Source organism: Gossypium hirsutum, chromosome D07 (genome assembly GCF_007990345.1).
Source record: "Gossypium hirsutum isolate 1008001.06 chromosome D07, Gossypium_hirsutum_v2.1, whole genome shotgun sequence".
Classification (NCBI taxonomy): domain Eukaryota; kingdom Viridiplantae; phylum Streptophyta; class Magnoliopsida; order Malvales; family Malvaceae; genus Gossypium; species Gossypium hirsutum.
In genome coordinates, this window is record NC_053443.1 from 58,402,286 (window position 1) to 58,526,863 (window position 124,578).

At 33.8% G+C, this 124,578-nt stretch overlaps 12 protein-coding genes across 22 annotated transcripts; 7 read left to right on the forward strand and 5 right to left on the reverse strand.

The window, feature by feature from the left end:
* The first annotated feature begins 486 nt into the window (after positions 1-486).
* On the forward strand, positions 487-3,941 carry LOC107926379 (lysine histidine transporter 1). Its single transcript, XM_016857224.2, has 8 exons — positions 487-779; positions 1,925-2,082; positions 2,156-2,539; positions 2,620-3,013; positions 3,092-3,197; positions 3,269-3,360; positions 3,452-3,520; positions 3,613-3,941. Exons 1-8 carry the CDS (start codon positions 717-719, stop codon positions 3,709-3,711), a joined length of 1,365 nt encoding a protein of 454 aa, XP_016712713.1. The 5' UTR covers positions 487-716; the 3' UTR covers positions 3,712-3,941.
* Positions 3,942-4,931: 990 nt separating this feature from the next.
* Positions 4,932-7,207, forward strand: LOC107926515 (lysine histidine transporter 1). The gene is made up of 6 exons (XM_016857390.2): positions 4,932-5,151; positions 5,229-5,389; positions 5,487-5,867; positions 5,939-6,332; positions 6,420-6,686; positions 6,797-7,207. The coding sequence occupies exons 1-6, from the start codon at positions 5,089-5,091 to the stop codon at positions 6,893-6,895; spliced, it is 1,365 nt and encodes a 454-aa protein (XP_016712879.2). The 5' UTR covers positions 4,932-5,088; the 3' UTR covers positions 6,896-7,207.
* Positions 7,146-11,730, reverse strand: LOC107926514 (transcription factor GTE8). Of its 8 annotated transcripts, none has more exons than XM_041098061.1 (11): positions 11,564-11,730; positions 9,589-10,793; positions 9,393-9,441; positions 9,166-9,297; positions 8,637-8,695; positions 8,445-8,517; positions 8,225-8,302; positions 8,012-8,130; positions 7,871-7,937; positions 7,618-7,748; positions 7,146-7,527 (listed from the first exon to the last, which is right to left on the reverse strand). In XM_041098061.1, exons 2-11 carry the CDS (start codon positions 10,669-10,671, stop codon positions 7,258-7,260), a joined length of 2,061 nt encoding a protein of 686 aa, XP_040953995.1. In that variant the 5' UTR covers positions 10,672-10,793; positions 11,564-11,730; the 3' UTR covers positions 7,146-7,257. The 8 variants fall into 8 exon arrangements, with proteins under 8 accessions (XP_040953995.1, XP_016712875.2, XP_040953996.1 ...); XM_016857386.2 differs by having other exon boundaries at positions 8,622-8,695; XM_041098062.1 differs by having other exon boundaries at positions 9,589-10,801.
* A 6,739-nt stretch (positions 11,731-18,469) lies between these two features.
* On the reverse strand, positions 18,470-19,100 carry LOC107926432 (receptor-like protein 9DC3). The gene is made up of 2 exons (XM_016857280.1): positions 19,044-19,100; positions 18,470-18,904 (listed from the first exon to the last, which is right to left on the reverse strand). The coding sequence occupies exons 1-2, from the start codon at positions 19,098-19,100 to the stop codon at positions 18,470-18,472; spliced, it is 492 nt and encodes a 163-aa protein (XP_016712769.1).
* Positions 19,101-28,105: 9,005 nt separating this feature from the next.
* Positions 28,106-30,138, forward strand: LOC107926547 (uncharacterized). Its single transcript, XM_016857431.2, has one exon. It carries the CDS (start codon positions 28,121-28,123, stop codon positions 29,888-29,890), a length of 1,770 nt encoding a protein of 589 aa, XP_016712920.1. The 5' UTR covers positions 28,106-28,120; the 3' UTR covers positions 29,891-30,138.
* Positions 29,945-33,069, reverse strand: LOC107926546 (receptor-like protein kinase FERONIA). Its single transcript, XM_016857430.2, has one exon. It carries the CDS (start codon positions 32,956-32,958, stop codon positions 30,286-30,288), a length of 2,673 nt encoding a protein of 890 aa, XP_016712919.2. The 5' UTR covers positions 32,959-33,069; the 3' UTR covers positions 29,945-30,285.
* A 27,773-nt stretch (positions 33,070-60,842) lies between these two features.
* LOC107926346 (probable inactive leucine-rich repeat receptor-like protein kinase At3g03770) lies at positions 60,843-65,447 on the forward strand. 3 transcript variants are annotated; one of them, XM_016857182.2, is made up of 9 exons: positions 60,846-61,057; positions 61,503-61,562; positions 61,654-63,024; positions 63,124-63,257; positions 63,360-63,603; positions 63,678-63,889; positions 63,983-64,008; positions 64,756-64,867; positions 64,952-65,447. In XM_016857182.2, exons 3-9 carry the CDS (start codon positions 61,695-61,697, stop codon positions 65,174-65,176), a joined length of 2,283 nt encoding a protein of 760 aa, XP_016712671.2. In that variant the 5' UTR covers positions 60,846-61,057; positions 61,503-61,562; positions 61,654-61,694; the 3' UTR covers positions 65,177-65,447. The 3 variants fall into 3 exon arrangements, 2 of the variants coding, with proteins under 2 accessions (XP_016712671.2, XP_016712670.2); XM_016857181.2 differs by having other exon boundaries at positions 60,847-61,421; XR_001692192.2 differs by lacking the exon at positions 63,983-64,008 and having other exon boundaries at positions 60,843-61,421; positions 64,952-65,134.
* Positions 65,448-67,978: 2,531 nt separating this feature from the next.
* Positions 67,979-72,804, forward strand: LOC107926490 (uncharacterized). The gene is made up of 9 exons (XM_016857352.2): positions 67,979-68,278; positions 68,962-69,708; positions 69,869-70,743; positions 70,842-71,097; positions 71,199-71,423; positions 71,563-71,736; positions 71,882-72,076; positions 72,167-72,280; positions 72,375-72,804. Exons 2-9 carry the CDS (start codon positions 69,004-69,006, stop codon positions 72,708-72,710), a joined length of 2,880 nt encoding a protein of 959 aa, XP_016712841.1. The 5' UTR covers positions 67,979-68,278; positions 68,962-69,003; the 3' UTR covers positions 72,711-72,804.
* Positions 72,740-74,850, reverse strand: LOC107926492 (probable adenylate kinase 7, mitochondrial). The gene is made up of 4 exons (XM_016857353.2): positions 74,287-74,850; positions 73,967-74,107; positions 73,692-73,850; positions 72,740-73,151 (listed from the first exon to the last, which is right to left on the reverse strand). The coding sequence occupies exons 1-4, from the start codon at positions 74,650-74,652 to the stop codon at positions 72,999-73,001; spliced, it is 819 nt and encodes a 272-aa protein (XP_016712842.2). The 5' UTR covers positions 74,653-74,850; the 3' UTR covers positions 72,740-72,998.
* Positions 74,851-75,466: 616 nt separating this feature from the next.
* LOC107926493 (putative calcium-binding protein CML23) lies at positions 75,467-76,413 on the forward strand. The gene has a single exon (XM_016857354.2). It carries the CDS (start codon positions 75,492-75,494, stop codon positions 76,029-76,031), a length of 540 nt encoding a protein of 179 aa, XP_016712843.2. The 5' UTR covers positions 75,467-75,491; the 3' UTR covers positions 76,032-76,413.
* A 645-nt stretch (positions 76,414-77,058) lies between these two features.
* On the reverse strand, positions 77,059-79,814 carry LOC107926380 (ribulose-phosphate 3-epimerase, cytoplasmic isoform). The gene is made up of 8 exons (XM_016857225.2): positions 79,511-79,814; positions 79,397-79,401; positions 78,592-78,654; positions 78,388-78,494; positions 78,219-78,316; positions 78,007-78,099; positions 77,877-77,918; positions 77,059-77,343 (listed from the first exon to the last, which is right to left on the reverse strand). The coding sequence occupies exons 1-8, from the start codon at positions 79,625-79,627 to the stop codon at positions 77,188-77,190; spliced, it is 681 nt and encodes a 226-aa protein (XP_016712714.2). The 5' UTR covers positions 79,628-79,814; the 3' UTR covers positions 77,059-77,187.
* Positions 79,815-109,082: 29,268 nt separating this feature from the next.
* LOC107926531 (kinetochore protein NUF2 homolog) lies at positions 109,083-118,350 on the forward strand. Of its 2 annotated transcripts, none has more exons than XM_016857406.2 (13): positions 109,083-109,503; positions 111,242-111,335; positions 112,650-113,063; positions 113,151-113,369; positions 113,903-113,993; positions 114,061-114,240; positions 114,555-114,644; positions 115,606-115,713; positions 116,566-116,619; positions 116,993-117,107; positions 117,204-117,361; positions 117,460-117,555; positions 117,969-118,350. In XM_016857406.2, exons 3-13 carry the CDS (start codon positions 112,900-112,902, stop codon positions 118,041-118,043), a joined length of 1,350 nt encoding a protein of 449 aa, XP_016712895.2. In that variant the 5' UTR covers positions 109,083-109,503; positions 111,242-111,335; positions 112,650-112,899; the 3' UTR covers positions 118,044-118,350. The 2 variants fall into 2 exon arrangements, with proteins under 2 accessions (XP_016712895.2, XP_040953999.1); XM_041098065.1 differs by lacking the exon at positions 109,083-109,503 and adding an exon at positions 110,594-110,948.
* Positions 118,351-124,578: the final 6,228 nt, after the last annotated feature.

The window sequence follows — 124,578 nt, forward strand, 5'->3', positions numbered from 1 at the left end:
AAGTTGAGTGTTGACAAATTTTAATATTAATTTATAATACGATGTTAAAGTTTGATCTTCGCATGTAATATAATGAAGTTGAAGATTTTGATGCTATCAAATTTTGGGTCAAATTGTGGTTTTGGTCCTTCTATCATGTAATCTTTATATTTTAATTTGATTGGTGAGTGTTGATAATTTGGCACTAAACCACCTGGAGTGTATCATGCTATCAATGAAAGATTAATCATCTATAATTTAAGATTTTTTTTATTTTTAGAGATAAAATTTGTTTGAAAATGAATCTTAATTTGTACAAATAATAATGATAATAGATCTCAATGGATTGGTGATTCCATTTATAATTATTTTTAAAAATATATAATTATTAAAGTTTAATATATCCTTGTATTTATCTTTTTAATTTTGTTATTATTATTAAAATAATTACAACAGACGTAGGTTCGTAGAATTTAACCTCAATTTTTTATTTTTTTTGGTCATCATAAAGACTTGTGAAGTCGAACAAAAAAAAAGAGTCACCATCAACAACTGTTGAAGGACGTTTTCCTCTCACTTCCTTTATTACAGGCGCCCTTTTTTTCTTTATAAAAACACAACCGAACCAGTTGGGATTATTTTCCACATCTTCAACTTGTCTCTGTTTTGTTTCAACTTTGGATCTTCACCTTTCATTCCTTTGCTCTTTTTCCTTTCTCTTTTGAGTTTTCAACACCATGGGAACTCAACAACCTCCTCCTTTTGACTACAATGGTGATAACATGAACAACAACAACACTGTATGTTCTTATATTATTTCTCTTATATCTCCTTTTATGCCATGCAATCATCTTTGTCTTGTTTCTGTATCATATATTGCTTCTTCTGAATATTTTCTTTTATGAAAAAGAAGAAGCTTTAAACCCTCTCTAATTTTAATGAAAGCACAGTTCTATCACGAGAACTTGAAAGTGAAAATAAATTTTTGCATTTACACTTCTACCCTTGAATTTTACTGTATATTAATTTATAGTTTTGAACGAGAAGAATTCTTTACTTTTTTCAACTCGAATCTGAACTTCATAAAATTACATCAATATTTTTATTTTATTATTTTCTATCCATAAAACCCGAACCCGAACCCGAACCCGATTAAAATAATAGCCTTGTTTTACTCTTTTCTCTCCAACCCGTCTTTAACTAAGGTAACACTTAGATCCTATGGTTTTGTATGTTAATAAAACTCCTACCCGAGCTGTTGTTACCCTATATTTTGGAAACCTAGGATTAGCCTTTTTTCTGATTTGTTGAGCTTGAGAAAGATGATTTTGGTTCACAGGTTTATATTTCCAGCACGTGTCATGATATCTATGGCTAATGATCATCAGAAAAGTCAGTACTGTATTGTTAGCTTCAAAGGCTTAACTTAAGAAATGTCAATATTATTAACTTTTTGATACGTCACCTTACTTTAAACTCTGCTTATTGAGAGAAAAATAAAACACCATTTTTGTAGAATTTTGGTAAAAATATTTTTAATAATTAGATTTCATTTTACTCTCTCCATTTGAAAAATAGATAAATTAATTTAAAGAGCGTTAAAAATATGAAATTTTTACAAACAAGAATAGTTTATCCATTTATTGAATCTACTTTTATAGAAGAATTTTATTAATGGTTGTTGACTGAAAGTGCATATATTAATTTACAATATCCTTTTTGCAACTAGTCAATTGCATGTATCAAAACTTGAAATTAAAGAAACTTGTCAGATGATATGTTCTCAAAAGTCAAGTTTAACTTGTTCACATGTAACCACATGGTTTAGATTTTAGTAATAAGATATTTATAGACCAGACAGAAGCTTGACTTTTCTTACAATAATAGGCAACATATGTAAAAATGGCACTTCTAAGGTATTCTTTTGTGAATTAATGTATCACAGTTGGATGAAAAATCAGCAAAGCAAAAAGCAATTGATGATTGGTTACCAATTAACTCATCAAGAAGTAGAAAATGGTGGTTTTCAGCTTTCCACAATGTTACTGCCATGGTTGGAGCTGGTGTACTTAGTCTTCCCTATGCCTTGTCTGAACTCGGATGGTATGTTCTGAATATTCATTCCGAAAAAATCGAACCCGAATCGAGTCATCTCACATTTTTGTTCGGTTTGCAGGGGACCTGGTGTGTTTATCCTAGTGTTTTCATGGATCATTACCTTGTATACACTATGGCAAATGGTTGAAATGCACGAGATGGTTCCGGGAAAACGTTTCGATCGATATCATGAACTAGGACAGTACGCATTCGGTGAAAAACTCGGTCTTTATATCGTTGTGCCACAACAGCTTATTGTGGAAGTTAGTCTCTGTATCGTTTATATGGTTACCGGTGGACAATCGTTGAAGAAGTTCCATGATACTGTCTGTAGTAGCTGCAAATCGATAAAATTAGCTTATTTCATCATGATTTTTGCCACTGCTGAATTTGTTCTGTCTCACCTTCCAAATTTCGACTCGATTTCGGGCGTCTCGTTGGCGGCTGCGGTCATGTCTATAAGGTATATTATCACAATTTGTGTTGATATCGATGTTAATGTTCGAAAATGGTAACACATTTGGTTTTTGTTTTGTCGCATAGTTATTCTACGATTGCATGGAGTGCTTCATTAGCTAAGGGTGTTCAAGAAGACGTGCAATACGGATACAAAGCGACAACTACGCCCGGAACCGTGTTTGGCTTCCTTAGCGGTTTGGGTGATGTAGCATTTGCTTATTCCGGTCACAATGTGGTTTTGGAAATTCAAGCTACAATCCAATCTACACCCGAGAGACCATCAAAAGGACCGATGTGGAAAGGTGTTGTTGTCGCGTATATAATCATTGCCTTGTGTTATTTCCCGGTCGCTTTAATCGGGTATTGGATGTTTGGCAATTCTGTAAAAGACAACATCCTCATTTCATTAGAGAAACCAGCATGGCTCATTGCAATGGCTAACATGTTTGTCGTTGTTCATGTTATCGGAAGCTACCAGGCTCGTATCGAACAATTATTTTTTCTACTTCTTCTTCTTGTTTTGGATTGGATTCCGGACTAACTTTTGTTTACATAGGTCTACGCAATGCCGGTTTTCGACATGATGGAAACCCTACTAGTAAAGAAACTAGAATTCAACCCTACTCGAACACTTCGATTCATCGTTCGTAATACATATGTTGGTAAGTAAAAAACTCTCTTCGTTCCTTTTAAGCTTACTTGTAGTGCAAGTAACCCATGTTTTTCATTGCAGCATTCACTATGTTCATCGGGATTACATTTCCTTTCTTCGGCGGTCTTCTCGGGTTTTTCGGTGGACTCGCGTATGCACCAACAACATACTATGTAAGCCACATTCTCGGATTTTTCGGATTTTTCACATCACAAGTCATTTTTTACATGCTTTTTTTTTTGTTGTTGTGTGTGTGTTCTTCAGCTCCCCTGTGTCATATGGCTTATTGTTATGAAACCAAGAAGGTATAGCTTATCTTGGTGGATTAATTGGGTAAGAAAATCTTGACCCAAACTTCATTTTTTTTTCGAGTTTCCGAATCGGTTTTCGATCGATCTCACACGGGTTTCCTTTTGTTTTCCCAGTTCTGCATTGTGATTGGTGTTTTATTAATGGTCTTGGCACCAATTGGAGGGATGAGGCAAATCATAATTCAAGCCAAAGACTACAAATTTTACTCTTAAATTTGCTCATTTCACCACAATGAATTGATTGGGATTTTATAGTATGTTTTAATGAGCCTGTAAAGAAAAGGGATATTTTTATGTCATAAATGATGTATTGAGCAATGGTATTTAAGTTTAATTACTTGTTTGAAAAGCATGTATATATACATATATATATGTGTGTGTGTGCAAAATCCCATCAATGGAAAAGAGCATGAATAATAAAATAATCAATTAATGTTTGCTTACATTAAGGCCGGCCAAGTTTATTTTATTTTGATTCGAAAGTGAGTGTTGTATGAATATATTTGATTTCTTTTAAAATTTATATATATATATGTAAAAAATGGATATTTTTGCAGAAAATGAAAATTTTGGATAACAATTTTGATTGTATATAATTTCGAAAGTGAGCAACTAATGATAATTAATTACGACATTATGTGTTCCTTTAATTGTACATAATTTTGATTAGTATAATAACGAATTCAACTTTTGGTGTTTACATATTTTGTCATTTTGACCTTCATTCTGAAAAATTCAACAAATTCAGCCTCATGTTAAATTAGGACCAAATTGATAAAATGTGTAAACTTTAAGAGCTAAATTTATTATCATATCAATCAAAATCATGTTCAATTGATAGAAAACATTAATGTCGTGATTAATTGTTCTTAAATGTTTATTTTTAAAATAAACAAAAATTACATTACTTTGATAGACCAATTTGTTTAATTTCAAAATTGAGAAGAACTGGAGAGATTATTTACCTAAAATGCAACTATACAAGGACTCCCTTTGCCATAAACCCCGACCATGAAACATAAGCGGGACATGCATATTATCAAAAATAAAAAAATTAATTTCCCTTTCAAAACAAGTCTTTATCAGAAAATAAATATGAAAAAAAGAAAATAAAATATTCATCAAAACTTTTAAAATTAAAGAATGATTTGTATTATTGTGAAATTAATGGAATGCTGTATTCGGCAATAAATTCAGATAACCTTTAAATCCTTCGATAGTATCCGGAAAGAAACTGTCAAAATTATGAACCTGCTGTTTCCTTATTTTCAGTGAAGGAAAATATTTGAAAATCTTTTCTTTTATTTTGAAATTTGATTATATTCTACATATAGTAAAATTTAAATTTGAGATAATTTTTTTAATATAAAAATTTAAAAATAAAAATAATCGAATTTTTTTTGCATGTATAAAAAAACAAATGAATGAAAACAAGAACTTAGTATTTTTCTACAAATTTGCCTAGGGCGGAGTTTGCCTTACATTTGTAGTCATTTTCAATATTCTTTGATACTATCAATATATATATATCTTTGTATTTCTTTTTGTTTCTTGATCTTCATCTTCTTCTTCCTACAGTAGGGTTTAACAATGGGGGATGAATCTCCTCATAAAAAGCTAGAAGACAATAATAATACCCTAACTCCAAGCACTGTAAGTTTTCCATTTATGAATGAAAACCATGTTCTTGGAATCCAATTTTGAAATGATTTTATGAGATAATCTTCCAGGTAGATGAAGATATACTAAAGAAGCAAAAGGAGATTGATGATTGGCTGCCAATCACTTCATCAAGAAATGCAAAATGGTGGTATGCTGCATTTCACAATGTTACTGCCATGGTTGGTGCCGGTGTTCTTAGTCTTCCTTCTGCCATGTCACATCTTGGATGGTATGTCACATACATACATACATACATACATACATACATGCAATTATACATATGTATATGCTATGAAGAAAGACTAATGTTTGACCTATGATTAAAGGGGTCCTGGTGTTGTGATTTTGATCCTATCATGGCTGATTACACTATACACATTATGGCAAATGGTTGAAATGCATGAAATGGTACCTGGTAAAAGGTTTGATAGATACCATGAACTTGGCCAACATGCTTTTGGTGAAAAGCTTGGTCTTTACATAGTGGTGCCTCAACAACTGATCTGCGAAGTCGGGGTCGACATTGTTTATATGGTTACCGGAGGAAAATCATTGGAGAAAATCCATAGCTTGGTTGCCCCTCACAAACACATCAAGACTACGTATTTCATCATGATTTTCGCTTCGGTTCATTTCATCCTCGCTCATCTCCCTAACTTCAACTCTATTTCCGGTGTCTCTTTGGCTGCCGCGGTCATGTCGCTCACGTATGTTATGTTCTTTGTATTTTAATAGACTTTAGAGGATAAAACATTGTTTTAATTTGTTACATATGCAGTTACTCTACTATAGCATGGACTGCTTCCGTCCACAAGGGTGTACAACCCCACGTGGAATACGGGTACAAAGCTAGCACCGCGACTGGAACCGTCTTTAATTTTCTTACGGCATTAGGGGATGTGGCTTTTGCATATGCTGGACATAATGTAGTGTTGGAGATTCAAGCAACAATCCCTTCTACCCCAGAGAAGCCTTCAAAGGGTCCAATGTGGAGAGGTGTTGTCATTGCATACATTGTAGTAGCATTGTGTTATTTCCCCGTTGCACTCATTGGTTACTACATGTTTGGCAACAATGTCGAAGAGAACATCCTCATTTCGTTAGAGAAACCGACGTGGCTAATCGTTGCGGCTAACATGTTTGTCGTAATCCATGTGATTGGAAGCTATCAGGTCTGGAATTTGTTCTGTTCTTTATGTGTTACACAGTGTCCTACATTGGTGTTTTATTTCATTGTTTTTTTTTTTGTGTAAACGCAGCTATATGCCATGCCTGTTTTCGACATGATCGAAACCGTGTTGGTAAAGAACATGCATTTTAGACCAACTCGAACGCTTCGATTCATTGTCCGCAATTTTTATGTTGCTGCAACAATGTTTGTAGCCATTACATTTCCTTTCTTTGGGGGTCTTCTTGGATTCTTTGGAGGATTTGCTTTTGCACCTACCACTTATTTTCTACCCTGCATCATGTGGCTTGCCATTTACAAGCCAAAGAAGTTCAGCCTATCTTGGTGTACAAACTGGGTATATTTTCAACAACATACCCGTGTTTGGACACATACATTCACACACAAAGCACAAGTTTCTTTAACACATTGTCATCTAATATACGTTTTGTTTTTGCTTGATTTCAGATCTGTATCATACTTGGCCTTCTGCTAATGACTCTATCGCCCATTGGAGGTTTGAGGAATATCATCATTAATGCTAAAGACTATCATTTCTACTCTTGAATAGTTTCTGGAAATGTCATACATATCTATATATGTTTATATGAAATAAGGGAAACGGAGGGACCTTGTGATCTCCACTGGTTGGCAAATGGGGAACCATTAATGTATTTCATGGCGTAAACAACTCTAGTTTCAGCTTTCTTCCTGTCTATCGTCTGTCAATAGTTAATTAGCTATTTTTGTGTAGTTGTGTGTTTTTCGTTAGTTTTTTTTTATGTGAACAAGGATTTGATTCACAACAGTCGATGGGTTGTTTCAAGTGTGTTTTCATGTTTGGCAATGGTCAGTAATGGTGATTGTTCACTTACTGTACATTTTCTCTATTTTCTTTTTCCCTCACCTAGTTTCAAATAGAGTGGAGTTCAATCTATTTCTCCCTCTTCCGGATCATTTACAGGATTTGGAACGTTAGATGGTTCACCTTCTTCTTCCTCTTCATCCTCTTTCATGTACAAACCGAGTTGTTCCAACGGGTTGTTGCTCCCAAACTTGAAACTACCCAAGCCATCCTGTGAATGATCTGGGCTTGTTTCATCTACCGAGCTTGGCAAATGCTCAGCAGGGGCAGCTCTAAGCATTTCTAAGTCCTCAAGAAACCTGGAATTCTCATTGATTTCAACAGTCTTTTCCATCTACAGAAAACCAGAAAAATGTGGGTTATAAGTCCATAACGAGACAAGAATGGCAAATTATGAAAAGGTTAATATAATGCTTTCCTATACCTTCAGCAATGCCTGTCGTGCTGCATCCCTCTCGAGCTCTCTCTTCCGTCTAGCCTCTGCTGCAGCTTCTGCTTCAGCTTGTCTTTGAGCATCTTCAGCAGCTTTGGCTTCTGCTTGCAACCGTGCCTTCTCTGGCCAACATTAACATAATTGTTGCTTAGAAGCGCAAAATATAAACAGCCAAACTTGCCCTTATTGAAATCATATGTATCAGCATTTTGGAAATCCGGAAAGACAGGTTTGAAGTTCAAACCTTTCTTCCTTTGATGTTCAAGTTCCTCTCTCTCATGACGCAATTTCTCAGGGTCCCCCTTCTCCCCCTGATCCAGAGTAAAAAAATGCTCAACATATAGGCATACAATAGGTTTAGACTAAACCAAAGTTTACAACTAACCTGTGTAGTAAGTGCCTTCTCTCGAGCTTTTAGAATGGTATCAGCAAATCGATTCTTCAATATAGCAGCCCTGTAGCGTTTCTCAGGTGAAACTGGTCTCTCATTTGGAGCACTGTCCCCTATATTTTTAAATGGATAAACAGTGAGACAACTTTAAACCAATTCTTTTTTAAAAAGAAAAAAAAACCCTTCCATGATTTTTATTGATCTTACCATCTTGATGACAATCTGACTCGACGGAACTTGACTTTGCTTGAGAAGTCTGCTCAAGCTGATCGAACCCATTGCATTCTACAAGAGACCATGGATTGACAATGCTTACATGTAAAAAAACATTTATAATTTCATGGCGTTGCCATTCAAATAAGAATTAAGAACATTTCTTTTCTGAAACTAATGGAAAGCAGAAATATTATAAATTTTAGATACTCACCATTCCTATCAAGAGGATTATCAGCACTTGTCTTTTCATCTAATTGATTTCCGGAATCTACAGCTTCCAATACCTTAAGAATAATGCGAAGTAAGATGCAAGTTAGAAAGTAATCCAGCCCACTAGGAAACCCCTCAAGATAAGATGCAAGAATCTAGTATTATCCTTTTACAACACCTTAGGTGCACCCACCAGACTTGAAGCTTTAGCAGCACCAGATTCACTGTCAGAGGAACCGCCAGAGTCAGAATCTGCAAAGAATACAAAAGAAACCAATCATGGAAAAGGTATTTGGCCACATAAGAAAAGCTTGTGCTGAACATGATTTGGGAAAAATTAACCAGTAAACAACAGGAGAAACAAAAGAAATCAACTTGAATAATACTAGCAATATCCAAACTTCCAAAGAAAAAGAGAAGTTAATTCACAGAGGCAACTAATTTACCATATGGGGGGTCAAGAAATTGTTATTATCCTATACAAGTTTCCCTATCCCTAACCCATTTAGAACGTTTAGCCAAAAGCAACTACATCAGCAGGTATGGTATGGAAGCATAAATGTCAAGAACCCAATCTTTGCCAAACAGTTTCTAAAAGAATGTGGGTTGCTAGGTAAAATACAGCATAGAGAACTGATAAATTGGATCCAAAAGAATGTGGTCAACACAAGATTCATCATTTAACAAGATTTAGGCAAAAAAAGTTACAAATATCCAATTACCTCTAGAGCTTCCAGAATTGAAAGACTTAATGCTTCTATGGCCTATATCATTCTCTATCTCCTTAGGTGGATGGCTTGACAAAGGAGGCTCATTTTCCCTAATGTCAACAACCTCATTAGCCTGGTCATCCCCTGCAAATGCAAAAGATAAACAGAGAAAGTCAGAAGGAATTCTTCAAACATAGCTCAGAAGGTGGGATATTGAGCACAAGGATTTGAAAGATTACCTCTGCATTGTTGCATTGGTGAACTACTCAGTCCAGATTTGTTCAATTGCTGTATCAGGAAAACAAAAATTTCCCAGAAAGCAAACAAAAATAAATAAGATCTAGATGTAGGTAACCACTTCACAAATATATACTACTTCAAACCATCGATGGCAAGCAATTATACTGATTTTTCACCCTTTATATGGTTATGTACCTGAATTTTACAAGGTTCAGCTGTTGATTTGTTATTCTTTTTCTCTTGTAAATACTCATCTAAAAGTTTCCGCAATGTGAACAAGGTATCATCACTGAGGTCGTCAATATCAATCTCAATTTCTTCCTCTTCAGACTCCCTTCCATTTGAACTGTGCTCCCTCAAGAAATCAATGATATGCATCGGCATTTCAGTGAGTAAAGACTCCAGCTCTACACCTAGCTTGTGTTTTTCCTCGTCTGTCATTCTCTTCACAGGCTCTGGTATAACTTGTTGGGTGACAGAGGTCGTCTTCCTCTTTTTAGCAGGAAGTACTGTTTTAGAAGTTTCTATGTCCTCAGCAGGAGCTTTGCTTTGACTCAACTGGGCACCAATAGCAGGCAGCTTCTTATCGATATTTTTCCACCTCACTTCAAAAAATTTGTTAAGGGTATCAGCCATAACATGGACATCGTTTCCAGGGGGATTATAGGTCATTGCATTGCTGAATGTAAGCCTCACATCAGCATAAAACTGCAAGGGGCTTGCATATCCGCCTGAATTTATCTTTTTTTTAATTGTTCCTAGATCCATCGGGTGCTTTATAACATTGAAGTAATCCGGAATATTCAACTTCACTACATCTACAGGTTCATTGAAGACCCACCCATATTGATGCCCCATCAACCGTTTCAGCAAACCCTCGCATTGCTTCATCAAGAAAATATTTGCAGTATTTGCTTCAGAAGCATGCTTTGCAGACTTAAATTTTCCTGAAGAACCCCGAATCAACTCACGTGCCTTACCATTCCAAGGATTTCCTTTCTTCCCCTGCTCAGAAGCCATCATGGGCAATTTCTGAATATCCTTAACACGTGGTAAACTTTGCACATTGCTACAACTAAGAATATCACTGGAAGATGACACAGTAACCCCATTTGTCCTTAGCAACTCAACTTTCTTCTGAAGCATCTGTATCTGCTCCAGTTCACGCCTCAAACAATGTATCAAACCCTTTCTTTTAGAATGCGACATGTTCGAAAGGGAAAGCACTTGTATAGGGACACCAAAAGTGTCATGTTTATCAGAGTCAAACTGATACATTTCCTTGTTGGTGCACTTGGATATTCTGAAGCAGTTACCTAAGTATCAATTTTGTCCTGAGCTACCAGCTCCTTCGGATTCACCAAGAGGCTCATATGGCCCAAATAGTACCTCCCGCAAACCTATCACTCTTTGCCAACGTCTTAGCCAAATTTACTTCCCTTTATTCAATATAAAGATGCTACTGGTTTTAATCAAAATGCATATATTAAACCATGGGAGCAAAATTATCCCTTCAGATTTCTGGACTAACTTTACACACTGCCCTTAAATCAACTATTAAAGTAAAGTTTGATAGTAGTTTCGAGCAAAATAGATAATCTCTTATTCACGATCACCTTAATACTAAAAACTTAACCATTTCGTTCACTTTTTGAACTACACTATCTTTTGAAAGACTCAAATTCACCATTTTAAACCCAAGAGAACATTAATAAATATTCCACAGTGAATACACCCAGATTTATATGTTTACAAACAATATGATATTTAATTCAACTTATTAATAGTTAAATTAGATTAGCTCTTACATGCATATACCCGAATCCCGAAGTTCTTTGACCATATTGTTTACCATTTTTAAAAAATCCGCATCTTTAAAAATCCCATATTCACTAGGTTAAACCCTAAAAACACGAAAAAGAAAACACGATTGATGCAGTTAATTGAACTGGTTCGTATTTGAAAATTAATTGCGAGATAAAGAGAAGTTAATTGAACTGATTCGAATTTGAAAATTTACAGTAGCAATTACTAGTTCAAAGCTCAAATCCTTACATGGATACAACAAAACCCTAACCCAAAATCACGCTCCAATCAACCCAAAAAAGAAGAAGAAGAAAACCCGAACCCGGTTTCAAAAAGAACAAAATCTAAACCAAATAAAACTTACCAATCTGCCACTGTTCCTCGAATCTCGAAAACCCTGTCGTCAATTCTCTTGTCTTTCCGGCAACGAATAAAAGGATATAAACAAAAATAAATAAGAGAAAGCCCTATATCAAGAAACCCTAGAGCTTTAATGGTTGATTTTTTGATAAAATAATAACTAATATATTTTAATGCAAATTTTGAAAATTTGGGTCGCTAAAAACTATTAGCGAGGGCTCTAAAAACTAGGGGTAAATTGCACTATTAGTCACTAAACTATGGTTAAATTTTTATTTTATCACTTAACTAAAAAGTTACAATTCGATCACTAAAATTTTTAAAATTATTTTTTGGTCACCCGACTGTTAAGTGCCATTTTTTTAATTGGTATACCAGTATTTTTAGTCACATGTTTTTATATTCTTCTGTCAATTTGACATTAATTCACCAAAAAAAACCCTTAAAATTATTTAAAAATATAAAATTCTAGAAAATAAAATAAAATCTCGAAAACGTTGTTGTTGAATAACTAATATGTATGAGAAATAAAAAAAAATTATAATTCAATAGAATTCAATAAAAAATTAAAAATAGAACAAAACTAAAAAAAAAAGTTAGATCATTACATGCTTCCTCAATGTTTCTCGAAATCAAATTAATAATATATTCAAGTCAAATTTCATACCTTTGAAGAACATCTAGAACTGATATTATAGAGGCTTGTGAAATTAACTATAATGTCATTTTTTTTAGCCAAAAAATACAACATGTACCATAAAATTTTATTGTCTGAACTCAATTCAAATTTTCCATTTATTTAAATTATTTTTCAAAACTCAAATTCTAAAAAAAAAATTATATTAGATTTTTTATTTTCCTATAACGAAAAAGCTATGTCAAGAAACGAAGAGGGAAAAAACATAGAACTAATAATTTTGCTTAATGTTTTTACTTTTTTCTGTGCTTTTTTAAAGAATAGTTATTGACGATTTCTATATAAATAACACAAAGAGAAAAATCAGAGGGTTTAAAACAAATTTTCCTCATTTTCTCTCACTTTATCAATATTTGAAATTTGTATCTACTTTTATTTTAATTTTTAGAATTTTCTAAAAATTTTAAAAGAATATAATTTTTTATCATTTTATATATAATCAGGGTCAAATTGATAAAGAGGTATAAAAATTAAGAACTAAAATGATCATTACACCATCTAAAAAAGTGTCACTTAACAATCGGATAACTAAAATATAATATTGAAAACTTTAGTGACCAAATTATACCTTTATTTAGTTGAGTGATCAAAACAAAAAAAAATTACCTATATTTTAGTGACTAATGATGTAGTTTGTCCTATTATTGTTTATATAACTTAGGGTGAGTTTGAATGTGAAGTGCGTTTACCTCCAATTAGTGTAAAAACATCGATGGCTGTGAGATTAGATACTGTAGCGATACTGTAGTGTGAGATAAAAAGTAAGCTAAATGCACGGCACTGCACCCTACCGCCCATCTAAACCCACCCTTAATTTTCAAGTTCATTAAAATATTTAAAAATATATATAACTTACACTCCTCCATATTGTATTTAAATATTTTTTAAAAATATTTATATTATGTTTAATTTAATATTTAATTTTATTTTAATAAAAAACTAGACAATTGACATGATGAAAATAAATAAATAGATATGATATTTATCCCACTTATTTATTGTTTGTAAGCTTATAAATTATCAATTTACTTATAAGATTATTGAGAGAGTGATTGTTCTATTTGGTTCTTTTACGAAATGATTGTTTATTTTCTCCCTTTAGGTAAGGTGAGTCGGAGAAAGTTCATGCTAAGTGTACCTGAGTGAAGCTATAATTATCTTGAAATTAGGATAAATGGAGTTGAAATCTTATTTGTATAGTGAGAATTTTTCTCTAACTAATTAGACAAGGCACTACAAATATTGGTTAAGTCTGAATTGTATTAACAAATCTTTTGTCCTCTCTTTCTATATTTGTGTGTGCCAAATTGTGTGATAAAAAGGTGCACACTTCACTTATATTTTAAAATATATATATGATTTATTTCAATCATATATATATATATTAAAAAAGACTTCATCCATAAATTGGTCCTTAGATTATACTATTTTTTTTATCTTGATACCTAATCTTCTTTTTTTTTCAATCACAAGTGGTACCTAAACTATTTTTTTTTCCTAAGTTGGTACATTCGTTAGTCAAACCGTTAAATCTATTTTAAAAGGGACTTAACCCACAAGTTAGCACTTAAACTATATTCTTTTCCCCAAATTGTTACTAAACTTTTTTTTTTGTCACTAGTAGTACCTAAACTAATCTTATGTTACCTAATTTAGACCAAAATGTTATATTTGTTAAAAAAATTCCAACCAATATTTAAATTACCACATCATATAAACTTTAAAAATTATTTTTTAATTCTTTATTTTTCTTATTGTCTTTTACATTAATTATCTTTCTTTATTATTTTCTTCTTTCTTTATAATGTTTGGCAATACTAATAATGCTCAAAATTTGTCATCCCGAGATCGAGAAATTGGCGATTAATTCTATTTTCGAACTTCATTGCCTGTTTTCTCTACTTGATGAGATCGAAAAAGTTATTTCATCAATCAAAATCAATATTTTTAGAACTAGACTAGGAAACGGTTAGAGTACTGATCTAAAGATAGGAGTTGAACCAATTAACCTACAAACTGATACAAACCAATTGAACCAAGCTAAACAACCAATTGAATCAGTTTTCTCTATTTTTTAAATATTTTTATTTTTATGAATTTTTTAATAATTTATTTTATCGAACCAGACAAACTGATCAAACCAAGAATTGGTGGCTTAACTGGTTCAACCATCGGTCTAGTTTTGGAGGAAAAAAATATACATATATAAGATAAAATAATAATTTTTGCCTTTTTTTTGCCACACGTCAAATTTTAATTAGTTTTTCTTAAAATAAATTTAACAGTTTAACTAACGATTGAACTAGTAGAGATACTGGCTTGGAAAAAAAATAGTGTAGGGACCACTTATGACAAAAAAAATTGGTACCAAAATAGAAAAAAAAACATAGTTTAGGTACCAATTTGTCGATTAAGCCTCTTTTAGATACTGACTTAACAGTTTGACTAACGGATGTACCAACTTGGTAGAAAAAAAAACATAGTTTAGATATGACTTACGACCAAAAGAAAAATTTAGATATCATTATGAGAAACCGAGTATACCTTAAGTACCAATTTATGGGTTAAGCCTAAATATATATATTTCCATAAAGACAAATTGGACTTTCTTTTGTTATTGAGTCGAGGAAGAAAAAGCTAAAAGGGCCTTAAAACCATCTCAAAGAAATTCCTTATCTCCATAAACAAAAACAAATTGAATTTCTCTTCCTAAAACGCAATATTTTTCGGGCTTTATTAGTTAAAAAATAACCCAAAATTTTTCTTTGATTTTCGTAGCACAAAATGCAACCTCAGAATCTCTCATTCTCTAAAATCCTAAACCCTTCATTCATTCTCTTCCATTCCTTTAAACCTTGCCTTTTCACTTCATTTCCTCGCCAGAGCTATCCATTTTTTGCCAACATCCTCCCATTTTCATTTTAATCATTATACGTGTTGCTTTCATGGTTTTAGGTTTCAAGAAGCATCTTGCTTACTGCCCAAGCCATAGGATTCAGTCTAGAGCTTCTGAGTCGAACAATTTCTTCTCATTCGAAATAACTGTAGGTTAATTTTGGGGCTCTATGGATGCTGCCCTTGAATCACCACACACTGAGCAAGCTACATTATCAGTCATCGATTTCTGAAATCAAACTTGGTTCGTATTCAACTGTTTCAAGTTAACCAACCAAATAAAGAATCTAGCACATTATGGGCAAGTTAGCTTTCATATCTGATTGATTTTCTAGAATAGCAAGCATAACATAAGTTGAGCCCATCGAAAAATTACCGTCACTCTCCAAACCCCAACAACAAGAATCTTGGACATGCCTGGTGATCATTTACTGGAATAGGCATTGCGGCGATTTCTAGCCTAATTATGTTAGAGATCTTATAGACACTGCTCCCAACTCTAATTGACCAGCCCAATTGTTCATTTGGATATCAAGATCATATCATTTAATTTTGCTTTTTCATTTTCACCTTAACCGTTTTGCCCAATAAACCCTAATAAACGAATTTGATACACAAGTATCTTCGTTACATCAATTGCTCGTCCGACCTAAATATATATTCGTGTCAGGTTACCAATCCAAGTTAAACCTTTATAATGACACATCTAATTTCTTGTCCAAGCTGAATATATACATGTCAGGTTACCCATCCGGGCTAAACCTTTAAAACCACATCAGGTTACTAGTTCATGCCAAACTTGTGTCACATGTATCTTCAAGTCCACAACAAATATTGAATCTCGATAACATCTATAATCAATCCATACAAGACCCTGTTGGCATGCCAATCATATCCTAACTTTTACCAAGTTCAAATGGGCACCTATTGCATAAATTAACATTTCTTTACAATTTAGTCCAAAACACACATTTATACCAATTACCACAATCAATTCACAACCAAGCATAAATAAAAAAATAAAATACATAAAAATTTAAATACATTTATACCATATGATTTTACTTGGTCAAAATAGCAAACAAGTTGAATTTGCATGGACTAGTCAATAATTTTGACTTTTCCCCTATTATCTCTAGTTTGATACAATTCTTGATCTATACAATTATTTTAAATAATTTATCAAAACCACACATTTTTATGTTATTTCATAATATGTATGAACCTATATAATTTTATTTTTTAATACCCCAAATTTTTGTATTTTATTCAATTTAATCCCTGAAACTGAAATAACCATATCTTTCAATTTTGAACTTTGGTTCTAAACCCGATTTCAATTACATCCATCATAGACCCTCTACTATCTATTATTACAAAAAATTCACAATTTATTTAATTTAGTCCTTTTATTCAAAACTAACAATTAAACATTAGAATTTAATCTTTTTTCACATCTAAGCTTAAAATCTAATAATTTAACATCAATTTATTTAAGAAACCAACAATGGTAACTTTCAAAAACTTTAATAGTTTTATAAATTGGTGCGTGGGCTAGCTAAATCAAGCTCTCATAGCTTCAAAAACATAAAAATTACAAGAAAATTACTTTAAAATACATACCAATTGAGGGATTGAATGTTGAAACTCTTAGAATGTGTTTCTTCTTTTCTTTTTTTTGAAGTTTCGGGTAAGAAGAAGATGAAGATGAAAAATTCTCTTTCTTTCCATTTAATTTAAGTATATATATAGTATAATTAAACTTAAATTAATATTAGTTTATTAACGTAATTAATTTATTAATCACACTTTAGTGTATAATCCATTGTCATCCACTATCACTTATTAAAAAATGGTTTAATTGTCAAATAAGTCTCTAAATCTTTGGCCAATTAAAAATCTATAGCGATTGGAATTTTACAATTTAGTCCTTATACTTTAATTGAACAATTAATAGACAAAATTAAAGACTAAACTTTAATAAATTTTATACCAACTCTGTAAATATTTTAATTTAATATTTATAGACCCGGTTTTTGAAAATAGGGTTTCAAAATTACTTTTTCCGACACCACTAAAAATTGAACTATTACACGTGTGGTTCTAAAACTATGCCATGCATGCTAAATATAATTTTGTACCTTAGAATGAACTTCTTTAGATGGATATACTTATGAGTTATATGGAGTTTTTGAATGTTAAATGGATATAGTTTTAGTCTTAAAGTGTTTAGATATGATATAAAATGTTTGAAGGTGATTTTGACTTTGTTTTAGGCGTTTTGGGCAATCTGTCAAATATTATCAAATAATACAAAAAGAACTAGATTGGAATTTGATTTCGTTTCTATTTCGACTTGGTAATAATAGAATGTATTTTTTTGCTCAAATAATATAATGTCTTTGGTTCTTCAACATTTGGTTTATATGTTGAATTTTTGTGTAAATGCATCATTCGATTCAAACTTTTATTTTGTGTCCACAATAATTGGTATCCATGTGTAGAGGCGAAGTTAGAGCAATCTTTTAGAAGGTAGGATGAAATTTTAATTTTTTATAGTCTTTATCTTTATAAATTTTAAAAAATTAAATCAAATTTTTATAATTTTAAGGGAGGCCAAAGTACAGTTTTACCTTTACTAATTTAAAATTTTATAAAAAATTTAAAGTCTTAAATAATAACTTTACATTTTAGAAGAGGCCGGCCCCATGCCAGCCCCCTCTAGATTCGTCACTATCCATGTAGTAATCATAATCTATCTTTGTGAGATATTAATTAATAATTATTGAACAAATAAAAATAAATATTACACGATTAATTAAACTATTTAATATCTTAATTTCATGTCACTGTTACAAGGATTAATATAAAATGGGGTTGGGTTTGTTCGAAACTAATAATTTATTATTATAGCTTGTTTTGAACGGATTGAACTATCAAGGTTATTCAGCTTTTGGTTTATATGATACTGAGTAAATTTATGGTCGAATTTTCGTTTGAATACATCATTCGATTTAAATTTTTATTTTAACCATGAGATGTGATGTTGTAGTTGCTCACATTATCCCTTAATTATATGATAGAAAATTTGATCCCGACTAAAGAATTAATTCTTTCTGGCATTTACAACAACAACAACAACAAAAAAGTGAACTTTTATATTACTATAATCGAGAGCCTGTGGCTTTGGAATGGATATTTCTTTTTCATGTAATAAATGAAAATCATGCATGAAACTTTGCTTATAAGTAGAATATATGGAAAAGATGCTAGAAACAAACCCTATATCATCCACTGCTAATTCTTTTTCCTTCCATTTCAATGGATCCTTCTTCTCTTTTGTGGGTTTCGCTTGATCATCTTCACTAGCCAACGAGGTCTTTCAGTTGTGAAAACTACGTATCCCATACTCAATCCAAGCACTACTCTACTTCCATAACCCATTGCTGCAATTTTCCAAGTAAGTGTTGTTTCAGATTCATCAGCAACTGTTGATGGAGGTGATTCTAGCTCCTGATCGTTGCCACATTTCTTTGACAATGGAAATCCACTTAGTCCGGAATTGCCATCGAAGGAATCATTTGAGAAAGTATCGAAATGATTAGCTAACGGTATATGCCCCTCAAGATTGTTATGAGAAAATGTCAAGTCAGTTAACTGCACTGGGATTCTTTCTTGAAGCTTGTTTGACGAGAGATCCAAGGATTCAAGTGCTGCCAATTTTCCAAGTGATGGTGGGATATTACCTGCTAACTATTGTGTGAGAAATTGAGCAGTATGAGTGAGTTAAGTTCTCCAACTTTTTTAGGAATCGACCCCTTGAAATGGTTGCTTGAAAAATCAATAACTGTGAAAAAAGTTTAAAATCCGACCCTTTCATTGTTACAATTACAGAGTCTTGATGATAATCTCTTACTGTTGAGTTTAGTTCCCATGCAAAGGTGGCCATGCACGACATGCAAATGTGGTCATGCTGGAAGAAATGGCAGCAAGTAATCGAGCTGTGGTGTGCAGCAGTTGGAGAATGAAGTTGCTGATTTGCTTGTTACATTTTGTTACTCTTTAAGCCTTTTGTGATTTAGTTCAAATTGAACTAAGTAGGTAAACATTTTGATGTATCTTTGATGTTGATTGACTGATAATTCAGCAATACAACTTGAGCAAGTCATATTATCAAGTTTCAATGTAATTTAGTGGTGTTAGGTACAAGATTAGGTGGTAACTTGTCTATTTTTGTGATGTGTTATCTCATATATGTAATTATATTAAGCCTCTTTAAATGTTAATGAAAATTAGCTCATTTTTTTTCATTCAAATTATCTATTTTCTTTTCTGTTTTCTTACTTGCATTTTTCTTTTCTGTTTTTCTTGCTCGATTGTTTCTTCTCCAAGCCTCGAGGCTTGCTGTCCAAGCAAAGCTTCGGCAGCTTGCTACTACCTTCAACACCAACAATTGGTATCTAGAGCTTACTTCTTAAGGGATCTGTTATACAAATCTATGGCTTCATCAAGCTTTTCACCAGCTGCACCTCAAGTCTTCAATGGAGAAGGCTACAACATATGGGTGGTCAAAATGAAAACCTACCTGCAGACTTTTGATCTGTGGGAGGTAGTCAACTTAGATGTTGAACCAGAGCCACTTAGAGCCAATCCAACAGTGGCTCAAATTAGGCAGCATGCTGATGAGAGAACCAAGAGGCATAAGGCCATGTCTTGCATCCAGAACTCAGTGTCAGATGTGATTTTCACAAGGATTATGGCCTGTGAGACTCCAAAACAGGCCTTGGACAAGCTTAAGGAGGATTTTCAAGGCACTGAGAGGACAAGGCAACAACAGCTGTTGAATTTGAGAAGGGATTTCGAGAATCTGAAGATGAAGGAAGAAGAAACAGTGAAGCAGTATGCAGATAGAATCATGGCAGTGGTTAACAATATAAGGCTCCTTGGTGAGCACTTTGATGAGGCAAGAATAGTGGAGAAAGTCCTCTCCACTTTGCCTGAGAGATATGAGGCCAAGATATCCTCTCTAGAGGACTCAAGAGACCTAGTTAGCATCTCCTTGACCGAGCTAATTAACACCTTTTATGCTCAGGAACAAAGAAGAGCTAGCAGAGCTGAAGATCACCAGGAAGGTGCATTCAATGCCAAGGCCAGAGAAGCCTCGAGCACCAATGCTCCAAGAGGCAAAAAGCCTTAGAAAAGCAGGCCTAAGCCTGATGCTACAAGGAGCAATGACCAGCCCTGCAGACATTGCAAGAGGCCAGGTCATCCAGAAGACAGATGCTGGTTCAGGCCAGATACAGTATGTCAACACTGCAAGAAGAAAGGCCATGTTGAGAGGGTTTGCAAAAACAAAACCAAGCCAAGGTAGAGTCAATTTCAACAACCAAAGGTTGAAGCTCTAGTAGCTGATGACAGTAGTGACCAAGAAGAGTAGGTCTTTGCTGTTTCTTGCTTAGCTGCTGAGAAGAAATGCTTAAAAGGCTGGTTATTGGACAGTGGTTGCACTAACCACATGTCACCAGATGCCTCCTTGTTTAAAACCTTGGATAGAAGTTGCAAAACCAAGGTCAAGGTTGGAAATGGTCAGTTCATAAGGGCTAAAGGAAGAGGAGAGGTGCTGATATGTACTCCTACAGGCAACAAGATTATTCCAAATGTGCTTTTGGTGCCTGAGATTGACAGAAACCTTCTCAGCATAGCTCAATTGCTCGAGAAAGGCTATTCTGTTGTGTTCAATGACAAACAGTGCCACATTGCTGATCCAAGTGGATCAAGCCTTATGACAATCACAATGACTGACAAATGTTTTGAGGTGCATTGGCCAAATGACTCAAAGTCAGCATACACAGCCTCTGTTGATGATTCCAAGCTTTGGCATCAAAGGCTCGGGCATGCCAACTTAAGATCAATGGCTCGAATGGCCAAAGAAGGCTTGGCAGAGAACTTCACCAGTTCAGTGGAGCATGATGATGTGTGTGAAGTGTGCCAGATGGGAAAACAGGCAAGACTGCCATTCCCAACAAACTCAACATGGAGAGCCACTGAAAGATTGCAGCTAGTGCACTCTGATGTGTGTGGATCTATGAGAACTGAATCACTCAGCAAAAACATGTATTTCATTCTCTTCATTGATGATTTTACAAGGTTTTGCTGGATTTTCTTCTTGAAATACAAGTCTGAGGTAGCTCAAGTGTTTGTGAAGTTTAAAACTGCTGTAGAGACACAAACAAGCTGCAAGCTGAAATCAATAAGGTCAGACAATGGCACTGAGTACACTTTAGCTCAATTCTAAGCCATTTGTAATGATGCTGGTATCAAACACCAACTTACAAATGTGTACACACCCCAGCAGAATGAGGTATCTGAAAGGAAGAACAGAAGTCTGATGGATATGGCCAGATGTCTCCTATTTGAGAAGAAACTGCCCAAGACCATGTGGGCTGAGGCAGTAAACACTGCCATTTATCTGTAGAATAGGCTTCCCACTAAGGCTCTTGCACACAAGACACCTTTTGAGGCATGGTTTGGCTTCAAACCTTCATTGGCACACCTGAAGGTGTTTGGTTGCCTGTGCTATGCACAAATACCAGCAGTAAACAGGGACAAACTTTCAAAAACGGCTCAACCAGGTATCGTAGTGGGTTATTGCTCAAAGAAAAAGGGCTACAGGGTTCTAGATCCTTTTACAAGCAAAGTTTAGGTAAGCAGAGATGTTGTCTTTGATGAAAAGGCTTGCTGAAACTGGGAGAAGAATGAACCAGAGGCAGTTTCAGAAGTCCTGGTGCTTAATCAAGCTGAATTCGAGCAGCTTGGTCCTGAAATGGATGTTGATGATGTGTCTGTGAGAGGAACAAGGACCCTGGATGAAATTTATGAAAGGGCACAGCTTGCTATAGTAGAACCTACTTGTTTTGAGGAGGCTGAGGCAGATGAAAGATGGAAACAAGCTATGCTTGATGAAATCAGCATGATTCAAAAGAATCAGACATGGGAGCTGGTTGACAAGCCAGCTGGAAAGAAAACCATTGGAGTGAAATGGGTCTATCGAGCAAAACAAAATGCAGATGGCAGTTTGAACAAACTAAAGGCCAGGCTTATTGTCAAAGGTTTTAGCCAAATGTATGGTCTGGACTACTTGGAAACTTTTGCACCAGTAGCTAGGTTTGATACAGTAAGAATGATAGTTGCCTTGGCTGCTCAACATCAGTGGACTATTCATCAGCTTGATGTGAAGTCTGTATTTCTCAATGGTTTCTTAGAAGAAGAGATCTACATTGAGCAGTCTCAAGGGTTTGAAGTCACTGGCAAAGAACACATGGTTTACAGGTTGAGAAAGGCCTTGTATGGCCTGAAACAGGCCCCTCGAGCCTGGTATGCTCGAATTGATTCCTACTTGCTCAGTTTGGAATTCGAAAGGATTGCCAGTGAACCAACATTGTATGTGAAGAAAAATCAAGCTGAGACTCAGCTTATCTTGTCACTTTATGTTGATGATTTGTTGGTAACTGGAGGAGATAAGAACATGCTGCATGATTTCAAGAAGAAAATGATGAATATGTTTGAAATGTCTGATTTAGGCATAATGAACAACTTCCTAGGAATGGAAGTGAAGCAAACAGCTAATGGAATCCTTCTCAGCCAGAGTTCCTTTGCTATGAAAGTCTTGAACAAGTTCTCTATGAAGAATTGCAGGCCTACAAGCACACTAATGGCTATTGGAATGAAGCTATCAAGACAAGAAACTGATGAACCAATTTGTGAGACAATGTATAAGAGTCTCATTGGTAGTCTACTGTATTTGACTGCAACAAGACCTGACATTATGTTTGCAGTTAATGTGCTATCCAGATACATGAATTGCTGCAACAATCAACATTTTCATGCAGCTAAACGTGTGCTGAGGTACATCAAAGGCACCATTAACCATGGTGTAATGTTCAAACGAGCTGAAAACATGAAGTTAATAGGCCATGTCGATAGTGATTGGTCAGGATCATATGATGACATGAGGAGCACATCTGGATATGCATTTAGCCTTGGCCCAGGCATGTTTTGCTGGAGTTCTAAAAAGTAAAGTCTGGTGGCACAGTCAACAGCAGAAGCTGAATATGTTGCTGCTGCATCTGCTGTGAATCAAGCCATATGGCTTAGAAAAATCTTAGCTGACCTAAACCAAATCCAAGAAGAAGCAACAGAGATCTACTGTGACAACAAATCTGCTGTTGCAATTACAAAGAATCCTGTCTTCCATGGTAGAACAAAACACTTCAACATCAAGCTACATGTCATAAGGGAGATGGAGCAAGCTCATGAAATCGAGCTGGTTCATTGCAATTCAGAAGTGTAAATTACTGATATCTTTACAAAGGCACTCAATGTGTCCAAATTTGTTAAATTCGGAAGGGAATTAGGTGTCACTAGCATGGAAACTAATGAGGAGTGTTGAGTTTAGTTCCCATGCAAAGGTGGCCATGCACAACATGCAAATGTAGTCATGCTGGAAGAAATGGCAGCAAGTAATCGAGCTGTGGTGTGCAGCAGTTGGAGAATGAAGTTGCTGATTTGCTTGTTACATTTTGTTACTCTTTAAGCCTTTTGTGATTTAGTTCAAATTGAACTAAGTAGGTAAACATTTTGATGTATCTTTGATGTTGATTGACTGATAATTCAGCAATACAACTTGAGCAAGTCATATTATCAAGTTTCAATGTAATTTAGTGGTGTTAGGTACAAGATTAGGTGGTAACTTGTCTATTTTTGTGATGTGTTATCTCATATATGTAATTATATTAAGCCTCTTTGAATGTTAATGAAAATTAGCTCATTTTTTTTCATTCAAATTATCTATTTTCTTTTCTGATTTCCTACTTGCATTTTTCTTTTCTGTTTTTCTTGCTCGATTGTTTCTTCTCCAAGCCTCGAGGCTTGCTGTCCAAGCAAAGCTTCGGCAGCTTGCTACTACCTTCAACACCAACACCTACCATGTACTTTGAACCACTTTTCGTCTATCTGAATTTCTTTCATTTATTTTAAATTTTCAAATAGCTTATGTGGGATGTGACTAGTGAACGATCAATCATTCGAAGGCTGCTGAAGGAAAATGTTTCATTGAAATTTTGTATGTTACCATGGAATCTATTAGAACTTGCAAATTTGGAAGCGTGGAAATGTATCATTTATGTTGTTGTTGCCCAAATCTAAAACTTCCAACCTGTAGCAGTTCGTTAATGACTGTGGAATTGATCCTTCAAGTTGGTTACCACTGAGACTAACTGTTCTCAAAACAATCAATGAGAGCTGGTCGCTAAAAGTCCCAAAACAATCTGGAATAGTTCCACCCAACTTGTTCTTAGACAAGTCAAGTACAGAAAGAAGAAAACTCAGATTGCAACTCTTGGAAGAGATTTCTCCAACCAACTCATTGTTTGAGATTAAGAAATAACTCAAGTTCCTGTGGTGGAGTTGTAAGTGGTCCTTGAAGTGAATTGGAGCGAAAGTCCGGAATAAACAGATGCTTCCCTGGAATTTGCTCAACGATAGTCAAGAAGTTCATAGAAAGGTTCAAAGTGACCAAGTCCTCCCATCCTTCGGCTTGAATTTGGTTATTAGAAAGATCTAAAACTTGCAAGTGCTTGGATGCATTCAAGAAGCTTGGGAAACGGTGCATGTTGCAAGAAGAGAAATGGAACTCAATTATCATGGGTAGGGTAGAATTGACATCATTACTACACCTAGTTAATGATGGTAAGTTGTTAAATGAAAGATCAAGTGACCGTAGATTCCTAAGCTTCACAAGCATGCATGACTTGATATTTTCACTCAAGTTATTAGATGAAAGGTCAAGAAAAGTAAGGTTCATGAAGTCAAAGAAAGAACTTGGAATTGTGTCAATGGGACCACTAAATTTGTTAGAGCTGAGGTCTAGATACTCCAAAGACGGTAAACTAAACAACCAACCTGGTACTCTACCATTAAGCAAGTTTGCATATAAGTCAAGATACGAAAGTCCACTTATGTTGTTGGAAATGGTACCCTGAGGGAAATTCCCAGAGAATTCCATGAAAGTAAGGCTGGTGAGGTTAAATGTTGATGATGGAAGACACCGCTGAAATTGTTAAAAGAAAAAATCCATGGAAAACATCTAGAATTTTCCCTTGAAACATGTTGCCTGAGATATATAAGAAGGTGATTTTTGTGAGGTTTCTAAGTACTGAAGCGATTGACCCCATAAATTCACAACGATAAAGTTTAAGTGTTTTCAAGTGTTTAAGATTACCAATTGAGCCGGATAACCCTTTTGAAAACCTTGTCCATGAAATATCCAACAAACTAAAGTGACTGCTCCAATTTGTTTCTGGTAGATAACCAATGAGATTTGGATTACTTTTTAAAATGATGTTTTGAAGATATGGAAGATGGAAAACTTGGGTTGGAAATTTCCTTGCAAATGTCAGTTAGAAAGAATGCTTCAATGAGACAGTCAAGTTAAGGAAAGAATAAGGTACAACCAGACACAAATCCATACCGTCAAGGACCATGTTTTCTAATTTTGTAAGGTTATGGACAAGCATGTTAAAATCATGGTTCCTACACAAAAGATAATTCAAACCGAGATCAAGCGAAACTAGTTCTGACAAAAGAGAGAATTCAGGTGGGACAAGACCAGTAAGTCCAGTGTGAGAGAGAGAGATTGAGATAAGTCAGACTCCTCAAATTACCAAACTCAGATGGAATTTCAGAGTTGCCGAAATCATTGCCGGCAAGGTTGAGCCAAGAGGGAACTGTTTGATTGGAGAGAACCAATTAGTCCCCTACAACAGAGATCAAGGCCGATCACATTGCCTTTCTTGTTATCACACACCACACCCTCCCATTTGCAACAGTCAGTACCTTCATCCCAAGAAGCCGTCTTATGAAAAGAAGCAATGTGAACTCGGTGTGAACAAATACTAATGGAAATGGAAAGGTTGCAATGCAGAACTTTGTTGGGGACGACATAAATGTGTTGGAGGAAGAGACAAAGAAAGGGATAGCATTAGCAATGAAGAGTTGAACAAGCCCAAAAGGAATATTTGATTTGTTCAATATTTCTAGCTGGCCTAATGTTGAAATAGATGAAACAGTTACCATTTGTTGGGATTTAAACATTTGTTCGATTTTACTTTGGTAAGTCAAAATAATTAAAGTCGTTGATCACTTCTGCAATGTGCCTTGCAGTATATTTTCTGGTGCTGAAGTGTTGGTAAATCTTTTTCCTCTATTGATTTATAATATGTATCCTGCAACACATACCGACACAATCCTAGTCAAACTTTCTCCCATGAAATATGATAATCATATAAGAACTGGCATAGCTTATAAGATTCAACAATTCAATCAAAGATAATCAAAGATCATTTTAGTAAAAGACTATCTTGTTGGACAATTCACATGGTGAAAATAAACAAGTAAATATGATATTTATCCCTCTTGCTTAATACCGAAGCCTTGTAAGCCTATAAATACTCAGTTGACTTGTAGGGTTTTTGAGAGAGTGATCGTACTATTTGGTTCATTTAAGAGAGGATTATTTGAGTGCTTTGTACTTGAATGAAGCTATAATTATCCGAGAGTTAAGATAGAAAGTAAATAGGTAAGACACGAAAAATATAGATTAAATCCAAATTCTATTAACAGGTCTTTTGTCCTCTCTTTCTGTACTTGTGTGTGCCAGTGCGCACACTTCACTTACATTTCTAATCATTCATATATATATATATTAAAAAAAAGCTTAATCCTTAAATTGGTATTTAAATTACACCATTCTTTTTAAGTTGGTACCTAAATTTTGTTGTCACTAATGATACCCAAATTAATCTTATGTTACAATATTTACACCAAAATATTATATTCATTAAAAAAATTTTAACCAATATTAAACTGCCACATCATATAAACTTTAAAAATTATTTTTTAATTCTTTTATTTTTCTTACTTTCTTTTACAATATTTATCTTTCTTTATTTTTTCCTATTTTTCTTCTTTCTTTATAATGCCTGACAATACTAACAATGCTCGAAATTTGCCTCCCAAGGTCGAGACACTGACAATTAATTCTATTTTCGAACTTTATCTCTTGCTTGTTCCACCTGATGAGGTTGAAAAAGTTATTTCATTGATCAAAATCAATATTTTTAGAACTAGGCCAAGAATCGATCAATGTATTGGTCTAAAGATATGAGTTGAACCAATTGACTTGCAAATTGATACAAATCAATTAAACCAATCTAAACAACTAATATTGGACCAATTTTACCTATTTTTTAAAAAATATTTTTTTATGAATATTTTTAATAATTTATTTTATCAAGCCAAAGAAACTGATCAAATCAGAAATTGGTGACTTGATTAGTTCAACTATCAGTATAGTTTTGAAAAAAGAAAAAAAGAAAATATACATAAGAGAAAATAATACTTTTTGTCTTTTTCGTCACTTGACAATTTTTAATTGGTTATTTTTTAAATTATACTTAATGGTTTAACTAAAGATTGAACTAGAAAAGATACTGACTTGAAAAACAATAGTTCAGAGACCACTTCTGATCAAAAAAAGTTTTAGGTACCAAAATGAAAAAAACATAGTTTAGGTACTAATTTGTGAGTTAAGCCTCTTTTAAAATAGACTGACGGTTTAATTAATGGAGGTACCAACTTGGGAGAAAAAAATAATTTAAGTATCACTTGTGACCAAAAGAAAAGTTTAAATACGAAGATGAGAAAATGAATATAGTTTAAGTATCAATTTATATATTTTTTCATAAAAAGAAAATTGGGCTTTCCTTTGTTATCGGGCCGATAAAAAGAAAAAGCTAAATGGGCCTTAAACCATCTAATAGAACTGAATTTCTCTCCCTAAAACGCAGCGTTTTTGGGGTTTTATTAGGTGAAAAGAAATCCGAAATTTTTCTTTGATTTTCGCAGCACAAAATGCAGCCTCAGAATCTCTCCTTCTCTAAAACCATAAACCCTTCCTTCCTTCTCTTCCCTTCCCCTAAACCTTGCCTCTTCGCTTCATTTTCCCACCAGAACCGCCCATTTTCGTGCCAATATACTCCCATTCTTTCCGTTCACCATCGAGACATCCGTGCATTTGCCGGCCGGAGCAAGAAGAAACCGGGGGACCAATCTTCGGGTCGACTCGAAGGAAATTCAGAGATAAGGCGCGTGGCGAGGCAAAACGCGCGTCGGAAACAGAAGAAGCGAGCCGAATCACTCTTCTATCGGTTGAAAAACCCGGGTAAAAGCATCCATGCCGATAACTTCACCGAAGAAGAGTTGGAAGCAATCGGGCTCGGTTATGACCGGATGGTCCGGTTCATGGAAAAAGACGACCCGAATCTGAAACACCCTTTTGATTGGTACAAGTATGGTGAATTTGGTCCCTATTCATGGCGTGGGGTTGTTGTTGGGGAACCAATTCGAGGGCGGTTCTCGGATGAAAGGGTCACAATGATAGGGGAAGTGAAGAACCATGAAGAATGGGAGAAGATAGAACAGTTCGAGATGGCTTCAGAGTTTGGTAAAAGACTGGAAATGATGGATAGAAATGTTGGTTTTAGGTATTTCTGGGTATTTGTTAGGCACCCAAAATGGAGGATCAGTGAATTGCCTTGGGAACAATGGACTTTGGTTAGTGAAGTAGTCCTTGAAGCTAAGAAAACTGAGAGGTTAGATAAATGGAGTTTGATGGGAAGATTAGGAAACAAAGCTAGATCGTTGATTACACAATGTGCAGCTTGGATGAGACCAGATATCATTTATGTTAAGAAGCCTGTGTATCAATGTAGATTCGAGGGTCAAGATGAGTTCTTTAATGCATTGATACCGTTTCTCGATCCGAAAACAGAAAGGGATTTTTTGTTTGAGGTTAAAAAAGAGAATGGGAGTGTGGAAATGTGTAGTTATTTTGAAGGATTGTGTAAGATTGTGAAGGTGAATCAAAAGGCATTTGTGGATGATGTGGTGAAAGGGTTTGAAAAATTGAGTGAAGAAGGGAAGTCTAGGTGTTTGGGGTTTTTATTAGGGAATCATCCTTTGCCTCTTTTGCATCCTTATACAAAGGAATGGAAGGCTAAGTTGGAGGAGATGGAACTCGGTTGTGATGCCCCAGATGATGATGAGGATGTTGGTAGACATCGAGAGTCGGGTGAGATGCAGTTCACAGATTGGATTGAGGATGATTATGGTGGTCGTGATGATGATGATGATGACGACGATGATGATGGAGAGGAAGCAGAGGATCAAGATGATGTAGTTTTGGACATTGAAGATAAGGGAGATGAAGAATTAGGGACCAAAGAAGAAGAATCGGACGAAGAAGAGGATGAAAAGTATTGGGAGGAAGAGTTTCAAAAGGCATTAAGTAGCTCCGATAGGATGGAAAAGCTTGTGAAACGAAGTGTTGAGGTAACTACAGAGCTCTACAACAAACAATTAGCAATGCTAGCTGACAGAAAGGAAAGGATTATGGAAGATGGAGATGAAACCGAACTAAGAGGTAAAAGAGCAAAAGTGAAACCAGAAGAGTGGAAACGGGCAGGGATCGGTCGATGGAATAAGAGGATTAAGAAGAGTAAGATCCCACCGGAACTGTTTTTGCGAGCGGCTGTTCGACCATTTACATATAGGAATCTTGTGAAAGAGATTGTATTGACAAGGCATGCCATATTGGAAGGTGAGATTGGTAGGAAAGATTAGAATACAATGTAGATGACCAGAGACATACATGATAAATATGTCTATTGCTTTTCCAAGCTTGCATTTCACAACTGTTAAGCTATTTGTAGAGGTGTAGTTAATGAATGTTGTAGAAGTAGAACAATTTTGATCAGAGTTGGAGGGAGTCATGAGCTTAATGTTTTCACAGGTTTATTCTATCTTGTGTTAATTTTACAATGTAGAATTTCATGTTGATGCTTCTAGTGAAATGGACATTCTTTTTGGCACTGATTTGTCTTGCGTTTCTTATGATATAGAAGATATTTGGAAGAATGACAATTTGAACTTTCAAAGTTATAAAGGGATGGAGATATTCTATGCACTTCTATTAATTAGTTCTTCTATTTTAAGCATCATGTTTCCAACAGTTATTCCTATCGTCCTTGAGGATTCTTAAGCTCAGAGAAGACCGCCCCAGAAATTAAAACTTCAGAATCTTTGGTAGCTGAAATATGTTCATCAGTCGGTGCGACGCTAAACCTACTAAACCCTTCACCACTTACATCTGTACACTCGAAGACGTGAAATCTTGGGGCATCATCTCCATCCCCTGCATCTATTTCAATCCCATCTCCTCCAAATTTTATTTCCTCCTCAGCACTTTTCTGCAACTGCAGTGCGAACTCAAGGCCCCACACCACATCGATCATCGATGGCCGTTTGATTCCCTCATCATGCAAGCAACTTATTGCAACCTCAGCATATTTCTTCAAACACTCTGGTGCAATCTTACCTTTCAAAAATGGATCGATGATTTGATAAAGGGTTCCATTTCGATAGCATTCTTGAGCCCACATTGCTAAATTCACTTGTCTTTTTTCTGCTAACCGATTGATTGGTGGTTTAGCACATAAAACTTCACATAACACAACCCCAAACGAATATACATCGGATTTTTCAGTCAACTGTTGTCGACGGTAATACTCTGGATCCAAATACCCAAAACTGCCTTTCACCAGTGTGCTAACATAGGCTTTAGACATGTTGGTTGGACCAACTTTGGACAATCCAAAATCCGAAACCTTAGCCACCCATTTTTCATCCAACAAAATGTTGGTGGTCTTAACATCACGGTGAATTATTATATGATTTGCCCCACTATGGAGGTATTGCAATCCACGAGCTGCACCGATGCAAATCTCTAGTCGTTGTTTCCATGCAAGATGAGGGTTTTCAGTGTTGTAAAGATGATCACGGAGGGTCCCATGAGCCATGAAATCATACACAAGGATCATCTCATTATCATCATTGCAATACCCAATTAAAGGGACTAAGTGGAGGTAACGGAGTTGGGAAAGCATCTCAATCTCTGTCCTGAACTCAAGGGCCCCTTGTCGGGACTCGGGATCTAACCTTTTGATTGCCACCGGGGTTGCACCACCATTGATGAATCCTTTGTATACACGGCCGAACCCTCCAACGCCAATTATGAAAATAGAATCGAAATTGTTGGTGGCCGCTTTGATTTCAGCTATTGGAAACAGGCGACAAATATCAGATGGTAGGTATGAGCTATTGTTAGACTTGATGGACTTGTTGCTGTTGGAAAATTGGCCCTCGGATGCCGAGCCTCCATAACTAGAGGTTACATCTTTGACTCTCATCCTGCGCTTGATAATGAAGAAACATAAGAGGGATAGTAGAACAAATCCAGATATTCCAACACCACCACCAATAATTGTTGTTTTCTTCTTCTCATGCTTCCCATGTTGACTCGATTGTGGAACAGTTATAGGAGGAGTTGTTGGCTCAGGGTCAGGGTTAAGCCCACCTAGATTGCCGTTGTTGCTCAATTTGAAGATTTCAACCCCGTTGAGGATTGCATCTGAAAAACGGGTTTTCCACCTCGGGGCAGGGTGCAAAGCAATGGAGAGATTTTGTTTCTTTTCATTTCCTTTCAGTCCCATCCCAACTACATAATCTTTATATGTTGGGACTCCTCTTCCACCACTCCGGCTTATAACGTCCATGTCAGTTTCTGCTGTTATATTGGCTAAGAAGATCTCAAAAACTCTGTCACCTCGTTGTGTTATCTCAATCTGGAACTCACAAAAATGTAACCTAACAAAATAATTAAACCCTGAATCAACAGGGAACTCCCAAGTCAAGTTGTAATGTTCATTTAAAGTAGCATTCGTCCCCATTGTCCTAGCTGTTGTATAGACAACATCCGGTGCAGAAAACGATGGCTTATCATCACTGTAGTTAAGATTGATGCTGAGATTAACAGGAAGAACAGCTGTTGCAGCTTCTGTCAGATAATCATCATCGGCTGACCAAAATCGGTACATGCCAGTGTCATCTACGGGAGAGATTTGCTTCCCACCTACGTTGATTCGATTCATCAACTCAAGGGCAGTGTTGTTTCCCACGGTGTATAAGCTTCCCTGGCTCTGGCCTATAAACTTGACCCCTTCATCATTAGCTGGTCGATAATAAAGATTATTCGGCATGGAAACAATTTCAATCCCGTTTACGAAAGCATATGAATCTGAAATGTCTGGACTTGGAATAAACGTTAGGTTTAACCCCTGACCTCCCTCAAGGTTAACACAGAACTCTTTGATAAGCGTTTCTTCACCTTGAGCATGAAGAGTAGCACTGAAATTCTTGAGAAGGGTAATATCACCAGCTTTAACGGAAAAGAGAGCTTTGGAAGCGTCAAAGCTTGGATATGAAGTTGGAAAGAAATACAAGCGAATAAACTTTTGGCCGGATGTAAGGGGAATTACGTAGGTGAATTCAGAGTTGGAAGCCCGAGCTGTGGCGAAGGGGACTTGACCAAGACTAGAAGGGGGCTGCTGGAATGCTTTCGAAGACACTGATTTATTGTTTTTTGATTCTACAAGGGACAACTTTGGCATACTATCTCCAGTCCAAACCCGGCCATCTAGACCAATGTTGTCATTAGGAGAACCACAGTCAATTGTGATGCTTTCTGTAGGGGTGAAAGGAGGAGGTGAGTCACCGGCAACGTTGACGGTGATTGAAATATCGAGTATGAGGAAAAGATAAAGTAGGTTTTGGATGGTTGAACACTTCTTCATAGTAGAGAAAGAGAGAGACTACAAAATGAAGAGAGCGAGTCTGTGAATGTGTTAAAAACCAGTGGGCTTATACTCAACATAATTCCCACCAACTCGTGAAAAGAGAGCATGATGAAAGTGGGATTGTTTATGATGTATATTCCACTTAATTTCCATGGCTATATATCACCGTAAATTTGTACAAAACTGCTTAACGTCAGACTTTAAATAGCTGCAACATAATTCCCACCAACTCTTGAAAACAAAGTGGGATTGTTTATGATAGGATATTCCACTTAGGGTATGTTTGATTGCCAGTAAAATATTTTTCGTAAAATGATTTTTGGAAAATGTTTTACTTTTCTGTAAAATGATTTACTGGAAAATATTTTCTGGTGTTTGATTGAATCTATGTAAAATATTTTCTGCTGCTTGGTAGATTTTTTGAAAATATTTTTCGGAAAAGTTATTTTTACATATATTAATATATATTAATAAATTTTTATATTTTAAATTATTTTTACATATATTGCAATGATTTATTTATAATAATACTCAATTATTAAGCTACAATATTAATCGTTATAAATTGAAAAAAACTAATATCAAATAAATTATTTGTAATTGTGTTAAAAAAATAAGTATTGAATAATTAAAAAAACAAGTTACTGGAAAATCGATAAACAGAAGCAGTTTTCTACCGGAAATGAAGGAAGGAATGAAGGAGGCGATAGACAGGAGAGCACGGAAAATGTCTTACGGAAATTGAAAGAGTAAGACATTTTCCCTAAAATGTAACCCATTTTCCCTTGTTTTGGAGTTCATTTTCCAAATGGAAAATGTTTTCCGCCAATCAAACGCTGGAAAAGTTGAAAATGATTTTCCGGAAAATCAATTCCGTCAATCAAACAGACCCTTAATTTCCATGTTAACTTAGACCAGCTAATAGGATAGGGTTAATATACTATTTGCCCCCCAAAGTTACACCAAATTTTCATCTTGGTACTTAAAGAATTTTTTCTTATCAGTTAACCCATTCGTTAATGATGTGGCGTGCTCTCAGTGCGCCACGTCACCCAATTCCTATTGTCCCGAAATAAATTCAAAAAATAGGGAAAAATGCAAAAAATTCTAAAAAATTTTAAAAATAAGAATTATATAAAAATCCCAGAAATTAAAAAAAATTTATTTTTATTTTTTAAAATACATAAAATATAAAAAATGAAAAAAATATATGGAAAGTTATATAAAATTTCCAGAAATTAAAAAAAATAATTTTTATTTTTAAAAATACATAAAATTTCCAAAAAAAATTTATTTTATTTCAGGAAAATAGGCATTAGGTCCACGCCATCTTTTTTTAATGTTGTTAACAGCTAGGATAAATTAATAAAAAATGAAACTTCAAGTACCAATTTGATAAAAAAATTTAGGTACTAAAATAGTAATTGAGTGCAACTTTGGGAGGCAAATAATACATTAACCCAATCAATAAGGTGTGATGAAAGTGGATAGTTAGAGCAATTAGCAATAAGAATAGGATATGATGGAAGTGGGATGGTTGATGTCATGATGGATATACCACACACATTGTCTTGTCTATCTGTATTCTACAACACTAGCATTAGTCTTTCTCTCTTTCCCCTTTCAGACGACCGCAAGTAATCTAAGTGCTCCCTACCCAAACGCAATTTATAGTACAGGGTGTGCAAATTTGAGTTAAAATTGAATTAATTCGGTTAATCGATTAAATTCGGTTAATTGGTTAGTAAATTGAATTAATTCAGTTGGGGGCCAGTTAATAATTTTTTAGAAATTCGGTTAACAGTTAATTCGATTTGAAATCAGTTGGTTAACCCAATTAATCAAACTTAATAAATAATATTATAATATATAAGTATTCGATTGGGGGTTGGTCGGTTAATTTGGTTAATTTTTTTTATGTTTTATATTTATTTTAACCAAAAATCAAGAAACATAACTTAATAAATAATATTATAATATATAAGTATTCGGTCGGGGGTTGGTTGGTTTGGTTAATTTTTTGGAAGTATAAATTAATCGGTAGGTTAATTCGGTTAATTTTTTATATGTTTTATACTTGTTTTAACCAATATATATATATACATTTCGGTTAGGTTAATTTTTTTAAAAAAAATCCAGTTCGGTTAATAGTAGTTCGAGTCGATTGAACACTCCTATTATATACACCTTTTTAAGCAACATTTTAGTTCAAAAGTAGAAGTATTATTATTTTTTAGTTACATATTATTAAAAGGTCATGTACCTTTGAAATTTTGATATTTTAGTCCCTATATATTATTTTTTTTTATGAATGAAATGGCAGCTAATGATAACTAGTGTTACATTAAATCAAATTAAAAAATTTACAAACAGATGATTAACATGGACCAAATTATGAATAATTCAAAAACAATAATTATGTACAAAAAATAGAATTGAAAACAATTTGGGATAAAAGTAAAATCAATTACTTACATCTATTTGTTCTTCAAAATTGTTGTTTAATTTTTTAATTTTATTCAATATTTGATTTAATGTCATGTCATTCATGTTAAAACAACGTAAGTTCATTATTGTCAAAATTAATGTGCAAGTACTAAAATGTTAGCTTTTCAAATGCACAAGGGTTGAAATGTTCCTTTCAATAATAGAGGGGCTAAAATGGACTTTATAATATGTTAAAGGGACTTGTAGTGAACTGTAACCTGAAAGTAGCTAACAGTGAGGGGCTCAATTTTTATACTTTTTTTAATATTTGTTTATATATTTGTTTATAATACTTTAATAATTTGTATTCTTTTTAATTATTCTTTTGCAATTTTTTTACAGTATTTATAATTTTTTACAACTTTTAAAATTTTAAAATATTTTTTAATTTTTCAAATGATGACACAATTGTCTAATGCATGGCAATTCATGATTGGATGGATATCTCAATCGGTTTTTTTTAGACCTAAATAGCTGAACCAAAGAACATCTGGTAACGTTAAGGATTAAAATGGACCAAAAAAAACCTTTAATGAGCAAAGTGAGAAACATGCTATCCTTTAAGGACTAAAGCATGATTAAACATTTTATATAAAATTTATTAAAAGAACCTTAAACACAAAGTAAATCTTAAAAAACAAAACACACATGATACAACTTGAACTTAAGATATCAAGATCCCCAACAAGCCTCAATTTTGTCATTTCAATTAAAGATTCATTGGTTTCACCAACAAATGTTGGATGCAATTTTAAGACAACATTGTTAGGAGGGGCAACCATGAATCTCAAACATAAATTGTACAATTTTAGAATTTCTTTTATATTTTATAATTTTTAAAATTTTCTAAAATGATTTTATTTTTTAATTTAAATTATTTTTTAAAATATTATTTAAAAATTGTAATTTTTTTATTTTTTTAAGGATTTTATTGAAAATATTTTTAAAAATTTTCTTTTCAGAACTTTTGTGTAGTTTTAAAGAGTATGGACCAAATTGAAAATAACTGTAAATACAAGAGGACTAAAAAAGTTATTTGACATAGTTATATTTATCATCAAAATAATGTTAACAAAAAATTGGACGAAAGGACGAAAAACTTTAAACCAACAAAAGTAAAGGGACTTATAGCATATTTGAACCACGAAGGTGGGAGTCGTTTTCTGAAAACAAGTCTGCCAGTGCCTAGGCCCAGGAGCCTCCATGTAGGATTAAGTTTCCCAAAGAAGTTTGTCAAAATTTGTTTGAATCCATTTTCTTGGATACTGTATGAGCCCATTAATCAAGTAAACATCAAATTTGCAAATAAGTTAAGCAGCAGCGGCCCATTGCAACCGATGTAAATATATTAGTCATATTATAAATGCAAATAATAATAATAATGTTTTTTCCCTTATAAAATAAATGTTGTATATGTATTTTTCTTGTAGTAACATTAACATCGCAACTTGTTTGAATAATCTAATTATAGGTTCTGATCATATTTGTGTTTTTTTAAGACAATGCTTAGAACTATTTATAACATTTTCGTAACCCATAAATGGAAAGATAATGTCCTTTCGAACCCAGATCCTCATATATTAACAATAATACCTATGCCAATCAAGTTAACACCCAATTGGCCAGAGTTTATTAAATTTTAATTTCCTAATTTACATTGTAATATTATAATTTTATTATAACTAATATTATTTTTTGCCGACTAAATATATAACTTAATCATAAATAATTATAATATATAGAAAAATTGAATATAAAGTTGAATATTTTAATTGTTATCAGGTGAATAAACGTTTTATTTTTTATAAATTAAAAATAAATAAGATATAACTTAATTAATGTGAATAATATTTAAAATAAATAATATTTTATGAATAAAAGAAGTTGATATCATAATTTAAGTTAATAATAAAATAAAATATCAAGTAAAAAATAACAATATATTGTAATTAATAAAAAATTATACATATTTCTTTATTCATTTGCTATTTCAAATCATTAAAAGAAACAAAATCATTAAATAAAATATTTTTGTGAATTGTAGAAATTGTTTATTTAACAATGGTATAAAAAGTTATTTATTCAAACAAATAATTATTTTAGAGAAATTAAATTAATATTTAAAGCAAAATAATTACAAAATAAAGTAAATATTTACAGATAAAAATTAAACTTGTCGTGATCTCGGCAACGTCCCCGGCGCTGGCGTGCAACGATCCGACTGCCTCCGTCAATGATACTGTTGCACCTTGCTGAGGCGTTTGATAGTTGCTCGGTCTAGCCTCTGGTATTCCGTTCGGTGTACTTAGAAAAGTAGCATAATCATATACACCATAATCGGGAGTTAAGGGGTGTTACGTGACTGGAGGTGTCGATGGAAAAATATCTTCAGTAGTAGGTGTACGTGCTTCCCAATCGAGCTCCGAGTGGTATAAGAATGATCCGGACCGTATCAAATGTTGAGGCTCGGGGTCGTCACCAAAAATATCCTTGAATGATGGAGGAAATTAGGGCTCAGGCTCAGGCTCCAAGTGGTATGATGAAGAGTCGGATGCTTTATATTGGGGTTTGAGATTGGGGTTCGAGGCAGAATCGGTTTTGGTGTTCCTGAATGGCGGAACTCGATTACGACGCGGTCGTGTGTTCCTCTGTTGCCATAGGGAAGATTTCGGTTGCGCGTCTTTCAGGATCAGCATATAACGACCTTGGAATATAAAGGGCTTTCCGTGTGCCATATATCATTCTGCGGACTTGCGCGTAAGAGAGAACCTTCCCTCTAAGACAGACAAGGAAGGGCGTCTCGAATGTCGATCATTCCACAGAAAGATATACGGTTCATGTTTTTCCACCCAATTTAAAGCGTTCCAACCCGAACCCTTTTTGTCCATTCTGTGGACTTCTTGGATGTCGACGGAAGGGTTCGGGATAAGTTATGCGCAACTAAACTGCCTCAATAACCGACCTCCATCGTGCCATTCCACCATATGAAAATGAATCAACGGAACATTTGACACAAACAATTGTTGCTGCTCGATAACCCATGATGGTATGAGCACCGCGACCTCTTCCTCGACATATGGCATCCATAGAAACTGCATAATATAGACAACACATTATTAGTTTTTTTGTTCAATTATTGTATTTAAAAAAGAAAGATTCGGAACCGTATTTTATGCCATCCCCGGAATGAGTCTCTATCATCATACGGTACACAGGTACGGTGAACGATCGACCGATTCCCGGTACAGTTTCCCATCTAAAAAAATGAATAAATTATCATATTATTTTTTCCATGCAAAAATGAGTATACTATACTATACAATTAAAAAACAGATTGCAAAATTGAACTATATATCTACATGTTCACGAGTGGCCAGACATACAGTTGGTGGTTCACTAATGCCAGAAATGGCATTCGGTATAATGCTCAAGACTGCAGTAGAAGGCAGCAACCATCAATTATTTTCGTAGACAGCTTTGTCACTCGACAAAGCTCGCTGTATCAGCATGTCAATACTGCAGAGCCCCAACTAAATCTTCCGGCAAGCCAGAGATCCTCTAATAAAGGGAGATACGTGATGTAGACTTTATTTTGATTGGCGTCCGGCAACAGTATCCCACCTATAAGTTGCAGAATGAACGCTCTTGCAGTGTAGATAATGTCCATCTGCGTTAGACTGCTCGGAAGATACTGGAAGTTTTCTTTTAACCAAGTAAATTTAATATAGGTTAATCGTCCTTCCTCATCGTTGGGGGGGCACTCTTCCAAGTAACTGCTCGCAAGTGCCCTACAGATCGAGCATTTTTCCAAGCTCGGTCACTGCTTCACCGTTTATAGACAGCCCCAGTTGGACTACTACGTCTTGCAGTGTAATAGTTACCTCCCTACACGGGAGGTGGAACATATGTGTCTCCGTGAGCCATCTTTCAACTAAGGCCGATATTAAATCAGCTCGCAGCTCAGATATCTGAATGTACGCGGCTACCTCAAAGCCCGCGACGTTCAAATACTACAAAACTCTTCGATCGAGAAAATAACCGAGATCATGCAATCGGGGTCTCACAATTCAGAACTGATCTTGCGTTTATAGTAAATATAGAATGTTATATTTCTCGTTTCAAAAAGAATTTAAATGAATATTTAAAATTAAATGAAACATTTTTGTTCTCGTTTACCTTAGTCACATAGGCTGCAATATAGTTGTTGTCATTTAAAAGAATATTAGGATTAGGATCCATGGAGTGATCGACGGTGGTCAGCGGTGAACGACGGTTGTCGGAGGTGTTTGGAGGTGATCGGTGGTCATCGATCGGCGGAGGACGGTGGCAGATGGCAGTTAACGGCGATGGTCAACGATAATCGGCAGTTATCGGCAATCGTTGGCAATTTTAGGATGAAGTACCCCATTTATTGAAAAAAGAACTTGTTTTAAATTCTGGCCCGTTGGGTCGCGTCGCGCCAAGCTAGTGCCGGCCAATGGAAGGCCGAATGGGTCCTGGTCAATGCTAACGCAGGCCTGACACAAGCCCTGTCTTTCAACCTTTTTTTTTCATTTCATTTCATTTCCATTTCTATTTCCATTTCATTTCATTTCCATTTCCATTTCATTTAAATTATTTTTTTTCCATTTAAATTTAATTTTTTTCTCATTTCAAAATATTTTTTTCATTTCAGTTTTTGTTTTCATTTCAATTTATAATTTATTTTCATTTAAACTTTCATTCCATTTCATATTCATTTAACATTTCATTTCATTTCATATCCATTACAAATTACATTACATTACATTTCATATTTATTTAACATTTCATTTCATTAATTTTTTTCCATTTAAATTTTTTTTCCTAATATACAAATTTCTTTTTTATATTAATCACGAGTAGTCTCATTTCAATTTATCTTTTTTCAATTTAATTTTTTTTCAATTCATTTCATATTTTTTATATTAATTAGAAGTAGTCTCAATATTAGTGTCATTTAAAATTTTTCATATTTTATTTAAATTTTTCTCAATTTAAATATCATTTTATTTCAAAATTTTAATTTTCATTTAAATTCAAAAAATTTCTCATATCATTGTTTTTGGGTTTTTTATGCCTGACTTGTTGGGTCACATCGTAGCAGGCCTAGTGCCTGCCAGGCTGCTGGTGCCGGCCATTGAAAGTTCGCTTGCCAGGCCTACCGCAGGCTTGGCCTGAACTGTCCTCTATTCTTTTCTTTTTTTTTTCATTTCATTTCTATTTCTATTTCATTTTATTTCATATTTCATTTCATTTCATTTGTATTTATATTTCATTTCTATTTCTATTTTATTTAAATTATCTTTTTTCCATTTAAATTTAATTTTTTTCTCATTTCATTTAAATTATCTTTTTTTCATTTAAATTTAATTTTTTTCTCATTTCATTTAAATTAAAATTTTTCCATTTAAATTTATTTTTTTCTCATTTCATTTAAATTATCTTTCTTTCCATTTAAATTTAATTTTTTCTCATTTCAATTAATTTATCTTTCTTTCCATTTAAATTTAATATTTTTCTCATTTAATTTAAATTATCTTTTTTCCATTTAAATTTAATTTTTTTCTCATTTCATTTTAATTATATTTCTTTCTATTTTAATTTAATTTTTCTCATTTCATTTAAATTATCTTTCTTTCCATTTGAATTTACGTTTTTTATATAATTTTTCTCTCATTGTAATTTATTTTTCATTTAATGTGTTTTAAAATAAATATGTATGTATATTGTATTATAATTTAATGTGTTTTAAAATAAATATGTATGTATATTGTATTATAATTTAATGTGTTTTAAAATAAATATGTATGTATATTGTATTATAATTTAATGTGCTTTAAATTAAATATGCATGTATATTGTATTATAATTTAACGTGTTTTAAATTAGGAATAAGAAAAAATATGTATTTATAATTATATTTAATCAATTGTATAATTTGAATAAAGTATATCATTTGGGTAATTTTTCATATTTTTACAATGTTTTTTACAAGAACTTGCGCTCAATAATATATCATTCATCATCTTGGAGTACGACATTACGAGACGATTGACCGGAAACATAGACACGATGTGGGAAAATTGATCGGTTGTGTCCGGATGTTCAGCACACAGTGCACAATTTGGGTTCGCCCGTCTCCCTGACATCCATGTCATTTCGAATTCTTGTTGATTGTGGTCGACATTTAGTATGTTTACGGAGACTACGGTCAGGCACCATCTCAAAAACAGGTGGTGGAACTTCTCAGTTTGAGACATCGGGGATTACAGGAAATTTGTTCCCTCATATACACAATGTGCGTTGCAACGTGTAGATCTCATCTATGAATTGCTCAACATTTAAGTTTGCTCTCGCACACGCTGCATGAACATGCACACACGGATATCGAAGAGTCTAAAATATCCCATACTTGCATCGCCTATTTCGCAGATCAATTGCGTATGACCTAGGTGGAAGACTCGAACGACAGCCAATGTACTATTGAACTCAAAAAGTCTCCAAGTCGCGCGAATACAATTCTGCGTTCATTGTTTGTGCCCTTCAACTATTTACCGCCATGGCCTTTTGGACGGCCTCAACTTACACATGCCTGGCCTTAATCTGTTTAGCTTGTCTCGACCCCATCCTAGGCATTAATGTGGCCAACCTATAGAATGTTACCGAGAAAACAAAAAAAATCAGCAGATGACGTGTGTGCCTCAATATAGAGTTGACCGCCTCTACCAGGTTGGTCGTGATCAACCCATACCGAAACCCCTCATCGTAACTTTGAGTCCATTGCCAGTTCTCCATGCTACCCAACCATGTCCGGAGATCTGTTGGTAAAGATGACATCTTAGATTCAAGCCTCGTGAACCTTTGCCTGAATCTTCGCAGTTTTAACTCATGAGCTGCATATGCAATATGGAATCAGTATTTTAAAAACTTACAAGCTGAAAAAATTTGAAAGGGAATTTTTGAAATAAATACAAACAATATTTTTTACCCATGTTCACGAGTTCTTTTTTCCAATATTTATTTTTATAATCTTTGTGGAAATTTGCCGCGATATGCCAGATGCAATAAATAGATCACCTCCATGGAATCCCCGATCGCCTTATCGCAATAAGTAATCCTTTCGACTTATCTGATATAAGGCAAATGTTATCTTCTCTGAAAACGTGCCTCCTCAGATTTCTGAGGAAAAATTCCCAAGACTCGAAGCACTCACATTCCATGATGGCGAAAGCGATCGAAAGTACATTTCGGTTGCCGTCTTGTGCAACAGTAATCAGGAGTACTTGTGTGTATTTGCCGTACAACCAGGTCCCGTCCACCTGCACCATTGACTTGCAGTAAGGGAATACCCTAACACATGACTCGAATGTCTAAAACAATTAGTGAAACTCGTTTCCCTGATTGTATCTTCCCGTTCAGGCCTTTATATGGCAGTGTTTGTAAATCAGTTACTGTCTCGACTACATACTCTTGTATCTCGGCTATCCACGCTTGAAGCTCGTTGTATGACGTATCCCAATTACCATACAACTCTCGCATCGCCGTTTACTTTACTCATCATACCTTTCGGTACAACACATTATACTTGAATCGAGCTTGCATGTCCGCAATAAGGACCGACACCTGAATGGTGGGTGACTCTTTCACCAAAGGGATGATGCAATTGCATATAGTTTTTTCATCTAACTTTCGATGGTCTTGCGACATATGAGCAGACATGCATGTGTGTGGACCTTCTAGTTTCCTTATCATCCACATTTGTATCCGCTGCACTAATGCGACTCGAACACACCAGTTATAACCACTTCAGGCTTTCCAACATTCTCCTACGTACAAAGACCGCATCAACTTCGTTACTTTATAATCCACACCTAACTTCAAGCTAAGTTATTTTATAACATGTAAACAGTCTTTTTTGTTATCGAATTATTGTCCTACGAACAACACTTCATCGTCGAATTCATCATCAAGTAGGTGAGCCAGTACAATGTTTGTATATTCTCGGAACTCGCGTGCAAGAGCCACATCAGGATCCACATCGGCCATGAAGGACCCTGAATTATTTCTTATAACTAGCCAGGTCTCGTGTTCCCGGCCAAATGAGGGTTTGCATTTTTACCCTCCACCAGGCCTTCCTTATCTATGTCTTCAGGGATGTCGTCCAAATCGGGATCATAAAAATCATCGTTGGGATCACGGTGAGACTGATCATCATTATCGGACCCTTCATCACTATTTTCTATGATGGCCAACATCTCCGAATGGATCTCTAGACGAGTGCACGAGTTTGGGCTGTTATACGAACATCCACCGGTGTTTGGATTTTCGGGAGTTGACATTGATCGTCCATAACCCGGCTGATCTTCCCAGGAGACGTTAAGATCAAAGTCAATTCCAGAGCACTGGCTTGTTGGAATTACAACTTGAATGGGATCCAGTTCAGCTATCTCCGCGAACAACTCAACCGGGTTGGGATTTTCTATCTTAGGGGGGGCAATAAATTGCTATCATTGTCACTAGATCATAATTATCTTCAAGCTCCATTTCTGAGAACTTGAGCGGATCTGTTGAAATTGAAAATTTGTAAAACAGTCTCAACATCTGCTTTCCGCAACAACTTGCTATCTTTGTACTGATTTTTCGTTTTAAATCTGCCAACGAAACACGCTTGTTGAATCTCATTTGTACAAGCCCAATTTTGCGCGGGCCCATACCAGCAAAACAGATGCACCAGGCCCAACTAACCCAATTACAACCCAAAATAAGAACCAGCCCAATAACTTGGCCCAAACCCGAAACTCATCACAACCCAAATACTCAAAAACACAAATAAAAAAAATTTACCCTAACCCTAGGTGCGCCGCACCTAGGGCCTTCGTCTCTCTGCCTCTTCTAACCAGCGCCGGCTGCAGGCTGCCACCGCCACTGTCCCATCGTCCCGCTCGCGCCGCCTGTCATCTACAAAAGAGAGAAACGAACAAGACAGAAGAAGTAACAAGAAGGCTTTAAAAAGCCGAAACAACTGTAAAAAAAGGGGGGACTTTTGTTTTTTTGAAATCGATATACAAACCGATTGAAACCTTTGTAACGGGGGGGGGTTTATTTTCTTTTCCTTTCCTCTTTGTAACGTTTTTCAGAAATAAGAAACACAAAAATCAAAGGTGATTTCTGGCTCTTTTTGTTTTCGTTTTTACATACTCTAACCCTTTTTTATTTTTCTTTTTATTCATTTATTCATGTATCTTTGATTTGTTTATTATGTATTTTATTTGTTGCTCATTTTAGTTGTGCTTGTATTATTTTACTTACATTATCATCATCATTCTATTATACCCATTTTTTATTTAGATTTCAAAAAAGAAATTTTAAAAATAAGTAATATTCGGTATTTTAGATCTTCGAGAGAATCGAGTCCTAACGTATTGGATTTCGACTTTCTTCGTTGAATTTAAATAATCGAGATTACTCTATTAAAATGATAAAAAGCTCGTTATCGAGAATTCAATACGTTGTGTCCTAACGCATTGGACGTGACACGTTGTTTTCTCGAGACGAGGATTTTTCGAAATAAATGCAATATTCAATGTTTAATATTTTGAAAAATTGTGCCCTAACGTATTAGGTTGTGATTTCTTCATTTGATTTAAACAATTGAATATTCTTTTAAACTTTATTACACGAATCTTTTCAAGCTCAAGTTTTAAACAATATCAGGAATTAAAAAATGTTCGTGTCCTAACTTACTGGTCGTGATCCCTTTTTTATCCAAGATAGTTAAATATCTTTTGAACAAGCATTTTCATTCGCGTATCGGGAATTCGAAACATTGTGTCCTAACTTACTGGATATGATTTTCTTTCTCGAATAACGTGAAACATGCCCTTTTTTCCTAAAAATTTTCAACTTTTTAATACAATGATCGTATTTTTAAAATTCTCCAAAGTTTTCAATTTTCGACATTAAGACATTAAGTAATCAACTGGGTACCAATTTTGGGCGTATCGAGGGTGCTAATCCTTCCTCGTGCGTAACCGACTCCTAAACCCGTTTTTCTAAATTTCGTGGACCGAACTTGTTGTTTTAATAAAATCAAACCGTTTATTAAAAACAACCACTTTTTGAGGTGATCCAATCACACCTCATAAAAAAAGGATTGGTGGCGACTCCCGTTTCATTTTTCAAAACCCAAGTCGACCCCGTTTTCACCAAAAAAATGGTGTCAATAGCTTGGCGACTCCGCTGGGGAATTTAAATAAGAGAGTCAAGCCACGAGTTGATTATTTGTTGTCTTTTTGTCAAAAATTAAAAATTTGGTTTAAATTTACGATCCTTTCATTGCATTTCATCGATCTTTATTACAATTTTCATTATTGTGGTTTATAATTGCTCTGTTTGTTTAAATTTTGGTATCTTTCTGCACATTGTATTGCATGACCGTTGGTCACACCCTTTTAAGTGGGAGTGAGAAACTAGTCCTTCGTGAGGTTTTCACCTCCGTGTAGGATAGTGGATCACTTCCGGGATACATTCGTACCTATGTCTTCGTGAGATTTTCATCTCCGTCCAGCCATAGGGAAATGTATCCCCCTGAACCGAACTCGGTCTGTAAGAGCCTATAATGGGTGAAGATCGAGGAATCTGCTGGTTCGGGTACCTTATCTTTAGAACCGACCCTCATATAGTGGACTTAGGAGCTTAACCTAGGTAGAGCCACTCCAGATCCCTAGTATTTACCTGATTAGGTACTTTTTGTCTTCCGTGCTTGCTTATGCTTTGTTCTAACCCCTCTTGTTGTGTTTTGATTATGATTGCATTACATTGCATTTGCATATTAGGAAAGAGATATTGATTCAAGTTCGATTACTAAATTAGAAAGCTTGTCACGGAATATAGATTCTTTGATAAAGTGGAAAACAATACGACTTCCCGAATATATTCTGAGAAACACAAGAATGACGATGAAAGAGTTCGTGGCCCTGCTTCGTGACCTGAGGATTCAAGGCAATTGTCTAGGAGCCTTCAACATTCCAACCCCTTAAAGAGGCGGACGAGCCTTATGAGGACGGGCAGGTGATGGATTGCAACCAAGATCAAGAGAAGGAGCTAGCAATGTCATCTATTGGCGAGATTACCTCTAACATGCGAATGAAGAAAAAGATCGATGTTGTCTCTTGGAATATAAGGGCGAGGCCGTACATGCATCTGCTTTATGTAAAGGAATTTACTTTCTAGAAAAGTTTCTCAAAATCAACTTCTCTTTAGGCATGCATTTCATACATTGCATTACATGTATTAAAATCCATTGAAAGAGTCTAAACGAGTAAATTTATTTTAGCTAACTTGAAAAATCAAACAACCAAACACCCTTACGATATCCAAACAAAGACTAGAGAAATGGAATGAAGGTTGGAAAAATTAGAGCGAATGCAGATTCAGATGCAGGAACAATTGCTTGAATTTCAACAGGAGTGAGTAATCAGATGCTAGAATTACAGAGAACCTTGATGAACCAGTTCAACTGATTGCTAGTCGGAAAGTCAAAAGAAGTGAAAGACTCGGTGGTTTACTTTGGGGTTGATAATGAGGATCTTCTCTATTCTTTAGATTGTACTCTGACAAGTGTCCAGGTTTAGCTAGATGGCCGTCCACAAGGAGCACTTTTTACTATCGGATCCCGATATTATCAGACTGGTACATCGACACCAATGAATTACCTGACAGGCTTGGGATCCAATTTGAGGAACGATTTAGCTAATCCTGTTGCTAATCTAGCTGAAATAAAGTAGATGAGGGTAGAGTACCCAGATACTATAAAGGCCCCAAGGAAGAAGAGGAATAAAAGGGATAATGTAGGCGGATATAACAAGGGCCACTCAAAACCAATCACTGTGGGCAGGCCAAAGACGGAGGGCACCAACCATCAAAGCCCTTTAAAGCAAGAATCCGGAGTGAAACCAAGTACTGAGAAGCTCCAGTTTACACCAATTCCGATGTCATATAAGGAGCTGTATCAAAGCTTGTTTGATGCGTATGTTGTTGCTTCTTATTACTTAAAACCTCCACAGCCCCCGTACCCCAGATGGTACGACGCGAACGCACAATGCGACTATTATGTGGGAATTATGGGGCATTCAATAGAGAATTGCATTGCCTTCAAGAAGTTAGTCGAAAAATTTATCAACATGGGTATTGTCAAGTTGGGTGACTCATCTAGTGCAAAAAGCCATCTACCCAATCATATTGACAACATGATGAATGCGATGTATGAAGAAGTGTTGGGAAGCGTTCACATTCATGCCATACATGAAGACACAAAGGAAAAAGGGACCTTGTTAGATACCTGCCCTTATAAATCTGGAGTGTTTTAAGCAATTAGCTTGTGGAAGAAATCACTGTAGTTATTAAGGCTTATTTAGAGTAATGTTCAGAACATTTTTGTTGTTTTTAGCCTAAAGTGATAGAAATTCTTTTGTGAAATAGGCTCATGTCTGAACGTTTTTATTCTAATGAAATACATCTTTGCGATCATTTTTGAGCCAATATTCTTTCATTCTTTTTGAATAATTATTTCTGATTATTTCATTCTTTTGGATTTTATTCCACGTCATTCATTCATTCATAATCATATTGTATAAATAATTGTTCATAAATTTATATATTCTTTTGTATATTCTTTGGTAATTATTATGAGCCCCCAGATATCAATGACATGAATGACACTGCTACAGACTCAGATTTTCCTCTTGAACGAGGCATGTGTTTAGACGGATCTCATGACTTTGGAAATGACATAGATCGTAGCTTATCTCTGAACTTGGTAAGGAGGGTAGAACAAAGGGAAACAGATCCTACCTCTCAAGGAATCATTAGAAATTGTGAGCTTGGTAAAGATTATAATTGACCTGACTGCAAAAACGAAGCAAGGCCTTGTTGAGTTACCTCTAGAGTTTAAAGATGTCTGTGTATGATCATACCAGGATATGCTCGAGTTAACCGCTGATAATGAAATCTGCACAATAGCGCGATGTCAGAAATTTACAGTATGAACGGTGTAATTCTTTACCGGGGCAATGCCTTTCTCGTGGAATCAGCATAGCTTCGCCCATTTGAAGTCGAATTTCTACCTTTTCAAGTTATTGTTGGGTCCATCCTGATTAAAGAGAAAGATCCAAAGTTTTCTATCGTAGTTGCGCCCCAAAAGGCTCAGATCAAAAAGGGGAAGAAAAAGAAAAATCAAAATCAAAGTCAAAATGAAAAGGAAAAAAATCAAAAATAAAAATAAAAAAACAAAAAGAAGAAAGAAGAAAAAATCAAAATCAAGATCAAAATAAAAATGAGAAAAAGAAAGAAGAATGAAAAAAGAGAAATCAAGATGAAAAAATCAGAATGAAAAAGAAAAAAGAAAAAGAAAAGGAGAGGCCAAAGCGAAAACCCGCAAAGGGCGCTTTGTAACTAAATAAGATTTTGAGTTGACAACCCGAAAAGGGTGACTCAAATTTTGAGTACAATGGGGCATGGACATCACCATTATCAAAGACTTCTAATGGGCATTGCTTCATTTTGAGAGGCTACTTCATGAGCCAAAGTCATCGTATACTGATACAGAATTTCAGAAAAGAGGGTATTGGAGAATGCATTGAGCTTAAACAATAGCATGATAGCTGAGGTCTCAAATTAACTCAGAAGTGGACACCACGATTCGTCACTGAATTGCCTAGAGTTGAACATCGAAAATTGATTGAAATCCTTTCTTTCGGGGTATTAGTTGAGCTAGAATTGGATGAAGCAGAATGGATCAAATCGCGATGCGATCAGTTGAACCTAGAAAAAAGGTTAAAAGCTATTCTTCAAGGTCGGATGTACCAGAAACAAATGATACGAGCCCATAATGAACGGTGTCATCTCAGAGAATTCCACGAGAGGGTTGGATGTCGAAAAAGATCATTCCTCTCTAAAAGGATTTTAGAGGGAAATGAATGCCAAACCGGGAATGTCCCTACGTTGTAAAGAAGACATTCTTCAGAAAAGCACTGATCCTGAGTGAGATTGCTAATCCTATAAACTCGGATCCAGTCAAGAAAATTTCGTTTAAAGAAGGAGAAAGGACCAAGGTGAAAACCCGCAAAGGGCACTCTGAGTTAAAAAAATGAAAAATGAAAAATGAAAATGAAAAATGGAGAGGCTAAGGGGAAAACCGGAAAGGGTGCCTTAGGCCAAAGGGGATTTGAATTGAAAACCCGAAAAGGGCGGCTCAAATATTTGTTCAGAATAGGGCATGAAGCGATCAGAGCGATTTGAATTTTGATCATATTGGGGCATGTGGTGACCTTGCTATACCTGAATCAACAGGAAGGGATAAGCGACATCTTGGGGTATCGACAAAGTACTGTAGATCTTCTAAACACATATCAAACTCAAAATGGTCTTCAGAAAGTTTGTACAGAGAAGTTCAAGGTGCGATATCTAAGGCGCCCAATTATCATATTATTTGTTGTTCTTGGAATACATTTTTTCTTTTCCAAGATATACATTTCCAATCAATTTCTTTGTCATCCTTCTTTACTATTTTCGATAATTTATTCTTTTGAGCTATGCTCAGAACCAACTTTATTCTTATCCATTGTTATGACCTTTTTTGCAAACATGTTGCATTGGAATAATGATTAATGGACTAATAAAACTTTCATAAAGGAAGTTTTGCATATTACTCTGAAAAGTTTCTAAATAATATAGGAGCCTAAAGTAGGACTATCGTTTAGAACACACCAATTTTAAAGGTTGGAAATTTGAGAAGGAATAGTCTAAATTTAGACCTTCTCTTTGGATTTTTGTTTTCAAATGCGTTGATTGACAAGATGCTATGTTGGTGACAAAGCTTAAGTAAACAAGAAAGCAATGATCATCAGCCAATAGGAAGATGTTACCTCGGGGAAGAGAATCCTCATTTGCGTATGAGTCTTCGATACGATGCATTGGAATGGTGTAAGGAACTAGAACGACTCGGATCCTGTATCCCTGAATTGGATAAGAGAGGATTGAGGAAAAGCCATATTTCTACCTTTAGATTACTGTGAGAGAATGATGGTACAAATTTTGGCGTCCTAGTGGATATAACTTTGAGGTTTACAGTGGCGGCAGCCTGGCTAAATGTTTCTTCAGAAAGCGCCAGTCGAAAAGGAATGTGTTGTAACATTTCAGTGACAAAGCCTTAATAAACTTCGAGTAGTGATAACCTAAGCGGGATCATTCTCGAAAAAATAAAATTCTGCATTCATGCAAACACCATTCACACATGTCTAGTTAGGAGTATTTGATTCATTTTGATCATGACATCCTAATCATTAGGCATAATTAGGCTCATTATACAGGTCATGTTCCCTAGAGAGCAGGTCAGTGAATATTAGAGATCTTATCTCCCTGGGATTATAGCGGAGCAAATCGAAGACACCATCCTATCTCCCTGAAGTTACAGTGGAGCGGATTAAAATAAAGGATCTCATCTCTCTGAAGTTACAGCAGAGTAGATCGCATCAGGTCTTATCTCCCTGAGGTTACAGTGGAGTAGACCGAAGAATTTCAGATCTTATCTCCCTGAGGTTACAGTGGAGCAGATTGAAGCCAGAGATCTTATCTCCCTGAGATTACAGCGGAGCAGATTGAAGATAGTAATCCTATCTCCCTGAGATTACAGTGAAGCAGATTAAAATCAAAGATCTTATTTCTCTGAAGTTACAGCAGAGTAGATCGCATCAGGTCTTATCCCCCTGAGGTTACAGTAGAGTAGACCGAAGAATTTCAAACCTTATCTCCCTAAGGTTACAGTGGAGTAGACCAAAGAATTTCAGATCTTATCTCCCTGAGGTTACAGTGGAGTAGATTGAAGCTAGAGATCTTATCTCCCTGAGATTACAGTGGAGCAGATTGAAGATAGTAATCCTATCTCCCTGAGATTACAGTGAAGCGGATTAAAATCAAGGATCTTATTTCTCTGAAGTTACAGCAGAGTAGATCGCATCAGGTCTTATCTCCCTGAGGTTACAGTGGAGTAGACCGAAGAATTTCAAACCTTATCTCCCTGAGGTTATAGTGGAGTAGACCGAAGAATTTCAAACCTTATCTCCCTGAGATTACAGCGGAGTAGATCCAAAACACTATCTTATCTTCCTAAGGTTACAGTGGAGCAGATTGAAGCCAGAGATCTTATCTCTCTTAGATTACAGCGGAGTAGATTGAAGCTAGTAATCCTATCTCTCTGAAGTTACAGTGGAACGGATTAAAATAAAGGATCTCATCTCTCTGAAGTTACACTAGAGTAGATCGCATCAGGTCTTATCTCCCTGAGGTTACAGTGGAGTAGACCGAAGAATTTCAGATCTTATCTCCCTGAGGTTACAGTGAAGCAGACGAAAGAAATTAATCCTATCTTTCTGAAGTTGCAGTGGAGTGGATTAAAATCACAGATCTTATCTCTCTGAAGTTACAGTAGAGTAGATCGCATCAGGTCTTATCTCCCTGAGGTTACAGTGGAGCAGACGAAAGAAATTAATCCTATCTTCCTGAAGTTACAGTGGAGCGGATTAAAACCACATATCTTATTTCTCTAAAGTTACAGTAGAGCAGATCACATCCAGTCTTATCTCCTTGAAGTTGCAGTGGAGCAGACGAAAGAAATAAATCCTATCTCCCTGAAGTTACAATGGAGCGGATTAAAACCACAGATCTTATCTTTCTGAAGTTGCAGTAGAGCAGATCACATCCAGTCTTATCTCCCTGAAGTTGCAGTGGAGCAGATTGAGTAAGCAGGTCTTATCCCCCTAAAGTTGCAGCGGGGCAGACTGAAGATGGCAAACTTTATCTCCCTGAGGTTGCAGTGGAGCAGATTGAAGCCGATAATCCTATCTCCCTGAAGTTGCAGAGGAGCAGATTAAAGTAGTAGATCGTATCTCTCTGAAGTTGCAGTAGGGTAGATCGCATCAGGTCTTATCTCCCTGAGATTACAGTGGAACAGACCAAAGAATTTCAGATCTTATCTCCCTGAGATTACAGCGGAGTAGATTGAAGCTAGTAATCCTATCTCCCTGATATTACAGTGGAGCGGATTAAAAAGGATCTTATCTCTCTGAGGTTACAGTAGAGTAGATCGTTTCAGATCTTATCTCCCAAAGTGGAGCAGATCGAAGATGGCAGATTTTACCTCCCTGTGGTTACAGTGGAGTACATTGAGGCCAGTAATTTTATCTCCCTGGGCAGCAGTGGAATAGATTGAAGATTTTGTTTCCCTAAGCAATAGTGGAACAGATCAAAGATGGTGAATCTTATCTTCCTAAGGTGGTAGGGAAGTAAATTTAAACCACAAACTTCGCCCCCTGAAATTGCAGCAGAATGGATTGAAGCTACAAGTCATATTTTTCTGAAGTGCAGTAGAGTGGATCGACGCAACAAGACACAGTAGATTGAAATAAACCTACTTGAAGAAGGGAAGCGTCAAAAGAAGTCGAAATCAGGCGAGACCGGGCAAAATTGGTCTCTCTTAGTCTTTGCTCTGTTCTCCTTACACGACAACAAGCAAAGAGGGGCAGCTGTACAAGCCCAATTTTGCCCGGGCCCATACCAGCAAAACAGATACACCAGGCCCAACTAACCCAATTACAACCCAAAATAAGAACCAGCCTAATAACTTGGCCCAAACCCGAAACCAATCACAGCCCAAATACCCAAAAACACAAATCAGAAAAAATTTAACCTAACTTTAGGTGCGCCGCACTTAGGGCTTTCGTCCTTCTACCTCTTCTGACCAGCGCCGTCTGCAGGCTGCCACCGCCACTGTCCCATCGTCCCGCTCGCGCCACCTGTCATCTACAAAAGAGAGAAACGAACAAGACAGAAGCAGTAACAAGAAGGCTTTAAAAAGCCGAAACAAATGTAAAAAAAGGGGGGACTTTTGTTTTTTTGAAATCGATATACAAACCGATTGAAACCTTTGTAACGGGGGGGCTTTATTTTCTTTTCCTTTCCTCTTTGTAATGTTTTTCAAAAATAAGAAACACAAAAATCAAAGGTGATTTCTGGCTCTTTTTGTTTTCGTTTTTACATATTCTAACCCTTTTTTATTTTTCTTTTTATTTTTTTGTTTATTCATTTATTTATATACGTATAATATATATAACAAAAAAAAGAAAAAATTACCTTTTTTGAAGTTTCCGGCCTCCGCGCACGGTGGCCGGCGCGACGGTGCCAACGACGGTCCCATTGCTGGATTCTGGGCAGTGCCCGGAGAAGGGGAGAGGATTTGAGAGAATTTTCATTTTTTTGTTGTATTCTTGAAGAAAGAAAGAAAAAATGAAGTTTTTTTTAAAAAAAATACTTTTATAGCCAGGCCAAACGACGTCGTTTTGGCCTGGGCGCATAGGTCCCAAAACGGCGCCGTTTTAAGGCCGACCCGCGTGTGACCCGACCCGCTCCAGGGGGATCCGCGTGTTTTCAATGAAAGGGCTAATTTCACTTTTAGCCCTTCCACTTTTTGATGTTTTCGCAATCAGTTTTTTTATATTTTTAAATTTACCCCGTTAGTTTATTTTGGATTTCAATTTAGCCCTTTACGAAACTACGTCGTTTTAAAGGAGGAGGACAAATTGCCTTTTTAGTCCCTCCATGTCTTGCGCGTGTTCAGAATAGTCCCTCCCCTTTAATTTATTTGCGATTTGTCCCCAAAATTTGTTTTTTGTGTTCAATTTAGCCCTCTGTTTATATCTTGGTTATTTTATTATTAAAACTAATAAGTTATTATTATTATTATTATGATTATTATTAATATTATTATTATCTATGTCTTGTTAATTCCAAATTTTATTATATATATATGCGCATACATACATATTTATAATATATATACATACATAACCTTTTTTTCTATTTATATATATAAATACTTATATGTTATATATAGTTTACACTTCATATATATATGTACGCATATGCATATATTTTTCAATTTATATCTATAAATATACATACTTATGTTTTTTTATGCTTTATAATTTATATATATATATACATAGATATGCATATTTGTTTTTTTATATGTATAAACATTCATATAATTTATAATTTATAATTTAAATATATAGATGCACATACATAAATATTTCATTTTTATAATTCGTATTGTTATCGTTGTTTTATTTGATATTTATTTATTCATTTATTGAAGTGTTCATTATTTTTATGAAATGTTTTAGATTTTTTATTCATTTATTATTTCATGTATCTTTGATTTGTTTATTATGTATTTTATTTGTTGCTCGTTTTAGTTGTGCTTGTATTATTTTACTTACATTATCATCATCATTCTATTACACCCATTTTTTATTGAGATTTCAAAAAAGAAATTTTAAAAATAAGTAATATTCGGTATTTTAGATCTTCGAGAGAATCAAGCCCTAACGTATTGGATTTCGACTTTCTTCGTTGAATTTAGATAATCGAGATTACTCTTTTAAAATGATAAAAAGCTCGTTATCGAGAATTCAATACGTTGTGTCCTAACGCATTGGACGTGACACGTTGTTTTCTCGAGACGAGGATTTTTCAAAATAAATGCAATATTCAATGTTTAATATTTTGAGAAATTGTGCCCTAACGTATTGGGTTGTGATTTCTTCATTTGATTTAAACAATTGAATATTCTTTTAAACTTTATTACACGAATCTTTTCAAGCTTAAGTTTTAAACGATATCAGGAATTAAAAAATGATCGTGTCCTAACTTACTGGTCGTGATCCCTTTTTTATCCAAGATAGTTAAATATCTTTTGAACAAGCATTTTCATTCGCGTATCGAGAATTCGAGACATTGTGTCCTAACTTACTGGATATGATTCTCTTTCTCGAATAACGTGAAACATGCCCTTTTCCTGAAAATTTTCAACGTTTTAATACAATGATCGTATTTTTAAAATTCTCCAAAGTTTTCAATTTTCGACATTAAGACATTAAGTAATCAACTAGGTACCAATTTTGGGCGTATCGAGGGTGCTAATCCTTCCTCGTGCGTAACCGACTCCCGAACCCGTTTTTCTGAATTTCGTGGACCAAACTTGTTGTTTTAATAAAATCAAACCGTTTATTAAAAACAACCACTTTTTGAGGTGATCCAATCACACCTCATAAAAAAGGATTGGTGGCGACTCCCGTTTCATTTTTCAAAACCCAAGACGACCCCGTTTTCACAAAAAAAATGGTGTCAACATCATTCCTCTTTTTTTTCGACTTTGAAATACACAGCCTTCTTCAATTGTATTTATCATTTCTCCATCAAAATAAACATAAACAAACAAAATTTGGGAACTCATCTTAAAAATTTTTTACTTCCTTCTCAACAAAGAAAAAAAACTAACATTTTTAATCTCGATTTTCAACTAATAAAGCAAACAAAAACTCAAATGGAAGACAAAACACCTCTATATATATCTAATGAATTTGGTGTTGGCCATCTGATTCCCAAAATTAAGAAAGCTAATTTTTTAATACTTGATGCAGACCATCAATGTTCCAAAATAAGAAAAAAATAATTCTTTTTTAATGTGATAAGTTGGTGTCGGCCGTTGGTGTCCCAAAACCAAAAAAAAAAATTCGAGACCCAAAAAAGTGGTGCCATCCATGAGTGTCCCAAAGTAAAAAAAAATTACCTTGGGACCCGAAAAATGTACTTGGTGCCAGCTATCTACTGACCAGCACCCAATTTTTTTTTTAAATTGACATTAGTGTCGGCCATCAGTGTCCCAAAGTAAAAAAAAATTGCCTTGGGACTCGAAAAATGTACTTGGTGCTGACCATCTACTGGCCAGCACCAAATTTTTTTTTCAATGTCTTTGGTGCCGGCCATTACATGGCCAGAACCAAAAAAAATTCTTTCTTTCAAATACTGGTATATTTGTATACTAGTATGATACGATTTAAAAAAAATACCCTGGTGCTGGCCATTGGATTTCCAAACTAAAAAAAAATCATTTTTATAGCCTGACACAATCATCAAGTAATGGTGGGGCCAAAACACAAGGTGGTGCCAGCCATTGGATTTCCAAAACCCAAATCTATTGTTCATTTCAAGTAATTTTAGTGAATGTTTTTGAACTAGGGTTATTTTTGTAAATATTAAATTTTTTTTGGATTAGATGGGTAAAATAACCATCATTTACACTTGAATTGTAATTTACTAAGTATAAGTTTCTTTTCCTTTTAAAAATAAACTTTGAATTAATGCATAAAATTATGGAAAGTAATATAAAAAATTAGCGTGGATTGACTTTTAGCTTGGTTGGCATCGGTATTGTTATCAGTGTAGGAGAACGTGGATTTGAGTGCGCTAAAGCGCATTTATCCTCCTATTTAAAAGTTGAAGAGGGTTTATCCTCCTATTTGATATTTCCTCTTCAAACAACCATTACTTTAATACTTCATTCTTTTTAGATACTTTTAACTTATTAATGCTAACAATTTTCATTCTTTTTACGGGTGATTTCTTTTAGATGTTACCAATGGATGCCATTTATAGATCAAAACTTAAATTTTAATTGTTATATAATTCTAATACCAATTAAGTGATAATTAAAAGATAAAATCAATCTCTATTTATATACTTAGACTTCTATTCAAGTTATAAATTTATTTTATTACGTTAATAAATATGAAAGTAGAAAAATTTGCTTATATAAAATAAAAATAATTTTAAAAATAAAAAATATTTTAACTTTAATTATTAATTATTTTTATTTATTAGTAATACGAATTTAATAATATGATAGAAAATAAAAAATATTCCACACTTAGTACTTGTATATATTACAGATTATAGATTATAAAGTTAGCCCTCACTAAATTTTCCATACTTGTACTTAAATTTAAATATGGAAGTAGGTGGGGATAGATTTAGGCAATGTATTTTTGTCTCAAATTTAGTGCTGGCCCCTTTTACATCTTTGTCCCATATTTGATTTTAACACTTATTACATGTTATGTCATTTAATCCTCCTTTGCTTAAGCTGTCTTTTGGCCTAAAAATAAGAGCCCACTTTTCTAATCATTGACTACCTTTTGTCTGTTCCTCATGGGATTAAACATTATTCAATCTCACATTCCCCTTCATTGGTTACTGATTTACTGTTTTTTCTTTCTTCTATTAATCATTTATTATTGTTGATGTTTGGATCTGGCCAGGTGAAGATAACGATGAAGTTGGACGGTTCATCTCATTAGATACAAATGGAGAGCCATCATAGGGGTGCTCAGGCAAAGGTAGTATTGAGGTTGGGTGAGACAGTTGGAGGAGAAGAGAGGGAAAGAGAGTTGGAAAGATCCCCTTTTTAGCTAGAGATGAGGGTTTTTATACTTCAATTACAATTTCTAGGTGTCACATATCATGTTTCTATTCATGTTTCTATTAGTAGATCAAGGACAAGTGATTAAATAGATTGTCTTCTTAGTCAATTAAATATGCTATCAATAATTTCAAATGGAACGTGATAATTGGCCTTAAAAATGATAATTAAGTTGAGTATTTTCGAGGGATGTGTGCGAGGAGCAGGTGGAGCTCTCGCGAGGAGTAAATTTAAGAGGTGTGACAGTAGGGTCGTCTCTGAAGGAGGAAACTATAATAATTATGTAGGAAAATTAACATGCCAATCATCCCTCTAAAAAGTTGTACTCATGCTATGCTAAAACACGACTTACTTGAAACATGTGAACTATAATATGTTGGGTTTTGTAAATAAGAGTTTGATGTTTTTTAATTAAGGTTTCGAGTTCAAATATTGTAAATGAATAAATTAACTTTGAAAATATAAATTTAATCAAAATTTAATATGGCTATCGATTACGGTAAATTTCAAATAAAATAAAAAGGCTAAAGGGACATATAAGTTCCTGAACTTTGGCGAAAAAATCAAGTAAGCCCTTTTGCAAAAAACACATTTAATTAAGCTTTCAAACTCTCAATTTGCATCAGTTAAGCCCTTTGAAAAATAATTTTCATTTTTTATCATTATAACACTGATGTGGTCGTTAACGATGTTGACATGGTGCTCCATGTCAGCAACAGTCACTGGCGTGGTGCTCCATGTCAATGATAATCGCTGACATGACAATGCTACATTAACAAAAAATTTAAAAACAATTTTTAAAAAAATAAAAGAAATATTTTTTTTTACTTTTTCCTAGAATGAACCTAGACAACCATTTGTCTAAGTTCATTCAATTCAAAACTTAAATTTTTTAAATTAAAAAAGGTGTTTTTAATTTTTTATAAATTTGTAAAAACCATATTAAAATTCATAAAAATATTAAAATAAAAGTAAAAACATAAAAATAAAAATCTCGGACATGATAATTATTTTAATATATATAATTTCAATAGGTTAGGTGTTAGACATGTTAGTCCTTTTCTGACAATTCTTAATGTAATTACAGTATCTCGTAGTCAAATTCATCATTGGGTCCGATGAAAATCTGAACATTATATTGTAAGATAAAGCTGCCCCATCTTTAAACTCTTATCAACAGAAGACCAACCATGTTAGAATGGGTCAATGTGAAATGAAAATTTATTATTTTAAAAAAATATATTTCAGAAATTTATCTTTTTTATTTTTTAAAAATATAATTCATTGATTTTCAAATTTAAAAAATTTAGACTCAATTATTAATAATATAGATTTATTTTATTTTATTTTATTCAATAGCATGACATTTTAAAATTAAAATACTCATTTGATAACCATGTAACAAAAAAATGATATTTGTTAAAAATCATTAGTTAGTATCGTTCATATCCGTGTTACAGTCTATATTTGAGGTTTATGACCGCCCTTCCCAATAATATCGTCTTCAATATTCGAATTTGTGTCTTCCCCTGAGAATACAATATGTCTTACTACTTCACTCAAAAGTTGTTGGTAGAAGAATTTTAATGATATTAATAATTAGATTTACATTTTACAAGTGATTAGAAGAAGTGACGATGAACTCTTTCCCAAGTATTTGAATGAAATTTGAATCTTAGAGTCATCATTATTGAAACGACTCATACCATCCTACCCCAATTAAATTATTCTTAGATTATAAAATCAATGATACATGTGATTATAAAAGGTTTTTGAAAATAAAAAAAAAAATTAAATTCTTGAAAAATATAAAGAATCAGACTTGAAATAGACCCAACCTTTTATACCAATCAACTTTAACATATATCAATAGCCAATGATGATGATATCTGCAATGAAGCTTACACTGAGTGAGATGCCATGTCCAAATATGCAGATTCCAAGCCAAACCAAGCCAGCTACTTTGGTCTGCTTCCTCAGCCAACATGCCTCTTTGTCTACCCTTTTTCCACTACCAAGAAACCAGTCCACTTTATGCTTCACCTTGAAAGTCGCGTGACTAGAGTTTGTTTTCGGTAAAAATATCACCAAGGATTTTGTATGGTAAGTAAGATTGTATTAAATATTTTACTAAAAACAGGATAAAATTAATTTTTGTATATTAAATTAATAAATAAATTAGTTTTTTTATTAAAAATTTATTTATTTCTACTAATAAAATTTGATTTTTGTATGTTATTTTATTAATCACGTAAATTTTAAATAAAAAAATAAATATAATTTTTAATAAAAAGAGTTGATTTGCTCTTTAATTTTACGAATTTAATTTTTAATATAACAATCTCTACTATAGTTTTACAGACTAAAATTTGTCATTTGGTGATGTAAAAGATGGGCAAAAGCGCGTGGGGTTCCAGGTGTTGAAGTTGATGATGGGGCAAATTGTGTAACAACGTGGGTCTTGCCTTCAAAACAGGCTGTCCCTCCCAGGATTTAGAGTGAGTGCAAAGCTTTTTTAGCAGTAAATCCAATTTCCAATGATAATGCCTATTTATTTATTTCCATTAACTTCTTTTGAGAAATGACATTGAAAGTGCTTGTATCTTTTTGCCATATATACATATATATGTTAATCAATTATAGAGATAATTCAACTGCAGGTGATTAGCTTATGATGACAGTTGATCTATCATTACACAAAGGAATGTGTGATTAATTAAGAACTAGGTGCTAATGCAATATTACATTATATTATCGAATCTGATAATATTATATCACTTGACTCAAGATTATCTTCTTCATTCAAATAAACATAAAATATATTAAAAAATTTATATGTAATATATTTTTATATTCATGTTTGAATATAGGATAAAAATAAATTTTAAATATGGATTGAAAAAAGAAAACACCCACGTGATGCCATTGTTACAAATATCAGAAAACTCCAAGGTCATTTTGGATGATTCCCAACAGTTAAAAATATATTAGTTATAGTAATCTCTCTCCATTTCTGCATTTCTTAAGCAATCATCTTTCTCTCTCTGCAGTCTTCACTTTGCTTTGTCTCTTTCTCTCAAGAAAAAATAAAGGCCTTCCTCCATTAATGCACCTCCCTTTTAATTGCCTTATCGGTTACCTTTTGATTGTTTCTTCCTTTTCAACTACCCACCTTCCATTATATTTGCATTTTGCAGCCAAACCTGCAGGCAGGTGCAGTGCCTTAGTACACTTCTCCTCAATATCTCGCTTCAATATTATTACTTCCAATTACAGAAACTCAACCATACCATGTTCAAATTAACCCTTGCAATTTGCCATTATTAATGCTTCAAGTTACAATTTTTTTTTCTTTTTTACCTTGTCTTGGTGTTTCTGGGTGGTTGTTCATTTTCCTAGAGAGTAGCAAGAGAGAGAGAGAAAGTGATAAAAGACATTTTCATTGGATCATGAAACTTGCTTGTTTGTTAATGCTCTCTCGTGTTTCTCTGCTTTGGGTTTCTTTCTTTTTTGACTGAAAGTTAGTTAAAGTGTTGAACTTTTCTTGGGAAAAAACACCATCTTTGATTCTTCCCAAGTAAGAAATTTCTTTTTCTTTTTGTTTTTTTTTTCTCCAACAAGCCTTTTTATGCTTTTAAGTGTGCTCTTGAATTTGCAGTCCTCAACACTACTGAAATTTCTGCGCTTGGGTTTTTGCAAATAAAGGTTCAACCTTCAGGTAAAAGACATTGCTTATGAAAGCTTCCCTATTGCTAGGTATGTTTCATTTTCTTCTGAATTTTAACATTTTTTTTTGCTTATAATTCTAGGGCTTTTACATCTGGAGTTTGTTGCTTCACGAGCTTCCTGAATGGGATACTTCTACTTGTTTCTTCTAGTATTGTTTTCATGGAGTTGCCATGGATTACAAACTTACCAAACTCAACTTTTGTTGCAAATAAGGAAGCATTTAGAGTACCCTTCACAGCTACAAATTCTGGATAATTACAATGGGGATCTCTGTAACTTGTCTGCAATGTCTAATTTGACTATATCTTGCCAGGATAATTTTGTCACTGAGTTTAAGATTAGGGGAGATAAGGTTGCAAATGTTAGTGACTTCAATGGATATGCAATTCCTAGTAAAACATTGTCTAAGACTTTCTCCATTGATTCATTAGTTACTACGTTGACAAGGTTAACCAGTTTGAAGGTGCTTAGTTTAGTGTCTCTTGGAATTTGGGGGCCACTTCCTGATAAGATTCATAGGCTATATTCCCTTGAATTTTTGGATTTAAGCTCCAATTTCATGTTTGGTTCAATCCCACCTCAGATATCTAGAATGGTTAAGCTTCAAACTCTAACATTGGATGGCAATTACTTCAATGATACTATTCCTAATACACTAGATTCCTTGTCAAACCTTAGTGTTCTAAGCTTTAGAGGCAATAGGTTGAAGGGTCAGTTTCCTTCCTCCATATGTCGAATTTCGAGCCTAACAGATGTTGCAATGTGCCACAATAAGCTTTCAGGTAAGTTGCCTGATTTGAGTTCCTTAACTCGCTTGCGTGTGCTGGATGTAAGAGAGAATCGGTTGGATTCCGAACTGCCTGTCATGCCCCAAGGATTGGTTACAGCTCTTCTAGCTAAGAACTTATTTTCCGGTGAAATTCCAGCACAATTTGGTGTATTGAGTCATCTTCAACACCTTGACTTGTCTTTCAATCAACTGAGTGGAACACCACCCTCTGCTTTGTTTGATTTGCCAAGCATCAGTTACTTGAATTTGGCATCAAATGTGCTGAGTGGTTCACTTCCAGAGCATCTAACATGTGGTAGCAAACTCGGATTTGTCGATATTTCTAATAACAAGTTGGTTGGTGATCTTCCTTCTTGCTTAGACAATAAATCAGATAAGAGAGTAGTAAAATATGGTGGGAACTGTTTGTCAACTGATGGCCAACAACAGCATCAAGGTCTTTATTGTAAAGAAGCAAACACAAGGAGAAGTGGAAGAAAGACAGCTGTATTAGTTGCTATTATTGTAGTATCTGTTCTACTTTTGATGCTTTTGGCATTTGGGATTCTTATTCTGTTTCAAAGATGCCGACCAAGACGGACTTTTGAAACTCATATACGACAAAAGGTTGTTCAAGACAATCCAACAACCGGGGTTTCATCCGAAGTTCTTGCAAATGCCAGTAAGAAAATGCTATCCTAACCCGGTTTTATAGTGCTTCAAAGGGAAATTTGAGTAACCATTGATGTTAATCTCTAATCATTGATTACTTGATGTTTAGGATTCATTTCTGAAGTTGCTAAACTTGGGACGCAAGGTACTCCAATATGTAGACTGTTTTCCATGGAAGAGTTGGAAGAAGCTACAAATAACTTTGATTCATCAATGTTCATGGGTGAAGGGTTTACTGGAAAGGTATCCTCAATAAAACAGGGTTGGAGATTATGTACTTGGTTCTGATATTTGCATATGGTATCATCAATGGCCTATCTAACTTCATTTGTTTCTATTTTTCAGCTCTACAAAGGAAGATTGGAGAGTGGAACCTATGTTGTCATTCGATCATTGACTTTACAGAAGAAATATTCAATTCAAAATCTTAAAGTTAGGCTTGATTTCTTGTCAAAGCTTCATCATCCACATTTAGTAGGCCTTTTAGGTCACTGCATTGCTGGTGGCGTACAAGATGATTCCGGCGCAAGCAAAGTCTTCCTCGTATATGACTATGTGCCTAACGGGAACTATCGTATGCATTTGTCAGGTAAATGTTGTGTTTGAACGTTGAATTATATATATGCTGGATTCTGAGTAACATAATATGGAAAAATGGTGCAGAAACTTGTCCAGAGAAGGTTCTTAAGTGGTCAGATAGATTAGCGATTCTAATCGATGTAGCCAAGGCTGTACATTTTCTACATACTGGGGTTATTCCCGGAGTTTATAATAACCGGTTGAAGACGGACAATATACTGCTGGACGAGCATCGATTAGCAAAGCTGAGTGACTATGGGATGTTTATCATCATGGAAGAAAATGAAAAACTAGAGGCAGGTTTTCTAGCTATTTATGTTTAACTTGTTACTTGCAAAAGATATCATTGGTCCTAAGTGGTTATTCTGAAACATTATATTTTTCTGCAGGCAAAGGGAGAGAGCTTAAAGTCTAGGTATCTATATTTAACTTGTTACTTGCAAAAGATACCATCATAATGCATCTTCATATATAAGATAATGGACATGTATCGATAGTAGAAATTATGGTAGATGGAAGACCATTTGGTAATCTATTCTCATTGCATGAGCAGTTGCTTCTGTCTAGGATTCTGGTATGAGTGCCGGATATAGGTACTTGTTTAACATCTGTATGTTTAAATTTTTTTCGAAGTTTTTCATGTATATGGAGAGTCCTTGATATTCAAAAGTGTCGGACACTAACACTCGAAAAAAATGAAAAGTCAAAGGAACATAGGCTTCTGCTGCTCCCACTTTTGCGCCATGGTAATTGCTGGAGCACCCTTGCCTCAACAAAAGTACTATAGACGCCATTGTATTAGGAGTCAGATTGCATTTTACCTCTCTATTCAAAAAATGACTAAAGTAGTCTTTGTACATTAGCTCAAAGAGCAAACCGGTCCTTTTGTTAAAAATTTCATGCCATGTGTACCTTATACTAACATACAAAGACCTCTTTGAACTAACGTATAGGGATTAATTTTTCCATTTTTTGAGTAGTAGGAGCAAAATGCAATCTGACTCCTAATATAGGGGCATCTATGATACTTTTACCCCCATGCCTCAGCAGTTGACATGGTTGTATCTCAATGAACAAAGCTGTATCTAAGGATCATCATATTTGAGACTAGATTTGCAATTTGTTGTGTATATAATCAACTACCTTTCATTGTATACTGCAGCCAAAGGAAAACATTAGAGGATGATGTTTACAATTTTGGATTTATATTACTTGAGTCACTTGTTGGGCCTATTGTGAGTGGAAAAGGAGAAACATTTCTTTTAAATGAAATGGTAAGCCATTGTTAAAATGCAATCAAAATGTGTCAAGAATCATGATCATTAATGACTTATAAGATCTTGTATCACACATTACAGGTATCTTTTGGCAGCCAGGATGGCCGAAAGAGAATTGTGGATCCGACGGTGTTGACCACTTGCTCACAGGAGTCGTTATCCATCGTAGTATCAATTACTGGCAAATGCATATGTCCCGAACCATCATCTCGGCCATCGCTTGAGGACGTTCTTTGGAACTTACAGTATGCAGCTCAAGTTCAGGCTGCAGCCGATGCCGATCAGAAATCCGATTCTACATCGTAGTCAATTGTATATGGTTGGTACACACCGGATGTTTTGTTTTCGGAGAAACCTGCTGATACTGCTCGGATAAAGCTCTTGGAATGTGCTTTCCTATATAAAATGAGTTAGAGCTAGAGATGTAAAGCTGAAAATGTCATATTTTAGACCTTATAAATGGAAAATTTTGGTAAAATAGATATGTCCTAGCATATATTTTTGTTGCAAGAAAGTTGCTGTGAGGCCATAAATGGGCTCCAAATACTGGTCTCCAATAACCAATATTATTAGCTTAGCTCAAAGGTCTGTTCTGTTCCTTATATTCATTTCCTTTGTGTGGTTTTGCTTTGCCATCCTAGCTATAGGTAAACGAACCATGAAAGTCCCTTTACTAGGAGTCAAATTATATTTTACCCTTTTTATTAAAAAATTTATTTATTTGTACTGTTAAAAACTGATATGATTGATGGAATAACTAGATAGTTACACGTGGCATGTCATTTGTACCTCATGTTGACGTACAAGGACTAATTTTTAATGGTAGAAATAGATGGAATTTTAACAGAAAGACCAATTTGCACTTCGGTCTATCATATAGGAACTAATTTGCTCATTTATTTAGTAGAGGGTGCAAAATGCAATCCAACTCCTAACAAAATGACCTTCATGGTACTTTTACCCCTAGCTGTATTACAGGACTCGGATGCATGTCAAATATATGTTCAGTTTTTTTTCAAGCTTTTCTATACCTTTGGAATGTCGAATACTAATAGTTATGACTAAATATGTATCGTACACAAATATTTAATATGAATACTTAAAAGAAAAATGAAGAATCGAAATATGGTGCATGTTAATTTTTGGAATGATATTCAAATATACCCTCTCAGAACAACAAACCAGGTCATCAAACTTATAATGCCCCATTGCTTTCAAATTCAGGCAAAAAGTTCACAAGTTTTCGGTTTCTGGTAGATCTACCATTTGCCTGCAAAGCAATGGGCTCCCCCATTCCCAGTAGAAAAAAGTTATACAAAAGTCATGATTTGTAAGTCAGTTCCCAATATATATATAAATTATATTTAAAATTTATGATTTTCTCTCCTAATAATATCATATCTAAAAATCCAACTACATGATTCCGGTGCATTTTTCAACGTGAGTTCTTATCACAGAGTAGGAAATAACATATATATCTCTGTCCCCAATTCTATGTCATATTCATACAAAACAGCCAATCTTTTTGTTGAATATGGTTGCTAGCTGTTATGTAATGAATCTTACAAGATAAGACAAGGATATAGGTCAAACCCTACCTGAAAAAACATGGGTATTTAGATTATCAATACAGGTACTGTACAATAATAATCTTTAAAGTATTTCTGGGTATAATATTTAAAAAAAATAAAAAATATTGGATATTTATTTTCAAATACCAATCACATAAAATTTTAACCTTCACCAACTCTATGGTTATGAACAAATCTTCTACATATGGAGTTTGACATCTCAACTCTCCCCTTTTCTCTTTGGTGATAGTGTTTGTTTGTTTCATTGCTTTGAGTTGAAGTTCATTTTTCTTGGAACAAACTGTGAACTACAATTTGATTTCACCCCCTTTTTTTTGTTGGGTAATTTGTTTGGGTTTCTTTTAAAGAATCGATGAAAGTGAAGTTACATGTAATAATAATATTTTAAATTATTTAAATATCCTTAATTATATATTTGATTTAGTTGGGTGTTTTTGTCTTTTTCATTAAGTTAATATGTGATTAACTCATCACAAAAATTAAATATAAAAAATAATATTACAAATTCACTTTTTCTTAAAATCAAGCGATGTCTAAAAAATAATAAAATATCAAAAAATTAATTGAAAAATGTAGAGATAAATTGTTAATTTATTTATTATTTGATCATTTTCTTCGGTTCAAGTTTCATTTTATGAAAAGGATAATTTCCTAGATTGCATTTGTTATTAATAGGAAAGTGGACAACAACAGTGACATGTCGGCGAAAGGAAACACCTGTTTCACTTTAATCCTCCCACGCGAAATTCCGAAGCGTGACTCAAAACTACACAGGAGGCATCGGAGAGTTATCTTTACATTCCATTAAAGCGCGTGACAGAATCTCTTCTTACGTCTTCGCAATATTTAATTAAGATGAAGCATTTCCGCCATGGCATCACAATCGGACGCGATGAAGCCTTTCAAAACTACATCGTTTTGGCTTTGACAGAATCAGATATTATGGTTTTAGAAAGGTCAAATTCTGACATTAGTCCCTATACTTGTGAATTTGACCTTTTAGAAACCTTCTTGCAATTTTGGGTAAAAAGATTTTTTTGTCCCTCTCAATTTTAATATTGAGCAAATTGATCCCTCTAACAATACATACCAATTTAGTTCTTGTCAAAAGAACAAGTAATCACAATATTTTTCTATCAATTTATTCTACATTTGATTGGTATAACAACAAAATTAACCTTTAATGTTTACAAATATTGTCAATTTTCTCCAGACTCTAAAAATAATTCAACAAATTTAGAATAAAAACCAAATTGACAAAATGCACAAATATTGAGGATTAAATTTATTGAATTTTTTAGAATTAGGACAAGTTGACAAAATGTCTAAACATTGAAATCTATCATACGAATAAAAAATAGGATAAATTGACTGAACACCATGACTAATAGTCTTTCCGAAATAGACAGGGACTAAATTGAAAGAGAAATCAATCAAGAAGTACTGGAGAGGTCTTTTACCACAACTTTTTTCTAGTTTTAATTTCTGGTGAATTTTCTAGTTCCCTTCTCGGTGTAAGAAAATAATTATTTCTATTTTTATTCTTCTCTTCAATTTTCATATATTCTTTTTGTTTTTGGGTCAGTAGTGTACTCAAAAACCAGCCACCATCTTTAATACTGGACCTCAAAGAAAAGGCCTTAAATATCTCTCAGCTTGTATTATTCTTCAACCATGGAATTGGAAACCATTCCCAAACCAACTGTTTCAAGCTTTTAGCTTTCCCATTGCCTCACTTGCTGCTCTTTTTCTTCTTTTTCTTCTTATTCTTCTAATTTTCCTGGAAATTTTTCTGGCCACATTCAGTGTACCCAAGGTGAAAATCGACTGCTTTTCTCATTTTCTTGTTCTTCTCCTCTTTGGTTTTTTTTTAATCTCTACATTGTAATAATTCCCTTTTTTCTCAGCCTAAAAGTTTTGATTTTTTTGGACCATATTTTGTTTATTTGAACTGGATCTGATGCTCATGAATAGAAAAGTTCCCATTCAACTTGATGAACTTTTAAGTTTCTGTTTTTGGTTATGTTTTATTTTATTTTAAAGCTTTGTTTAACTTATTTAATGTTCATTGCATGAATGAGCTCAAAGTTCCTTTGCCAATTTCATTGCTTTAATCCTTTTTCCTTTTTTTTTTGAAGAAATAATCCTTTTTCCTTATTGGTAGCTATGATTTTTAAGCTCTTTTTTGGCATTATTTCTTCATTTCTATGCTAATCATTTCTGCCTTATTGGCTTAACTTTTCAATGCATCTATCATTTGTTACTTTATGTTTCTTTTATATGTTTGGTTGTTGAGAAACTGCAGGAAAATTTGAAGGGAAAAGAATTGCCTTTAATCTATTTTTGGGGTTTACAAATCAATCTTGTTTACCTGAGTTTGGTGGTAAAATGTGATGGGATTTAGGAATTAGGATTATAAGCTCGGATTTGATTAGTTTTGCATTTAATTCTTGGTGCAAAGTTTTCTCTATAAAAATTATAATGTTTTCTGCATTATAGGAATTCAACTTGGATTGATAAAATACTAGTATATCTGCAACAATGGTTCTCGGTTTGAATGCAAAAAACTGGAGAGGACCGACAGTTCGAGTTGATTATCTAATCCACATTCAGGAGATTAAACCTTGGCCCCCTTCACAGTCACTGCGATCACTTCGTTCCGTCTTGATTCAATGGGAAAACAGTGAACGTAACTCAGGGTCTACCAAAACTACTTCACCGACACTCGGTTCCATTGTTGGTGAGGGAAAAATTGAGTTTAACGAGTCATTTAAGTTACCAGTGAATCTAGTAAGGGACTTGTCTGTTAAAGGAAGGGATGTTGATATGTTCCATAAGAATTTCTTAGAATTTAACTTGTATGAACCTCGAAGGGAAAAGATCCAATTGTTGGCAACTGCCATTGTGGATTTGGCGGAATACGGTGTTATCAAAGAGACATTAGAGATTACTGTTCCAATGAATAGTAAAAGGAGTTATAGTAACACTACACAGCCGATGTTGCTCATTAAAATTGATCGAATTTCCAACGGTCAGAACATTTCTTCATCAAGAAGCGGCCTGTCAAAGGAACTATTTCAGGATAAGAAAGGTAGCGAGTCGGTTTCTTCTCTTATGGATGAAGAATATGCCGAGGAAGCTGAGATTGCTTCATTCACCGATGATGATGTTTCCTCACACTCATCTCTGACTGTGTCTTCATCAAATTTAGAATCTAATGGCAGTTCACTTCCTCAAAATAAAGAGGTAACTCTTACTTATTTGCCAATATCTCCCATATTTTCCCTTCAGATTATGATTCTTTTGTTCGGGGACATGGCCTTTAGTCAGCTTAAAGGGGTGTCTTGGTTTTTATTTAATAAGTTTAATTACACCTGGTAATATAGTAATTCGTACTGAATTGCAGAATGGATTGGTCACTGTAACTGTTGGAAAGGAAGTTAAAGGGGAACATATACTGGCTTCGAAGTTGAACCTGGAAAGAACAAATGTGGCGAACTCATCATTAACAGACTTATCATCCGATTTTGAGAGATCAGTAGATGTGCGTGCTTCAGCACTTAACTCTTATGGTTCCAATTCATCTGTACGAGAAAACATTGTTAACCATAAATTTCAATTTACTTCATCATCCTTGACTAGTGAAAAGATGCACAACGAAATCAACTCTTCTGGTTCTAAGGCTTCAGTTGCTGATGATGCATATGGTTTTTCTTTGGAAGCAAACTCGCGATATGGTTGGCAAGAAAATGGACATGAAGGACAGTACTCAGTAGACAAAAGGTATTTTACCGAAGATGAACAATTGAATGTTCAATCACAAGAGAATGCTTTAAGAATGAAGGCCAATGATGTCAAATCCATTCGACCTTCATCAGACGTGGTTAATGAGGAGTTGAAGGAAGTTGGTTTTGCAGTGGATGTACACCATAGGCCGGGAAGCTCCAGAAGCAAATCGAGCAACAAAAGGAAAGATTCAAAGGTATATCCCAAGGATACTCGAAATGTCATTTTGGATAACAAAGTGCAGCAATTGGAAAACAAGATAAAGATGCTTGAAGGAGAGTTGAGAGAAGCTGCTGCCACTGAGGCTGCTTTGTACTCGGTAGTTGCCGAGCATGGAAGCTCCATGAGTAAGGTGCATGCTCCAGCCCGTCGCCTTTCTAGGTTGTATCTTCATGCTTGTAAGGAAGGTTCCCAATTAAGGAGAGGGAGTGCTGCTAAAAGCGCTGTTTCTGGACTTGCTTTGGTTGCGAAAGCATGTGGAAATGATGTTCCAAGGTATGTCCCGAGTGCATGTGGACTTGCTCTTTCTTTTTAAGTCAGATCATATGCATGATTTCTCATTAACTTATAGATCATATGCATGATGACTGCAGGTTGATGTTCTGGTGGTCAAACTGTGTCGTTTTGAGAGCAATTATAAGTGAAAGTACTGTTGGATGCACGGAAAGAAATGGAGTTGAGAAGGGGAAGAAACTGGCATCATCTCCATTGAAATGGAGAGAATCCTCTCCTGGTAGAAAGGAAAATAAAAGTTTTAGCGACTGGGACAACCCGCTTGCCTTTACTTCGGCCTTAGAAAGGGTTGAAACATGGGTCTTTTCTAGAATCATCGAGTCTGTCTGGTGGCAGGTAACCCATAAACTCTTTTTCGTCCTCTATTACATGATGGCATGGTACAGAATGTCTCAGATAGTTGTCTGACCAAACTATGTTCCGTATTTCCATATCAGGCACTCACTCCGCATATGCAGTCGGAGGGCAAAAAGGAAATTTATGAAGGCAAGGGCTCTGGTTCAAGTAAAAGCTATGGGAGGATACCTAGTTCAAGTAATCAAGACCAAGTGAACTTTTCATTAGACCATTGGAAGAAAGCTTTCAAGGATGCTTGTGAAAGACTTTGCCCGGTTCGAGCTGCGGGGCATGAATGTGGCTGCTTATGTTTGCTGTCTAAATTGGTAATTTACTTCTCTTTTTCTCCTTTTGCTTTTGAAATCTAAATGGCACACAATTTTGCAATGGGCCGACTTGGCTTCTGAATCTATTAACATTAAATGAGCATAAAGTTGTTATAATTCATTGTTATCATATATCTAGATAATGGAGCAATGTGTGGCACGATTAGATGTGGCAATGTTCAATGCCATTCTCCGTGATTCTGGTGATGAAATCCCTACTGATCCTGTGTCTGACCCTATTAGTGATACTCTGGTGCTTCCTATTCCAGCTGGGAAAACAAGTTTTGGTGCCGGTGCACAACTGAAAAATGCGGTAAGCAATGCAAACGTGTAGTCGTGACTTTAAGTTTGATTACACCTGTAGTCAAAACGATTTTGGTTACGATGTTGACTGTACCTTGGTTTTTCTCCTTTGAAGTAAAGCAATTCTTGTTGAAATTCGTTTTTGTGGATGTCAGATCGGAAACTGGTCGAGATGGTTGACTGACCTATTTGGCATAGATGACGATGACTTGGTTGGAGATGAGAATGATTGGGATGACAATGACAAGCAACAAATCACATCATTAAAGTCCTTCAATCTCCTTAATGCCTTGAGTGATCTCATGATGCTTCCCAAGGACATGCTTCTAAGTAAACATATCAGGGAAGAGGTTCGGTATCCTATCTTTAGACCTTTTATTTAATCTCCGGCATTCATGATCATTGCGTTTATTCACCGTACTTGATCTTATTTTTAAAAGGTATGTCCGACATTTGCTGCAACGTTGATTAAGAGAGTTCTCGACACTTTTGCCCCTGACGAATTTTGCCCTGACCCGGTTCCAAATGCTGTGCTTGAAGCCCTGGAAGCCGAGGTTAGTCTAAAAATCTTAAAAGTACTCATAGACTAGACATCTTCCATGTGCATATAACTCAAACCTAACCATTTTTGCCTCTATTTCGATTTAGGATCCTGTTGAAGCTAGGAAAGGTTCAATTACAAACTTTCCATGTGTAGCATCTCCGCCGGTTTATTCACCACCTTCAGCAACATCCGTTGCTAGCATCATTGGAGAAGTTGGAAGCAAATCTCAACTGAGAAGAAGTGGGTCCTCAGTTCTCAGAAAATCACACACAAGCGATGATGAGCTCGATGAATTGAATTCACCCCTATCATCGATCTTCATCGATGGCTTCTTATCATCCCCTTTTCAATCAAAGCCTAACAGGATATCAAAGGGAAATAGTAACCAAAGTGCTATCAGATATAAGCTCCTAAGAGATGTATGGATGAACTCTGAATAAACCATCGATTACATGTTCATGAGCATATATGCAAGTAAAATTTGGTTTGTATTATAATACGTGGAAATGAAATGACAAAGCAATCCCTTGTATATTAAGCTACTTATATATATATGACAATGATCATCAAACTACATTGCATGGCAACTTACAAAAGGGAAACAAAACTTCAGAGGCAAATTTGCCGCACTCAGAAAAACTTGACTATCACTCATAGTTACATATTTACTACCATGCCGGAATAGAAGGGAAGGGTGAACACTAGTTTTGAAAGTATTAATGAGGGTTTTATGCCGTCAGCTTCTGTGAAGAAGTAAGAGCATTAATATGTTGAAGATGTAATGCAGCCAAAAGACCTTGCCATGCATCTGCTGGTGCACCAGACACCTGAAAATTGAGAAGCTTCTTTTGCTTACTGTAATAATCCTCCACTGACTTGGCCTATGTACATCAAAAAACATTATTTGGTTAGCAAAAGAATCAAATAGTTTATCATAAGCTTTTTATGTTGGCAGGCCAATATATGTTGAGAAAACGATGAAATCCTTACAACCAGTCCAGAACATGTTGGTAATAAAAGTATTGTGGAGGCCTTTGTACTAGGAGTCAAATTGCATTTTATCCCTTTTACTTATACAATGGATAAATTAATTTTTATATGGAAGATCAAACAGTAAAGTAATCCTTTTATTAAAAATTTCATCTATTTCTACTATTAAAAACTGATCCTTGCAACGTCAAAATGAAATACACATGGCAGACTATGTGTAACTATCAAAATATTCTATCAATCAAACCAGTTTTTAACAATAAAAATGGATGAAATTTTCAACAAAAAAGACCAATTTACTCATTGATCTAACATATAACTAATTTGTAAAGTTTTTAAATAAAAAAAGTAAAATGTAATCCAACTCTTAAGTGAGCTTTTACCAACATGTTGCTGCATTAGACAACTCTATCAAACAGGGATATCAGTACCTGCTCTGAGTATACATGGACATTTTTCTTCCAGGAAGTTCCTACATTTTTAGAACTGCCAATGTGAAGAACCTCACTTTCTGAGCTCTTCAACATTTGCTCTTCAGTACATTTAAAGTTGACAACCAGATCAATATCGGTAATTTGATCAAGAATCTCCTGAAAGAAACAAAACATGAGATTGATTTGCATCTATCTATCTATCTACCAATATATACATATAATTGAATCCTATAAAACATGCAGAAAAGCCATCAAAATCTTAGATGACTCACAGCCTGGATCCTGGTTCGTGGAATCCCATCAAGAATGAAACCATTTTCACCACCATAGTAACCTTCTTCAAGCCTCTTAGACAATAAAGCAAAAATAACATCCTCTGGAACAAGCTTCCCTTCATTCACAGCATTTGCAATCTAAACACAAATGATTATATTAAACAAAGTTAATAACAAATAATAATTATAAATAAATAAATAAATAAAGAACTTCTCCCATAATATAGGAACCTTTACAGCACAAAAAAACAACATAATATTCAAATACCCAACTTTGAGAAAAGATCAAAACTTATTCACAAAGAGAAAAGGAAGACCTGTTTGTAAAGAGAAGAGTGGGGATTAAGCTCTTGTCTAACGAGGGTACCCATTGAAATATGTGGAACTTCTAGAAGCTTCGAAAGCCTTTCAGCATAAGCATGTCGTTTGACCCCAGGCTCTCCTATAAGTACCCATTGGACTCCCCTGTCTGTCGCTGACCCATCCACGTCAATCTTCGGCTGAGCTGAGCGCCGATCCCGGTGAGCTTGTTCGTACTCGTAGTATACATCCTCGTCAGGAAGCTCCAACGCAGCTGCTGATCCGAATGATCGGAGCCCATGTCTGAGTGGCTTAAGGAAGGTGGAAACGGAGACGGCTGTGGCGGTGGCAAGTCGGAGTTTTGGCAGGCATGCTATTGCCATGGTGGCGGTAGGGTTTTAAGGAGAGAGAGAGAAAATGGGAAAGATGTTGGTTTTAACTAACGAAAGAGAGGATCTTTCTTTCTTGTGATGGGAAAAGTTAAAAACGCCACCGTTGAATGAGAAATTTGCGCTCGTGGTATTGACAGGTGTCAGCTTCTTATTTGATGACTTGGAACTCGGAAAAGATCATGTGGTTGTGATTTGTGGAATCGTGAAAATGTTGTGGTGTCGACGTATGATTGGTTGTTTGGATCACAAAAGTTGTCGGAGCTTTGGAAAGTGGTTGGTTGAAAGGTTTAGAGAGTGACGCGTGGATTTAGTTGCGCTTCGAAAAGTCTAAACCCCAAATACAGCCTTTCAACTAAATTAATGGTTAAAGTTCCATAATAGCCCTTATACTATATCCTGGATTACATTTTAATCCTTATTCTGAAAAAAGTGGAGAAACTGAACTTGTAAGAGCAAAATAGTCCATTTATTAAATTTATATTGTCAATATATAAGATATAATTATAAATTTAGTTCTCAATATTTACCCCTTAATTCAAATTAATCTCTGTAGTTTTTAAATTGGTCAATTTTAATCACTATAATTTTTAAATATTAAAATTTTAGTCCTAATCCAAATAGTAACAGTTAAATTCGTTTGGTTAAATTCAATTACTAATCATATATTAATATATTAAGTATATAATTATAAATTAGTCTGTATTTTCTAATTGAATTATTTTAAGTACTATACTCCACGACTTAAAATAACTAAATTAATGTATAGAGATAACTCAAAGGAGTTGCATGCATGGGCTCTCACTTTAATCCTTATCTTAAACCCATTTTTTATGCTTCATTACCATTCACTTTCCAATTCACCTTTGGATAAAGAAAAGTCCAAATTTTTGGTTGTCGTTTTGTGTATATTGAGTGAACTTGAAGCTATAACAAAAGCCATGAATCTATACGAGAGGGTATTTAACGACATTGATAAAAACGGAGATGGGAAGATATCGGCGGCGGAGCTTCATCAGTGCGTGAAGGCAATAGGGTGGGAAGTGCCGCTTGTGGAGGTGGAGATGGCGGTGGTGGAGGGTTTGGATAGAGATGGAGATGGAGATGGAGATGGAGTGTTGGGGTTGGAAGATTTGATTAGGTTAGTGGAAGATGTTGAAGACGATGATAAAATGAATGATTTAAAAGAGGCTTTCAAGATGTATGAGATGGAAGGGTGTGGGATTATTACGCCACTGGGTTTGAAGAAGATGCTTGCTAGATTAGGTGAATCCTCTTGGAGTTTACAAGATTGTAAATTGATGATTGCTCATTTTGATCTTAATGGTGATGGCGTTCTTGATTTTGATGAATTTAGACTCATGATGTTGTGATATTACATATATATATATGTAACAATATGGATGTAGATTTTTTTTTCTTACTGTCTATCCTAATATATTTTTATTCTAACATGTTACCATCTATTTTAAGATTTTATTTTAGTGGGATCTTAAAAAAAAAAAATTCACTGGTAATCATGTCTCGTAAGATTTATATTGAGAAACATGAGTTTACTTATTATCCAATTCAACCAGTTTCAACGCAAAAGAAATATTCGATAATCAATTTAACAGGCTCCAGATTACTAACACAATTTCTTAGTTTATGACGTGATTTGATCGAACGATTACAGTCTTCTTATTTTTATCCATTAACCATGGCAGTTGATTCCAAAAGGATACCATGAGATCACATCTAATTAATTGTGATTTTAAAAAGATTCCACGTGAATCCAAAATAATAAGATCTCACATTAGAAGTTAACTTGAACATCTCTAAAAAAATAAGAAACTAATGTTTGTAAAAAAAATTAGGAGAAACAACTAAGACATGTAACCACATATAGTTAAATTTTGTTATTAGTCTTTATATCATGCATAAATTGTATATTTAATCTGTCTTGACTCCAATGGTAATGATTAAATTTGTTAGGTCAAATTCTACTATTAGTAACCAGTGTGTTTCAATCATGACTCAACCAATAATTATTAGATCTTTAACTAAACTAAAAAAAAGTGACATATGATTTTAGAAACATAATTTAACTTCACAAATTTAATAGCTAATGTTTAACAAAAATTGAAATTTGAAAATTTGAAAAAGAAAAAAAACTAAAATTATCAAATTATAATACAATAACTAAATCCTCAACTTACTAAGAAATTAATAGCATAATTTAACCACAGCCCTATATCATGCAGATTTGAGTAAATATTATGAGAAAAGATTGTATAAAATTGTAATTCCACGTCATTTTATCTCTTTTCTATTGGAAAAATCATTGAAAAAGGATAAGAATAAAATAGAATCACAGTTTTATACAATCACTTCTCAAATTTCAGATACATATCCAATATATGGTTATCAAATTTTCATATATCTGTATCATTTTATTGAATTTCAAAACTTATCAAGTGAGACCAATCTATTGTACACAGATATTGTCATGAACCGCCCCCCAACAAATGCATTATCTTGCAATGTTTTTTAACATTTCTCCTGATTTTCCAAAACACTCTTTCTCATAAGGGATATAGCTGCAGCTGGCTCTGGAGCTCCAAATACTGAACTCCCTGCCACTATGCAATTTGCTCCGGCTGATGCAGCCACATCAATAGTTGAAGGCCCTAATCCGCCATCGACCTGCAAAACAAAGCCAGACAAGCTTCAACGGTAGGTCACTTCAGCTATGTTACTCGGACTCCTCTTTAAGTGTCAGATATGGGTTTTATCCATGTATTTGGAGGATTCTATTGTATCTCCTTACCTATGTCCATGGTAAAAGTACCAAGGAGGCCCTGATACTAGAAACCGGATTGCACTTTGCCGCGTCTACTAAAAAAATGGGTAATAACTAGTCACTATTCGTTAGATAAGGTACATGTGAACTATCTGGTTATTCCGTTAGCCACATCAATTTTTTAATAGTACAAATAGATGAAATTTTTAACAGAAAAAAACAAATTTGCTCTTTAATCTAACGTGTAGGGACTGATTTGCTCATTTTTTGAGTAAATGGGGCAAAATGCAATCTTAATATAGGGGCCTCCATGATTCTTTTACCATATGTCTATATATGTATCGGACAAGGGTACATTAACGAAAAAGAAGAGTTATTGCCAAATCCAAGTGATGAAAATGTTATAGAAGATTACGAAGGTAAAAACGTTAGTTACCTCTATATCGAGAGATGGATACTTGTTCCTTAGCATGCGTACCTTCAACACAAGTAAAGAATGTCATTCAAATAAAATCTCTATATATGATATTAACTTGAACAATGAGAATTGAGAAATGATTTGAAACCTTTTCCATCATTTCTGGCATGAACTTTTGTCCACCAAATCCAGGTTCCACAGTCATCACAAGAACCATTTCCACGGGATGTTCGCTGTTGATCTAATAGATAATCACCCACCCGAGAGAAAGACCATATAATAGTGATCATCCATTCAATTCCGAGAACCGGCTAAAACAAAAGGTCCGAAAGCTATCAAAGAAAAGTAAGGAATTCATACCAGAGGATAAACCTCCTCAATCGGTGTTCCAGGCTTTAACGCCACACCAGGCCTCATGCCTTTCAACTTAATTTTTTGGATAAGTTCTTGCCAGTTTTCTGCAAAAGTCGATATAAGATGGCAGGAAGTAAAATGAAAATGAAAAACAGAAGGCCGGATCAGAACCCACCTTTGGATACCTCAACATGAAAAGTGAAACCGGATGCACCAGCTTTACCCAAAGGTTCAACGTAATCAATCGGATTAGTGACCAGAAGGTGGCAATCCAAATATGCCCTGTACAAAAACCAGAAGGATCCTTGATCTATTTAGAGTTGTAAACTTGGTGATATTAAAAAGCTAAAAAAGTGCAAGGGGCATAAAGACAGTTTACTTTGTGTGCTTTCTTAAACTTTCAATGACCGGAGCACCAATGGTTAGGTTCGGAACGAAGTGCCTGTATAAAAACATAACAATCAACAAGTAATCATCTACAAGTACTCAATAAGATAAACAAAAAGGACTAGGCAAATCCAAATAACCATAGCAAATTATAAAGAACAAAGCTGAAAACATGATTAATTGACACATTGCAAAAATTTCAAAAGCTAATATAACAACATATGGTAAAAGTACCATGGAGACCGTAATACTAAGAGTTGAATTGCGTTTTTCCCCTCTACTCAAAAAATGGGCAAACTAGTCCCTGTATATTAGATCAAAATTGGTCGTTCTGTTAAAAATTTTGTCCATTTCTATTGGTAAAAACCTGATCCCTATACTTCACAATGATCTGACTATTCTGCTAGCCATACCAGTTTTTAACAATAGAAATGTATAAAAATTCTAACAGAAAAGACTAATTTGCTCTTTGATCTAATGTAGAAAGACTAATTTGCTTCTTGTTTTTTAGTAAAGGGGTGCAAAATGAACTCCTCGTAAAGGGCTTTCATGATACTTTTACTTCCCAAATGTTTCTGATAATTTTCCAAGCTATCAATTATATATATAGTATTAGTACCTCAAGTTCCTAACATATAAAACATATCTTCAGCCTAAGTACAAAATTCATAAAAAATTCTGCATAGCAGCCAACGATTCATTAAAAGAAGTCACAAAAATAACAAAATAAAACGTTGAGGAGAATGAGAAAGAGAAGAACCAAAATCCTAAAAGGAGAGAGCTTTAATGAAACATACCCATCCTGCAGAACAACACCCAGAAACCAAAAAAGGGTTAGATTTTTGAAAATCTATTTGTTTGCCTTCAGAATCCATTAAACAAAAAAGGCAAATTAAGGAAGTTTTTTTTACCATGATATCCATGTGAAGCCAATCAGCTCCGAAGTCAAGCATGCGCTTTGCCTCTGATGCTAAGTTAGCAAAATCCGATGAAAGCATGGATGGAGCGATTTTTGGTGTTACACCCATCTTTGGGATCCGACCCGATTTCCCTCTGTGTGTGTGTGTGTTTTTTTTTTTTTGGGTACGGTTTTATGAAGAGAAGGTGGACCGCTGGCTATGGTGGAACTGTAAGTTCGTTGTAGTTGAGGACTTAGGTAGATTCGTCTAATGGCTTAAACGGCGCCGTGTTTCTCTTCAAAGTTGTTGGCGTGCTTACCTACTACCTTCGCTCCTCAAATTTTTATTAGAAAGCGAAACAGATTGGTTAAAATATGCCATACATCCCTATACTTTTCATAAATTTATAATTTAGTTTATATACTTTTATTTTTAGGAATTTAGTTCCGAAAAGATTTCAAAATTCAATTCAGTTGTTAACACTATTAAATTTTTTGGTGTGACATTTGAACTAAAAAATTTACTCACTTGGTAGCAATGTAACTACAAAAATGGTGTTGTAATGAGCCTGAATTTAACAAAATAATTTTAAGAGTGCTAACAATTGAATCTGAATTTTAAAATCTAAAAAGTATACGGGCTAGATTCTGAATTTATGAAGAGTACAAAGACTTATGAAATGTTTTAACCAAATATCTTTACTTTTTTTTAAAATAACCACACTTTTTTTTTTGAATAATTTGACTGGATTTATTTCATATAATAAAGAAAACATAAGAAAATTGGGTTGAGGGCCACTACAAGAAAAGACTTGAAACAGAAAGCAAATCGGGCCTAACTAGCCCACCTCGTTTAAATTAAACTAGATTTAAAAAAATAAAATTAATCCTATCCTATACCAGTCAAATCTAAATAGCTGGATACCACTGATCTCGTCTTTTCAATTCAACCGTCCAACCATAATGATGGCAGATTTCCAATTTAATGTCTCTACTACCTTCTATTGCAGAAAACTCTTCACTTTCTTCAATCTGGAGGTTTTGGCCAGAGGTTTCCTAACGCACTCTGAACCATTTTTGGGGCTCTCTTCTCCAAGTAAAAACTTTCTCTTCTTCTAAGAGCCTCCGTTGCTATAGTATGAGCGTAGATATTTTTTGCTTTTGGGACAAAAGTAAACTCAATCTCCTGGAATCTGTTTATTTGGTTTTGAATATCTCTGATTATTGCTCCAATGACCGATTTATCCGTATTAGAGCTTTGACATTTCTTGATGACAGTTTTCGAGTCTCCCATAACTTCTATTTTGTTGACTCCCAACTCAATCCCTAGTTTTATTACCTGTAATCCTGCATAGGCCTCTGCAGTGAATGGATTTGCAATGTTGGAGTGAATAACTACTTGTGTTGCAAGAATTTCCCCTTCCTCGTTCCATACTATTAGCCCCGAAGTTGATCTGAAACCCTGATGATCGAAGACTGCATCAAAATGAACTATGGCCCTTCCCCTTTTGGGTACCTGTTGAATATTGTCAGAAGAATGAAGAGTAAGTTTTCCCTCTTTTGTTGCTGCAAGTTCTGTAATATAGTCTCTAATTTTCCTTGTGATTTCAGTTCCTGACGTGTTTCTTATTTCATATACGAGTTGGTTTCAGCTGAACCAGATGAACCAGAGGTTACAGTAGAAAAGTCGAAGCTGCTCATCATTCCCTTGAGCAAAGACCCAGGTAAGCCATCCCCACATATTATCATTATTCTGATTCAGTATCCATGAAAGATTTAACTGATTCCGAACTTCGATCGATGTAGGACATTGTTGAAAAATATGGCAGCTATTTTCTTTATCACCACTGCATCTGGGACATTGAGTATTCATCACGACCCTCTTTATTTTGAGGTTGATAAAGGATGGGATAAAATTCCAAGAAATCCTCTATATTGTCATTTGAATCTTTGAGGGGATATGTAATTTCCATAATTTGCTGTAGAAATTTTTTGTCTCGGTATGTAACAATAAACCATTAGGATCCCGGTTAGACTCATGTAATAGTTTATAGGCACTCCTCACAGAGAACTCCCCTGGCGGTTCTCCTCTCCATACTTGAAGATCTTTTTATGCTGTCTCTGCAAGTGGGATCTGTAAAATTTTCTCCGCTACATCCGGTTGGAAGGTATCTCTTACCAGCTCTGTTTTCCAACTCCTACTATTTGGCTCAATTAAATCCGAGACTAATTTAATATTTTCATTAACTTCTTGAATCTGTATTCTGTCTGCTTCGTTCCCTGGTATCCACAAATCAGCCCAAATGGAAATTTGATCGCCTCTCCCCACCCTCCAGCAACGTCCTTTTTCAAGAAGCCCTCTCGCAGCCCATATACTTTTCCAGGTTAATGAAGGTAAATTCCCCAACCGAGCTTTGTCAAAATTTGAATTAGGAAAATATTTTACTTTCAAAACGCGGGCCAATAATGAATTCGGATAATTAATAAGACGTCATCCCTGCTTCGCTAATAACGCAACATTAAACTTCGCAAAATTGCGAAAACCGAGGCCACCATCTTCTTTTAATAAACATAAATCCTTCCAAGCACACCAATGGATGCTTTTTATTATGTCTCTTTTGCCACCAGAAATTGGCTACTATTTTATCTAGATCTGTACAAAGAGTCTTAGGGAATAGAAAACAAGCCATCGAGTAAGTTGGGATAGCTTGGAGAACTGCTTTAATAAACACTTCCTTTCCTCCTTGGGAGAGATACCTAATACTCCAGTTGTCAAATTTTTGCTTGAGTCTGTCCTTCAAATTTTAAAAATATAATCTCTTTCTTTTCCCCACCATACTAGGAAGCCCTAGATATTGCTCTAAATTATTTGCTCTTCTGACTCCAAGGATCTGTGAAATAACACCCCTTTCACTCTCTTTTGTATTTGTACTGAAGAAAATAGTCGATTTTTCAAAATTCACACATTGCCCGGAGCTCGACTCATATTCTTGTAGTATCTGTTTTAATAAATGTGCTCCCCTTTCAGTAGCTTCTGCAAATAAGATACAATCATCTGCAAAGAGTAAATGAGAGATAGCTGGCCCCCTTTGACTTGCTTTAACACCTTTAAGAATGTTATCTCCTTTTGCTAGCCTCATTAGACTTGAGAGTCCTTTAAAAACGGGCTTAGAGGATCCCCTTGTCTAAGACCTCTAGATGGAAGAAACGTTTGTCCAATGTTTCCATTAAAAATCATAGAGTATGAGACCGAAGAGACACAATTCAAAACAAAATCAACCCATCCTGGATCAAAACCCATTTTTTTCATCATCCCTTCCACAAAACCTCATTCAACACTATCATATGCCTTACTCATGTCCAGTTTGACAGCTATAAATCCTTTTTTTCCCTAACCTCTTGAGTTTTAAGGTGTGTAGATTTCATAAGCAAGTAGCACATTATCAGAAATCAGCCTTCTTGAAACAAAAGCACTGTGTGCTAAATCAATACATTTATGAATCACCCCCCGAAGTCTATTCGCAATGACTTTAGCAATCAGTTTGTAAATCACATTACATAAACTAATAGGTCTAAATTGAGTAATGCTTGAGGGATTCTAGGTTTTTGGGATAAGTACAATATTTGTTGTATTAATTGAATGTAATTCCATACCTTCATTTAATCTTTAGAGATAAAAATTGGAGACGTCATCTCCAATAATTGACCAACATTTTTGATAAAATAAGGCTAAGAAACCATCCTCTCCTGGTGCTTTTATAGGTCCCATTTCTGAAAGAGCTTCTCGTATCTCCTTCTTCGTGTACCTTGCCTTCAGTTTAATGAGACGCACCTTTCAATTCCTGTCAAAATTTTTTCAAAGCTATTTTGCCCTCCTGTTGAAAACAACTTTAGAAAATACGATATCAATTTCCTCAATCTCCTTACACTCCTCTATCTCCCTTCCATCTTCAAACTGAAGCCTGTGGATTCTATTTTACTTCCTTCTTTGTGACGCTTGTTTGTGAAAGAAAGCTGTATTTCTGTCTCCAAGTTTCAACCAGTTAATTCGGGCCCTTTGCTCCCAATAGCTTTTCTCCTTTTCAATCTCAAAGTTCAGATGGATTTTTGTGTCAATAATCTCCGCCAGGTTCTCATCACTTCTATCAAATTCAAGTAACATTGCCAGTTTTGAAGTTAAAACCTCTATTTTCATCATTCTATTCTGTTGGATCAGGACTCCCCACCTCTCTAAACCTCTTTTTAAGTTTTCCAGCTTGTGCACAAATTCTCCTGTGGAGTTTTCCCAAATACGTTTAGTTTCATCAAAGAATGTCTCTTCCAAAACCTACCACACTTCAAACTTGAAATTCTTTTCTGCAGTCCTTTTAACTCTGTAATCCGTATCAATAAGAAGTGGACAATGGTCGGAAAATGAATGTGGGAGGTGCTGAATTAAAGAATTTGGGAATAAAGCACTCCATTGTTCCGTTGCCACTCCTCTGTCTAATCTTTCTTGGATATTTGTGTCTGGCAAATTGCCCATCTCCCACGTGAACCACTTACATGAATAACCCAAATCCTCCAGACTGCAATCTTCTAAAACCTTGCAAAAAGCTTCTATCCTTATTTCCTCTCTAAGCATTTCACCTTTCTTCTTAAAACCATATAAGATTTCATTAAAATCCCCATAAACCAGCCATAGGTAATCCCCCTGATTTTGTAATTGTCGTAATAGGTTCCATGATTCATCCCTATCATATGAGTAAGGAGAACCATAGAAACCTGTAAATCTCCATTTTTCTCCATCTCCTCATTCCCCAATAATCACATTAATATGGCTGTTTGAAAAGCTTTGTAGAACTATACTAACATTCCCTCGCCATGCTAGACTAAGTTCTCCTCTAGATCCAATCGAATCAACATCAATCCCAAACTGAAAACCACAACTTCTTCAAATTTTTTCAATCCATTTTTTGTTTATTTTTGTCTCCATTAAGAAGATCACTTGGGGATAGTATAACTTCAGCGAATGCCGAAGCCGACGAACTGTCTGAGGATTCCCTAAACCTCGGATGTTCCAACTTAAGATTTTTATTGCGACCGGTCGGCTTGCCTCTTGGCAGCCGCCGATAACAAATGGTTGATTTCAGGGAATCTCTTGTTTCTCCCTTCCATATCACTCTTTTCTTCAATATCCTTTCTCACTCTCTTTTTCCCCTCTTCCCCTATAACCACCTCATTCTCCAAATCATGATCCATAGCCATTTGACTATTATCAATTAAAGTTCTAACCCTTTCTAGTCGTGAGGGGAGCCTTTTACCTTCCAGGTTAAATCCTAAAATAGGATCAACAATTCCCTCAAATTTTTCTACACTTCCCCATACACTATTTCCCCTGAATTCACCCCTTCTACTCATTCTTCTTCTAGATCCTCCTTCCTCCCTTAACCAGACACTACTCATTACTTGGGCTCTTCTTGACTGTGCATGCAAAGACAAATCCCAGCCCATCGCATCAACTTCAACCCCTGCCTCCATCTTTGCTTCACAAAAAGAGCCATTGTGGCCTAGACGGCCACAATAAAAGCAAAAGAGAGTCAGTCTTTCGTACTTAAATCTAACATAAGAACACTCGTTCTTAAACATAACCTATTTTTTCCTTTTGAGAGGGCGCCAAATATCAAGTTGAACTCTTATTCGCATAAAATTCATATTTTATTTCCCCAAACTAGAGCCATCATATTCTTGGAAAATTCTAATAAAATTCCCTAATTGCATAGCTAAATTATTAGAATAAAACCCCATGGGCACATCATGAACTTGTACCTAGAACGATGATGAGATTAATGGAACTCTTAGTGGATCTTCCCCTTTGCAACTTGTGCAAAATCAGCAGATGATTATTGAATGTCCAAGGAGCCCCTTGAATAACTCTTTCTATATCTATAATATGAAAAAATTTAAATAAATACCTTTTTTCCCCAGATCTCTAATTTGAACACCCCTGATCGGATGCCATAAATTAGCCATGGTGCTTTTCATTGCTGGGTAATGGATGATGCTGGCTGTAAGAAAACATCCAACCAGACTAAGAATTTCTTCATCGCTTACCGAATATGTATCACCTTGTGCTTGCAGGATTTCTTCTTCTTCTTCATCAAGGATAAACCACCAATTCTAATTCCATGGACGCATGACAAGAAAACCCAGATAAAGAAAACTCTTCAAGTCTATGGAGCAAATAGCCGCCGAAACAAGAAAAACTTAAGAAAACCAATATACTTGCCAGAGAAGCAGACAGAGACGTGCTAGGGTAGCAGACTTTTTCTAAATAACCACACATATTTACTTTGTAACTACAATGTAAGTTAAAAAATAAAATTTTAAAACCTTTTTATTCTTGGGTTTGTAATTTCTTTATTTAAAGATAATATAAAAATCTCATCATAAATACATAATAATATTAATTATTATTTAAAAATAATATTTATATAATTTCGTAATTAAGTTGATAATCTGATTGGGAATGATACCAACTCAATAAAATATTTAAACATAAATATTAAATATTTGTTCAACGTTATTATATTTTAAAATAAAAAAAAATGAATTTGTAACTAGATGTTAACTTTTTTATGGTAGATAATTTTTAGTATGGATTAAAAAAACTTATAATATAGTTTTAGTAAGGTATAATGTCAATTTTAATTCTTAATATTTATATATTTTGTTGATTTAACTTTTATTCTTCTTTTTTTTTAGCTAAATTGGCTCTCAACCTTTAAGGAAGAGTCAAATTTGTCTATCAACTTTTTGAAAAAAAAAAGTTAAAATGATTTTTTTAAGGAAAATATTAATTAAAATGTTAAATTTTTAAACACGACAGCTTGCATGACCATTTACATGTAATCCATGATAAATTTTTTAAAATTTTTATGAACTTTTTAATTTTTAATTTTAATTTGATTTTTTAATTTTTAATTTTTATAATTTTTGAATTATTTGTTAACATGACATATAACACAAATAATGTTAAGTTAGCACGATTTGCGTATAGATTGTCATGTGAGTTGTCACGCCAACAATGTTAGAAATTAGTGTTTTAGTCGTCATTTCTGCTAAAAAAGTAATTTGACTCTTTTTTTTAAAGTTAAGGGTCAAATTTAGCTCATAAAAAGTATCAGGGCCAAATTGATAGAAAATGCAAACATTGAAGGCTAAATTTATCATAATGCCTTTTAATAATAAGTTAAAGAGGATAAATCTCAAAATTATACCTTTACCAAAAAAATATCAAAATTATACATGAACTTTGGTTTAATGTGCAATTTGATACATGAACTTTAATTTGATGCAATTATACAAATGATACTTTGATTTTAGTTAAATGTATACATGAAACTTTAATTTTGATTCAATCATGCACATTTAATGAATTAAATACATCATTTTATTTTTATTAGATAAATATAATTATTTATGCATACAATATGTTATATTAAGCTTTATTTGATAATATGTTTTAATACAACAAATTAAAATGTTTTCGAACAGAAGTTAAAGTTGAACAAAATTGCCAAAATGATATTTCAAATGAAGTCTAAGAGATAAAATTTTGAACCTATTACTTTGAACTCTTAGAAAAAACTCTTAGAAAACTTTTGAATCAACCTTTAAATCAAATTAAAATAGTTTCAATCAAGTTAGAATTTTTCAATCAAAGTTAAATTGTTTTTAAAACAAGTGAGTATAGCTCCAGGCCAAAAAGTATCAATACTTTTTGGCCAAGCATCCATATTTTCCAAAATATCGACACCCCTTCAAAAATTGATGCCAAATTGACGTTTTGTTTCTCAATCAGTTCAGCTAAGTATCAATCCAATATTGATACTTTTTATACGGTATCGATAAAAGTCCATTGGTATTGATATCTTTAGCTCCAACAGTCACTGAATTTTGCATTAAATGTAAAAAATATCAATACCTTGTTAGCAAGTATCAATACTTGTAGTTGTAGGTGAATTAAATGCACCGATTATTTCATCCCCAACGACTCTATTCATTTCTCCAACAACCACAATGGTTGGAAATTAATTAGAGGATATAAATACTAGCTTCCAAAGGTCCTACAATAACAAGAGATATTATCAAACTTAAAGATCAATAAAAAACAACCTTGTGCTTACAATTCTCAACACTTTTCTTACATACACTTGTGAGCTTCATTATATTTCTATCAACTCAAGTGCTCTTCTTTGTAGTTGTGCTTAATTGGCAAACACCTTGATCTTGTAAGGGTTATTTCTTTTTTTGCTTAGTTGCATCTCTTTAAGAGGGTTTGTGTCTTAAGGTTTGGATAGAAACCTTAAGGGAGTTTGTAAGGTTAAACATTGTATTCAAATGTTGTCAAATTAGTGAATTTGGTAAAATCCTTAGTAATGGAAAGCTAAGGTAGTGGAGTAGGCAATTGGGGCCAAACCACTCTCAATTTTTGTGTTCAATTTTTCTATCCTTATTCTCTAGCATCCACAAATTCTTTAAAAAGCCAATTCACCCCCTTTTGGCAATTTAGGTTTGATAATTTGAGCTAACACAATATATAAACATAAAATAATGTTATATCAATAATTATGTTAATAATTTGTGAGAATATGATAAAATCAAAATTTTATGTATAAAATTGCATAGAATTAAAATTCATGTATCAAATTGCACATTAAACCAAAATTTATGTATATTTTTTATATTTATTCCTAAATTAAGGGATAACTAATAAGTGTCGAGTGACGTAGTAAGGTATATTGTCAAGATGTGTAATAATAATGTTTTTATATATTTTCTATAACAACCTGTTTTTAGTGGTGTTGGAAACAATGGTTTTAGGACCATAATTTCAATGTGAGAGTCTATAAATATTATTTATTTAATATTTACGAGGTCATTATAGTGTCACATTGAAATTTGGTCTAGTAATTTTGACGTTTGATTAATTAATTAAAAAAAGACTAAATCATAAAAAATGAAAAACTTAATAGCTATTAATTTTATGGGTTAAATGAGCATAAAAACATGATTAAATGGTTTTAAATGACAATTTAGCCATATTTGTTTAATAGGACGGTTAGTGCTTGCCATAAGTGATATTTTAAGTTAATTTTATAATTAATAAAAGTATATGTTACGATTAAAATAATAAAAAAGTTTTCATCTTCTTCATTTCTTTCTTCCCCAAACCGAAACCATAAAAAACATAAGGAAGCCATAGCTTTTCTTCAAGCTTGACATTTGACCATTGCGTGTAAGTCCTACAATTATCGGTTTTTCATAAATTTTATATTTTTGAGATCGTTGTAGCTTAGTCTAACTAGCCCAGTGATAATTTAAAAATATTGTTAAAGTTTTGGAAACTTATCATTGATGTTTTTGAATCATTTTAGATGTTAATGCTTGAGTTTGAAGCTTGATGATAAAATAAGACTATTTTGTAAAGTGATTTTGAATAGTTTTGAGTTTAGGGACTAAAATGATAATATGTTAAATATGGCATGGATTTCTTGTAAATTTTCAATATTTGAGGGTTTTATAGAGATGATGTTAAATTTGACACTATGGTTTAGGGCTTAATTGTGAAAAATAAGCTTGTTTCGGTTTTAGGGACTAAATTAAACAAAATGCAAAACTTTAGGGAAATTTTGAAAATAATTAATAAGAATTCATATTGATGCGGTCGTTGAAAGCACCAAAAATATCCTATCCCTAATAAATAATGAAAAATAATAGTAAAAGGGAAGTAGGGTCAAATCCTTAGGGACTGGATTTGCACAATGTCTTGTTTTGTGAAATCTCAAGCAAATCTTGCCCAAGAAAACCTGCGGTCCTGAAAAAAAATAGAATTAAAGGTTTGGATCTGGAAACGAAAAATAAAATAAAAACAGAATTAAGAATATTGAATCGAAAATTCGAGAAATTAAAAATAGAGTTAAGAGAAAGAAAATTCTTATGGGAGATTCTAGCCTCCAGTTGTCTCGTTCCGCCTTGGGTTCAATCCTCGGCTTTTAGATGATCCTTCTCAAGCTGAATAAGCCAGTTATAGTGGAAAAAGACGCCTACGACCACCAGCTCCAAGGATTTAGACTTACGATTTGGTGGAACTTGACTCTAGCCAACAATCGCTTTTGTGGGATCGTCTTATGCTAAATCAACGCTTCTCAATGGCGAATCCCACGCCATTTTGTCTCTTGGGCTCGCTAACCTCTGACGCAATAAGCTAATGAACTGACTGTGCAACCTTCCCAAAACATACAAAGCGGCCGCCTTTGCATACGTTGAAAAGCTTACTTCTTATGGGACATGGACGGAAGCATTAGCCCCGTAGTGCGGAGAAACGATGAATACTCAGTGAGGAGGCTAAGTACGGACTTTAAGCCTCTTGAACCCTTTTTGGGAAATATTTACAACTTTCGGCTAGATGGGTTTAGTGGCTCATGGTTGTGGTAGAAAAAGAAAATATATATAATAAAAATGGAGATTTTATTAAAAGGAAATATGAGAAGAACAAAAGCCTAGACTTTTGGGGAGAGAGTATTTAAAAAAAAATATCGATCTATTTTGAGTCACTTCACCCCCTATTTATAGTGCTAGGGGAGATAGTCTAATCATACTGAAATTCCCAAAAGATAAATACATTTAATTGAAGATAAATAAAGATAAATAAAATAAAATCTCTTCTTTTTGCATTTCAACCCCTGTGTCCTCCATGCTTGCACTTTTGGCACCAACTTTTTCTTGTGTTGCACATTGGCCCATTTTATCTCTAAATTCTCACTTTTGGCCCTTAATTTTGCTTTTGCCTCAAATTTAGTCCCTATGAGATAAAAGATCATAAATAGCTCAAATTAGCAGTATTATACATAATTAATACATAAAAATATGTTATTCTAGAGTGTTATCACATATACATCAAATTGATTGTTAAAAGGTAATTGGGGCTGATAATTGGAAATAAATTACTGTATAGATAAAAAAATAAGTAGAATCGAGGAAAAGAGAAAATTATACATTAGTCCCTAATGCTGCTATCTTTGTTGTTTGGCCCTGGTAAGTTCATACGGTATTGTCTTATTTATTTTGATAACATTTTATTGAATCCTGTATATTGTGGATGTTGAATGCAAATTTGAATGTTACAATTGATACAAGGTGAGAAAAATGGATTGAAATGGAAATTGTTATATTGATATATGTATCGAGCCCGGATGAACATAAGATAGGATACAATTGGCATGCCAATAGGTTATTTTGTGCGTTGTAAGGGATTGATATGTGATGTGATGAGATGATGATAAATGACATGATATTATACACTGAATATACCTGAATCCAACTTTTGTTGCAGATTACCAAGTTATATTTACAGTGATCTTGACATGTTTCTAGGGGAGGATGTAAAGCCTACGGGCTTAGCACTTGGTGCCCAGGCGTATTCTTGGTTGGATTGGCTCGATTGAGCATTCTGGCATGTTTTAGGTGGATAATCACGTATCTGTATCTGTTCATATAGTTCATCGGGTTGAATCTTGAAGGTTAAATGACATAGTGAACTGTATTTGATACTTGGTAATAATGCCTTGATAAGTTACTTGTTATATGTTTAGGTTTACTGATATTAAATCGTGACTTGGTATTGAATGGTCTTATATAGCTTGAATGGTTATATGACTCATGTCACCTATTGAATGGTTGTGATGACAGGGTTAATGTTAGTTAATATTGTTTGTTATTTAAACTATGATTATAAGGTATTTTATGTCATCTTTTTTAAATATGAACTTATTAAGCTCAATTGAAGCTTACTCGGTGTCGTTTTTTTTCTGTTTCCTTATAGATATGGTATTGCGTGTAACACCCCTTACTCGTATTCTGGCTCGGAACAGAGTATGAGGTATTACTAAGTTTTTTTAAAAAAATTTCGACAGCATTTCTGCTTAATTTTGCTTAAACCTCCTGCAAATTTAAAACACAATCCAATATATATATCAACCAAACTCATTTATAATAATACTCACAATTTAACTATTAATGAACACCACATTTAAAACGAGGCATAACATAAGTTTACATGATGATTCCATATTTCATAGGTCGTCTATACATGCCATAAAATTTCCGGGAGCGATGGTAGTAAAATACCCCAAGTGTGAAGGATAGTGTGGATGATTGTCTGACTTCGTTCCAAATTTCCGAGTTGTTGGAAGTCACTATAATCAAGGGAAAAATAAAATCGAGTAAGCATATAGCTTAGTAAGTAAACACATGATAAATAAGTAATTACTCACATAACTACACCAAAATATAAACTTATTCATGAATAACTTCATTGTTTAGGCAATTTCCAGCAAACTGTTTTTCTGCATCATAGTTGCTAATTTATTTTTATCCGGAGCTACAGGGCTTCAAATTGAGTTCTGTAAATTTTCACTGAAATTAGACTCACATACCATTTCACCATAAAAATTTCAGAATTTTTTACCCAGCCAATTAGTACAATTTATTCATTAAACCTTCCCCTGTTTCACTGCCCAATGGTTCTGACCCTTCCTCACTAAAATTCCCTTAAATCTCTGTAAAAAATTTGAAAAATGGTTTTGCTTGTTTCTATTAAAAATATACTCAATAAGGAATCCAGGGATATAAATTTCATGCCATAATTATTTTTTTACAATTTTTGGTAATTTTCCAAAGTTAGAAGAGGGGATCTCAAAATCAATCTAGCCCTGTTTCAGTTAAATTCAGATATCTCCAAAAATACAACTCTTTTGCTTATTATATTTCTTTCATATGAAAATAGACACATTCAGCTTCAATTTAATATATTATTCAGCTTCCCATTCATTTTCCACCATTTATGGTGATTTTTCAAAGTTACCTAACTGCTGTTGTTCAACACAGTTTATAATTAAATCGTTCCTTTTTCGTTTTTTGATATTTTCTCCCATCTCATACATGGATCGATTTAGTATCCAACTCAATATTTACCCCATAAAATTTTCCACCATATGGCAATATTCACCTTCCACACTTTTTCGTTGAACACTCGGAATGTTAACCGTTATTGGTGGATCTCGCACTTAGCACCACCACTGAATCAGGGAATCAGCACTTAGCAACCCCTCGGGGGAATCAGCACATAGCAACCCCCTTTTCATTTCAAAGATACGGTGGATATCGCACTTAGCACCACCAATGAACCGGGGAATCAGCACTTAGAAACCCCTCGGGGGAATCAGCACATAGCAACCCCCTTTTCACATTTCAAAGATATGGTGGATCACGCACATAGCACCACCAATGAACCGGGGAATCAGCACTTAGCAACCCTTCGGGGAATCAGCACATAGCAACCCCCTTTCACATTTAAAAATACGGTGGACTCATCACTTAGCAACCACCAATAAGTAGGGGAATCAGCACTTAGCAACCCCTCTATATGTAATATGCTCCGGCCTATTCCGAGTGTCTAACCAGAAACCGTATTTTGCAACCCTTACCACCTTTCCCGATTTAACAACATTTTTGGAATCTTGCCAAACACTTATTTTAATTTCAAATAAATCTCAACACATGTCAAATAATATCAAAATAATACATTAAGTCACGTGTTTACTTACCTCGGTGCAAAATATCGTAATTTTGCACTTTACTCCACTATCTTTTCTTTTCCTCGTTTGATATACTCTTCACGTCTTTCTAGATCTATAATAGCAAATTTAACTCGTTTAAAGTCCACATTTATTAAAATAATCCACCACTCAACTTTTTGAAAAATTACAATTTTGCCCCCAAACTTTTGCATAATTACATTTTTGTCCCCAAGCTCAGAAATTAAACTTCATCACTTATTCTTAGGTTTTATGACATGCTGAACATTTTTCCCTTCTTTGGCAACATCAAATTCCCACTCTAACACATACTTTTGAACATTAACTATTTTTACCGATTATGTCTATTTACCCGTTTTCGCTTAAAATTGCTTAGCAAAAGTTGTTTAACATAATCTCTAGCTTCATATTCCACCATAAAACAGCAAAATAAACACATTTCACCTATGGGTATTTTTCCAAATATGAACCCTAACACGAATTAATGGTAGAATAAGCTAAACCAAGTTACCGAGATTCCAAAAACGTAAAGAACATTAAAAACGGGGCTTGTAATCACTTACTATGGAGCTTGAAAGCTTAAAAACCCTAAATATGGCTTCCCCCTTGCTGATTTCGTTCACCATGAAGAAGATGAGCATATTTTGCCATCTTTTTCCCATTTAATTCTATTTAATAACCAAATGACTAAAATGCTCCCATTTAAAAAAAATCTATTTCACCCATTTCTTATGTCTATTTTTGTCCGTCAACTAACTAATGGTCTAATTACCACATAAAGACCTCCAATTTAAAATTTCATAACAATTAGACACCTCTAAGATGTAGAACTCAACTTTTGCACTATTTACAATTTAGTCCTTTTGACTAAATTGAGTGCCCAAACGTCGAAATTTTCGAACGAAATTTTTACGAAAATTTTCCGTGAAATTGTAGACCATAAAAATATAATAATAACCATATTTTCCCTCGTCGGATTTGTGGTCCCGAAACCACTATTCCGACTAGGCCCAAAATCGGGCTGTTACATTGCGGAACTGGGTGATCAAATCAATTTAAAGATCACACTATCCAGCTATATTTTGGTATACCTTGAAAACATTATATCTTGGTTTTTTGGCATGTAATAGAAGTATTTGGTATATGTGTACTTATGTGATCAAAAGATGATGAATATGTTTCAGCTTGTGTATATGTCAGATATGCTTGTTGGCAAAATGGTAAGGTAGTTCGTGTCATATTATGTCAAGCTTGGCTATGGGATTGTGTTAGATAAATTATGGAATGTGATGAGTAATTAGTAAATTGTAAATTGTCATGGAAAGTATAGTTAGGTGATAGTTTGATTGGGACATATAACTTATTGATTTGATCTTTTTTTAGATGTTATATAAATTTCAAGTATAATGGTTCTTTTGGTGTCATATGCATAAGTGATTATACTTTGGTGTATGGTTGATGGTTGATGATAGAAGTCATGTTATTTTGTTGATTCTTATAGCATGATTGGGTATGTTTTAACTTAATAGGAAATGAAGTTAAATGATAGGTTTGAAGGTTGTTTGTGATGGTGCCCTATGGCATATTGGTTAGAACTAGACAAATGGCATGTTTTTAGTATGTTTTTGGTGCATCTTGAATAGGTTAAATGAATGATTAATGGTATGTTTGTGGCCTAAGTAAGAGAATACATATATGACATGCATTTGAAGGTAATATATGGCACACATAGGCTGTCACATGGTTTGCCACATGACCGTGTGACTTATGTTACAAATTTTGCATTTAGGTCCACACGACTTTAGTCTGTTACACGAACGGGGGACACAGTCGTATGACAGTTGTGTGCTATTGCACTACATGGCCTCAACCTATCACACGGCCGTGTGACCCCTGTTTTATGTTTTTACCCTACTTTTATGTTATGTTTCGAATTAGTCCCTACTTATTTCTAAAATTAATTCTAGAGATTTGTAGGCTCGATTTAAGCCTCGTTTTTGTAAACATGATTAGTTAATGACTATTTATTAATGACTGTTTTAAAGTAAATTTTGAAATGAAATAGCATATTCTTGTCTTGTTACATGTTGTAACATCTTATAACCCTAATTCAATGACGGAGAAAAGTGAAGGGTGTTATATTTTCAATATTAAGTAGATTAATTATTTTAAAAAATGGAGCAATTTAATTAATATTAATTTCAAAAGTGAGTAAATAAGTACAATTAATTTCTAGACCTTAAACTTGAGCCTTAGGCTTTAAACCCTTACCCCTTAATCTCTAACCCTAAATAATAAATCATAAACCATAACCCATAAACACTAGCCTCTATACCACAAACCCCGACATAAAACTTCAAACTCTAAATTCCTAACTACTAACCTACAAACACCAAACAATAAGCCACAAAACATGAACCCTGAACATATAAACACTAAACATTGTTTATAAATCCAAAACCTTAAACCATGAATTGTGAACCTTGTACCTTAAACCATAAATTTGAAACTCAAAACTCAAAAATTGAAACTCAAAACCCTAAACTCAAAACTCCAAATTCAAAACCAAAACTTGAAGCCCTAAACCTTAAACCCAAAACCCTAAAATCAACCCAAAACTTTAGATCATAAACTCTAACATCTAACATCTAACCCCTACCCTTACCCCTAAACATTATACTCAAACCCCTAACCAAAAACATCTAACCCATAAATCCATACCCCAAATACCTAACCTTAACCTTTAAATAATAAACCTTAAACCCCAATTGATCGCTTCCCAACGTGTGAACGTTTGGAGTAAAAATCGTGCAAATAAAATATATATACTTAAATGCAGTATTTGCAAGTGAATAGGTCAAATTGTAATATAGTTTTGTTTACAACGAAATACTTGGAAAGTATTCCGAGGATCGTACCTAAGGGATTACATATTGGAGAAAACTATTGTTAAATTATTTACTAACCTACTCGAGTGACAAATTAGTGGTGCTGATTTAGAATTACAATATTAATTAAACTAATTAAATTAATTAACCTAAAATAACCTAATGGATTTTTCTATTCTTAGTGTCAATGACGCGAGTTCCTAGCCTATGATCAATTAAATCCTTAATTGTCAATAAAGCCACAAATTAACTTTAACTAAATGATTACCACCCTTAGCTAGGAATACCCTCTCACCTCATCTTCGTTAAGGATTACCACCTACGATACCCTCTCGGTCTCACCGTTCGACACAAGTTTTACTCAATAGGATCTTCTCTCAGTCTCCCCTATCTAGATATTTTACTAGGACCGTCACTTCTTAATATACTAAGTCTCTTAAATAAACACCCAATTTTAGATAAACAAATACTTAATTGATTAATCAGTCAAATAACTGAATCATGCAAAATATAAATAAAGCACAAGATTTCATCCCAATATTCATACAAACATTAATTGATCAGGTTAATGAAATATAAATAAAGGAATAAAGGATAAGAGAAAACTCATGAATAAATCAATGAAAACACAGTTTGAGAACAATCTCCACTCGCAATCGTCTTCACATCGGAATAGAAAGCATTCCGCTTACAGAAACATAAAACTAAACTAAAATTAAAACTTAAAAAACTGTAAAGAAAGTTGTCTATCTAGGTCGACTTCCCCCTTTAAACTCAGCCTTAGCCTTGCTATTTATAGGCAATTGTACTGCCTTAACTAGGTCAAATATAAGTCTTAAAACTGATAAAAGTTTATTGTTCAGACGAAAACGCCCTTGACTTAATTCTGGCCCTCGTCATAATGGTGTCGCAACACACAACTTCAAACCTAAATTCTAGAGTTGGTTCTGCTGTGTTGCGACCCCGTAAGCTTGTGTTGCAACTCAACTGTCTTTCCTGATGTTCTTAGGCTTGAAATTTGGTTTCTTTCCTACTCAATTAAGCTCATTAATACTACCTTAGGCCCGTATTTTTCCATTAGGTCATCTAATGCTAAATTATGTGTAAGAACTTTTATTTTGCTAATAATTGACTATAAACTAATAAAATGGAAAAGTAAACAAGTTACATAAAATGACTTAAAAATAAGCTTATTAAATGTCGGACAGTACCTAATTTGCCACAACGAATTGTGGTAGGTCAAATACCCCCACACTTAACTAGTTGCTTGTCCTCAAGAAAACATGGTAAAAACAAAGTAAAATGAAAAAGAAAACACACAACGCAAACAATGTAGTCGAGTATGCTTCATACACAAAATTGGGTTGGAAGCTGGAAATAGGAAAATTTGCTAAGCGAGCAATTCTAGCTAGATGTCTAAATGATTCAAGATTTTCACTTTCAAACATGCTAGTTCAATAAGTTACAAAATAAATAAGTTAAAGGAAGCTAAACATATAGTTCCATCAAAACATATACATAAAGTATGACATCTAAGATTGAAGAACATAGGTGGTTCGAATTCTACTTACTTAGTTTCTTTTATCTATGCTTTGAACTCTAATATAATATTTACAAGTATAAGCAATTCACGAGTATTTGTGCGAATATAAGTGAGATTTTCTCAATTACTCATACTTTTTGATTTATTTCAGTTTCGTTCACTCTTCACTTAAATTACTTTTAACCATTTTATACTTTTATGACACTCGCTTTGCTTTTAACCCTTATAATGCTTTTGGTCACTCATTAATTTTCATTTTTTAGCACATACTTGTAAGGTTTTTATACTTATTATACTATACTGTTTCAATAACCATGGATTCAATAATTGAGTGGTCGAATTTAAACAAACTATAATTCAACAAACATATATGCCTACTTATGTCTACCTTTATCATTTGGTATATTTAACTATTCACATGCTCCTAACCAATCACTTGTATTTCTACAAGTTCAAGCACAAAAAAACACATAATAAAATAAACAAATTAACTAAAAATTACTGAAATTAACCAAAACAATACCAAATAATTTAAAATTTTCTATGTTACCCCCCACAATTTATTTGGCACATTATCCCTAATGTGCACTCAAAAGATAAGAGTAGGGACTACCTGGTTTATTGTGAAGGTGTCACAATGGTAGTCAGGTTATCCTCCTATTGCTGGTTTAGTTCAAAATTGTAGTGTCGCCTAACGTATGGAGTTCCTACACAGAAAGAAACACAATTTTTTTCAGAATATTAAATAATTAAATAAAATAAGAAACACATAAATAACTAGAACACAAAAATCCCTACACTTTAGAACATACATTACCCTCAATGTAAAATAATTAAAACGCAAACAAGAAAACTTCCCCGATGGATCGAATCCTTGTTGTCGTGATGACATTGAGATCGTGTGTGTTCCAAGTGGATGGAAAATACCTACACAAGAAAATATTAAATCCAAATAAAACACAAAGTTAAACAATATGACAAACTAGAGTTGTTGAGATTGTGGGGAACGGAGAACGACGGAACAGAAGAAAGCAAAATTGCATGGAGCGACTGATCCCAGTGTGCTCGTCGAGCGACATGACGGATTGTTTTGGGCCTCTTCATGTGAAGTTTCACTTCTTCGATTCTTTGATGAGCTCAATAACTCCTGAAAATAAATAAAACATATAATTTAAAGCTTAAAATAAGATAAACAAAAATAAACAAATGAAATATAAAATTTAAAATAAAAGCCATTTTTTTTAGAATAGGGATGATCTATATTGCCATTGAAGAAGACTTTCAATAGGTTCTCAACACTTTGATTCTTCGTTTGTTCCACTGTCAATGTATGTGAACCAACAACTTTGTTCAATTCCAATGATGTTGCCTTATTTTCGATCGTCGTGACATTTACATTACAAGCCATTTGGTGCCAAATTCGAGCCAATCCCAAATTATTTTTTGGGGTATTATTGGCTCAAGCTTCCTCCTTTCCATGTCGAGAGAAGTTTTGGTCGCTTGAGTGTTACCTTTGTCGTCGCATAAGAACAGAATGAATCCGTCGACTCCTTCGGTTGACACCTCCTCAGTTTTGACTAGAAAGTGTATTGACTCTTCTACACTTTCATTCAGGAATGGTTCTAGCTTAATGTTAGTTGTCAATACTACTTCTACATCTATTTCTACATATACTGTTATGTCAATTGGCTCGGAGACACCTTTAGCTATATTCAATTTTTCCCTGTCTCCGATTCTAAACTCTTGTTCACTTTCACAATCTAATTCAGGATTATTAATGAACATACAGTGGTCCTTGTGGTCAGAGTTGGGCACATCATGTACGACTTGTTCCAATGGAGTTATTTCTTTATACCTTCGTTGGAGTAGTTCTATCATTAGCGACAATTGATCTGACATAACCTCTAATTGCTCGGATATGGACTGCTTAATTGCTTTGCACGAAGATATCTCCTGCAAATTACAAGAGAGCTCATCTGGATACTCAAGCATATCATTTTCTAGATCATACGAATCATAAGGCGATTTGTATGAATACTCGTTTTCTCCATATCCGCTACCCGAACTCTATTGGTTCGTTGAGGCTCCCTTTGACCGTCTTGATCTTTGATTACTCTTATGTTGCTCATACAAGTATCTATATATGTTATCATCCATGATCAAGTCTAATTCTTGCTGAGTTAAATATTCGTGCAAATCATATCCTCCAACATAACTCTACCAACTTGATCCTTCGTTATTGTTCCAATCGTCGTCCTAAAAGGTCATCTCCTCCAAATCACACCACTTGTAATCAAATTCACCCATGATTAAATTTGATAGTCAACAGGGTAAATAAAATAAAAAACAATTATAATTAAAAAAAATTAGTACACTATCTAGCTCGTTAGACTTTTGATTAGTATTATTTTACAAAATAATCAATTCAACAAAAAAATTCACCACCGATATTCCCGGCAACGAAGCCAACAATTTGACCGCCTTCCAACGTGTGAATGTTTAGTGTAAAAATCGTGCAAACAAAAAATATGTATATACTTAAGTGCGGTATCTGCAAGTGAACATGTCAAATTGTAATATGGTTTTGTTTACAATGGAACACTTGGAAAGTATTCTAAGGATCGTACTCAAGGGATTACAGATTTGAGAAAAATATTGTTAAATTATTTACCAAAAATAATTACTAATCTACTTGAATGATGAATTAGTAGTATTGATTTAGAATTAAATTATTAATTAAACTAATTAAATTAATTAACCTAAAATAATCTAATGGAATTTTCTATTCCTAGTCTCAATGACGCAAGTTCCTAGGTTATGATCAATTAAATCCTTAATTGCCAATTAAGCCACCAATTACCCTTAACTGAGTGGTTACCACCCTTAGCTAGGAACACCTTATCGGTCTCATCTTCGCTAACGATTACCACTTAAGATACCCTTTCGGTGTAACACCAATTACCCGGCCTGGTTGGTGGACCCGAGTAACAAGATGCTACGACAAAATTCAACAATCAACATATACTGTACTAAACAAAATTCCAAATACTTAATATCAAATCACATATAGTCAAGCATATTGAAAATTTGTAATCTACATGGACCTACTTGTGAAATTTAGGCATATGGTAGGATTAAATTGTAAAATTTTTAAAGTTTAAAAATCAATATTGAAAATTCATAGTTTGTATTGATACCGAATCAATATCTTACTGAAATCAATGCCAAAATTCAATTATGTTTTCTTTCCAAAATAAGGGTATCGATATTTATTTCATGGTATCGATATTTTAAGAAAAAGTATCGATACTTAAATAACAATCGATACAATTTTTGCATTCTGTTTGTTTTAAAACTATTTATTTGGTTAAGTATCGATACCAGATGTAAAAATATCGATACTTGAGTTCAGAAATGGTGAAAACTACTTTTCAAAAGATGCACTCATGCTCAAAACTTGCCTAAACTCAATTAACATACCTAAACATAAATAAAGGCATGCAAAACATCATCTAAACATCTTATCCATGTATAACTCAATTCAATATATCAAAATCTAAGTCAAATATATATATTCTTAATATCAACCAACCTAAATAATTAGCCATTAAGTCATTAAGGTACCTTAACATGAACAACTAAGTATTCAATTTCATTTATAAAGCATACACCAAAGCATTATCATCTATTGAGATCAAACCATTTATGTAACATCCCTAACCCATATCTGTCGCCGAAATAGGGTTACGGAGCATTACCGGAGTTTACGTTTCAAAACTATAAAAAAATTTAAACATTTAATTCACAACATCAATCATAGTAAAATCAATCAATAACATACATATTGTCTCTTATACGAGCCTTTGAGGCCCTAAAAACACATTAGAAACAAGTCGGGACTAAATCGGAAACATATAGAATTTTTTTAGGAAAAAGATGAAAATTTTCAAACTGCAGGGGTCACACGGCTGAGACATATGCCCGTGTCTCAGGTCGTGTGGGCATTCAAAATAGGGACACAAGGCCATGTTCCAACCCGTGTCCGTACCTATGTAACTCTCTGACTTAGATCACACGGCCAAGCCACACGTCCGTGTAACTCTCGAGATGTAACCTTTAAAAACCTAGAGAGGACACATAACTGTGTCACATGGCCGTGTGTCACACACGGCTGAGACACACACCCGTGTCTTAGGCCATGTGGACAAGAAATAGGCCAAATTCAAGCTATTTCTTTCACCTTAAACATACCCACACATTCAAGCTATTTGTACCTATTTCAAGCATTCAAAATGCACTTAAAACATGCATAAAAAAACTAGATCAATATGGCATATTTGCATACAACCAATATGCCCTATAAGGCACCTTAAAGCAAGCATACAAATTCACCTAAACATGTATACTTACCACATCTTCATCATACTTATATAATTCAATACTACTTCTAAAACATACCATAATTATGATTATTATAACTTCCATACAAACATACCATGTAGTCACTGAACATGCACCATAACTTAGCCATATTTACACACATCAACAAGGCACCAAAAGTAACAAGATTACATCAACCAAAATGACATATACATGCCAACCTCATCAACTAACATTCAACCATAAGTCCACCTATACATGCCATTATAACCTTGACCAGCACATCAAAACTACCGATATAATCGCTGAATAGTGTGATAGATTTCCTACGAGCTTCCAAATCGATCGAGCCTCCGATAATTTGTAAAGTAAAGGATAAACAACTACGTAAGCAATGAATGCTTAGTAAGCTCGTACAAACTTTAAACATAATATTTCAATTCAATAATGAACTTTATATGATAAATATAAAGATATATCAATGCCTCAAGATTTATCAACTACGTAACCACCAACTCATAAATGAGTAAGTCTATCAACATCATATATATTTTCTTTCCTAACATAATAGGATTTTATAAAACATTTTACACCATCATTAACCTTTTCATAAAACTACGAATAACTTCCTTTACTTACTTTCCATTCCATTTACTAAGCATAAACTTAAATAACAACATCAATTAATTAATTAATATATTTATTCATAACATAGGCAAGTTCAACCATAACATACGTAATTTCTCATATATAAGTGCATTATTCAACTCATCAATCTATTTTTCATCATATCACATTTCAATTGTGAACATACCGTTTCATTACCTTTTCTTACCGTTTCATTTGTATAATACTAGACATAAGCATATACATCAATCATAATCTCAAGCTTGACATAAGCTTAATCACCATCATCAATACACAAGTTAATGCATTTATGTATATAACTCATTTGAGGTCAATCACATGATAAACAATTTTATAAGAAATTACACCTTTTGAATCTTACCACCTTTTCATGAACATAAGCATATTTCCATTTGGCCAATTACCATTTCAATGTATATCATTAATATTAAACATGATATAATGCAACCAAAAACTTAGCACAAACCTAAGCATCATCCACAATCTCAACTGATGAATTCATTTATGTTCAAGTCAATATTCAATAAATAACAAATCTTTCAAATTCATTAAACAAATTACCTTACCGAGATTTTCCATACGAATAAAGACTTACGGATAAGAGTACATTGTCAGTCCAACCAAACACACCAGATGCTCACACAAGTCAATCCCTCCAACACACCAGATGCTCACACGAGTTAATCCCTCCAACACACCAATGCTCATAAGAGCTAATCCAACCAACACACCAATGCTCATAAGAGCTAATCTAACCAATACACCAAACAGAGTGTATAGCATGAGAGTTCGCAAAAAATATTAAATCTTAGTTTACTCAAGTAATATGAATATGCATCACTCCATAATCATCTCCACTCTAATCCCCCGTAACACACCAAATCACGATTGTACTCTATCCCGCGTTCAATCCAATTCGAGTAATCAGATTCAATATTATATCTCAAATTACCATTAATTATCAACAATTAAAAAAATATATACAAGTTGCACTATGTTAATCTACTCAAAAAATTCATATTGATGTTAAATTCTAACCGTACGAACTTGGCTAAATTGCAGAAATGTAAAAGTACAAGCGCATTTTAGTAATTTTTCATTCTCCTCGATTTTTCACTCGACATTGATCTAAATTAATAATTTCATTCAATTTATTAATTCAGACAGTAAAATAATTTATTTTATGAAATTTAATATCTTTGAAATTCTTACAAAATTGCCCCTAACATTTTACTTTTATTCAATTTGGTCCTTGAGCCTAAAACATGCAAATTAATCATTTTTAATGCAAACCCATGCTAGCCGAATATTCATGTCATTCAATACAGCCCATTTTTGCAATAATTTCACAACAAACCTGCCCCTAATTAAAAAATTCATCAAAATACCAACCAACATTTCAAATTCATAATTTAACATAAAAAATCACTAGATTCATCAATGGTAACATTCAAAATCTTTAACAGTTTTAAAATCGAAGGTACGGGCTAGCTGGACCTAGTTGCAACGATCTCAAAAATATAAAAATTAAAAGAAACGTGACTAAAATGACATACCAATTAAGCTTTTGAACATGCCGAAATTCCTAGTTCTAAAATATCTCCCTTCTCTTCTTTACAATCGGTGAAGAAGACATGAAAATGGTGATAATGGCTTTTCTTTCATTTAATTAAAGTTTAATTATAAAATTATAATTTTGTCCATTTAAAATTCAACCAATGTTCAAGCTTTTAATTACCCAAAACCGTCCACTAACTCCTTAAATGGTTTAATTACCATTTAAGTCTCTTTTCCTTTATTCAATTAGCCATTTAATCACTCAAATTTTATATCTTTTATAATTTTAGTCCTTTTTAATTAATTAACTATCGAAACGTTAAAAATTTTCAATGAAACTTTAATACCACCTTAATGACACTCCATAAATATTTATAAAAATATTTACGACTCAGTTTATAGAAATGGGGTCCCGATACCTCATTTTTTAAAACCACTTGACCTTAGGGTCTTACCACTCGAACTTAATAAATCGCTTAAATAACATAAATGATCAAATCAAAAACCATTTTAAAATCACATTTGAATCGTAAATATTAAATAATAATATTTACTAACTTACTCATTGGATTTGGTGGTCCCGAAACCACTATTTTCGACACTACTGAAAAACGAGCTGTTACAATATATTTACTATCATTCTCACAACTATGCATTAACCAAAAACTCATCCAACATAACAACACCTCAACTGTCTAATCATCATGCATATCATCAAATTACTCTAGCAAGACATCTTCAAAATGATCATTCTTATCAACCACACATATATACACAGTACTTACAAACTTAGAACTCAAATACCATCAAGACACAAAATGAACATTACATATATCTAGAACATCCTAGGTACATGCCAAGATCAAAAGAATAGTTCACCAACAGTTGAGTTTGGGGTGGTCGTTGGATGCTGAGTAGACTATCGAACCGATAAATACCTAACCTGCACATGAAAAACAAAATCGTATGCTAAGTATAATTCAGCGGTATTTCTATAATCCGAACATAAAGTGAAATGCAATACAATTATATGTTCAAATTATAATAAATGATGCTATGCAATATTATCTTAATCATAATTCAATTCATTTAATACTTAATTCAACATCATTCCTTAAATACATATACATTCACTACTTTAGTTTCCAATTCATATTTCATTCTATATTTCACTCCATTCTATCACATTTACTATTAAATAGCATTGCCATTTTCAAATCATTACCATCTTAAGTCGTTATCTCGAGTTTACCGTTTACTTCCCTTATTAATGTGACTTGGACTCAAACGCGTGGATCCAATCATCTCATTTTCATATCAAATCCACATCTCATGAAATTATTTCAAAGGAATAACTCACCTTATATATATACTTACAAAATAATGCAATGTATAAAAGCAACGTTTTTGAATAGTTTAGATTATAGAAACACAAACCATAATCTCTGAGCTATTCATCAACGACTTTACCTTTTCCCTTCTTTTTTGAGGAATTTGAGTTGATGTTAGCTACAAAAATAAATAAACCATACATATCATTAGTACACAAACAATTTCTCATTTAATTGCTAATTTATACAACTTTTACACTTTATTCAATTTAGTCCCTAAAGTCGAGACTAACTTAACTTCCACATTTAACCCTAAAACTTAATATCAAATTCACTCAAAGCCAAATTAATTTCCTAATTCTCATTTATACCTCTAAATTTCAATTTTTTTACAATTTGGTCCCTATTGCTCAAAATCAACAATTAACTTCACAATTTAGTCCTCTTTCATTTCTAACCTAAAAATCTATCAAATAAATCCCTAAAGATTTAACTACTCAACAATGATAACATCTAAAATCTTTAACAGTACTGAAAAATTCAACATGGGTCAACTAACTTATGGTATCAAGATCTCGAAAATATAAAAATTACGAGAAAAACGCTAAATCACACTAACTAGTTTGAAGTTTGAAAATTTTAAGCCCTATTGTCGTTCTCCTTTTTTCTCTTCTTCTTGTTTTCGGTTTTGCATGAAAGAACATATGAAAATGTCTTTCATTTCTTCCACTAGCTTTATTTTATTAATTAAAATATGTTTCATTTCATTTATTATTATTATTATTATTATTATTATTAACACTTATAACACAATTCATCATTTTAAACAACCACATTGTCATCCACTATTAATCTATTGGTATAGTTATCTTTTAAGTCCCTTTTAGTAAGTTCTAATTAAAATTCTTTAGTAAATCACATGTTTATCACTTATGTGATTTAGCCGCTGTACTTAAATTAAACACTAATTTGACAAAATTACCTAACCGAAATTCAATTTGCCTCTAATATAACTATAAATATTTAATAAAAATATTTATGAGTCTGATTTATAGAAACAAGGTCCCGATACCTCAATTTCCAAAACCACCGACTTTAGAACCGATACACTTGTACCTTGTCTAACTTTCCAAATATTTAAAATTATTAGACCAAACCTCAATATAATACTGTAATACCCTCGTAAATATTAATAAATAATATTAAAAAATTCTATCATCGAAAAACAGCATTCCAAAACCACCATTTTTGACTCCACTGACTTTTGGGTCGTTACACTCGGTCTCACCGTTCAACACAAGTTTTACTCAACAGGATCTCCTCTCGGTCTCTCCTACCTAGATATTCTACTAGGGTCGCCACTTCCTAGTATACTAAGCCTCTTGAATAAACACTCAATTTTAGATAAATAATTACTTGATCGATTAATCAATCAAATAACCGAATCATGCAAGATATAAATAAAACATAAGATTTCATCCCAGTATTCATACAAACATTAATTGATCAGGTTAACAAAATATAAGTAAAGCAATAAAAGATAAGAGAAAGCTCATGAATAAATCAATGGAAGCGCGGTTCGGGAACAATCTCTCCTTGCAATCGTCTTCACATCGGAATAGAAAGAATTCCACTTATAGAAACATAAAACTAAACTAAAACTAAAAAAAAACTATAAAGAAAGTTGTCTATCTAGGTCAACTCCCCCCTTTAAACTCATCCCAAGCATTGCTATTTATAGGCAATTGTATTACTCTAACTAAGTCAAATACAGGCCTTAAAACAAATAAAATTTTATTGCACAGATGAAAACGCCCTTGACTTAATTCTAGCCTTCATCACAGCAATGTTACGGCACACAACTTCGAACCTAAACTTAGGAGTTAGTTTTGCTGTGTTGTGATCCGACTATCGTTCTTGATATTTCTAAGCCTGAAAATTGGTTTTCTGTACATTTGATTAAGTTCGTTAATACTAATTTAGGCACATATTGGCCCATTAGGTTATCTAATGTTAAATTATACGTAAAAACGCTTATTTTGATAATAATTGAATCTAAACTAATAAAACTAAAAACTAAAAAAATAACATAAAATGACTTAAAAACAAGCTCATTTAGTGCCGACAATACCTAATTTACCATAACGACTAGTGGCAGGTCACTAACACCTAACCTCCAAACCCAAAACCATTAACCCATAACCCTAAACATTGAATGAAAAACCCATAAAAACTTAAACCCAACCCCTAAAATCAAACCCCAAACCCTAAAATACAACATCCAACCCTCAAACTCATAACCATAAACCTAAAACCGTAAAATTAAAACATAAACCCATAAAACCATAAACCCAGACCTCATCCATCCAACACCCAAACCTCAAACCATAAACCCTCACATCTAACACTTAACCTTAACCCTATAGACCTAAACCCTAACTCCAAGCCAGAAATCCCAATCATATATCCCTTAAAACATAAAACCATAATATCTAACCATCTAGCCAATGGATCTAAAATTTTAATCCTAAAAGCTAAACCCCAAAACACAAACACCAAACTATTAACCCTTAAACCCTTAAACCCAAACCATAAATCACTAACCACTAAACATATAAACACCAAACAATAAACTACAAACCTTAAACCACCAAATACGCCAACCTCAAAAATCAATCCCATAAACCATAAATCATAAACCATAAAACTAAAATTAGAGACTCAAATCCTAAACCATAATCCCTAACCAAAAAACTCATAACTCTAAGCATTAAACTCAAAAACCAATTAATGAAGCTCTAAACTAAAAACCCTAAACTACAAGCCATAACATTTAACCCCCAATCTACATACCTCGACCTAAAAAGCCCAAACCCTTAGCCTTAAACCTTATACTTTTAAGGGTTTATATAGTTCAAGGTTTATGATTTATAAAGGTTATGGTTTAAGTTTTTAGATCTGGGGTTAGATTGTTTGGGGTTTAGTGGTTATGGATTTAGGTTTATTATTTATGTATATGGGTTAATGGTTAGGGTTTAAAGGTTGGGGATAGGTTTTTAAGGGTTTCAATGTTTAAAAGTTTATGGTTTGAGTTTCAAGTTTAGGGTTTGATATACATAATACCTATGTTTTGGGTTTTGAGGCATTAAGTTTCGAGGTTCAAGGTTTCGATATAGTAGTATATATAATGATAAATTAATTTATTCATCAACATATGTGTTATATATACCGAAGATATTATTAGTGTCGTCTATATAGGATGTATTTTAAGAAGGTTAAAATATTTCATAGGTCCCTATAATCTTTGTAAATATGAAATTTAAGCCATATGCTTTTTTTTTTAGGAATGTAGTCCATTTACTTTGCAAAATTTTAAGTTAAATTGTTAACACTAATAAAATTATTTTGTTAAATCTAGGTTAATATAAAGTCTTTTCTTTAGTTAAGTTACATGGCTAGCAATTGAAAGTATAAGGACTAAATTTCAAATATGTAAAAGGAAAAACTAGAAAATAGTTTATGGAAAAAATTACAAGGACTGAAGAGAAAATTTCCCTTTTGCCTTTGCACTTTTTCTCGTGACGGTCGCAGATGGGTTTTCGCTTCTTTTTTATTTTGTATTTTTCACTCTTTACTCCTCTTCTTCCTTCTCCATCTCCCTCGGCCCAACTGATACCACCGGAGTGCAGCTCTCTTGCTCCTCAGTATATTTTCAGGCTTAAAAACCTAAAACAAATTCGGATGTAGGGGAATTTGAAAAGGAGACGTCACAAAAAAAAAAGACTGTGTGATGTTTATCTTCCTTTTTTCATTATTTTGATTTTTTTTCACCCAGAAGTCTCTCTCACTCTCGCCGCTGCCGACAACATCGTAACGATTGTTTGTGGTGGTCTTCTCAGTACTTAAATGTATCTACTCTACCGCTTCCGTGATTTGGATTTGACTCTCATTTCCGATTTTTAGTAGAGCTCTCTCTGCTTTTTGTTAGCTTCGTCTTATTGAAAATCATCTCTAAAAAGGTACTAATCGGTCTATCTTTTGCCACTTTCCTTTTCTTTTAGTGATTCATTTAACAACCACTGCAATCAAGATTTCATCTGGCATTTACATTGTTGATAACGACATTTTCTTGGAATGATTTAGTTCTTTATCCGTTTTTATTCTCATTTTCTAGGATTCATCTGTTTGATTTCTTCAATTTTTTAATTTAATGAAGCTGATAATGTTCGCGTTTCTCTTTTGACAATTTATTCGTTTTTCACTGATTCTCTTTTGACAATTTTAAATTAAGACTGTCTAAGATGGGGAAACATCTGTTGTCACTCTGTATCAAGTTTTAATGTTCTAGGTTGTTATTCAGTATTAGGGTTTAGTTGTTCTTCAATCCAATTTTTTTTTGCATTTCGTATTGTGCTGTTTTGGGTTTCATGGTCATAGTGGAGATTGTCTTGATTCGTGTATGCATAGACGTTTTTTTTTCTTACTGCTAGGTGTTTGCATTCATCAGTAAGGATTGGGTAGATATTCTTTAAAATAGTTTTGAATGGAGCTCATCGATGAACTTAGTTGGGATTGTTTGTGTACTTGTGGGTATGATTTGCAAATGGATTTTGATTGAGAATTTCAGGTAGACCCAAGGTATCTCTATATATCAGCTGAATGGGAAGTTTTGTGTGATTACTGATATATCCATGAGGTGAAAATGCTCAGATTTTAATTAAAGTTAGAATTATATTCATCTGGGTTACCTAGGCTTATAGCATGTTTACATGAAGGGAAATTGAGTTGTAATCTTTTAAGTGAATAGGTTCTAGTCGCAACCCTTAGATTAACATAATTTTGATTTGGTTATTGGTTGTTGGTTCTTATATGAGACTGGACAAATGACTTGTTGAATATATTCTTTAACAATTGCATTATCAATTTCTTCTTCATTTGTTGTCTTACTTGATTTCTCAATGCATTCTGGTTTTGAATTAACTTTTTTTTTTTCTTTTGATCATTTGTTTTGGGTTAGCTTAAAAGAGAATTTAAAAATTTTCTTTGACCAATGGTTTGATAATTATTACCTTATACGAGTGCTGTTTGATTTTCTTTTTTCAAGGAAAAATGCAGTTTGTATGGCATTGTTGTGTGTTTTCTAATAGAATTGAAAGCAAGAGATTTTTGGATCAAATAATCTCAATTTAACTAGAAGAACGTGGTCATATTTGGAATGGAAGATTTGTGAATTTTTTTCAGTCTCGGAATTTACCTGTTGCTAAGGTGGTGAATATTAGTCATTTCATGGATCAATGCATATTCGGGTTTCTTTTCATACCGCTAGGTGCTTGCACTCATCAGTAAGGATTGGGGTGGATTTTCTTTAAAATGGTTGAGTGGAGCTCATCGATGAACTTATTTGGGATTGTTTGTGTGCTGGTGTGTATATGATTTGGAAATGGATTTCGATTGAACTATTCAGGTAATATCTAAATGCATGGCATGGTTGGAATTAGGGATGTAATTGAACCGAAGAGATTGTTTTATATTACAAAGTAGTTAAGAATGGTTATTGTGTTGCATTAGATGATGTTAACTATGTGTTGTTGTTTTCTTCCTTGTAAAAAACACAGTGTATTTGCCTTTTTGATCTTACTGTGATTGTTTTCTTTCAAAGTTTCATATTTGAATCATATTACTGGTTGATTTAAAAAAAAATCCAACTAAATCTTGACTAATGTACTTATCTTTCACTTGGTATTGTTAATTATGTAGCAAAAGGAGGTTTATCTTTTGAGGACTTCGGCAGTGTTTGAAGGGGGGCTTCAATTGGTCCTTCGATTGGCTTGGCCATTCATATGCACCCAAGGTATCTCTCTACAATCTCATGATTTTGTTTGGAATAACATTGATGTGTGCTGTTTTATTTGATTGTTGTTTCCTGTCTGCATGTCTGTGAATGTTTATTTGGCACCTTCCATATAAATTTTGCTGCATGCATCTGCAAGTGAAATGAGCATGTATATATATTCTTTTGATATATTTCCATATAAATTTGCATGTAAGGATTTTTAGGTTCTGTTTATTTGGTCACCTTTTTTCCTTATATTCCTTGCGCACACAATGCCTTTTGAGAACGTATTACTATACATTCCATGTCTTAAAAACCCTAACTCATTTTGTTCCTCTGATCTTTCAGGCTGCAGCCCCCTTTTATCATTATTCCATTTTTTCTTTATTTTGTCTTTGTTCTTTTTCTTTTATTATTCTCCCTTTCCTTTTCATTGCTTAGTTCCTGAAAAGTTACTGTTTTTTTTCTAAAGAATTACCCTGGTTACTTAGTACTTATATCCGTATGTAATCCTTGGTGCTTTGCATTCCAGCTTAGAGCCAAGGCAAGGTCAGCTTAATTCTTTTTTTCTTTTCAAAATTCGATAATTTTGCTATTTGGTTTCTGTTTAGATTTGTTTTTTTTCTGCAAAATTGTACGGGCAAAAGGTTAAGATTGTGTGTGTTTAATTTTGAGAAGTTTGATTTTAGTGTAGTTTGTAGATTTCATTTTGGGGGTTAGGTTATCCGAGTTATTGTGGTATTTTGGTTGACTTGGTGTAAGAAATTGAACTGGCGCAGATTGGAATTGGTTTGTAAATGGAATAAAAAAGCGGTCTTGGATGATGATTAATGGTTTGTGATTATTGATGAGAGTAGATATGTGAATTTTGGTGTGAAAAAATGAGAAGTTTGTACCAGCTTTTTCAATCCCGGGTATTTCTTTTTACTTTTTTTTTTATTCTATAGTGTTTATGAGGTTTCTATTAACTGTTTTGTAATAGTTATTGATGTTTAACTTCTCTTATATGTGTTTTGTGTTGGCTACCTCTTAATCTCTTTGGTTATTAATAGAAGTTAGAATTGGTTCATCATAGGCCTATAACTAATTAGTTTGAATTGAAAATTTGGTGGCTGTGTATAATTCATGGCTGTAAATGTATTCAGTCCAGGAGTTCATTAGCGTGATGTTGTCATCTTTGTTTCTAATTTGACTTATGCGTTTCTGGGGAAAGAATAGTATTATATTGACTTAGTTTCATATTTGAATCATATTACTGGTTTATTTTTAAAAAATCCAACTAAAGCTTGACTAATGTATGTATCTTTTGCTTTGGTATTGCTAATTATGTAGAAAAAGAAGGTTTCTCTTTTGAGGACGTCAGCTGTGTTTGAAGGGGGGCTTCAATTGGTCCCATTTCGCTGCTACCCCTTTTCTCTACCCACTTTGCTGCTAACCTCTGTTTAACTAAAGGCCGAAATGCACCGTTTAATTCACCTTGTTTTATTTATTTTTTCCAGTTTTAATTTTGTCCCATAACTCTCTCACCGATATTTATCCCTCACTTTCTTGGCAACCAACCACTCAAATTCGAACCCAGAAAATGTCGTCTTTCGATTACCCTATACTCTCACGTAGTGACATAATTTCAATCCTGGCGGAGTCACAGATCGCTGCCGTCACTGACAACGATTTCAAGAATATCAAACCCGATTTCATCTCTAATCTTTACACACGCCTCCTTATCTACCTTGACGCTCTCAACGAGTCTGCTCCTTTCCCTCCTCCATAAAACCAATTTCCTTTCTTCTTCTTCTTTTGATATTTCTTAATAATATTATTTGCTTTTTGCAGGGAAGACCAAGGGCGAGTTGAGTTTTCAGCATTGGAGCAAATTGAGAACCCAGATCTTCTAATTGGTTCATTCCAGGTTATGAATTTGTATTGCAGACTAAGAGAGGTGATGGCTTCTCTTAATTGTCCGATGCAATTTAACCTTAGGGATTTGATCAAACCTGATCCGCGTCGGACCGAGCATTTCCTCAGCGGAATCCTCAATTTTTGTCTTTATAAGTACGCATTGCCTGACTTGAAAGTTTTGGTTTTGATTTACTTCAATTTTAGTTGCCTCATTTAGTGGTTAGGTTTAGAAGCAAGAAATTGTTATATAGCCCTCTTTAATCAGTTCAGTTGTAGGTTCAAGTAGTTTGGATGTGAAATGTTTATTTAAATTTACTATGTCAGCATAGAGCATAAATGGTTTCATAATTTTCAATAATTTGAAATGTTTTATTAAGTTCTTAATCTTTGTAATTGGCATGGAAAAGCCTATATGATGTGTCACGTTGTGGTTTTCTGGGATGATATTGATATACCATTCTGCTCTAAGTGGAAGTCGGTGTAATGACCATTATAGCAGTTTTTCTTGGTATACAGATATTTTTAATCCCAATTTTCTCAGATTAGTCTTCTTTTCTGATGGCCTTTTATTTGAAATTCTGGTTCCCAACCAACAGTGTATCACAATAAATTTCCTTTAATCAGTTTTCCAATCGTTTCCAGCCTTGCATGCATTGAAGTATTTTGTTTGTTGATTTCCATCTCAGAGAAACAAAAATGAATCTTCTAAGACCTATTGTAGAGGAACTGGCCCTTCTAGATGATCAGCGGAAGGAGTGGGAGGCTAAGATTTCTCAGGTATTTGGAGAATGACATGTGATACTTTAGCATAAAGATCAATTTTCACCATATCTCTTCCATGCAGTTGAATGCAGAGATTGCAGGTTACAGTGAAGCAAGAGAAAGGGAGTTACCACTAGTTCAAGAGGTAGAATCAAAAGTTAAAGAATTGCGTGAGATGATTGCTGGCCTCAACAGTAACCAGATGTCACTGAGAACTTCTTTTCGGAATTTGAAGGAGAAGACTGGGCAAATGGATGAGAAGGTTAGAATGTTAGCACTCCTTACAAAAGCTTTATTTCACTGATGTAGAGATGGCGACAAGTGTTCAACTTTGAGAGGAGAGCTAACCTATATATGTAGACACGGTGACAATGCGTGAGATGATCTTTCTTTCTTTCTTTTTTTTTTTAATGATTAGACCACCATTTGATCCTAATGTAGATTCCCTTTTTTCAGTAACTGTTTTAAATTTTTAGGTTCAATGTGATTTTGGCTTTATACGTGCATTATAGTTTCCCCTCTTCAAGCGTTAGTGCTATTTATTATTGCCTTTTATGACAAGCCTCTTCTTTACAGATTTCGAAGGCTGAGTTTGACCTGGTTCAAAGTGTCCAAGAAAATGCAAATCTGCGTTCAAAAATAGTTCAGTCACCAGATAAACTACAGGTGCATATTCCTTCTTATTAAGTTTAACTTAGGTGATTATGGCTCAGATAAGTAAAGCATTGCTGTTACTGATTCTCATAAACCAAGTATATATGCTAATGATGCTACTCCAAATGGGATTCTCGTATGAGTTTATTTTTTTGTGGTTTGTGTTTTTATATATGGTTATTTATTTTTCTACCAGTGGTATTGTGTAATTACACTTTAGTCTCAGGATTTGGGAAATTCTAGCTTACACCAAGACACATTATACATAGCTGTCCTAATTGTTGTGACCAAAAATTGTATCTGGCATGCATGACTAGGGCATCTAACTTGGATAGAAAGCATAAAATAGAATCATGTTCCACTGAGGACCTAATTATCCTGCTAGCATATGTACCCTGATTTATGTGTTTGCTATCAAGCCTGAAACCACCTTTATATTATTATAGCATTGTTGTCATCAAACCTTACATGCACATCTAAAACTTTATATGATTTTCTTTTCCTTTTCTGGTTGTAGGCGGCTTTTTCTCATGCCCCATTATTGCTTATTATTTTCATCCCTTACTTTTTATTTAATCATTATTTTCATCCTTGTTAGAACCATGGAGTAGTTGCATATCCGATTTGGCACCTTTCAATTCTTATCACATCCTTTCAAGTAGAGGTGTCTATACTTGTACATTTTTCTAGTATCTAAAGTTTCAGCTTTGATTCAACTTTGTTTTTAGATCTTACGGGCATATGGCAAGCGCCATGATCATCTTGCAGTATTTAAAGTTGTTTTCCCTTAGCATTTATATGAAAAGTAAATATAGTGCTAATTACTTTTCTTTGGTAAATTGACATGTTGATTGGAGTATTTAATGTAGGTTGGTTAGTTTGTTATTCACTCCTTTGTGGATGGTATGGCTGCCCTTTTGCACTAAAACATTATTCTCCGTATTTCTTTCTTTACTTTTATTTTGCCAAAAAGAGAGCTTTAGAGGAGAAGAAATTAGCTCGAGATGAGGCAAAGAATGCTGAAAGGTCAGCTATTCAGTCATTTCAGGAGAAAACTGCCACTGTTGAGGTCTACAGCAAGGTATGCTCATTGTCATAAACCATGGTATCAGGTGTCATTGTATGACTTATCATCATTCATCTGAAAGCTGAGTCGATGAGAGTTTAGCTTGCATGATTTTATTTAATTAAATGCATCAGGTGTTATTGTCAGACTTATCATCATTAATCATATGAGAAAATGCATCATGAGAATTTTCATAATTTATTGATCTTAATATTAGAAGAATGCATATTTATCTGTTTCATATAAGAGTTAAAAAATTGCTTACCTCACCTTTTGTGCAAGATCCTGTCGTCTTTCTCTTTGTATCTCCATCCTCAATGTGTTCAATTATATGTTATCAATGAACTTCATTCTTCACTCTCTCTTTTGTATCCTGTTTTGTTGGAAAAATCCAGAATCATGTATTGCTCCTATAAGATTGGATTCTGTTGGGAGCTTTAGACAAATAACATGAGCAGAGATGAAAGCATGTTCACATGCATGCATTTGAGTTATGAACAGATTGATCTATCATTGGGCTATCAAACTTTAGATTTTCCCTTAGGAAGCTTGCTTCTATATTTTTTCATACTGTTAAATCTGAACTTTTGTGTATCTATTAGCAATCAAAGTAAGTACTTTTTTCCTTCTCACATTTCAACAATAATTTTATCAAACAAAGGTGACAAAATATCTCAAATAGGAGAAAGATATGAAACATTAGTAGTTAATTATACATCGGAAGAGCCAACTAGAAAGATATTCAGAAAGCTAAATATCTGGAAAAGCATTAAAGTGCATGGGCATCTAGTTGACATGAATGCCTTACAAACTTCATATGGTAGAAAGCGATGGATAACTTATTCTTAATATTGGGTGTTGCTACAGGCTCTAAAGAAAATGTCGAAGCACTTTGCCTTGATGCAAGCTATACATGAACAGGTACACAGACTGTGGGCCAGTCCCTTTTTGTGCCTTTTCTCTAAAACTGAGTAGCAATTTCTTTGGCTTCCACTATTAAGTTTTCTATGGCTTGTTTTTTGGAACAAAATCCTCTCCCACCCCCTTCTCAGAAAAAGAAAAAAAAAAGGGAAGGGGGGGGGGAACAAAAATAAACCTACTTGGGATTTTCAAATAAATATCAGTTTTAGCTTTTAATAAAGTTGCAACTCTTATTGCTCCTTTACCTTAAATTTGTGAATAACTTGTTTCCTATAAGGAAAAGTTTTGAGTTTTGAATGCTAGCCTTTTTACTTTGCTTGAGAACCACTTAATAAGCTAAATACCTTGTTTATAGCATTGTTCATTTTAATAGGTGAACTCTGCAAAATCAGTTGAAAAAGAATGCAAGGGTTTGAAAGCTAAGTCAAGTGATGATGTTGTGTTAGACAAGTCACTTGAAGCTAAACTAATTGAATGGGAAGGAAAAGGCAGGTTCTTATTCCAGCTATGTTGTATTATTGTCTATTTTTAAATTTAAACCACTATGTAGGTGCTTAAACCTTTTATCTTTATTATTTTACCAGTTGGACAATTGGAAGAACACAAAAGGCAGTTACAAAAAGAAAGAGATCTCAAGTTTGAGGAATCTACCAAACATTTGAACAGTGTGAAGTCGGAGGTGTTGTCTAAGCGGTGTGAGCTGGAAGCAAGGCAGAAGAAGGTTGAAGATGTGGTAGCAGAGGTAATCGACATGTCTTTTTATTCCATGGTACCAAATTGTCCCTACTTTCTACCAGGAGTTGCTCAACAACTCCCATTTGTATTTCTTGAACGTATTAGGTGGACTCCATAACGATAAAGACCAGTATGGTAAGAGAATCTGGAGCTGCTAAAGTTCAGCAATTGATTAGTAAGTGTGAAGAGATTGTAAAACAGGTACTGTTTCGCTTATGTTAACCTTGAATCTGTCTTTACATGTGTGCTTATAAAAAAAATTGAATATTTTTTCTTTGGTTCATTCAACCGGTAAAAATCTTGTTGAATTAGGACTATTAGAAGAGCTCAGTTTAGGTAGAATTGAATTATTATTTGATAATTATCAGAAAAAAATAAAGAACTATTAGTAAATATTCTTTCAAGCTATGGAGGATGTGAGATTGCAATATCTGGCCGTCAAGAATAATAATGCGTTGTTGTTGTTACTACTACTTCTGCTGCTGTTATTGAGCTGTATTCGTCTGTGTTGTCTTATGCTGAGTTCATTGTATATTTGAAACTTCATTTGTTTTAGTTGATATAAGAAGGCTTGAGTCTAATCTCATGAGCTGAAAATGTTAATTTGAGTGCAGTTTCAACAAAATTCATCCTCTATTGGGCTCCTCTTGCCAGTGGATGGGAATGGAACAAAGACAACATTTGAGTGAGTAGCTATAACCAGGCTTCAACTTTAATTTCAGGAAGCCACTCGATTGTAAGTTGTTATTCGTGCGTAGCAGTAATATATATTGATTTGATCGCCTATTGCTAGTAATTTCATATGGACTTCCCATTACTGTATATGAGGCTTGTAAGCAAGTTGAATTTATAGTGTGTACCCAAAAAACAATTCTAATATCAACTTGTTATGGTGTTCCGTAGAAGATATGTAAGGTAGTGTTACCCTTTAGCTTGTATGTTGCTTGCTTGATTTACAGTTCAAAGGTGATGAATGGAACCATAATATAATGTTAATATTTCTAGTGAGACCTGCAAATCCAAATTAGTAGAATTGCTTTTATAGTTAACTCTTGAGATAGTTCTTGTCTTCACCTAATGAGAATACCTAAACAGTCAGTTTTTTTAGAGCTGTTGGGTGTTCTCTTAGTTTGGTCTTTTGGGTAAGGTGAATTTGCCATCATATTTTTCTGGGTATTGAAAGTTATATATATTATTTTAACTTATATTTTTCATTGCATTTTAAACTTTGTTTCTTTTTCTCAAACCAATCTTGGGTTTTGTTTTTTCATATATAAAGTTAATGTCGGTAAATTATATAAATAGTTATTCAATTACTAATATCAGTGTTAAAATTTTCTATTTTAATTACTAACGTTATATTAAATCACTAATAAAATGTTGACGTGGTATTTTTATTGACGTACTAACAAATTTAGCCCTCTCATGTTTACATATTCTAACAAATTTAACTCACAATTTTACACGTCAATTTAATCTTTGACTCTTAAAATTTTAAAAATAAAAATATATTTAAAAGTTTAGTTTTTTTATAAAAATACATAAGATTATATAAAATATACAAAATTATACCTTTTTTTCTCTAACATGAATTTTATTTATTAAAATAATAATTTTATAAGTAAAATATTTATAATAAAAAAACTCCTTCGCAAACAAAACTAAAACTTGATCAGTTATCTTGTTGTCACTTATAAATTTCAATCATGCACACCCTCAAATACAACTTTAAATGCAACAAACTTGTTGTATGCAACAACTTGAAAGATGTTTATTCTTACACTTTTTAATCCTATATTGTAGTTTTTGACCAAATATAATCATCGATAATGTTGAAAAAAATGAGGGAAGAACTGAATTTGTTTAAGTCTTCTTTATGATTTCCCCCCTAAATGGCTTTATTTATGAAATTATTATTTTGATAAATATGTCATGTTAGAAAATGAAAAAATAGATATTTATTTATAAATATTTTTATAATTTTGTTTATATTTTTATTGAAAAATGAACTTTTGAATATTTCTAAATTTTGAACTTTTAAGAATCAAGACTAAATTGATAAAATGTGTAAAGTTGAGAGTTAAATTTATTGGAATTTTTAGAATTAAAACCAAATAGATAGAATATGCAAACATTAGAGGGTTAACTTTATTATTATGTCAATAAAAAATGTTACGTCATATTTTGTTAGTGATGTAATAAATAAGTGATTAAAATATTAAATTTTGATAATGTTAATGACTAAAATAAATATTTTTAAACTTAGGTAATTAAAATAAAAACACACTAATAATTAACTAACTATTTATACAATTTATCCGTAAAACAAAAAGATTATGGGAAATAAATGGACATTTAGAAACATTAATTACTAGTGTTTTGGATTTAGACAAAGCAGAGGATAATTTCCCTTTAACCAATTTTCAATATATCATTTCCTATTTCTCCTTTCACACTTCTACTTAATTTGATTTTTAAATTTTTAATTACTATTTTAACATCATATTATCAATTAAAATTTGAGAATTTATTTGCGTAGATCAAACTTAGAAGACAAGTTTATTTATGTCATTGTTTAGGCTAAAAGACTATCTAGCCTAATTAACAACAGCTTTCGTATATAGTGCGTAATGCGTATTTACTTTCAAAATTCGCCGCACAAAGATAGGTGGGTCAAAAAAAGTAATCAATTGATCCAAACTACCTCTAGCCTCCTTCGTCATACAGTTAGTAACTTTGTTATAATCTCTATAGATGAATCTAATCCTCACTTACCAATTTTTTGAAACTCAAATATGAATCATCCTAACTTCAACGACGCTATTGTTTTTAGTTAATCCATTTTGTAGAATGTCAACTAAAAAAGCATGATCACTCTCCACTTCCACTTGTCACTATTATTAGAAACAAACAATTTAAGCTTATTCATTTAAATATATATATATGCGAATATACATAAATATAAATTTATTAAAAAAAAGTTTCTTATTTAATACCAAAAACATAATAAATTTCCTATAAAGTTACCGCAAACCTTTTTCTTTAAATAATAATTTCTATTTTGATATACAAAAAAGCAATTTTACTTCTACACAACAAAATGTGCAAATTAAAAATATATCATATTAAAAATATATCACGGTGTTGCCATTAATCTTATGTTGATGTCGAATTAATTTGTAATACCATTTCAATTAACAATATTAGTAATACATACAATTGATGGAGGTTATAAATTTTGTATAATAAAATTAAAATGAATAAGCAAATTAAGATAATGCGTTAGTTGAGTGATAAATTTAAAGTTTTTTCAATATAATTGACATGGATTCAAATCTCACCATATGCATATTTTTATTGTTTTTTTTAAATTAAAAAGATTAAATTATCCTTGAATATTATAACTTATTTTAAATACGAAAGAACATTTTTGTAATTTCTCCAATCGAGTTGATGCCTAGTTGACTGTGACACCAACTCAGTCAAAGATTTTATTAATAATATAGATTTATATATATTTATATATATATATTGTATTTAAAGATTTTGATTAAGTTGATGTCATCCATAATTAGGTCTCAACTCAATTGTTAAATCACTAAAAGACTCTTTATTTTAATAAAGTAGTAAAAATTAAAGATATTTTTTTTGTTTTTTTATATAAAGTAAAATACTCAAAAATTGAAAATCAACCCCGGTGTTTGAACCATTTATGGAATTCAAGTTTAAAAATCATAATTACTCAAAACCGAACCGAATTCTATTTTGTATTTAATTTATAATTAAATTTATTTTTTATGATATAAAAATAAAGATTTTCTATTCCCACTATCAACACTAAAATTAAAGTTTGCACCTCCCTCATTCCTTCTATAACAACCCGTTTTTCACTAGTATCAGAAATAATGATTTCGGGACCATAATTCCAACGAGTGAGTGTGTAATTATTATTTAATAGTTACGAGTCAAGTATTATGATAAAGTGAATTTTATTTGACAAGTTTTATTTAATTGGATAATTAGTTAAGTGCACGTGGGTTGTCCCTAAAGTCAAGTAGTTTTAAAAAATGAGGTATCGGTACCTCATTTCCATAAACCGAGCCCAAAAATATTTTATTAAATAAAATATTTACAGAGTTGTTATATAGGTGTATTAAATTTTGGTCCAAAAATTTTAACGTTTGATATAACACCCCTAACCCCTCACCGTCGTCGGATTAGGGTTACGAGTATTACCATACAATGGAACATTTATATTTAATTTCACTTAATACAATAAGCTATTCATACATACACATATCATTCCTAAATCAACCCCCGAGGCCCTTAAAATACTTTAGAAACAAATCGGGACCAATTTGAAATCATTTGAAAACTCTAGGAAAAATTCACAAAATTTTGAAAACAGAGGTCTCATGGCCGTGTGGCCAAGCCATGTGCCTCACATGGCTGAGACACATGCTCGTGTCTCAGGCCGTGTAACAATCGAAATAGGGACACACGGTCGTGTCGTTGCCCGTGTAACATTCGAACTAGAGACATACAGTCGTGTCCCAGCCCGTGCCTCTGCCCGTGTAATTCACTGAGTAGGGTCACACGGCTATGTCACACGCCCGTGTGCCAGGCCGTGTAACCCTCGAAATAGCCCCACACTCCAGTGTACCAGGCCGTGTGCTAACTAACTTGCACCCTAAACACTTATCAGACGACACAAGGTTGTGTCGCCAAGCCGTGTGTCTCACACTCCCGTGTGGACCCAAAACGTACCTTAAACAACAAATTTATCATTTCCTACTTGCTTGGGCATTAAGCAACTCAAAAACCAATCATTTAAACTATTCAAAATACAATCAAACATACTCAAAACATGCCAAAACAATCATCTTAGATGCCTAACCAATGTACCCTCATTGGTACCACATTTTATATCATCAAAACATATCAACAGTGCATCATTCAAATCAAGATTTTAAGCGTACAAAAATCACTCAATTTAGCCTAACATATAACTACCTAAAACATCAAACTTAAGTTCATAACACCTACCAAGCCTTGGTTCAAAACAACATGCCAAACTTATGGCTTCAACACAAACAGATACTTATATACCAAACCAACCTTATACTTAAATCTCAATTTACATCTCATTCACAAAATAACTAACAACCAAACACATCCTAGGTACATGCCATTACAAAAAGTAAACATCACCACACTTGAGATAGGGATCATTGTTGGATGCTGAGTCGGTGATCAAAAGAGAAGTACCTAACCTGCGCACGGAAAACAAAACCGTACGCTGAGTAAACTCAGTGATATTTCTATAATCCGAACACTTAAAACATAATGATACATGAATGCTTAAATTGAAATATACGAACATACTATTGTATAAGCTTACAATTACAAGATAACCACCATTTCAAATTCACTATTGTATAAGTTTATCATTTCATACTATACTCGATTTTCACATGTTATCATATTTGATTTGTTTAACAAATATCTCAATTCACATCACTTGCTATATAAATAGCTCTCCTTATGTCAATCAACATTTCATTTATACAATGGCTCAACTCATTCCATATTCAATTAATGAGTGCATCACTCATACATTTCATATATGATCACATCACATTTCACATTCGTTTTTCAATCAATATTCTCATTTCCAATTCACATACTTTGCTATTTCAATATCGATTACAGAACTTTATCATTTAATTACCTTATTAACACGACTCGGACTCAGACAGATACACGGATCCAACCAACACACCAGTTTGGCACCCATTGCCTCATCGGATAAATCAGAAGTAATAACTGCGCCTTGCGCCATATAATTTGACACCCAATGTCTCATCGGTTAAACCGAAGTAAATTGGCACCCAGTGCCTCATTGACTCGAAGTCGAAGAAATCCTTGAACTCTTCCTCTCCTATGGCATTCCATCTATATCCGACTTAACCCAAAATAGTTAATAGGGTTCCATTTCATTTACAAATACATCCAATATCTAATTCCCATATATGCACATTAACATATTTAATCATATATTCATTTTAATTTCATATAATCAATACATTCATAATATATACCAATTCAATCCATTTCAATCAACTATAATTTCAATTCAATCTCAAAGTACCAAAGTACTCTCCTCAACTACTTACCATATGCAATAATTCAAAATACAACAATTAACAACTAGGTTCGGATTATAGAAACACAAACTGTGGATTCCGAGCTATTCAACGTTGATTTTATCCTTCCCCTTTTTAGTCGAAGATTCCAGTACAACATTAGCTATGGAATTAAAACAATTAAAACACATTAATACTACATAATTCAATTCCACATTGAATATTTCAATTTTTACACAATATTTTCTTAAATTTCAATTTAGTCCTTAAACCGAGACTAATTTTTAATCTTCACAATCAACTCTATATTTTCATACTCATTTCACTTTAAACTAAATTTAACTCCCTATTTTCACTTATACCTTTAAATTTTGAAACTTTCACAATTTAGTCCCTAATACTCAAAATTCATAATTTGTTCTACAATTTAGTCCATTTCCATTTCTAACTATCCAACAACAACAACATCTAAAATCTTAATCAATGCTAAAATTTCAACATGGGTCGGGTAGTTCTAAACACCGGGATTCCAAAAATACAAAAAATACAAGAAAAAATGACTAAATTGACTAACCAATTAAAATTGAAAAGTTAGAAACCCTTTAGGTGCCGTCGTTCTCCTTTCTCTTTTTTTTCTTTCTTTTCTTTTCTTTCTAATTTGCATGCTAACATCTTTTTCTTTTTCTTTTAATTATAATAACCATTATTATTTTATAAATTATACATAAGTTAAAATTCATTTTAACTATTATTATAACATATAACATATATATATAATTTAAACTTTCATTAGTGACCGTCCACTAACATGTAATAATGTATATTTGCTACTTTAGTCCTTTTAATTTATTTCAATCTATAAATCAACTTTTAACTTATACGTGATTTAGTCCTTATACTTTAACAACTCGTAATTTCACAAAATTCACTTAACCAAAATCTAATTAACTACACAACTAACATAAAAATATTTACGAGTCCAATTTATGGGAACGGAGTCTCGGGAATGCACTTTTTGACACTCTTGACTATTGTGTCGTTACATTTGAATAGTTAATTAAAGAAAAAAGACTAAATT

Coding starts and splice junctions, on each gene's coding strand:
- LOC107926493 (XM_016857354.2), top strand. CDS start 75,492: ATGCTTCATTACCATTCACTTTCCAATTCACCTTTGGATAAAGAAAAG.
- LOC107926546 (XM_016857430.2), bottom strand. CDS start 32,958: ATGAAGAAGTGTTCAACCATCCAAAACCTACTTTATCTTTTCCTCATA.
- LOC107926490 (XM_016857352.2), top strand. CDS start 69,004: ATGGTTCTCGGTTTGAATGCAAAAAACTGGAGAGGACCGACAGTTCGA. Junction 72,077..72,166: donor GTAAACATATCAGGGAAGAG/GTTCGGTATCCT, acceptor TATTTTTAAAAG/GTATGTCCGACATTTGCTGC. Junction 72,281..72,374: donor TTGAAGCCCTGGAAGCCGAG/GTTAGTCTAAAA, acceptor ATTTCGATTTAG/GATCCTGTTGAAGCTAGGAA.
- LOC107926379 (XM_016857224.2), top strand. CDS start 717: ATGGGAACTCAACAACCTCCTCCTTTTGACTACAATGGTGATAACATG. Junction 2,540..2,619: donor GCTGCGGTCATGTCTATAAG/GTATATTATCAC, acceptor TTTGTCGCATAG/TTATTCTACGATTGCATGGA. Junction 3,198..3,268: donor CGTTCGTAATACATATGTTG/GTAAGTAAAAAA, acceptor TTTTCATTGCAG/CATTCACTATGTTCATCGGG.
- LOC107926514 (XM_016857386.2), bottom strand. CDS start 10,671: ATGTATCAGTTTGACTCTGATAAACATGACACTTTTGGTGTCCCTATA. Junction 7,938..8,011: donor AGAAGGCACTTACTACACAG/GTTAGTTGTAAA, acceptor ACTCTGGATCAG/GGGGAGAAGGGGGACCCTGA. Junction 7,528..7,617: donor CACGACAGGCATTGCTGAAG/GTATAGGAAAGC, acceptor GGTTTTCTGTAG/ATGGAAAAGACTGTTGAAAT.
- LOC107926432 (XM_016857280.1), bottom strand. CDS start 19,100: ATGGCCACCTTTGCATGGGAACTAAACTCAACAGTAAGAGATTATCAT. Junction 18,905..19,043: donor GAGATTATCATCAAGACTCT/GTAATTGTAACA, acceptor CTCACACAATAG/TTAGCAGGTAATATCCCACC.
- LOC107926346 (XM_016857182.2), top strand. CDS start 61,695: ATGGGATACTTCTACTTGTTTCTTCTAGTATTGTTTTCATGGAGTTGC. Junction 63,890..63,982: donor AAGAAAATGAAAAACTAGAG/GCAGGTTTTCTA, acceptor ATTTTTCTGCAG/GCAAAGGGAGAGAGCTTAAA. Junction 64,868..64,951: donor CATTTCTTTTAAATGAAATG/GTAAGCCATTGT, acceptor CACACATTACAG/GTATCTTTTGGCAGCCAGGA.
- LOC107926531 (XM_016857406.2), top strand. CDS start 112,900: ATGTCGTCTTTCGATTACCCTATACTCTCACGTAGTGACATAATTTCA. Junction 113,370..113,902: donor CTCAATTTTTGTCTTTATAA/GTACGCATTGCC, acceptor TTTCCATCTCAG/AGAAACAAAAATGAATCTTC. Junction 114,241..114,554: donor CTGGGCAAATGGATGAGAAG/GTTAGAATGTTA, acceptor TCTTCTTTACAG/ATTTCGAAGGCTGAGTTTGA.
- LOC107926515 (XM_016857390.2), top strand. CDS start 5,089: ATGGGGGATGAATCTCCTCATAAAAAGCTAGAAGACAATAATAATACC. Junction 5,152..5,228: donor ATACCCTAACTCCAAGCACT/GTAAGTTTTCCA, acceptor ATAATCTTCCAG/GTAGATGAAGATATACTAAA. Junction 6,687..6,796: donor TATCTTGGTGTACAAACTGG/GTATATTTTCAA, acceptor GCTTGATTTCAG/ATCTGTATCATACTTGGCCT.
- LOC107926492 (XM_016857353.2), bottom strand. CDS start 74,652: ATGGCAATAGCATGCCTGCCAAAACTCCGACTTGCCACCGCCACAGCC. Junction 73,851..73,966: donor CACGAACCAGGATCCAGGCT/GTGAGTCATCTA, acceptor TGTTTCTTTCAG/GAGATTCTTGATCAAATTAC. Junction 73,152..73,691: donor TCCATGTATACTCAGAGCAG/GTACTGATATCC, acceptor TGATGTACATAG/GCCAAGTCAGTGGAGGATTA.
- LOC107926547 (XM_016857431.2), top strand. CDS start 28,121: ATGCAGCCTCAGAATCTCTCCTTCTCTAAAACCATAAACCCTTCCTTC.
- LOC107926380 (XM_016857225.2), bottom strand. CDS start 79,627: ATGGGTGTAACACCAAAAATCGCTCCATCCATGCTTTCATCGGATTTT. Junction 77,919..78,006: donor TGCCAGAAATGATGGAAAAG/GTTTCAAATCAT, acceptor CTTGTGTTGAAG/GTACGCATGCTAAGGAACAA. Junction 77,344..77,876: donor ATCCATCTCTCGATATAGAG/GTAACTAACGTT, acceptor TTTGTTTTGCAG/GTCGATGGCGGATTAGGGCC.